Raw genomic sequence first — 144,179 nt, forward strand, 5'->3', positions numbered from 1 at the left:
AGCGTTATGGCACAAAATGGTTGCCATGCATCACCCAGGTGGGTGTTACACATTGGTGGTGGATACGAAACAATATACTTTATTGTGTGACGTCAGCATACAAATACACAAACACAACACACTGAGCGTAGAGGGCATTTAGGACACATTCTCTTTCCATGACATTAACTGACCAGGTGAATCCAGGTGAAAGCTATGATATCTTATTGATGTCACTTGTTAAATCCACTTCAATCAGTATAGATGAAGGGGAGGAGACGGGTTAAATAAGGATTTTTTAGCCTTGAAACAATTGAGACATGGATTGTGTATGTGTGTCATTCAGAGGGTGAATGAGCAAAACAAAATATTTAAGTGGTTTGTGTCAATAACTACAATGCTGCTGGGTTGGTCAAGAATGGTCCACCACCCAAAGGACATCCAGCCAACTTGACACAACTGTGAGAAGCATTGGAGTCAACATGGTCCAGCATTCCTTTGGAACTCTTTCGACACCTTGTAGAGTTCATTCTAGAGGCATGGCCGATTAATTAGGGCCGGTTTCAAGTTTTCATAACAATCGGTAATCGCCATTTTTGGATGCCGATTATGGCCGATTACATTGCATTCCACGAGGAGACTGCGTGGCAGGCTGACCACCTGTTATACGAGTGCAGCAAGGAGCCAAGGTAAGTTGCTAGGTAGCATTAAACCTATCTCATAAAAAACAATCAATCTTCTAGTTTAACGAGCGCATTCGCAAAAAAAGCACTGTCGCTGCACCAATGTACCTAACAATAAACATCAATGCCTTTCTTCAAATCAATACACAAGTATATTTTTTAAACCTGCATATTTAGTTACAATAAATTCATGTTAGCAGGCAATATTAACTAGGGAAATTGTGTCACTTCTCTTGCGTTCTGTGCAAGCAGAGTCAGGGTATATACAGCAGTTTGGGCCGCCTGGGTCGTTGCGAACTGTGTGAAGACCATTTATTCCTGACAAAGACAATAATTCATTTGCCAGAATTTGACATAATTATGACATAACATTGAAGGTTGTGCAATGTAACAGCAATATTTAAACACCCGTTCGATAAAATACGGAATGGTTTTGTTTTCGAAATGATAGCTTTCGGATTTGACAATATTAATGACCGTATTTCTGTGTGTCTGTTATATTATAATTAAGTTTTATGCTATATTATAATTAAGTCTATGATATGATAGAGCAGTCTGACTGAGCTGTGGTAGGAAGCAGCTCTTCGCAATGCCATGAAGCACAGCTCTGTTTATGACTTCAAGCCTATCAACTCTTGAGATTAGGCTGGCAATACTATAGTGCCTGTTTATTTTTTTACCTTTATTTAACTAGGCAAGTCAGTTAAGAACAAATTCTTATTTTCAATGACGGCCTAGGAACAGTGGGTTCAGGGGCAGAACGACAGATTTGTACCTTGTCAACTCAGGGAATTGAACTTGCAACCTTTCGGTTACTAGTCCAATGCTCTAACCACCAGGCTACCCTGCCTTCCCAATAAGAACATCCAATATTCAAAGATAAATTAAATACAAATGGTATAGCGAGAACTAGTCCTATAAATTCCTATAATAACTACAACCTAAAACTTCTTAACTGGGAATATTGAAGACTCATGTTAAAAGGAACCACCAGCTTTCATATGTTCTCGTGTTCTGAGCAAGGAACATAAACGTTATCTTTTTTTACATGGCACATATTGCACTTTTACTTTCTTCTCCAACACTGTGTTTTTGCATTATTTAAACCAAATTGAACATGTTTCAATACTTATTTGAGACGAAAATAGATTTTATTTATATATTATATTAAGTTAAAATAAAAGTGTTTCAGTATTGTTCAGTATTGTTGTAATTATCATTATTACAAATATATATATAAAAAAATATATATATAACAAATTTAAATAATAGTAAAATAAAAATATAAATAAAATAAATCTTGACTGATTCATCGGTGTCAGATTTCTTTGGGTCCTCCAATAATCGGTATCAGTGTTGAAAAATCATAATCGGTCAACCTCTAGTTCATTCCCCAACAAATTGAGGCTGTTCTGAGGGCAAAAGGGGGTGCAACTCAATATAAGGTGTTCTTCATGTTTTGTACACTCAGTGTATATTTCATGCAGTCCAGAAAACTGCAAAGTTACCACACAAGTCACACATTTACATTTACACATATTCAATGTCTCTGCAGCCTACTGCCCGACTATGTTTTGGTCTGCGGTGTGTTAAGGCGTGTTTCCCCATACTATGTAAAGCACTTTGAGTACCTTAGTTGGTGGAAAATCCCTATTTAAATCCAATTAATTCATTAATTCTTTAACACTTTACAGAATCTGTTGTCTTTTTATGCTCTTAGAAAGAACCCAATCCTTCTGAAGTGAATACAATGCAAATGGAATCTGTCTTAACTGCTGTCCTGTGTAGTACTGTACATACTGACGGAGATCTGTTGTCACATACAGTAGTTGCGGGTACTGTTGATCCTGCACAAGACAGCAGACAAACGGAATCAGTCTCATGTTGATGCTGCAGATACAAAGCACCACAGCCCCACTACATGCTCTGGCTGGTTTCCTGCTCCTAGCTAACCTCGGAAAAGCATACAATTGCATACCTTGGGGTCAGTGGAGGCTGCTGAGGGGAGGACAGCTCATAATGATGGCTGTAACGGAGCAAATGGAATGGCGTCAAACACGTGTTTGATACAATTCCAGGAATTCCGCTCCAGCCATTACCACGAGCCCGTCCCCAATTAAGGTGCCACCACCCTCCTGAGCTTGGGGTGTAATATTAGTCCTTCTTTAATTTCTTCTTTTTTTTTTGATTTTGGAATTAAATCTAAATTTAGTTCATACTTGTAAGAGACAAAGAAAAAGAAAATGTGCAAAGTAATTTGATTTGTTATAGCGCAACATATTTAATGTGTATCATGTAAGTGCTTAGCTTATCTTTTCACTTTCATTGCCTACATACTAATATGTAGATGACAGAACCTTGAGCACTCACTTGTCCTCTATGTCAGGCACAGGAGGTTGGTGGCACCTTAATTGTGGAGTATGGGATCGTGGTAATGGCTGGAGCGGAATAGGTGGAATGGTATTAAATACATCAAACACATGTTTTCCATGTGGTTGATGCTATTCCATTCGTACAATTCCGGCCATTATTATGAGCTGTCCACCCGTCAACAGCGTCCTGTGAAGTCAGAGTTTTTCGAACTGGGATCCACGGAGGTACTGCAAGGGTCCACGATTATTATTATTTCATTTTTTTGTGGGGAATTTTTATGTAAAAAATAAGCATTTCAAGGTCCTGGAGTGGTCTAGCCAGGCTCCAGATCTCAACCCCATAGAACATCTTTGGAGGGAGTTGAAAGTCTGTGTTGCCCAGCAACAGCCCAGCAACAGCCTCTCTCATCTTTTTAAGTGGGAGAACTTGCACAATTGGTGGCTGACTAAATACTTTTGTGCCCCACTGTATATACCATAGGCTGTCATTGTAAATAAGAATTTGTTCTTAACTGACTTGCCCAGTTAAATAAACAAATATATATACTTCAATTCTCCACTTCATGAGAGAATTCAATAATTGAATTGGAATTCCATATTAAAGTTGAATTGACCCCAACCCTGCTCAGCTTCAAAATGGCACATTTTCTCTCAGCTCATGGATATATGTGTAGAATTGCAGAAAATATGCCTTACGACAGCAACACGTTTTCTACACCGCCAAGAAACCTTTCTTCCAATGAACTGTGGGGAGGTCAAAATAATTAAACTGTCCACCAAATGTTTTTATGTTGATTACTTCTACTTATCAGTCATGTGATGATAAGACACCCCTGCTCTTTGTGAACCCCATACACCAGTTATTTTAGTCACAGTTACATTGATTTCGGAAGCCAATGATACTAAATTGTAGCCTTGAGTCTGAACTCCAGTGCCTTTTTGCCGTATTAAAATAATCACATAAAGATTGTGCCTGGTGTGAGGGTAATTCAGTGTACTGCTTTGTCTGACTACTTTGTCTAACTAATCTAGCTAACGATTGGTCCAATGGCCCAATTTATAGAAGGGGTAGAAGTTAGGAAGGAAGGACACTTTTAAACTATATTTTATGACGTCGTAAACCAGGCCTCATTCCTGAATAATCCAGTATAAATCAGTAAATATTAGGCCTGTTAAGCTATAGCCGACTCCACGATTTACGAAGGAGCTGAGAGGCGACTAGTGTGGGCGGACTGGAGCTCCGACGTCACATGAAATGAAAAAAAGGATTGATGTCAGCACACAAAGAATAGCCCGCAATTACAAACATCATCGTTCATTTTTGATCAAATGTTTTGTGACGTAGGAGCTCCAGTCCGCCCACAGTAGTTGCCACTCAACTCCATCATAAATCGTGGAGTTGAGTTTAATTGGCTAGTTATACCGTGCATTTTGCAAATAGTAAAATCTCATTAATCAAATGTTCAGGGCAGAACAATATGACAGCTGTTGCCTCTGTCATCATTAGTTCAGGAATTAACAGAGGTCCCTCCAAGGACAGAGCCATATAAATATAAATCCTAGGTTTCTCTTCTGTTATCCTGCTCTCCTCTACCTCTTCTTTCCCCTCAGTTCTTCACTCCTTTATCACCTAACTCTTCATCCTCTTTCTTTCCTCTGCTCTCCTCATGGCTCTCATGTTCTCTCCTATTTTCTCCCCTCTCTTCTAGACTCTCTCTTCCCATTCTCACTCAGGCAGTTCAGCTAACACTGTCCATGGTGCTGAAATCAACTTTGCCACCCATCTCAATGCACTGCTCCCTAAGTGTGTGCGTGTGTGCAAGTGTACTCTCTGTCTGTGTCTGTACTGATGAAAAAACAAGTCAATGGCCATGTCTTCTTGACTATACTTATGCTACTATAATATACAACATGGGATAATAACACAATTAAGTTAATGATAATGACAGTCCATTGAAAGAACACAATTTACCCTGTTAGCTAAATGTTCAGATTAGGAAAACATTTCATACACATTTTGGTGGGACATAGAATGTGCTATCACAGCTCAAATGTATAGCTCTGTATTGTTGCATGGTTGTACAGTCAGCAAGATCTCACTTAAGAATATACTCTTATATACTCTTCATTTTAAAGGGACTTCCTGGATAAAGAATCAAATAAATCCAATCAAATACTGTTTAATACAGCAGGAGGTTGAATACAGTGTACTTCAGCTAAGGGATGTGTCTATTGTCCCTGTTCTCAGCGTTTATGGAAGGTGAACATCGCCTGACAAACCATCAGGAACTCATTATCATTGACACCCCAAAGACATTTACATAATGTGTCGCTAAACTAGGGCAATCTCATTTTAAGCTGGATTGCATAATCTTACCCATTATACTGTCCACCCTAATCTAATGATCTTGTACCTGGGCCATCTGGATTAGCTCAAATCAAAACGCAACATGATGTCCAGAGAGGTATCCTTAATGTCCCCAGAGGGTCAGACTGTTTACCAACTCAGGCCACATACTGGAATACCCTGTACAAGAAAACAGGTGACTGTCTTTGCAATCATGGCCATTTAATCATTCTTATCTTGAAATGGACTAAATCACTTCTCACCCGACCTCTGTCTTTACTGTTTAAACCAATGTGTAGTGAGCATTTAGTTCAAAATTGAAGTCTAACTTACTTATGGAGCTCAATCCATTCATTTCAAAATGAGCCCACCATGTCAAACAAATACCACTATTTATTCAAGATAGTTAAATGTTTTGTTTAATGATGACAGCCTTGGTAATGACATCGGACTTGATGATAGGTAGATGGTTCAGTGGCATTATATGACAAATCGTTTTCATTTATGGTAATTTGCCATTTTCAAAAATAAGGAAATATGGGCAGCCATTTGTCTACGGTACATTTGGCTTCTGGTGCCATTGGCTACCAGCATGGGTCCGATATCAACTTGCTGATGTAAGGACCACAATGGAAATAAGTTGCAAACTTACACGGCTCAATTGTGTTTTTAAATTGTCAAATGAAACAAACCAAATCAAAGAAATTTGCTGCCTTATAGCCTTTTAGCTAGCTGAGAACTACAACTAAAGTAATGACACTGCCCTGTACTGAGAAGTTGCTTATCTGTCTACGACTAGCTGACCTCTGCTACACCTTTGACACAGATAGAGATGAAATACCAACTACAGGCATCTTAGGTGGAAGGATTAAATCAAATCCCACATTTCATATAAAATCCTAAGCTTTAGGGTGTCTGTGTTGCAATGCTATCTACTTTCTGATCTTTCAGTCCGTCCTAAACCTCCTCTCTTCAATGTTGTTATCTTGGCACCTCTAAACGATTATCCTTATTGACAGGTCCTGCTTATCAGGCCAAAATATGTCAGCTGGAAGATTAGACCTGCCTTCAACAGCTGATGTTGGGCAAATGTGGAAGGATCTACTGGGTATGTCTTAACATGTCAAGGTAGGCAGGACAAGGAAGGGTAGGCAAGCAAGCCCCAACAATAAGACAGATATGTACGGTAGACTGAGGATAACATCAAAGGGGCCAGCTACCCCAACAAAAAGCCTTTAAACTAGGAAGTGGGGCCTCTCTGAAATGAGATGTGTGTGTGTGAAGTCGTTTCAGCATTTCTGCTGCTGGCAACAATTTGCCCTTTGCTGATCCTTCTAGCTCTGATCACTCACACACATCTACAGTTCCAAAACATTTCCTCCCCCATTCCGCCAGTGTTTTGCCACTGCCACACCACTATGGCAGAGGGAAAAGCAAGGCCACTATTCCTCCTGCATCTAGCCAGTGGTGCAATCTAATACGACCCCTTTATGACCCCAGTTCATTTTACACATATGCTCGCTGACACAGACTGAGCTCCAACAGGGGGGTTGAAAAGTCCCTTAATAACCTCTTAGGGTCTTCTATCATTTCTTTTGAAACCAAAATGTGATTACTATCGATCAGATACTTTTACACAGCATTCCCCTGAGAACAATATTACAGTCATATTAGTATGATTGACTGTGCATTAAAACAGGTCACAGAAGGTTACACCATCTTACAGTGTGCACTAGGGCCATTACCTTCTGATTGCAGCCTAGACTGGATGGATTGACTCAATTGTACTGTACAGGAAGAACAGTATGTCACCTCTTCTCATGTCTATGTTTCCAAATAAAACTCAGAATACATCACAACTGTATCTGTTTCTCGAGTCCAAAAACACATCTGACATATTTATTGACACTTGTTAGCTTTAAGGGTACAGAAATGTGCTCTACATGCACCCACTGAATGAGAGGCTGCCAGTGGTAGGAGAGGAAGTGCTTATGTAGCCCCTTCCTATGTACCCTTCCTGTGAATCAGCTACCCCCGGCCAAATCAGTTGCCTGGGTCAGAGAGGTTAATCAATGGGGCGCCAAGCTGCTGAGACAGGCACTTAAAAAAAAACGATTTGGCAGGATCGGTGGAAGGGGACAGAGGAGAGGTTATGGTTTGCTGTTACTGTAGAGCATGGGATTGGGGGGCGATTGATTATGAAAATCAATTGAAGCAAGGGGGAGAAAAGAGAAAAAGGGAGCGAGGAGGAAGAGGATGTGGACGACAATGAAAGGACAAAGAGGTGGTGATAGAGACATGTTACAGGTATTTGTTTCTTCATTAGAGGCCTGTCTTTAGACTGCTGCAGTGGACAGGAATTAGAACTACATTTGTCCTCAGCACTACATGAAGGAGGGAGGGACTGCTGAGTCCTGAAAGGAACAATCCAGACAGTGCCTCATGAGACTGACCTTGAGAATGATGTTAAAGTAGCAGCGAATATCAATTTATGATAACATATTACCAATATTAACCATTCTTTGGCCCTAATCTCTGATACAGTAGAAAAGCAAATTGACCATGTTTTTGCTTTGTTGTTTGACCCCCTATTTTCATATTCAGCAAGAGGATTGCATGATAATGAATATGCGAATCATATTCCACACTATGTTGAATTGTAAGAAGATAGAAAGTGGACATAGACATTTTTATGGATAAATGTGTTAACTGCATGATTAATGACACTGTCAAAAATGATAATTGGATGTTCGACTATAGGCAGGGAAGCAAACTGGTGAGGGACCAAAAAGGTGACACTTGTATTTTTGCACTGAAACATGCAAAAAATCCCTGCTAGGGGGAAATGCAGGTTTGAACTAATTTAACAAAGAATATGATCTAAACACAGCAAAAAAAGAAACGTCCTCTCACTGTCAACTGTGTTTATTTTCAGCAAACTTAACATGTGTAAATATTTGTATGAACATAAAAAAATTCAACAACTGAGACATAAACTGAACAAGTTCCACAGACATGTGACTAACAGAAATGGAATAATGTGTCCCTGAACAAAGGGGGGTCAAAATCAAAAGTAACAGTCAGTATCTGGTGTGGCCAGCAGCTGCATTAAGTACTGCTGTACATCTCCTCCTCATGGACTGCACCAGATTTGCCAGTTCTTGCTGTGAGATGCTACCCCACTCTTCCACCAAGGCACCTGCACGTTCCCGGACATTTCTGGGGGGAATGGCCCTAGCCTTAACCCTCCGATCTAACAGGTCCCAGATGTGCTCAATGGGATTGAGATCCGGCCATGGCAGAACACCGACATTCCTGTCTCGCAGGAAATCACACACAGAACAAGCAGTATGATTGGTGGCATTGTCATGCTGGAGGGTCATGTCAGGATGAGCCTGCAGGAAGTGTACCACATGAGGGAGGAGGATGTCTTCCCTGTAACGCACAGCGTTGAGATTGACAACTGCAATGACAACAAGCTCAGTCCGATGATGCTGTGACACACCGCCCCAGACCATGACGGACCCTCCGCCTCCAAATCCTCTTTGTTATTGTTCAAGTGATGCGCTGCTGTAACTGACAAACTGCTTTTCCAGAGCGCTCTCTGATGCTGTAACTAGTAACAGGCTGACAACACTGCTCGTGTTGTGTCCGCAAGCGTTGCAAAATAAATGTAGAAATGTATGTTGTTCAATTATTGCACCCACTGCAACCAGTGTCTGCCTTGCCAAGGGCTAAAATAGAAGTCAGTTCTATTTCTGACGCAGATCGTGCTGCAAGTCCTGCCTCTCCCATCTCCTAATTGGTTTATAGAAGCAGGTACCCATGTGCCATCTCCTCATTGGTTATACCCACGTGGGTGACCGAAAGACTAATGTCAGTGGCAGTGATGCACCTAATTTATGAAAGTTGCCAATCGCAATATAAAGTCAAGAGAAGAAAAGGCCTGGAAGGAGGAGAGATGACTAGAAACGATTCGGTTGACTGTTTTATGTGTGGATTAATTGGCTGAGTAGAGGACCTTGTGCATTTCAGGTAAAATAACAACTCAATGTTTATATCCCAGGACAAATTAGCTAGCAACAGCAAGCTAGCTAAAAAGGACGAAGTAGCTAGCAAGTACAAGCTAGCTAGCAAAGTTGCCATAAATGTTTAATGTTTTTCGACCTGTCCCCAAATTAATATAATTGGTTCAGAGTTTGTTTTGATATTTTAACCTGCGTGTCATGATCGCATTAGGTGTGGGGGAACAAAATACATTTATGCATGATGACGCACGCGCGCAGCTGGTTTGGGTTCCGTGTGAGCCTTGGATACAGCCACTAGTATTGCTCCAAACGCGCATCACTCATTCGCTTACAGCCAGTACTAATTCAACCCCCCCTTCCCTCCCAAACATTTATCATCAGATCTACACGAATCACGTAGGTCACCTATTTTGGATTCAAAACAGCGAATTTCACCGAAAGGTGACTAGTTTGCATCCCTGAATAGGGCTGTATGTCACTTTGTTCAGGTTACAACCTTAATAATAAAACAAATAGACATGATCCTGTCAACCAGCTTTAGTCTTCATTCCTAGAGACAGTATCATCACATGAGAGAATGAGTGCGATGTCTAATAACACACAGAGGATTTTCACCTTTTCCAGGTCATCCTCTGTACCTCCCCAAAACAATAAACCTATTTTTGGCTACTGTCCCAGAATGCACCTGGCTGATTGACTGACAGGCTCTTTACTGAGGATGTTAATGGAGAATGCGCTAGTACATTTATATACACCTAAGTTGAAGCCACGCCAGTAACAAATAATTCCTCACATTGACAGGTTGCCATCTCTCCTAATTTCCAGCAGACTGTGCAGACATATTTCCATTCGGCTCGGATTAAACAGCTGAGAAAATGAGCTCCCAATCAATTTTCCAAATGAAAACATTGGGGCCCTGTTCATCCATTTCTCTCCCTACAGAAGATACTGCCATCCATCTAAAACAGACAAGAGGGTGCACTGGTCCTAGGGGAGATAACTCAGGAAACAACCTGAGCAGGAACAGAAAGCCACAGAAAACCAATACAGCCGTGCGCAAGCACACACACATGTGCGCATACACACACAATCATACACATAATAGCACACAAAGCACACATACACACACTTACTCAAAAGCACAGACTCACACACTTTGTGAAGTATGTCACCCTAACACACACAATAACACAATAAATATATTATCAGCAATATAAACATGATCTATGGTTGTCAAAACAAATCATTAGCCTTGCGATCAACCCCTCCCTAAAAAAATACATGAGTCAGCTGCTCTGTTTGCATACGTATTGATGCACATTATTGATAGCAAAATGTTCAAGGCATTTTAATGAGGGAGCATTCATTTGTGAGGTTATCAGTAATAGAGAACGCCAAGAGAGGAGAAAAGCCTTAAAGAAACAGTCAAGACAGAACATTAGATACTAGACACCGTCGGTCTCAACCAGACCAGCGGCTCAGGAAACGACATGCATGTGGTCAGGTAGTCACAAAAACATTCTGAAGTCTGTTTTGTGTCTGTATTTTCTCCCTTGTCTGATTCGGCAGCTTAATGCCACGATGAATACCATTGACAAAGCACCGGTTTCATGAATGAATTCACCATGCTTTCTCTCTCTCACTTTGAGGGTGGCTCTGTTGAGGGTGGTGCTATCAGGGCTAGACAAGTGTTATTCATAGGGCTGTCTTTATCCCTAATGCGATAAAGGAGTTTATTTTTGGAGGTCATTTTCCTCCATGGTGTCTGGTGCAGTGAGTGGATCTGGAATATGGCCAGAGCTACCTCTAGTGGAGAGAAATCAGAACTAACTTGTTTGGTATGGGGTTCTTCTGTGCTATTTTTACTAAATGGTTGGGTAAGGCTGTTAATACACAAGAAGTTCACTTTGTGAGTGCAAAATGGTAGAGATCTGTTACAGCAACAGCAAGTTAATTAACTGTTCTCTAAAACAATACAGCCTTTGTAGTGGAATTATTGTAATCAAAAGGAGATACTTTTAAATTTCTTCAAAACAATCAACATTTATCATTTAATTAGTGCAGTAATGAAGCTGGTCGGTAACCACCCCTGGAGCTGATCACTGAGAACTCAATCAGCTGGTTTTAGCCACAGCATTTTATAGCAAAGTCCATTCTCCTTCAGTCTACATGACAAACAACAGATGTATGGAATGGGTCACAAGGTTAAGATTTTGTATGAAAGATACTTATAATTCACAATAGACAGTATCTGCTGTAAAAACATGAGAACTCATTGTGTAGAGACCAGTGTCTGGCCCCCCAACTCCATACTGGAGCCGACCTGTGACTAACGAGATGCTACATGCACTAACTCAAAACACAAACAATATCCCATAACCCACAGGTGGAAAATAAATGCTACTTAAGTATGATCCCCAATTAGAGACAACGACAGCCAGCTGCCTCCAATTGGGAATCATACCAAAACCCCAACAAAACAACCTAGAACCCCACATAGAAAATATAAACTAGACTACCCCCCAGTCACGCCCTGACCTACTCCACCATGGAAAATAAAGGCTCTCTATGGTCAGGACGTGACAGTACCATCCCCCCCCCCCCCCTCCCCCTCCCCCAAAGGTGTGGTCTCCGGCCACAAAACCTGTAACCAAGAGGGAGGGTTAGGGGGGGTGTCTAGTGTCGGCTCTGGTGCGGGGCGAAGTAAACACTCATCACGTGGATCCGCCAGCATCGGGGGCGGCTCTGGTGCGGGAAGAAGAACCCGTTCATCCCGCAGATCCAGCCATGGACCCAGGCTGAACACTGGACCTAGGTGCAGAAAAAGACTCCTGCCATGGAGCGGGACTAGACGCCGTGTCTAGACTGGGCATCGGGGCAGAGAAAGGCTCCTGCCATGGAGCTGGACTGGACGCCGTGCTCGGACTGGGCATCGGCGCAGGGGAAGGCTCCGGCCATGGAGCTGGACTGGACGCCGTGCTCGGATTGGGCATTGGCGCAGAGAAAGGCTCCTGCCATGGAGCTGGACTGGACGCCGTGCTCGGACTGGGCATCGGCGCAGAGGAAGGCTCCGGCCATGGAGCTGGACTGGACGCCGTGCTCGGATTGGGCATCGGCGCAGAGGAAGACTCCTGTCTTGGAGCTGGACTGGACGTCATGCTCGGACTGGGCATCGGCGCAGGGGAAGGCTCCGGCCATGGAGCTGGACTGGACGCCGTGCTCGGACTGGGCATCAGCGCAGAGGAAGACTCCTGTCTTGGAGCTGGACTAGACGCCATCCTCGGACTGGGCATCGGCGCAGAGGAAAGCTCCTGCCATGGAGCTGGAGGTTCCGGTCCGTTTACCGTCGCAGTAGGTTCCGGACCGTTGACCGTCTCAGGAGGTTCCGGACCGTGGAACGTCTCAGGAGGTTCCGGACCGTGGACCGTCGTTGGAGGTTCCAGACTGTGAAACGTCGCTGGAGGTTCCGGACTGGGGACCGTCGCTGGAAGCTCTGGACTGGAGACCGTCGCTGGAAGCTCTGGACTTGGGACCGTCGCCGGAAGCCTGGTGCGTGGGGCCGGGACAGGTGGCGCCAGACTGGTGACATGCACTTCAGGGCGAGTGCGGGGAGCAGGCACAGGACGTACCTGACTGGGAAGGCGCACTTCAGGGCGAGTGCGGGGAGCAGGCACAGGACGTACCGGGCTGTGGAGACGTACTGGAGACCTGGTGCGTATAGCCAGCATCAATTGTACCGGAACTTTACCACACTTCTCAGGACGAGTACAGGGAGCTGACTCAGGTGGCATCGGACGACTAACACGCTCCTCAGGGTGAATGCCGTGCATACTACGCCAAACCAACAGCTCTCTCGCTTCACTCTCCTCCAATTTATCCAATAACTCCTCGACGGTCTCTGACTCACCCCTCAACTTCGCCGACCACCCCGTGTGCCCCAACCCCCAAAAATGTCCTTGTGGTCGCGAACCCCAGCGTCGTCATTGTTCTCCCTTTTCTCCTTGCGTCTCCCGCCAAGGAAGGCTATCCTGTCCTGCCAGGATTTCCTCCCAAGTCCAAAATCCCTTCCCGTCCAGAATCTCCTCCCAAGTCCATGTTACCCTCTCCTCTTGGGCACGCTGCTTGGTCCTGGTGTGATGGGATAATCTGTCACGTTCGTCGTAATAATGGTCGGACCAAGCTGCAACGTGATATGGTTTCCACATAATTTATTAAAGTGAAAAACTTAGAACAAAACAAATAAACAAACAAACAACAAACCGTGACTAACGAGATGCTACGTGAACTAACTCAAATCATAAACAATATCCCATAACCCACAGGTGGAAAAAATGCTACTTAAGTATGATCCCCAATTAGAGACAACGATAGTCAGCTGCCTCTAATTGGGAATCATACCAAAACCCCACATAGAAAATATAAACTAGACTTAAAACATGCTTAAAACAACCATCTGATGCAATAAAAGTGTTATAACATAATCTTGCATTTTGCTTACACCTTGCAAATTAAAATCACATAGAAAGTCATATCAAAGAGGGTCAATACAAATAATTGTCTGGAGCTAAATTAGTTTATTGTGAAATTGGCTTGATGCTGCTTTGATGTTTAAAACAGTGATAGAAAATAACCAGATACTGTACCCTGGAGGATAGCCAACAACGTTTCTGCTTCCAAGTCCAGAGACAGTATGAATGTGCCCTTGAATAGGGTACATAACCTGTTGGCACAGACAAATATGTGGCTGGATAAATAAATTAAAAGTGTGCCTTGGAACAGCAGCATTTGCCAAACATAGAAATTGAAGTCATTAATCACTATTGCTGCGCCCATAATCCATAATCCTAGGTCGAAATCTCGAAATCTCCCAATGTACATAAAGATGGGCTAAGATTTTTATGCTGTTCCTGGTTGACATGACATGGACAGCTAACTGTTCCCTTTGTATCATTCAGGTGTTGCTTGACTGAGAGGTTTTATGACGAAGGTGCAGAGGAGACCCCAGTGACAGTCATCCAACCTCTTCAGGCCCACCAGGGTCATGCCATCTGGGCTGACCTTTGACCCCTCGCTGGCCTGCCTCAGGAAGATGTGGTCGAAGCGCAGGTGAGCGGGGAAAGGGAGGTCATTTTTGTCATTGGTGACACAGTCCCAGGTGTACCGGCAGTCTTCCGGCTGGCCCAGGTGAACCGCCCTGGTTCTTCACCTGAAAACACACACAGACATGTTGCAGACATACAGACATACATACATGATGTACATGTCAAACACATCGCTGCCTCTCTCCCTGTCTTACCTCCCAGTCCTTGAGGTTGGTGTCTCCCCCAAAGATAACACTCTGAGGGACCTGCTCCCTCATTGTCTTCCACACCGTCCCCACCTGGTTCTGGAGTTCCAGGGATTGGGGCTTCATGCTCTCCATGTGGGACGTCATCACACACAGAGGATGGGCAAGGAAAGAAACCTGGTCAGTGACAGAGAGAGCAGAGAGACACTGAGTAAGGGCAGAATCATAACTTGAGATCTGCACGTGTAACTTGAATATCTGTGCACATTTTCTATTACTTAATGAAATTTGATGGAATGAGAGACGCCAGGAAAAGATAAAGCAAGGTACAGAGAGTGTTCTTACATGGGCCATAAGCAGGTTTCTCCTCATCTCTGTGGTAGGGTAATTCACTATGCTACTCTCCAGAAGTTGAACTCTGGACTTCCTCAGCAGTATGGCAGTGAAATAGCTTCTGTCACTACCTGGGATGGACCATATCAACATAGCATAGGAAGGATAACCAAAAACACAGTCATATAAATACATAATTACAGTCATATAATCCACATCTGGCCAAAGAAAAGCTAGAAATTATCTCAAATGACAAGACTTTATAATTAGAGTTCGATCAATTATGATTTTTCAACGGCGATACCGATACCGATTATTGGAGGACCAAAAAAAAGCAGATACCGATTAATCGGGCGATTTTTACAATTTATTTGTGATAATGACAATTACAACAATACTGAATGAACACTTATTTTTAATATAATACATTAATAAAATCAATTTAGCCTCAAATAAATAATGAAACAGGTTCAATTTGGTTTAAATAATGCAAACACAAAGTGTTGGAGAAGAAAGTAAAAGTGTAATATGTGCCATGTAAGAAAGCTAACGTTTAAGTTCCTTGCTCAGAACATGAGAACATGAAAGCTGGTGGTTCTTTTTAACATGAGTCTTCAATATTCCCAGGTAAGAAGTTTTAGGTTGTAGTTATTATAGGAATTATAGGACTATTTCTCTCAATACCATTTGTATTTCATATACCTTTGACTATTGGATGTTCTTATAGGCACTTTAGTATTGCCAGTGTAACAGTATAGCTTCCGTCCCGCTCCTCGGCCCATACCTGGGTTCGAACCAGGAACACATCGACAACAGCCACCTTCGAAGCATCGTTACACATCGCTCCTCAAAAGCCTTGCAGAGCAAGGGGAACAACTCCTCCAAGTCTCAGAGCGAGTGACGTCACTGATTGAAACGCTATTAGCGCGCACCCCGCTAACTAGCTAGCCATTTCACATCGGTTACACCAGCCTAATCCCGGGAGTTGATAGGCTTGAAGTCATAAACAGCTCAATGCTTGAAGCATTGCGAAGAGCTGCTGGCAAACGCACGAAAGTGCTGTTTGAATGAATGCTTACGAGCCTGCTGCTGCCTACCATCGCTCAGTCAGACTGCTCATCAAATATCAAATCATAGACTTAATCTTAACATAATAACACACTGTAAAACCTGGTAAATTGGTGAAATATTGGTGAATTGGTGAAATTGGTGAAATAACCTCTTGCAGTAGCACAATGTCAGGATGGTACCTTCATGGCAGAAAGAACATGAGAAATCAACACAACGCTATTTCACTGCTTAAGATGTTGTTTAATGACTTGTAAACATATCATTTTGTTCTGTGAGGATGGATAATAAAGGTTTATATGTATATGTGCAGTTTTAACAGGGAGGGTAAAAAGCATTTACTCCGTGACAAAAGGGAATTAGAAAATTGTGCCGAAGATGAATCTAGGACAGACTTCAAAAGCAATGGGCCAAAATCTCATTAACTGTGACGACTGTCTCCCTCCGATTAGTCACAGCTTCTCTCCACACAGTGGGAGGGTGGGTTATGGGAATGACACACAAACATCTCATCCTAAAGACTATATGACAAAATGTGTTGTATGTTGATGTGACTCACTCGATCAGGTAGTCCAGTAGCTTTGAGAGACGTTCCTTGATATCATTCAGGTCCAGGCCGTCTATGTTCCAGGTCAGAAGGGTGAGTTTGTTTGATCTCCTTTTTTCTTAGGTTTTTCCTTGTCTGGAGATGACTCTGATGACTGATCTGACTGATCTGGTGATGACTGTTGTGGAGATGACTGATCTGGTGATGACTGATCTGGTGATGACTGGTGTGGAGATGACTGATCTGGTGATGACTGTTGTGGAGATGACTGTTGTGGAGATGACTGATCTGCCTGTTCTGGTGATGACTGTTGTGGAGATGACTGATCTGGTGATGACTGTCGTGGAGATGACTGATCTGACTGATCTGGTGATGACTGTTGTGGAGATGACTGATCTGGTTGATCTGGTGGTGACTATAGTGGAGATGACTGATCTGGTGATGACTGTTGTGGAGATGACTGTTGTGGAGATGACTGATCTGCCTGTTCTGGTGATGACTGTTGTGGAGATGACTGATCTGGTGATGACTGTTGTGGAGATGACTGATCTGCCTGTTCTGGTGATGACTGTTGTGGAGATGACTGATCTGACTGATCTGGTGATGACTGTTGTGGAGATGACTGATCTGGTTGATCTGGTGGTGACTGTAGTGGAGATGACTGATCTGGTGATGACTGTTGAGGAGATGACTGTTGTGGAGATGACTGATCTGCCTGTTCTGGAGATGACTGATCTGGTGATGACTGGTGTGGAGATGACTGATCTGGCTGATCTGGTGATGACTGTTGTGGAGATAGCGCTGAAGGGAGCGTGGCTGGGTTTTGATGCCCTGTAGGTGGTTGGGCAGGGTTACGTTGTGCTGGTTTGGGTGTCTCTGGTTTGGGTTGCTCTGGGATAGGTTGCTCTGGTGTAGGTTTCTCTCGATTAGATTTCCCTAAGGGTGGGTCAGGTTGCACTGATAGGAATTGGGCTGGGTTAGATTCCTCTGATTGTGGTTGAACCAAGACAGACTGGAATTGGGTAGATTTTCCCATCTCTCACTCCTTGTCCTCCATCTTCTCAGCACTCCTCTTTTTCTTTCCTCTCTTCTTCTTTGTCCCCTTGGAATTTCCAGAGGCTGTAACCTGTTGGAGGGAGTCACTCGTCTGGTGCTTATTGCCATCTGCTGGCCTGTTTATGTAGGTCATTAGAGGATCACAAGAGAGGTATTAGTTAATCAATTATGAATGGGAAAATAGATAAAATGCCAGACACCTATAATAATATGGCCACTGATTTAGTAGATGCTTTCTTTTATCCAAAGTGATCGCTAACACTATTCAGTGTTGTATGTGGCTCGTGCAGGAATTAAACTCACCACATACCAGGTGTTGTCACACTGTGCCCCTGTTGTGCAGAAAAGCTCCCCCCTGACTGAATTTGCCCCTCCCCTCGCGTGAACGCGCACACACTCAATTCTTCATTGCTGTGACTTGTTTGCTAGTTGAGATTTCTGATCACGTTAGACTGCGTTTCATTTGATTTTCTATGTCATTTTGATCACGGGGGAGGCACTAGTAATGTCTAGTGTCTAATGTTTCAGTTTGGCTATTTATTTCAAGTGTATTAGTCTATAAATATACCTCTTTGCCAACATTTGTCATCTCTCCCATGTCGTATTCGACTAGTAGTGTTGTCTAGTAGAAATGTTTATTGCTTGCCTACATTTTACTCCCTCCTCTATGTTTAATATAACACACATACATTAATTATTCATTTCAGTTGCCTATCCTAGTGTGAAGTTTGTTCTATAGAAAGTATTTGACTCTAGCCACAAAATTAAGGAAATTAGAGGGGGGGGGGGGGGGGGGGGTAGAAATCCTCCCCCCCTTTCTATCTTGGAACTGCAAGGACTGGCACACTTCAGAATAATTTTTGGTGACCTATCATGCCCTCTGATATGTGCCACGGGAAGTATTAGACTCTAGTCACAAAAGGAAGTGGTTATTTCAGCAATAATAGTTTTCAGAGCCCTCTACTGTTCCCTCTACCCATCCCTCATTCCACCATCCCATCGTGCATTTCCTTCTTATGACTTTTCACTTCTAAAGGCACATTTTTAGGAGTACGAATTTGTATAAGCAGTAATATTTCTGGAGGTAGTATCATCCACTTTCTCTGATAATGAAATGATTGTAATTCAAGAAAATGTATTTAATGTTTTAAATATATTAACATTTTTCATCATAAATTTCAGATTGGTTGTGACCGCTGCCCACGATGGTTCCACCAGTCCTGTATGAAAACCATCCTATCATTGGAGGATTATGTCTGCGCTGCCTGTCAGGACTAGGTTAGGCTTGAGTTCCAGGCGACGGTATCACCTGGAAAACTTTCCATAAAAAGTGGAATAAATGTTCAGTCGAGCTGTTGTAGCTTTCCAATATTTTTTATGTTATTTATTGTCTTTTTATATTTGATTTACTGTCATTTTATATTTAATTATGCAAATATCAAAATTAGAGTTAGACCGATTAATCGGCATGGCCGATTTCAAGGTTTCATAACAATCGGTAATCGGCATTTTTGGATGCTGATTATGGCCGATTACATTGCACTCCACGAGGAGACTTCATGGCAGGCTGACCACCTGTTCTGCGAGTGCAGCAAGGAGCCAAGGTAAGTTGCTAGCTAGCATTAAACTTATCTTGTAAAAAACAATCAATCTTCGCATAATCACTAGTTCACTACACATGGTTGATGAAATTACTAGTTTAACTAGCTTGTCCTGCGTCGTATATAATCAATGCGGTGCCTGTTCATTTATCATCTAATCATACCATACTTCGCCAAACGGGGGATGATTTTAAAAAAGCGCATTCACGAAAAAAGCACAATCGTTGCACGAATGTACCTAAACATAAGCATCAATGCCTTTCTTAAAATCAATACACAGAAGTATATATTTTTAAACTTGCATATTTAGTTAAAATAAATCCAGGTTAGCAGGCAATATTAACTAGGGAAATATGCAACAGTTTGCAACTAGGGTATGTGCAACAGTTTGGGCCACCTGGCTCGTTGCAAACTAATTTCCCATAATTTTACATAATTATGACATAACATTGAAGGTTCTGCAATGTAACAGCAATATTTACACTTAGGGTTGCAGCCCGTTCGATAAAATACGGAACGGTTCCGTATTTGACTGAAAAAATAAAGTTTTTTTTTTCGAAATGATAGTGCCCGGATATGACCAACAGCTCGTCTTTCTGTGTTTATTATATTATAATTAAGTTTATGATTTGATAGAGCAGTCTGACTGAGCGGTGGTAGGCGGCAACAGGCTCGTAAGCATTCAGTCGACGCATCATAATAACTACAACCTAATACTTCTTAACTGGGAATATTGAAGAACTGGGAATATTGAACCACCAGCTTTCATATGTTCTCATGTTCTGAGTAAGGAACGTAAACGCTAGCTTTTTTACATGGCACATATTGCACTTTTACTTTCTTCTCCAAAACGGTGTTTTTGCATTATTTAAACCAAATTGAGCATCTTTCATTATTTATTTGAGACTAAATAGATTATATTTATGTATTATATTAAGTTAAAATAAGTGTTCATTGTTCATTCAGTATTGTTGTAATTGTCATTATTACAAATATATATATAAAAATCGGCCGATTAATCGGTATCGGCTTTTTTTGGTCCTCCAATAATCGGTATCGACAATGGCGTTGAAAAATCATAATCGGTCAACCTCTAATCAAAATGTGTATTTCTTATTTAATGTTTGTTAACAAACTTAACTTTCTGTGATGTTTTTGTGTTATTGTGTGATAATATTTGTGTATTATCATTATTTTCTTAAACATTACAAAATGTTTCTAAAATAAATATGTATGTTTCTTTATACTCTAGTTTTGCTTTCTGCAGCACAACTACTGGTCAACAGGAGCTACCAAAATGATTCTGAAGCCTTTCTGTGGCCCACATCAGAGTCAAATACTTTCTATAGAACAAACTTCACATCAGGATAGGCAACTGAAATGAATAATTAATGTATGTGTGTTATATTAACCATTGAGAAGGGAGTAAAACGTAAGTTAGTCTGCTTACTTAAAACCTTTTAGGGCTGAAATCCCGTTAACGGGATCGATATGACAACAGACAGTGAAAGTGCAGGGCACCAAATTCAAAACATCAAAAATCTCATAATTAAAATTCCTCAAACATACATGTGTCTCATACCATTCTAAAGGTAATCTTGTTGTTAATCCCACCACAGTGTCCAATTTCAAATATGCTTTACAGCAAAAGCACCACAAACGATTATGTTAGGTCACCACCAAACGACAATAAACACAGCCATTTTTTCCAGCCAAAGATAGCAGTCACAAAAAGCACAAATAGAGGTAAAATGAATCATTAACCTTTGATGATCTTCATCAGATGACACTCATGTTACACAATACATGCATGTTTTGTTTGATATTTATCAAAATATGGGTTTACAATTGGCGCGTTACATTCACTAGTTCCAAAAACATCCTGTGATTTTGCATAGCCACATCATTCAACAGAAATACTCATCATAAATGTAGATGATAATACAAGTTATAAACATGGAATTATAGATATACCTCTCCTTAATGCAACCGCTATGTCTGATTTCAAAAACACTTTACAGAACAAGCAAACCATGCAATAATCTGAGACGGCACTCAGGAAAATAGTAAAAATAGCCGCCATGTTGGCGTCAACATAAACAAGAAATTACATGAAAAATATTCCCTTACCTTTGATTATCTTCATCAGAAAGCACTCCAGGAATCCCAGGTCCACAATAAATGTTTGTTTTTGTTCGATAATGTCCGTTATTTATGTCCAAATACCTCCTTTTGTTAGCGCGTTTGGTATACATATCAAAACGCTCATTCTGGTCAGCATTACATCGGACAAAATCTTCAAAAAGTTATATTACAGGTCGAAGAAACATTTCAAACTAAGTACAGAATCAATCATTAGCATGTTTTTAACATATAGCTTCAATAAAGTTCCAATCAGAGTATTCCTTTGTGTCTTGATGAGCAATGGAACGCAAGTGGATACCATGAGGAATGCGCGTGATCAGAAAATGGCTGACTGCCAGTCACCTGATACATTCTGCTCTCATTCAGTCCCACAACACAGTAGAAGTCCCATTCAAATTTCTATAGACGGTTGACATCTAGTGGAAGCCCTAGGAAGTGCAGCATAATTAATATCTCAAGATTTCAATGGGAACTGTGGTGAATACATACCAAGCTCAGATTTCTCACTTCCTGTTTTGATTTCTCCTCAGGATTTTGCCTGCCACATGAGTTCTGTTATACTCACAGACATCATTAAAACAGTTTTAGAAACTTTAGAGTGTTTTCTATCCAATACTACTAATAATATGCATATATTAGCAACTGGGACTGAGGAGCAGGCCGTTTACTGTGGGCAACTTATTCATCCAAGCTACTCAATACTGCCCCCCAGCCATAAGAAGTTTAGCCAAGTTATATAGTAATGCAGATGACGAACCATGACGGACCGTGGATTGCAGTGGAAATTCAGTCTGGAAATGTTGGTTTCAATTCTTCGTAAATACGCCCCCCCTCAAGAGAAACCATGCAGTCATTGGGTGAAACTGAAAGTGAACCGACAAGGCCGGACAACAATAATAATAATAATAATAATAGGTGTTCTAATTTTTTGTTCTGTACCAACTCTGTTGATAGTCCTGTTTGAAAATCCAATAAATATATGCACAAAAAAAGTAGTAAATTATAATAATAGGTATAATGGTGATGATGGCTTAAGTATCTTATATGCCTATACCCTTAAGGTTCATTATTATCATTGAACATTCAATTATTCTGTATACAGTACCAGTCAAAAGTTTGGACACACCTACTCATTCAAGGGTTTTTCTTTATTTTGACTATTTCCCACATTGTAGAATAATAGTGAACACATCAAAACTAAGAAATAACACATATGGGAGTCATGTGGTAACAAAAAGGGTGTTATATTTTATATTTGAGATTCTTCAAAGTAGCCACCCTTTGCCAAGATGACAGCTTTGCACACTCTTGGCATTTTTTCAACCAGCTTCATGAGGAATGCATTTCAATTAACAGGTGTGCCTTGTTAATTTGTGGAATTTCTTTCCTTCTTAATGTATTTGAGTCAAACAGTTGTGTTGTGACAAGGTAGGGGTGGTATACAGAAGATAGCTCTATTTGGTCAAAGACAAAGTCAATATTATGGCAAGATCAGCTCAAATAAGCAAGCAGAAATGACAGTCCATCATTACTTTAACACATGAAAATCAGTCAATCCGGAACATTTCAAGAACTTTTAAAGTTTTTTCAAGTGCAGACGCAAAAGCCATGAAGCGCTATGATGAAACTGGCTCTCATGAGGACTGCCACAGGAAAGGAAGACCCAGAGTTACCTCTGCTGTAGAGGATACGTTCATTAAAGTTACGAGCCTCAGAAATTGCAGCCCAAATAAATGCTTTACAGAGTTCAAGTAACAGAAACATCTCGACATCAACTGTTCAGAGGAGATTGCGAATCAGGCCTTCATGGTCGAATTGATGAAAAGAAACCACTACAAAAGAACACCAATAATAAGAAGAGACTTGCTTGGGCCAAGAAGCACGAGCAATGGACATTAGACCGGTGGAAATCTGTCCAAATTTGAGATTTTTGGTTCCAACCGCTGTGTCTTTGTGAGATGCAGAGTAGATGTACCGATGATCTCCGCATGTGTGGTTCCCACCGTGAAGCATGGAGGAGGAGGTGTGATGGTGTGGGGGTGCTTTGCTGGGGACACTGTCTAACTGTCTGTGATGTATTTAGGATTCAAGGCAAAAACAACCAGCATGGCCACCACAGCATTCTGCAGCGATATGCCATCTTATCTTGTTTGGGCTTAGTGGGACAATAATTTGTTTTTCAACAGGACAATGACCAAAAACACACCTCCAGGCTGTGTAAGGGCTATTTGACCAAGAAAGAGAGTGATGGAGTGCTGCATCTGATGACCTGGCCTCCACAATCACCCGACCTTAAACCAATTGCGATGGTTTGGGGTGAGTTGGATTGAAGAGTGAAGGAAAAGCAGCCAACAAGTGCTCAGCATATGTGGGAACTCCTTCAAGACTGTTGGAAAATCATTCCAGGTGAAGCTGGTTGAGAGAATGTGCCAAGAGTGTGCAAAGCTGTCATCAAGGCAAATGTTTGCTACTTTGAATAATCTAAAATCTATTTTGATTTGTTTAACACTTTTTTGGTTACTACATGATTCCATGTGTTATTTCATAGTTTTGATGTCTTCCCATATAAGTCTACGTTGAAAATAATAAAAATAAAGAAAAACCCTTGAATGAGTAGGTGTGTCCAAACTTTTGACTGGTACTGTATATTAAAGATATATCGTCCCCCTCCCCTGATATATCCCGCTGGCGACACTTCCTCCCCTTGCATGGAAGGCAAGCCACCGAAGCAGCATGACATGAGCAGCTTTTCCCCGAATATCAGTGCGCACTAATTTTGCTCAGCTGCAGAGCAAATTGCCTCTCGAGACCTACCACCACCCATTCGGCTGCGCCCAAAAGAGCTACAAAGGATTTCTACCGGTAACAGCAGCAGGGGAACAGTGGAAAGGGATGGTGCAGTAGCTGGCGTGAACAAGACTGTAGCAACCCAGCCGAGCTAGGCGTATTTCGACTGCACATTGTGCACCGGGAATTTACACCCTCTCTACAAAATGCCAGCATAATTTGTCTTATCGACTGGAACAACGACTTTCACTTCTACCGCTATTTGGATACATTGTTGCACCCTTCATCATTGGTGAGTGTCTCACGTGTAGCTAGCTACATCTTTCGCAAGTGCTGTATGAGCAGTGAGTAATGGAGGGCTGCTTTGAATAGTTGAACTGCTTGGCTTGCTCGGTAGTATCTATTTAAATTCGATATCTTGTTGTAGGCTACACATTCGAACCATGTTATCTCCTAAACAACCGTGAGGTTAGTAGGCTAATGACGTTAGCTTCTGTGTTGCAGACCCCAGTCCAGAAAACAGTTGGTTGCGTCATCATCAAATGCCTCATGAAACCTTTTTTCTCCACCTTCCCTCAGTTGCTGTCCTTGGTGCTGGGAACAGCGCTTTATAATACAAGGGATGTGGAAGGAGAAAGTAAATGAAATCAGCTTGTTGACTTTATTGGATGTTGTGTTTTAGTGCGACCACACATTACCAATATGTTAGGTTTACTCATGATTAAGTAATTGATTAATTAATTAGTTATTTAGAGAGCCTTCTATGGTGTCAGCTTATTCAGTGACTTTCTCAGCATGGTATGCAAAATGACAGATAATGGGGATCAATTCTGAGTTCATATTCAATGCTTTGTCCTGAGTTCAAATACAGTGACCAACAGTGACCCTTGATCTGTAGCCCTATATCAGAATCACACTTTATCCTAACCACTACCCTTAACAATTAGCTGAAACAACTTAAATATATGATCATTGTTTACCTACACAGTAAGCAGAAGCAACAGACCAGTAAGCGCACAGTATGGTGACAGTAGTAACAGGTTCCCACCAGTAGAGTCCACCATGGGAGGTATGGGCAGAGAGTGGTGCTGTGTCATCCTTGCCAAGGTGGCATGTGGCTTTACACGGAGTCACACACAATCCACTCAACATGAGGCAGGAGGATACTGACGGTCATTCTCTGTGGGTAGGAGAGTCCATGTTGCTTTTGTGTGTGAGTATCAAAGTGGTTATTGGTAGATACAGTAGGTGATGTGTGATTATTATTATTATTATTATTAATATCTGGGACAATGTGTAATGTGTCTGTGATTTCTTCTGTGTTCCAGGTTTAGATCAGTCTGTCCAGTGCATCATGCAGACAGGAGCTCACCTGCTTCTCTGTCTCATCCTGCACTATGTGGAAGGTTAGGGGACATCTTTAAAATTACATTCTTGTGACTGTAACTCATATTAAATGAATATTTTTGCTGTGTGTTCTATGTTGTATACTTGTATTGTAGCATGAAGTTAACAAACAGCAGTCATGTTTGTATTGAGTTTCTGATTCCCATATTGTCAAAAAGACAATGGTTTCACAAGAGATGCTTTTCAGGGGTTAAAATGAACAATTAATAACAGGATAATGAACCCAAATGTGCCCTTTAAGTACCTCCAAAAAGCGTATTGATTCATTCTAAGAGTGGCAGTAGACTTGGGTGATGTTTACCAGGATCTGCTTGTGCACTCAATATCCCCTTATGAGAGCAGCAGAAGAATTACGTTTGCTGTTATTGAGTCCATTTATTCATTATCGTACACTCACCACTGTGACACAAAGAAAGCAGCTGATGCCTTTTGCCTATGTTATCAGATGATATTGTTGAGAGCTAAGATGTGAGTATACCTAGGCTCACAGTATCAGTGAAGTGATCGCTGAATAATTCATGCTAGTTTCCCTCCGTTTAATGGTTCCATCTGGTTGACGCCTTAGTGGAGCATGTTGGAAGGTGACTCTTTCTGATTTTATTGCTGACCTTTACTAAATATAAGCAAAGTATAAGCAAAAGCTGTTTTACCATATATCTCTGTGCTCTGTACTATAGCTGCAGAGGCGTCACAGTGCTGGCAGGGTGCGACCTATTCAGAGGCTGTGGTCTCCCCGGCCCTGAGGAGCAGCAATATCTTGCGGGTGCCGGACGTGTCATCTCTGGCGCAGTGTGCCGGGGCCTGTTGTGATCTGCCCGGTTGTAACCTGGCCTGGCTGTTTGAGCGTCGCTGCTACATCCTCAGCTGCCAGCAGAGGGAGAACTGCCAGCCCAGACAAAGACCTGGAGCTGATTCCTATATGGCCTTCCTGCAGAGAGGACCCCCCCAGACCCTGCTGCTCCAGTCTCTGGTCAGGGGGGAGCCCTATCCCAGTCGCTGGAGGCCCCACCCCTCTGGGGACGTGGAGGCACTGAAGGACCTAGCCCTGTTAGATGGGCCCCAGACGGATTTTGGTGACCCAGGTGGGATGGATTTGGAATACCCTGAGAGTGAACTTGGCCCTGAGGATAACGGTGGGGATCTTCCAGATTGGCCTGCAGCATTGGAAGGGAGGGATGGTTTCAACCTATCGGAAAGTGAAGGCAGGTTAGAGGGGCTGGGATTTGCAACAGAAGGGGCTGAGAGCAGCCTGCCCAGTCCTTCCACTGGGGCGACAGTGAACCAGGGGGCACCCCCCGGCGACCCCACGCCTGGCGATACACCTGAAAACAAGAAAGTAAGTGTCAGATGGAACAATGGGCAGGAATCATGACGCATCAAGAAATTATGGCATGGATAGGGTTGCAGGCAGTGTGAGGACCACATACATGTTTGTCAGGACATGGTGGAAATGATACTGAGTTACATAGATGTTCTACGTTCCATTGATCCAATACAGTAATTAGGATTTAGCTCACATTTAGCACACAATTAGTGAACAAACTGGCCATGAAAAAGCAGTCTGTCTAAATTTACATTTTAAATAGGGTTACTTCCCTGAGGTATGATAAATGGTCACCCAGCTGACAGTCTGCATATATGTGTGTGTGTGTGTGTTATTACAGTGGCATTTTGCTGACTCAACTGCTCTGTAGTCACATTCAGTCAGCGCGCCTGACCTTCACGTATCCTTTGAAGATAGAACATAGTGTAATCCATATAGCTTCTCTTGCTAATGTAGGCTTGTCAGCCATTCCCAGGAGGGGGATTTGGAGAGAGTGTTAATTTGGGAATGAGACATACAGGTTCTATATTAGAGAGTCTTCATTTACTAATACGAATAGTCATGTATTTTCTGTTGTGTTTTCATTGTAGGATAGTGAACTACAGAACACATCCATGGCCAGCTCAGGGCCAACATTCACGCCCAAACCACAGAATGACAGTGTTCACTCCTCCCAACCGAGCCAAATAAGGACTTTCCATCCCAATAAAGCCCCATCTCATCTGTCCAGTACTGTACCCCTGACCACATCCACACAGACAGGTACTGCAATAGGTTTTTGTTCATTGGATTTTTTTAAACCTTTATTGGTGATTGTAGGTAGTCTTTCATATTCTTTGTTCCCCCTGTTACATAACCTGTTTCTATCTCATATTTTCTTATTTTATTCTCAATCTCTTGTCTCTGTATAATCTGACAATGTTGTAGAGCTAACATTGCCAAGGGACACAGTGGAGCTGGTAGCCTCCGTCGGCCCAGAGCCCCAAACTGGTACAGTCACAAACACAAGAGTTTTTACAAGCATGATTGGAAGTTTATTTCCTGGATTAATTAGAAAGGGCACACAGCAGTCACACATGGCTGACAGTCCTAATGGATGGAATATCTCTTACTTTACAGCGGCGAGAAGGAACCAGACCCCCAAAGCCGTCACCCTCCCAGTAACCCAGGTCGTGTCACTTCCTGCCAGCTCAACCATCATCAAGGGCAGCCGTATGTATGAAATAGTTGGCTTTGGATGGTGACTACCCTTACCATAATTTTACTCTTTACTTTTAGAGTAGGCCTACTAAAGATAAATATATATCAGATGAATGATCAGTCACAGCTCCGATGTACCATAAAACACACTAATATGACTACAAATACTACACACTGACTGTGTGGTTAATGTAAAAGTATATTTTCAAACTAATAGATGCTGCAAACCTAAACTTAAAAGCAAATGTTGTTAGTGCTTGTGTGTGTATGGTGATTGGCTATATGGCTGGGTGTAAATATCAATGATTCTGGCTGGGATATTGAAGAAGCGTTTGGATTTGGAGTTAAGTTCTACTCGTTCCATCTGGCTGGCTGTTCTCTTCTGTCCCCTGGCAGACTCCCCTGAGGTACAGGTTGAGCTTCCTCATTCCATCTGGCTGGCTGTTCTCTTCTGTCCCCTGCCAGACTGTCACATTCTGACCTTAGTTCCTTTATTATGTCTTTGTGTTAGTTTGGTCAGGGTGTGAGTTGGTGTGGGTAGTCTATGTTATTTTTCTATGTTGTATTTCTGTGTTTAGCCTGGTATGGTTCTCAATCAGAGGCAGTTGTCGATCGTTGTCTCTGATTGAGAATCATACTTAGGTAGCCTGTTTTCCCCATGTTGGTTGTGGGTGATTATTTTCCCTGTCTGTGTTTGGCCTGGTATGGTTCTCAATCAGAGGCAGTTGTCGATCGTTGTCTCTGATTGAGAATCATACTTAGGTAGCCTGTTTTCCCCATGTTGGTTGTGGGTGATTATTTTCCCTGTCTGTGTTTGGCCTGGTATGGTTCTCAATCAGAGGCAGCTGTCGATCGTTGTCTCTGATTGAGAATCATACTTGGGTAGCCTGTTTTCCCCATGTTGGTTGTGGGTGATTATTTTCCATGTCAGTGTTTGCTCCATACGGGCCTGTGGTTGTTCCCATTTATTCTCTTATTCTTTTGTTTTCTGTGTTCAGTTATATTTCATTAAAATTATATTATGGACACTTACCACGCTGCGCATTGGTCCGATCTTTCCTACTCCTCCTCAGAAGAGGAGGACGAAAACCGTTACACAGACTCCCCTGAGGTACAGGTTGAGCTTCCTCGTTCCATCTGGCTGGCTGTTCTCTTTAATCCCTTGCTGATAGACGATTTATCTGACGTACTGGCAGAGCCCCCTTCCATCTAGATGGCTGTTGTCTTCATCCACTTCCTTATGTCTGAAACACAGACTTCCAGCGAGGGAAATTTTGGGGCTTCACCATGTTTCATTGAAATCTACAGCTGTGTGTCATCCGCGTAGCAGTGAAAGTTAACATTATGTTTTCGAATGACACCCCCAAGAGGTAAAATATATATATATATATATATATATAGTGAAAACAATAGTGGTCCTAAAACGGAACCTCGAGGAACACCGAAATGTATAGTTGATTTGTCAGAGGACAAACCATCCATAGAGACAAACTGATATTTTACCGACAGATAAGATCTAAACCAGGCCAGAACTTGTCCGTGTAGACCAATTTGGTTTTCCAATCTCTCCAAAAGAATGTGGTGATCGATGGTATCAAAAGCAACACTAAGGTCTAGGAGCACGAGGACAGATCAGAGCCTTGGTCTGACGCCATTAAAAGGTAATTTACCACCTTCACAAGTGCAGTCTCAGTCCTATGATGGGGTCTAAAACCAGACTGAAGCGTTTAGTATACATTGTTTGTCTTCAGGAAGGCAGTGAGTTGCTGCGCAACAGCTTTTTCAATTTTTTTTGAGAGGAATGGGAGATTCGATATAGGCATAGTTTTTAAAAATATTTTCTGGGTCAAGGTTTGGCTTTTTCAAGAGAAGCTTTATTACTGCCACTTTTAGTGAGTTTGGTACACATCCGGTGGATAGAGAGACGTTTATTATGTTCAACATAGGAGGGCCAAGCACAGGAATCAGCTCTTTCAGTAGTTTAGCTGGAATAGGGTCCAGTATGCAGCTTGACGGTTTAGAGGCCGTGATTATTTTCATCGTTGTGTCAAGAGATATAGTACTAAAACACTTGAGTGTCTCCCTTGATCCTAGGTCCTGGCAGAGTTGTGCAGACTCAGGACAACTGAGCTTTGGAGGAATACGCAGATTTAAAGAGGAGTCCGTAATTTGCTTTCTAATGATCATGATCTTTTCCTCAAAGAAGTTAATGAATTTATTACTGCTGAAGTGAAAGCCATCCTCTCTTGGGGAATGCTGCTTTTTAGTGAGCTTTGCGACAGTATCAAAAATAAATTTAGGATTGTTCATATTTTCCTCAATTAAATTGGAAAAATAGGATGATCAAGCAGCAGTGAGGGCTCTTCGATACTGCACGGTACTGTCTTTCCAAGCTAGTCGTAAGACTTCCAGTTTGGTGTGGCGCCATTTCCGTTTCAATTTTCTGGAAGCTTGCATAAAAGAGCTCGGATATTTTGTGTATACCAGGGAGCTAATTTCTTATGACAAATTATTTTAGTTTTTAGGGGTGTGGCTGCATCTAGGGTATTGCGCAAGGTTAAATTGAGTTCCTCAGTTAGGTGGTAAACTGATTTTTGTCCCCTGACGTCCTTGGGTAGGCAGAGGGAGTCTGGAAGGGCATCAAGGAATCTTTGGGTTGTCTGAGAATTTATAGCACGAATTTTGATGATCCTTGGTTGGGGTCTGAGCAGATTATTTGTTGCGATTGCAAACATAATAAAATGGTGGTCCGATAGTCCAGGATTATGAGGGAAAACATTAAGATCCACAAAACTGAGTCGATGATGGCTCCGAAAGCCTTTTGGAGTGGGTCTGTGGACTTTTCCATGTGAATATTAAAGTCACCAAAAATTGGAATATTATCTGCTATGACTACAAGGTCCGATAGGAATCCAGGGAACTCAGTGAGGAACGCAGTGAGGAACGCTGTATATGGCCCAGAAGGCCTGTAAACAGTAGCATTAAAACGTGATTGAGTAGGCTGCACAGATTTCATGATTAGAAGCTCAAAAGACAAATTCAAATTTGCTATTGTAAATGTTAGCAACACCTCCGCCTTTGCAGGATGCGCGGGGGATATGTTCACTAGTGTAACCAGGAGGTGAGGCCTCATTTAACACAGTAAATTAATCAGGCTTAAGCCATGTTTCAGTCAGGCCAATCACATCAAGATTATGATCAGTGATTTGTTCATTGACTATAACTGCCTTGGAAGTGAGGGATCTAACATTAAGGAGCCCTGTTTTGAGATGTGAGGTATCACAATCTCTTTCAATAATGGCAGGAATGGAGGAGGTCTTTATTCTAGTGAGATTGCTAAGGCAAACACCGCCATGTTTAGTTTTGCCCAACCCAGGTTGAGGCACAGACACGGTCTCAATGGGGATAGCTGAGCTGACTACACTGACTGTGCTAGTGGCAGACTCCACTAAGCTGGCAGGCTGGCTAACAGCCTGCTGCCTGGCCTGCACCCTATTTCATTGTGGAGCTAGGGGAGTTAGAGCCCTGTCTATGTTCGTAGATAAGATAAGAGCACCCCTCCAGCTAGGATGGGGTCTGTCACTCCTCAACAGGCCAGGCTTAGTCCTGTTTGTGGGTGAGTCCCAGAAAGAGGGCCAATTATCTATAAATTCTATTTTTTGGGAGGGGCAGAAAACAGTTTTTAACCAGCGATTGAGTTGTGAGATTCTGCTGTAGAGCTCATCACTCCCCCTAACTGGGAGGGGGCCAGAGACAATTACTCGATGCCGACATCTTTCTAGCTGATTTACACGCTGAAGCTATGTTGCGCTTGGTGACCTCTGACTGTTTCATCCTAACATTGTTGGTGCTGACGTGGATAACAATATCTCTATACTCTCCACACTCGCCAGTTTTAGCTTTAGCCAGCACCATCTTCAGATTAGCCTTAACGTCGGTAGCCCTGCCCCCTGGTAAACAGTGTATGATCGCTGGATGATTCGTTTTAAGTCTAATACTGCGGGTAATGGAGTCACCAATGACTAGTGTTTTTAATTTGTCAGAGCTAATGGTGGGAGGCTTTGGCGTCTCAAACCCCGTAACGGGAGAAGTAGAGTCCAAAGAAGGCTCGGCCTCTGACTCCGACTCGCTGCTTAATGGGGAGAACCCGTTGAAAGTTTCTGTCGGCTGAATGAGCGACACTGGTTGAGCATTCCTACAGCATTTCCCTCCAGAAGCCATGAGAAATTTGTCTATCTGTACTTACTGGTAGCACAGACGCTGTTTCATTCTTTCCTACACTGAAATGACTCTTGCTTAACGATTGTGTCTGAAGCTGGGCTTGCAGCACGGCTGTCCTCGCCGTATATTATGAGTACAGCGACAAAGCGTCCCGAGTGAAAAAGTTGAATGAAAAAAAGTTGAGTGAGGGGAAAAACTAAAAGTAAAAACTGTAAAGTTGTCAGGTAGCAAAGTAAGGTTAGCAACAAAACGCACAGCAGCACGTAAACAAGTCTGCAAGTTGTGACCGGAAATGACACCAATCTTCCAATCTTTTCATTTTTGTCTTTGTTAAGTTATTCAGCTGCTTCTCTGTCAGTGGGCAGGAAACGTGGCCATGCACCTGACTGGCACTCCCCTCCACATGCTGCACAGCACTCTGGGACAAGACTGGACACTGGGAGACCCACTGGGACAGCTTAGGACATGACACAGCCATCTGAGATGAGCCTAGACAACCAACCTTCCTCAGGATCATCCTGATTTCATTGGAGTTTCTGGGGTCAGCAAGCAGGATGGACTCATATAGGACTTTGGCCTTTTGGGACTTTGACGGGTGGTGCAGGTCACCAGTAGCGGCTTCGCCCTTTGAGCCAAGAGATGAAGCTGTGACTTTTCCCCTTGGAGACCAGAGATGTAGCATGTAGCACTGTCACGTTGGAGAAAGTGATTCTCCTCTGACTTAAATATATGAAATGTGGGGAAAATGTTGATCGAGTTTACAAGCTGAATTTACATTCGGGTTGCATTTTAAAATAAACAATGTCAAATACTGAAAAGAGATACTAGAACAAAACATCCCAATAAAAGAGGGCAACAAAGAAGTGGCCATTTCCACCGTGGCGTGTATATTCTACTTCTAATCGCCTTATAAACTAACAATTACTGTGTTATTGTAAACAAAATAAGCTATCTGTTTCAAATATTGTGTAATTGAATAGTTTGCATATAATACTATATAGCTTGGGTGGCAGGTAGCCTAGTGGTTAGGAGCGTTGGGCCAGTAACCAAATCCCAGAGCCGACTAGGTGAAAAATCTGTCTGTGCCCTTGACCCAGGCACTTAACCCTAGTTGCTCCTGTATTTCGCTCTGGATAAGAGTGTCTGCTAAATTACTCAAATGTAAAGGTAAGACCATATTCATTCAATCGAGAAATGGTTTTCGTATCAGCTTGTTCTTTCTTTTCCAAGTTTGTAACAACCTCAATAAATAATTTGTTTTAGCTTTTGGCTTCATGTATTATCTTAATATTTATCATCATGACAGCCCCCCAAAAATGAGAAATGGAAAGGAGAAATGTTCCCCTGTGGATGTTGAGATGCTGCTGGACATGGTGTTGATGAATCAGTAGAGGGCAGTCTTCCTCTTGTCACCAGAGCAGTAGTATCAGACAGATGAATGAACATTACAGATCAAGGAGTTCAGTCTAATATCAAATACTGGACTAAGAGCCATTAGGGCATGCACGCTCAAATGCTCCAACATTTATTGATGTGAAACAAAAACAATGTTTAAATCGAGGATGAAGATCTGTTTTGGGTCGTTTCATTGTCTTTCTGCTGTATTTAAGCCAGTATTTCAATCTGTTGAAGAATTTGAGTCTGCAAGTCCTATCCAATTATTTGACTATGAATTCTATCAAGCACCCACCTAATGATATATTATGTTGTCCGTTTGTCCTATCTTGTGTTTGATGGTCCCTCACAGAGAGTTCTGATGATGGAGTGATCATCAGCCATCACTGGGAGCAGGTTGGAGGTCCATCCATAGAGCTTGGAGCTTTCTCGGACACACAGATTCCCAACCTATCCAAACTTGCCCCTGGGGAGTACACGTTCAGGTATGGATAGGACCTCTGTGGCCTAGACTTGGGGTCCAATTCAATTTAATCTCAGTAAATTCAAGGATTGAAAATCAAATAATGAATGGAAGAAAAAATAGTTTGTGTATGCTGCTCTACCATGGAACACAGGTCAGACTGCACTAATAATTACAGTATATGGTCTCTATTAATCATAGTTGGTGTTTAACCAACAGGAATACAGGACCAAAGGTTTTCTGCCTTTAGATAGTTATATCTATGAATGAAGCCTCATGGAAACGTGACATAGATACTGTGTAAGCCATTACCATCAATGTTTCCCCCACCACTACAATACAAGCGTACAAAAGTAGCTGGATTCATCTTGATTTTTTTCCAGGTTGACCATTACAGATTCTGCCGGGTTGTCAGACTCCACCACGGCTACAGTGAAGGTTATTCAGCCAGTGGAGAATGACCGACTGCCCTACCCCAGCCATGACACCCTCACTCCCACCTCCAGCCCTGGCCTTGCTGCTACCCTGGCCCACAGACAGGGTGACCCTACTACAGCCACCTCCTTTGTCACTACCGCTGCCACTCAGATGACAGGTAAATGACATAAGGACAGTATTAAGATTATAACAGAGTATCAGATATGTTTTACAACATTAGATTATCCTCAAGCAGTTTACCTCAGGCATTCCTTTACCTTAGTCCACCTAGTAGTAAACCCAAGGGTATCAAAACATGCATAGGACATGTTTCAACAAATGATCTGTTTTGCTCTGTCCCATAGAGAACAAAAACACCCCCATAGCTGAGGTCAAGGAGTCAAATGGAGCCCCTGTGGCTGTAGTGGGTCCTAACAGGCAGCTGACCCTCCCAGTGACCAGCGTTACCCTGGATGGAAGCAGCAGCACTGATGACCACGCCGTCACTAGCTACCACTGGGACACCATCAGGTACCAACGCTGTTCATATAGGTCAAAGGTTGTGTCCAGAAAAGTCTATAAAGATATGAAGAACAAGCTGAAGAGCTTTCTCATTATGCTTTTCTGTGTTGTTTTTTAGAGGTCCTCCAGGGTCAAGGACAGAGGGTGTGGACAAGCCCGTAGCCATAGTAACGGGCCTCAGAGCAGGCCGCTATACATTTAGTCTGACTGTGAGTGACCAGGAAGGGCTGAAAGACAGTGCCTTTCTCACAGTCAGGGTTCAAGAGGGTAAGAAAACACAGGTTGGCATTTATTGGGATGACTCATGTACTGGAGGCAGCTCTGCAGAGTGGTCACTAGCTGGCACAGCCACAAAGCAATACAATTTGATTTGAAACCTAACCTTAACCATACTGCTAACCCTAATAATAATTAAGGACAAATGTCAACCTGCTAAGAAAACACACAATGCTTCAAACACAGCAAAACTGTTAAAAACAAGATGAGACATCATCACCCATGCTGGTTGAGTATGATGGTACTCATCTATAGCCTGTTGTCCATCCTCAGCCAGAAGCCTTCCCCCTGTAGCACATGCCAGCGGCAGCCATACCCTCACCTTGCCCAACAACTCTCTGGTGCTCAGAGGCTCAGTGACGGATGGTGACCCAGCCGAGATGCACTTCCTCTGGTTCCGGGACAGTCAGAGCCCTGCTGCTGGGGTGAGTGAGAGGAGTCTTGATACTTAAGTATACAGTAAATATAGTTTTAACTTGTAATATGCTGTTAGCTAAACTGGTATGAAGGTAGGAAGTAGGAACTACTTTAAGGTAGGAACTACTCTGTCCTGTTGTTTCCCCAGGACGTGTTGTATGGTTCAGAGCAGCAGGCCTTCCTGTACCTGGCCAACTTGGTGGAGGGGACCTATCTGTTCCAGCTGCATGTCACAGACACCCAGGGACGCAGCAGCACCGCCACAGCCACCGTGGAAGTGCGGCCAGGTAGATGTGTGTGCTCAGACTGTGTTTCCCCACGGACCGTGCCGAGCATTAGGAGGAAGAGCTGAACAGCCCGTACAGCATACAGTGGGGCAAAAAAGTATTTAGTCAGCCACCAATTGTGCAAGTTCTCCAACTTAAAAAGATGAGAGAGGCCTGTAATTCATCATAGGTACACTTAAACTATGACAGACAAAATTAGAAGAAAAAAAATCCAGAAAATCACATTGTAGGTTTTTAATGAATTTATCTGTTGAATCTGACAATTAATCTTAATGTTTGTACAGTCGTCTCAAATAAAACTGTGAAGGACCTCGGCGTTACTCTGGACCCTGATCTCTCTTTTGAAGAACATATCAAGACCATTTCAAGGACAGCTTTTTTCCATCTACGTAACATTGCAAAAATCAGAAACTTTCTGTCCAAAAATGATGCAGAAAAATTAATCCATGCTTTTGTCACTTCTAGGTTGGACTACTGCAATGCTCTACTTTCCTGCTACCCGGATAAAGCACTAAATAAACTTCAGTTAGTGCTAAATACGGCTGCTAGAATCCTGACTAGAACCAAAAAAAATTGATCATATTACTCCAGTGCTAGCCTCTCTACACTGGCTTCCTGTCAAAGCAAGGGCTGATTTCAAGGTTTTACTGCTAACCTACAAAGCATTACATGGGCTTGCTCCTACCTATCTCTCTGATTTGGTCCTGCCGTACATACCTACACGTACGCTACGGTCACAAGACGCAGGCCTCCTAATTGTCCCTAGAATTTCTAAGCAAACAGCTGGAGGCAGGGCTTTCTTCTATAGAGCTCCATTTTTATGGAACGGTCTGCCTACCCATGTCAGAGACGCAAACTCAGTCTCAACCTTTAAGTCTCTACTGAAGACTCATCTCTTCCGTGGGTCATATGATTGAGTGTAGTCTGGCCCAGGAGTGGGAAGGTGAACGGAATGGCTCTGGAGCAACGAACCGCCCTTGCTGTCTCTGCCTGGCCGGTTCCCCTCTTTCCACTGGGATTCTCTGCCTCTAACCCTATTACAGGGGTCCCCCCCCCCCCCCCCCCCCCTTGGGTTGTGCCGTGGCGGAGGTCTTTGTGGGCTATACTCAGCCTTGTCTCAGGATGGTAAGTTGGTGGTTGAAGATATCCCTCTAGTGGTGTGGGGGCTTTGCTTTGGCAAAGTGGGTGGGGTTATATCCTTCCTGTTTGGCCCTGTCTGGGGGTGTCCTCGGATGGGGCCACAGTGTCTCCTGACCCCTCCTGTCTCAGCCTCCAGTATTTATACTGCAGTAGTTTGTGTCGGGGGTCTAGGGTCAGTTTGTTATATCTGGAGTACTTTTCCTGTCCTATTTGGTTATTCGATTCAGCACGGTCCACCTGGCCGTGCTGCTGCTCCAGTTTCAACTGTTCTGCCTTATTATTATTCGACCATGCTGGTCATTTATGAACATTTGAACATCTTGGCCATGTTCTGTTATAATCTCCACCCGGCACAGCCAGAAGAGGACTGGCCATCCCACATATGCTCTCTCTAATTCTCTCTTTCTTTCTCTCTCTCTGAGGACCTGAGCCCTAGGACCATGCCACAGGAATACCTGACATGATGACTCCTTGCTGTCCCCAGTCCACCTGACCGTGCTGCTGCTCCAGTTTCAACTGTTCTGCCTTATTATTATTCGACCATGCTGGTCATTTATGAACATTTGAACATCTTGGCCATGTTCTGTTATAATCTCCACCCGGCACAGCCAGAAGAGGACTGGCCACCCCACATAGCCTGGTTCCTCTCTAGGTTTCTTCCTAGGTTTTGGACTTTCTAGGGAGTTTTTCCTAGCCACCGTGCTTCTACACCTGCATTGCTTGCTGTTTGGGGTTTTAGGCTGGGTTTCTGTACAGCACTTTGAGATATCAGCTGATGTACGAAGGGCTATATAAATAAATTTGATTTGATGATGATTTTGATTTGCAAATTATGGTGGAAGATAAGTATTTGGTCAATAACAAAAGTTTATCTCAATACTTTGTTATATACCCTTTGTTGGCAATGACAGAGGTCAAATGTTTTCTGTAAGTCTTCACAAGGTTTCCACACACTGTATCTCACGATACATGGCCCCATTCATTCTTTCCTTTACACGGATCAGTCGTCCTGGTCCCTTTGCAGAAAAACAGCCCCAAAGCATGATGTTTCCACCCCCATGCTTCACAGTAGGTATGGTGTTCTTTGGATGCAACTCAGCATTCTTTGTCCTCCAAACACGACGAGTTGAGTTTTTACCAAAAAGTTATATTTTGGTTTCATCTGACCATATGACATTCTCCCAATCTTCTTCTGGATCATCCAAATGCTCTCTAGCAAACTTCAGACGGGCCTGGACATGTACTGGCTTAAGCAGTACTTCCTATTACGTCTGGCACTGCAGGATTTGAGTCCCTGGCGGCGTAGTGTGTTACTGATGGTAGGCTTTGTTACTTTGGTCCCAACTCTCTGCAGGTCATTCACTAGGTCCTCCCGTGTGGTTCTGGGTTTTTTGCTCACCGTTCTTGTGATCATTTTGACCCCATTTTGTTTCTGGTGTCCTTTGACAGCTCTTTGGTCTTGGTCATAGTGGAGTTTGGAGTGTGACTGTTTGAGGTTGTGGACAGGTGTCTTTTATACTGATAACAAGTTCAAACAGGTGCCATTAATACAGGTAACGAGTGGAGGACAGAGGAGCCTCTTAAAGAAGAAGTTACAGGTCTGTGAGAGCCAGAAATCTTGCTTGTTTGTAGGTGACCAAATACTTATTTTCCACCATAATTTGCAAATTAATTAATTAAAAATCCTACAATGTGATTTTCTGGATTTTTTTTCCTCATTTTGTCTGTCATAGTTGAAGTGTACCTATAATGGAAATTACAGGCCTCATCTTTTTAAGTGGGAGAACTTGCACAATTGGTGGCTTACTAAATACTTTTTTGCCCCACTTTATGTGTGTTCTGTCAGAGTGTGTATGTTCTCAGACCGTGTGTGTGTCCACTGTCATGGAAATGTCCTGTATTACTAAATAAGGAGAGTTACAAACCACACACCAGTCAGAGTTATACATCAACTTAATGAGCTTCACCATAGCCCTGTGACTCTCAGATCAATTCAGTGTTTATAAATGAATTCTCTGAGAGTGCTTACAAAATGGCAACTGAGATCTTTATAACAAAGATCCACCCCTCTCAAATCACAGTGACGAACCACAGGTCTTAGGAAAACTGCACAAAGGAAGACTTTTACTTGAGAGAGGAGCATCCCATAGCCAGATAGCATTAGCTATAAATTATTGTTCCGTTTGCTCTCTTAGACGAGGCTCTACTTCTCGTTCTTGGTACTTCCTATTACCAAAACATTACCTCATCCAATGGCATATATCAATTGTCAATTCTAGATACTCCCATGTCAAATACACCCCCTCCTGGACAAGCTCACGGAGAGGAGTGAGCCTCTAGGTCATATACTATGAAAGACATCAGAGGGGACATACAACGGTTCCAGACACTGCCATACTCCTCCCCCCAATGGGAAAAGGAGGGAGTGACTGGTGTACAGACATTGTGGAGCCCTTCACCCTCACATATGAAGACAATCCTGACTTTTCCACATAAGCATATTTATGAAAGTAGATAAAACATCTTATTTATCAATGTTACCTAACTAATTCTGATTCTGCTACGACACCACAGACCCTGGTGGTCGTGAGGAGGTAGAGGTGGAGATGTTGGTGGCGCTGGCCCAAGTGAGTGTGTCACAGAAGGACACAGTGCTCAGACAGTTGGCAGCACTGCTTCACGTTCTGGACAATGACATCCACCTCAGGTGCCTATGGGGACACTCAGATCTCAGGTACTGCCCAATGCAGCAAACACATACAAAACATACATGGTTGTGTTTTTACACATTGTATTACGGCAGTGTGTGTGTGTGTGTGTGTGTGCATGCGTGTGTGTAGCACAGTGCTGAGGTTCTCAGTGCAGGGTCCTGAGGGGCCAGTCCCTGGTCCTAAACTGGCCAGTGTGCTGCATGGTCAGCTGCTGAGGGAGAAGACTGACTACCTGCTCTTCAGAGTCCTTCGAGTGGATACAGTCAGTGAGTACCACAACACAGAACACCACATATTGCCTTATCATACCATATTATATCAAAGCCTGTTACAATGTTATAACAACATTATAGACCATCTCTGATTCTATTACATGAGAGATTCAATTTGACTAGATCTCATCACTTGGTGACTAAGAAAGCTGTCTGTCTTTGTCTTCTGCCGTGGTGTATGCTGATCCTGTTTGTGTATTGGTGTTCATCCCACACCCCACACAGTGTGCTTGCTCCGCTGCTCGGGCCATGGGACGTGTGACCCAATCACCAAGGAGTGTGTCTGTGACCCCTTTTGGACGGAGAACCTCATTCGCAGGTTCTTTGGTGACGGAGAGAGCAACTGTGGTGAGCTATGTTCATTCATCGGTCCTGAGAGGATGACATAGATTTTGCCCCGTCTGCTGTGAGATGCTACATTCAAAGTGCCAGTCCTTTCTCTCTTCTGTTTGGCAGAGTGGCGGGTTCTCTACTTCATCCTGTCCTTCTTCATGGTCATTGTCTTCATCGTGACAGTCACTTGGGCATGTGTGTACTGCTGCAAAAGGTGACTTTTCTTTTAGTGCTCAGACACACAGCAAGGTCCTATATAGATTTTATGATGAGCTGTTTGTTAAAGGCCCAGCGCAGTAAAACATGTGATTTTTATATATACACTACCGTTCAAAGGTTTGGGGTCACTTAGAAATGTCCTTGTTATTGAAAGGAAAGTACAATTTTTGTCCATAACATCAAATTGATCAGAAATACAGTGTAGACATTGTTAATGTTGTAAATGACTATTGTAGCTGGAAACGGCTGATTTATTTTATGGAATATCTACATAGGCGTACAGAGGCCCATTATCAGCAACTATCAGTCCTGTGTTCCAATGGCACGTTGTGTTAGCTAATCCAATTTATCATTTTAAAAGGCTAATTGATCACTAGAAAACCCTTTTGCAATTATGTTAGCACAACTGAAAACTGTTGTTCTGATGAAAGAAGCAATAAAACTGGCCTTTAGACTAGTTGAGTATCTGGAACATCAGCATTTGTGGGTTCGATTACAGGCTCAAAATGGCCAGAAACAAATAACTTTCTTCTGAAACTCATCAGTCTATTCTTGTTCTGATAAATGAAGGCTATTCCAAGCGAGAAATTGCCAAGAAACTGAAGATCTCGTACAACGCCACTTCCTTCACAGAACAGCACAAACTGTCTCTAACCAGAATAGAAAGTGGGAGGCCCCGGTGCACAACTGAGCAAGACAAGTACATTAGAGTGTCTAGTTTGAGAAACAGTCGCCTCACAAATCCTCAACTGGCAGCTTCATTAAATAGTCCCCACAAAAACCACCAGTCTCAACGTCAACAGTAAAGAGATGACTCCGGGATGCTGGCCTTCTAGGCAGAGTTGAAAAGAAAAAGCCATATCTTAGACTGGCCAATAAAAATAAAATATTAAGATGGACAAAAGAACACAGACACTGGACAGAGGTACTCTCCCTTAGCAGCATCCCAGAGTCGCCTCTTCACGGAAAAGCAGCCAACAAGTTCTCAGCATATGCGGGAACTCCTTCAAGACTGTTGGAAAAGCATTCCAGGTGAAGCTGGTTGAGAGAATGCCAAGTGTGCAAATCTGTCATCAAGGCAAAAGGTGGCTACTTTGAAGAATCTTAAATATAAAATATATTTGGATTTGTTTAACACTTTTTTGGTTACTACATAATTCCATATGTGTTATTTCATAGTTGTGATGTCTTCACTATTATTCTACAATGTAGAAAATAGTACAAATAAAGAAAAACCCTGGAATGAGTTGGTGTGTCCAAACTTGACTGGTACTGTATATATACAGTATTTCCACACTATGACGTTGGAATAATACTGTGAAATTGTGAAAATTATGATATTGCCATTTTAGTGTAAGAGCTGTTTGTAAAGACTGCCTGAAATTACTGCCTGTTTTGGTTGGATGGGGTTTTGGCCTGCCTGGTGACATCGCCTGGTGGTAAATTAGTTAATAGACCAATAAGAAAGAGAGTTCCAAACCTCTCTGCCAATAACAGCAAGTTTTCAGTTTCCCCCTCCCCACTCAGACCACTCCCAGAAAGTCCTAGCAAAATTGTTGCTTGAGAAATGGCTTTTAGCTAACAAGTAATTTTTTGTATCTTTTAAACTATTTTAATTGAAAACAATCATAGTACGGTACTTAATTGTTACCTGGAAATTATTTGATATTGAGATTTTTTTAAAGGCTGCATTGGAACTTCAATAGAAATGTGTTTTTTTATGTTTAGGAGGAGTCGCACTAAGGTCAGGAAGAAAACCAAGTACACTATACTGGACAACATGGACGAACAGGAGAAAATGGAGCTAAGGCCCAAATACAGTAAATGTCTGATTTTTCAATCAACACATTTCAAAACATTCCTGTTTTTGTTGACCCTGCCATGATCTACCCGGTCTGTCCCCTTCTCAGACATCAAACACAGGAGCACAGAGCACAACTCCAGCCTCATGATGTCCGAGTCAGAGCTGGACAGTGACCAGGACACCATCTTCAGCCGAGACCGACCGGTCCGGAGCAGAAACCGGACCAATGCTCAGGCTGCCCGCAACGGGAACACCTTCGGATGAGTTGGAACACACAGAACTGGGGTGGTTATCAGACAACATGAGTGAAACCCACTTTTGGGATTATGGCAGGGGTGCACAGCTCGAGTGCCATAGTGTCTGCTTGTTTTCGGTCTCGTCTTCTATTCAAATACTGGTTTCAACCAGGTGTGTACTTTCTATGACATTCATTGGACAACTCAGCACCAGGGAGATGTGAAAATCCAAGGGCCGTAGAATACTATAGTTGGGCATCCCTGGATTCTGGGAACTAACAGTAGCATTGAGTTTACATGCATACAGACTGTTTGAATGATTCGACACTAAGTATGAAGGTGCTCTTTGTGAGGAGCACAGTGAGGTTCTGTGGCCTCACATACTTCTACAGATAACCAGATTGGTGAATGTACATACAACTATCCATTATGCATACTAGTCTACCGACTACTACTGACCTTTAACTTTGCCTTGTTATCCAATAATGTTTTTTTATTGTCATTATTCTATAGGAAATGGACACAAGCCCAACCCTGGTTGTGAGCGTCTGATGCCTCTCCTGTAAATTATTTGACAAATTGGATTTGTCAAAATGGCTTGAGTGCACATTTGAGAAAAAGTCTCATGATTCTTACATTTACTACCCAAAGTCCATCTTGTGATGCTACTCGTGAATGATTTCATCAGAATCTAACTCAATTTCTCTGTGATCTCTCTCTATGAGTGTCTTGGACTTTGACACAATACAACACAGCATTTTACTGTATTTGAACTACTGTATTGAGCTTGCACCCTTGTCCTCCAAACTAGTTGTATAGTTTTGGTATTTTTCTCATTTGAAAGCTTCTTTATGCTAAATAAGCATAATGGGTCTCATAAATGGGCCCGAAGAAACAGAACCAGGCATTTCATGGGACAATCCATAAAGGTGCCAAACTGCACTATGCACCATAAACCTGTGGCTGACAGAGACCCTGTTCTATCCAAGTACTTGGCAAAGCATCCTTTCTTCCTTCCCTTGGTAAGATCTATTATCTAACTTGAACATGGTGGGTGACATGCTTTCAATCAGTAATTCCTTTGTGTAATGATGGATTTTTTGCCTCCTGAATTCAGTGTCAGAGAATGTCTGATTACATGAGTATAGTGCAAAATAATGATTGACAGTTCACACAGTTTAAGGGTTAAGAAGAGGACTGTTGGATTTGATAAGTAACGTTACTATGCAGGACAGGTAACCATTGATGGAATGGATAAAATACTTTAGACATTAAAGCAACATAACCATGTCCAATGGTTGCTTTACATTTTTTGTTCTCGTAAGCGACTGGGGAGATATTTCCCCAATATGGACGGAAACACTAACAGTCATCGATTTTTCCCATTACACCACCCACTTTTTGGTATTTGCTCTGTTTACTTAACTAATTACAGCTACCAATGTTTTTACAGATAACATATTGCCAGAAATAAAACAAATGCATCAAATCAATGAACAGTGTACTGAATTCTGTGTAATTTTCTTTCCTGTCCAAAAGGGATAGTAAGATGTAAGGCAGTGTTTCCCAACCCTGGTCCTCCAATTCCCTCGACAGCACACATTTTATTGTAACCCTGGACAAGCACACCTAACTGAACAAAAGTGTGTACTGTTGGGAGTACTCAAGGACCAGGGTTGGGAAACACTAATCTAAGGTAAACCAAATTAAATTGTTCGACAAACAACAAAGTAACTCACAGTAATTTATTTTATATTTTCTGAAATACTCCAACAATATTTACAATAGTTAGAAATATATTTTTATTTTATTTTTTACAATAACAATGTCACAACTAGAAAACAGAATTTGTCAAAACATTCAAACGGCACTTAGGAGACAATGTTTGGCAAGAGACATTACTTCAGTTTCAGAGAACACAACATTTACATTGCAGGCTCAGATACAGCACGCAGTGTGTACCACCTGCCTGAATAGCAGAAGGCAGCTCTGCTGTGTAATATATTGTATGTGGGAAGACTAGTTACCAACGACAACACCATATCCTATAATGTAGGGGCATGGTCTACAATAGATGGTTTTTAAGTAGTTAGGACAGTTTTTAAAAAACTATTTACAAAAGAGGATGCTTAGCCCAACAATGGTTACCAAAATAGTGTCATTCATAATTTCACCACATAATGATCAAGTGACATATCTAATACAGCTGGCATTGGATACAGCCAAGCTCCCTTTTCTAGAAAATAGCCGAAATATAAATAATCTTCCTATTAAACAGATGTCTCTTGTGCATATTCATAATCTCAACCGTTTGCAATTGACGTGCTTATTAAATCTACCCAACTCTACGCTAGGCTTCAAGTTACACAGAGCTCCTCATTGAGGGCCCAATCCTACATTGAGAACACACATTTGTATCTCAACATATGATTCAGCCCTAAAGGTCCAGATCGTTATGGGATCCCACAGGTTGGAGAAGTGTAGTCCTCTTTAAGGGACTCTTTAAGGGACTACCCTTTAAAAGATCCAATGCAGCCGTTTTTATCTCAACATCAAATAATATCTGGTAACAATTAAGTACATTACTGTGATTTTGACTATTATAATTGAAAACAAAGCAACTTCTCAAACAAGAATTTTGCTAAGACTACCTGGGAGTGGTCTGAGTGAGGAGGGGAAAGCTGAAAATAAGTGGTTATTGGCAGAGAATTTACCACCTGGTGATGTCACCAGGCCGGCCAAAACTCCATCCCACCAAAAATGCCTGATATTTCAGGCAGTCTTTCCAAGCAGCTCTTAAACTAAAAGGGCATTATCATTATTTTCCAACCTCAGTGTAGAAATATATATAAAAACATTGGAAATTCATGTTTAGACTGCACTGGGTCTTTAACTCTCCTTTTAATGGACCGGGAGAACTGGTTTGGGTTATCACCATATTGCTTTCCCTTCACCAGTTCTTATAGGCCAGAGGTCAGAGAGGATGAGGAGAGGAAACGATGTAGAGCATGGAACTTGAGACATGGATTTCTCAGCAGCTTCTTACACATACAGTTGAAGTCGGAAATGTACATTCACCTTAGCCAAATACATTTAAACTCAGTTTTTCACAATTCCTGACATTTAATCCTAGTAACAATCAGTTAGGATTACCACTATTTTAAGAATGTGAAATGTCAGAATAATACCAGAGTGATTCATTTCAGCTTTTATTTATTTCATCACATTCCCAGTGGGTCAGACGTTTACATACACTCAATCAGTATTTGGTAGCATTGCCTTTTTAAATTGTTTAACTTGGGTCAAACGTTTCAGGTTGCCTTCCACAAGCTTTCCACAATAAGTTGGGTGAATTTTGGCCCATTCCTCCTGACAGAGCTGGTGTAACTGTCAGGTTGGCAGGCCTCCTTGCTCGCACACACTTTTTCAGTTCTGCCAACATATTTTCTATGGGATTGAAGTCAGGGCTTTGTGATGGCCACTCCAATACCTTGACTTCGTTGTCCTTAAGCCATTTTGCCACAACTTTGGAAGTATGCTTGGGGTCAATGTCCATTTGGAAGGTTTGAGGGATTTTCAGACATGACAGCAAGGTGCATACAATACTGTTTAGCTCACCTGCTAAACCCACATGAGATGCATTGGCAATGGCAAGTGCTTCCTTCCCTGCGTTAAACCTGTCATAAGGAAAAGAGAATAAACACCTTGAGTTAGCTCCCATTTTAGCATCCATCCAGTCTTCAGTTGTCTGATCTCTCCTAGCTCCACTGACCTGATGACAGGGAGGAGAGGACCGAAGGTTTCCTCTCTGGTACACAGCATGTCTGTGGTGACATCAGCCAGCAGAGTGGGCTGATGGAACGAGCCATCCAGACGCTTCCCCCCCCCCCCCCCTTAGCACCTTGGCCCCCCGAGACACTGCATCCATTACCTGGTGCTCCACCTGGGAGAGACATAGGATACCATAAGGTTATGTAACATATCAGAATATAAACATCATCTTGCAGATAATACAGTTATAGTATAGTTATAATACAAACACCCTCTTGACAGTAGGAACCAGGTTACCTTCTCAGAGGCACGGACATTGATGAGGGGTCCCTGGGTGGTGTTTGGGTCAGAGCCGTGGCCCAGACGGAGCTCTGCGTCCATGGCTTTCCCCAACTTCTCTATGAAGTGATCGTGGAACCTACTCTGGACCAGGAAGCGGTTGGAGCAGACACATGTCTACGGGGGTCAATGGGCACATTGAGGGACATGGAGGTTAGAGCACGACTTAAGACACCCCATTTTAGAATGACAGGCAACATTTCGATATGGTGTACTTCACAGTTTGAACAGCACAGTAGACACAAAATGATTTGTTTTGAGATAACTCCTATTCCAGTATTCTTTGTATTGACTGCAAGTGCTACAATACGTTACAATGCAAATACAGTATCTAAGATACTAGGCTAGTTATAGTTATGAAATAAGCGAATGTATTGATAAAAAGTTTGTTACAACGTTACATCGTCTGTCTTTCCCATCGCCATTGATGTTTAGCTGGCCAATCCACGCGCTTGGATATCTTCTCTTGCGTCCAATAAGAGCCAGCAAACTATAACCAGCTTCCCTGAAATGTAGGCATGTGTGCATTGCATCATTAGTAGTCTTACATCTGTCAAAGTTCGGTCCTTTCAGTCTCAAGTCGACTTTAAAGGCGAAGCTGACTAATCTATAAATCACATTGCATCAGCTACCCAATGGGCTTGTTCGACATTTCAGCAGACTGACGACTAATGATCTACAAATCACCTTGCATCATAAATAATGACTCGTTATTAATAATCAGACAGCCACAATTTACCAATGATACATTTAAGAAATAAGGCCCGATCAATATACCACGGCTAAGGGCTGTTCTTATGCATGACGCAACAGCGCCTGGATACAGCCATTAACCGTGGTATATTGGCCATATCACAAATCCCTGAGGAGCCTTATTGCTATTATAAACTGGTTACCAACGTAATTAGAGCAGTAAAAATGCATGTTTTGTCATAGCTGTGGTATACAGTCTTTTATAAACTGGGTGATTTGAGCCCTGAATTCTGATTGGCTGTACGACCGTATACCACGGGTATGACAAAACATTTATTTTTAATGCTCTAATTATGTTAATAACCCGTTTATAATAGCAATAAGGCTTCTCAGGGGTTTGTGATATGGCCAATATACCACGGCAAAGGGCTGTGTCCAGGCACTGCGGATAAGAACAGCCCTTAGCTGTGGTATTTTGACCTATACCACACCTCCTCGGCCTTATTGCTTAAATATGTCAGCCAATCAGGATTCTGGGCTCGAACCACCCCGTTTATAATTAAGCAATAAGGTCAGAGGGGGTGTGGTAAATGGCCAATATACCTCAGCTGAGAGCTGTTATTAAGCGGACACAACGTGGAGTGCAACTGCTCCAAAAAATAAAGGGAACACTAAAATAACACATCCTAGATCTGAATGAATAAAATATTCTTATTAAATACTTTTGTCTTTACATAGTTGAATGTGCTGACAACAAAATAACACAAAAATTATCACTGGAAATCAAACCCATGGAGGTCTGGATTTGGAGTCACACTCAAAATTAAAGTGGAAAACCACACTACAGGCTGATCCAACTTTGATGTAATGTCCTTAAAACAAGTCAAAATGAGGCTCAGTAGTGTGTTTGGCCTCCACGTGCCTGTATGACCTCCCTACAATGCCTGGGCATGCTCCTGATGAGGTGGCGGATGGTCTCCTGAGGGATCTCCTCCCAGACCTGGACTAAAGCATCCGCCAACTCCTGGATAGTCTGTGGTGCAACGTGGCGTTGGTGGATGGAGCGAGACATGGTGTCCAAGATGTGCTCAATTCAGGTCTGGGGAACGGGCGGGCCAGTCCATAGCATCAATGCCTTCCTCTTGCAGGAACTGCTCACACATTCCAGCCACATGAGGTCTAGCATTGTCTTGCATTAGGAGGAACCCAGGGCCAACCGCACCAGCATATGGTCTCACAAGGGGTCTGAGGATCTCATCTCGGTACCTAATGGCAGTCAGGCTACCTCTGGCGAGCACATGGAGGGCTGTGCGGCCCCCCAAAGAAATGCCACCCCACACCATGACTGACCCACCGCCAAACCGGTCATGCTGGAGGATGTTGCAGGCAGCAGAACGTTCTCCATGGCGTCTCCAGACTGTCACGTCTGTCACGTGCTCAGTGTGAACCTGCTTTAATCTGTGAAGAGCACAGGGCGCCAGTGGCGAATTTGCCAATCTTGGTGTTCTCTGGCAAATGCCAAACGTCCTGCACAGTGTTGGGCTGTAAGCACAACCCCCACCTGTGGACGTCGGGCCCTCATTCCACCCTCATGGAGTCTGTTTCTGACCGTTTGAGCAGACACATGCACATTTGTGGCCTGCTGGAGGTCATTTTGCAGGGCCCTGGCAGTGCTCCTCCTTGCACAAAGGCGGAGGTAGCGGTCCTGCTGCTGGGTTGTTGCCCTCCTACGGCCTCCTCCACGTCTCCTGATGTACTGGCCTGTCTCCTGGTAGCACCTCCATGCTCTGGCCACTACGCTGACAGACACAGCAAACCTTCTTGCCACATCTCGCATTGATGTACCATCCTGGATGAGCTGCACTACCTGAGCCACTTGTGTGGGTTGTAGACTCCATCTCATGCTACCACTAGAGTGAAAGCACCGCCAGCATTCAAAAGTGACCAAAACATCAGCCAGGAAGCATAGGAACTGAGAAGTGGTCTGTGGTCCCCACCTGCAGAGCCACTCCTTTATTGGGGTTGTCTTGCAAAATGCCTATAATTTCCACCTGTTGTCTATTCCATTTGTGGAATAGAAAGTGGACAGTTTGATTTCACAGAAGTGTGATTGACTTGAATTTTTTTTGAGCAGTGTATATTGGCAATATTCCACAAACCCAGAGGTGCCTTATTGCTATTATCAACTGATTGCCAACATAATTAGAGCAGTAAAAAAAAAAGTCATACCCCTGGTATTCAGTCTGATATAACACAGCTGTCAGCCAATCAGCATTTAGGGTTTGAACCACCCAGTTTATAATACTGTTTTGATGCTCTTGAATGCAGCCAAAATTATTTAGTCCCTGCTATCTGGGATCCTTGGGACATCCCTAAACCCCATGGAAGTTTAAATGTAAAATGGTTAAGGTAGGAACATCCCAAGGATTCCAGATCGTACTGACCAATATTGTTTGTAGCTTAGTCAGGCAGTCACAATTTACATGACATCAAGGTTTTGATGCGCCGTAACAGGGCCAATATCTTAACTGTTTACCACCTTAGTAACGAGTGTCTTTGCTTTAGTAAAACACTAGATAGACAAGGGTTCATTCAAAAATCTGATTTAATATATATGCATAACATTGGAAGACAATTTCATTCAATGACACTTACTTTGTCAAAGGTATATTGACAAAAAAAAAAAATCAAACTCTTCATTGAGCAAAGTAACAACTACATAGATCATCCTGTACTGCATACAGAGACAAAATAAGGACTAAAACAGGAGCTCATAAAAAGTAAATGATTCACAAATGTACACATTTACATATAAAAACATGAAGTCTTATAAATGCAATCAAGGATTATGTTTGAAGACTTGACCGTGACAATACTTTTCAAAACTCAATTGAACAGCTTGCCATGCAAATCCATCATTAGTCCAAAATGTTTTGCAACAGAAACCGTTTACTAAAAACAGAAAGTTTATTGTTCAAATTCCTGTAGGTCCCTCCCCGTTTGGTTCTAGTGAATACACCCCAGCATACATACATACATACCACTGCCTTGTTGCAATAAAGCTGTTATATGTGCATCAAAACCACAGAGGGAAAGATTTGAAATCCTCCACAGAAGACAAAGGCAGTGGATAGCTATGGTGAGGGGCCTTTTTCTATTTTGACTGGTCAAGTCAAGAAATACATTTAAAATCAACCATGTGTGAATTCATGCATTGCCTGAGGACATGTTTCCATTTACAGTGACCAACCTTGAATCTCTAAACGCGGTTCGTTTAGCCTAAATACCCTTTGCTTGGGATCAGTAGAAAAACTGTAAAGTGTATTAACAAAGCACAGATTATTAACAAGCAATGACTCAAATGCATAAGCCTTAAGTAGCATGTTAAATATGACCTAAGAGAAGTGTGCAGTCAAGTTGGAAATGACATAATACAGAAACAAAAACATTTGGATTCAAATAAAAACATGAAGTAAAACTCTGCTTTGAGCAGCTCTAAGGTAGGCACATTCTTTTGATTATCCTTTTCCAGCATTGGAACGTTCACACAGTTATTTGTCACAAGGACCGTTTTCATGTCCTTTAGGAAATCAGCTGCAAAAAAACAAAACCGACGGTTATACAAAGAAAAGTCTGACAACATAAAACAATTGAAAAGCATTCACACACAATTTTTTGGTGGGGAATGACTTAGATTTTAGTAGTCTAGAAGCACAGTGCTGCTATTCCAGAACACCTAGGGAGGACAGGTAACTCACCGTTTTTACTGTCTGCTTGACATAGTCCTTTCTGCTGGTCAGGTCATAGTCTGGGTATGTGTCATACACCTGGGGCAGAGAAGTTGTTGCCTTAGACTTTTACAGGTAAGCCAACCATCATTGTGATATCAAATCAGAGATGTTTGAGAAGCAAACATACCTTCTGGCAGATCTTCTTCATGGTCATCTCCTCCAGGTTGGCGTCTTTCAGCAGCCTCTTCACCGTCTCCTTCAGCTGCTCATCTGTCGGAGGCTTCTTGATCATCTTGATCAACGGCTCATCGTCGTCCGAGCTGTCGAGTGCTGTTATTTAGGAAAACAAGCAGAGAAAAACATAACATGCATTAGGCTACAGGTTGCCAATGACGTATGAAACGTGTTATAAAAGTAAATCTACATATTCTTACCATTGCCCTTGCTGGCAGTCTTTTTCTGTTTGTTACTGCTGCTGTCTGCTTTCTTGGTCTTAGCTGCTGGCTTGGCCGGTGCTGCCCTCTTAGCTGCCGGTTTCCTTTTTGGCTGAGGACAAATCAATCCATTAGTTAATTCCATTAGTTCAAGATAAAAAGACAAATGGGTAAAAACCCTATCCAGATATTATAGACATGATCTGTTACATACAAATATGGACAAACCCAAACTGTTGACTTTTGTATTCACAAGAATTGCTGTGAGTTTAGCAAATCCAGAATCTGGGACAGATTGACAGAAGAGTCTCACCTTCTCAACTTCACTCTCGCTGTCTTTCTCATCCTCATCATCCTTGTCTGAATCATCCTTGTCCGAATCAGACTCAGACAGGTCGGAGTCTTCCACTTTTGTTCTCTTTTTGGCAGGAGCTGCCTTCTTTGCCGGTTGCGTACGCTTCCTGGAAGGTGTTCTCTTGCCCTTGGTTGGTGGATTTGACTTGGGATCCTGATTGGTAGGAGAGAAGGGACTTCTGTGTTTAATCTTTGAGTGACAGAACAGGCTGACTGTTCCCTTTTACAGTTCTAGAATATTTATATAGTGGCACTAGTATCGTCCAAGACCAAATAAGGGAAATATCAATTTCCAATGAACAATACCTATCAGTTTACATTACAACATTTCAGTTGCTTACCTCATCGTCTTCAGAATCATCGGTATCTTCATCGGTCGTCACCTTTTCCCTCTTTCCCGATTTCCAGCTCTTCTTTTCAGCGTCCGACTCGTCTTGTTCGACTGTGACTCCTTGCTCGTCATCCTCATCACTGCTAGAATCAGTGACGATAGCTTTGGACTTGCTCTCTGCTTTGACCTTCCGGGGGCTGCTGGATGTACTCCTGGCCTTAGCCTTGGTCTTGCTCTTAGAGTCTTTGGTTGAGATATTCTTCTTCGACTTCTTCTTTCTCTTTGAGATCACAGGCTGCAGATGGGAAGGATAGAATTATAGGTTGGGCCTATACCTTTTTGAAGACCTCATTGGTGAACACAGTTCAGTTTTCTATTTGACAAGACCACAAACTCAAGAAATGTGTACCTAGCTAAAGAACAAAGACCAGTCACTCACATGAAAACGACTGTTGACAGATTATTTGAAAAATAAAGAGAAGACCTGTAACTCACCTTTCCTGATATTCTGGGACTAATGAGGAAAGTCATGATCCTATCGATGAGGACTGACTGGTTTCCACCCTTCTCCAGGTCCAACACTTTACAGATGGTCCTCAACCTTACACATGTTATCCTGAATCAGTGCACACAATTACTAGTCATTCATTTGCTTGTTTATAGTAACAGAGTAAGTTTGATCCACAATCACAACAATATTTCTGATCATGTTTAAACACGTTTCTTCGTTAAAGCTGTTAGAAGCACTTATGTGGAACAACCTTAAAAATGTTCTAAAAATTGGATGTGTTGGTGCCTCTAGGGATATTCAGAAAGCTGATTGGAGGACCTTTTTACTGATGAATGTTTTCATTTCTTATGACCGTGTTCTCTTTTTGGTTGCATTTTGCATTATATTTTGATGGGTGTGTCTGTCTTCTGTAATTTATGTAATTCAGGGCTCATCTGTAAGAGACCTTGATCTCAGTATGACTTCGATAAAATAAGGTGACAAATATACAGTACCAGTCAAAAGTTTGGATACACCTACTCATTCAAGGGTTTTTCTTTATTTGTACTATTTTCTACATTGTAGAATAATAGTGAAGACATCAAAACTATGAAATAACACATATGGAATCATGTAGTAACCAAAAAATAAAGTGTTAAACATAAAAATGTTTTAAATTTGAGATTCTTCAAAGTAGCCACCCTTTGCCTCGACAGTTTTGCACACTCTTGGCATTCTCTCAACCAGCTTCACCTGGAATGCTTTTCCAACAGTCCTGAAGGAGATCCCACATATGCTAAGCACTTGTTGGCTGCTTTTTCTTCACTCTGTGGTCCAACTCATCCCAATTGGGTTGAGGTCAAGTGATTGTGGAGGTTAGGTCATCTGATGCAGCACCCCATCACTATCCTTATTGGTCAAATAGCCCTTACACAGCCTAGAGGTCATTGTCCTGTTGAAAAACAAATGATAGTGGGACTAAGCCCAAACCAGATTGGATGGTGTATCGCTGCAGAACGCTGTGGTAGCTATGCTGGTTAAGTGTGCCTTGAATTCTAAATAAAATCACAGACAGTGTCACCAGCAGAGCACCCCCAAACTTTCAAACTCTTAAAAGTAATGATGGACTGTCGTTTCTCTTTGCTTATTTGAGCTGTTCTTGCCATAATATGGACTTGGTCTTTTACCAAATAGGGCTATCTTCTGTATACCACCCCTACCGTGTCACAACACAACGGATTGGCTCAAATGCAGGAAGGAAATAAATTTCACACATTTCCTTTTAACAAGGCACACCTGTTAATTGAAATGCATTCCGGGTGACTATCTCATGAAGCTGGTTGAGAGAATGCCAAGCGTGTGCAAAGCTTTCATCAAGGCAAAGGGTGGCTACTTTAAAAATTCTCAAATATATTTTGATTTGTTTAACACTTTTTTGGTTACTACATTGTAAAATGACACATGGAATAATGTAGAAAATAGTACAAATAAAGAAAAACCCTTGAATGATTAGGTGTGTCCAAACTCTTGACTGGTACTGTATGTATGTATGTACGTACAGTGCCTTGCAAAAGTATTCGGCCCCCTTGAACTTTGCGACCTTTTGCCACATTTCAGGCTTCAAACATAAAGATATAAAACTGTATTTTTTTGTGAAGAATCAACAAGTGGGACACAATCATGAAGTGGAACGACATTTATTGGATATTTCAAACTTTTTTAACAAATCAAAAACTGAAAAATTGGGCGTGCAAAATTATTCAGCCCCTTTAAGTTAATACTTTGTAGCGCCACCTTTTGCTGCGATTACAGCTGTAAGTCGCTTGGAGTATGTCTATCAGTTTTGCACATCGAGAGACTGACTTTTTTCCCATTCCTCTTTGCAAAACAGCTCGAGCTCAGTGAGGTTGGATGGAGAGCATTTGTGAACAGCAGTTTTCAGTTCTTTCCACAGATTCTCGATTGGATTCAGGTCTGGACTTTGACTTGGCCATTCTAACACCTGGATATGTTTATTATTGAACCATTCCATTGTAGATTTTGCTTTATGTTTTGGATCATTGTCTTGTTGGAAGACAAATCTCCATCCCAGTCTCAGGTCTTTTGCAGACTCCATCAGGTTCTTCCAGAATGGTCCTGTATTTGGCTCCATCCATCTTCCCATCAATTTTAACCATCTTCCCTGTCCCTGCTGAAGAAAAGCAGGCCCAAACCATGATGCTGCCACCACCATGTTTGACAGTGGAGATGGTGTGTTCAGGGTGATGAGCTGTGTTGCTTTTACGCCAAACATAACGTTTTACATTGTTGCCCAAAAGTTCAATTTTGGTTTAATCTGACCAGAGCACCTTCTTCCACATGTTTGGTGTGTCTCCCAGGTGGCTTGTGGCAAACTTTAAACGACACTTTTTATGGATATCTTTAAGAAATGGCTTTCTTCTTGCCACTCTTCCATAAAGGCCAGATTTGTGCAATATACGACTGATTGTTGTCCTATGGACAGAGTCTCCCACCTCAGCTGTAGATCTCTGCAGTTCATCCAGAGTGATCATGGGCCTCTTGGCTGCATCTCTGATCAGTCTTCTCCTTGTTTGAGCTGAAAGTTTAGAGGGACGGCCAGGTCTTGGTAGATTTGCAGTGGTCTGATACTCCTTCCATTTCAATATTATCGCTTGCACAGTGCTCCTTGGGATGTTTAAAGCTTGGGAAATCTTTTTGTATCCAAATCCGGCTTTAAACTTCTTCACAACAGTATCTCGGACCTGCCTTGTTCTTCATGATGCTCTCTGCGCTTTTAACGGACCTCAGACTATCACAGTGCAAGTGCATTTATACGGAGACTTGATCACACACAGGTGGATTGTATTTATCATTAGTCATTTAGGTCAACATTGGATCATTCAGAGATCCTCACTGAACTTCTGGAGAGAGTTTGCTGCACTGAAAGTAAAGGGGCTGAATAATTTTGCACGCCCAATTTTTCAGTTTTGGATTTGTTAAAAAAGTTTGAAATATCCAATAAATGTCGTTCCACTTCATGATTGTGTCCCACTTGTTGTTGATTCTTCACAAAAAAAAAATACAGTTTTATATCTTTGAAGCATGAAATGTGGCAAAAGGTCGCAAAGTTCAAGGGGGCCGAATACTTTCGCAAGGCACTGTATGTATGTATGTATGCATGCATGTCTGGTACTGTATGTATGTCTGTCTGGTACTGTATGTATGCATGCATGTATGTATGCACACACGCTACTACTGTTGTTTCATAAGTCCTAATTGAGCAACCCCCTCTCCTTCTTACCTCATCATCCTCTCCTTCTTCTTTATATAGGGATCACTGTCAACCTCGAACGGGAAGCCATTGAACAGCCGCATGTTTTTCCTCATTGTGGCAATCTGAGGAGGGAACCATCAACAATGACAACCGACTAAGAACAACAACTCTAGAGTTGTTTTACCCACACAGGGGTGTCCATTGTGACATTACTCAGCCTTTAAAAAAAGTGTAAGATACACTTACCTTACCTGGCATATCAAAGAGAATTGTATGAAGCGGTTTCAGATCTGGAACCTTCAGCTTTCCAAGGTGGTGGTTCACTCTCGCAATGTCTCCTAATTTATCTCCGCCACCTGAGAGGGAGTGGAAATTAGGTTTGTACTGTTAAATAATGAGCTGACTACAGAGGGCAACATGGTGGTGGGAGCATGATATGGGATCCCAGCGGGGCTGGTACATGATACTGTTGCATCCCAATAGACTACGAGACTGATGAGAACTTTTTTACAGGCTTCATTCTGTCTCATGTCGACAAAACTTTGGAAACGTTCTATGCGCTCATCTATAGCCTTTGGTGATAGACATGTCCGAGGATGCTCCATCTTACCATTTTCAACTTTCAGCACCTTCGCAGGTTTTGCAACCTGGAAATCAAGTCTTTGCACCGTCTTTTTCTCCCTCTTCCCTTCAACTATTTGAGATAGAGCTGCAAGAAGAACATAACAGGTCAAATAGAATTCAGTGCTGCTGGCTTCATCAATTGTAGCAAACCAGGCCTCTGCATGCAATAACTAACAAGTTGGACCCATACAAAGCTGAGGAAGGTAAAGGAGGGATGATACCTAGCTAGATACCTGTACTGAACTATAAATTAACAGTGTAGGCCTATAGAGCAAAACGGGTTCATAAACATCATTGACTTATCATACTTATGTCTCTACTCATTTCATTCCGTGGTTTCAGGGCCTTATATGGTGAGTCAGCCAGGTCTTCAATCTTTTGTTCTTTCTCCATCTCATCCGACAGGGGACAAACCTCCATCTTTTCATCCATTGTTTCAGTCATGTCAGTGCACTTTGTAACATCTGCTGCCCTGTTTTGGGAAGAAAGTAATTCCACCATCAGTTTGCCAGATATCCCTGGAGAAGCACCTGACTATAGTCCCTACTTTTTATGCGAATAATATTAAACTACAACATTAAGCTAACGTTAGCTAGTCAACAACTTTCCATCGCACTTAATGTCATGTCCGAGAACATTGTTAGCTAGATAGTTTTTGTTCAATTGCATTTTTTGTGCTTACTAACCACTTATCTGAAATTAGCCATCTAACGTTACCTAGTTAGTTAAATTCACAATCAAATCACAATTTACCCACCACCAGATAGTTGTCATTATTAGTATACATAGCTAGCCAGCTACAACAGTACATTCAATCTTATGGAGTTAAATTGTTTGCGGTGTGGCGCCCGGAGACATGATTTGGCGCGCAGGTTTGTTTTGAACACAACATAGAGCTAACGTTAGCCAGCTAGTCGACTAACGTTACGTACAATACGCCATGTCCCAAAGTTCACCACGCAGACTGAAAACTATCTCGATATTTGCTAACCTGTTGAATTGACAATGGTGCTTAAGTAGAAACCGATCTACGGGATAGCTAACTAGTCAATACATTCCCGCTGATGCTGCCTGACTTGGCTAGCTAACGTTACCGCGGTTAGCTCAGTCTTCTTGTCAACGTTGCATCCAGTCAGGCAGATCTTTTTAGCTACTGAATGCACCTAAAAGCCGAACATTTATTTGTTTCATCGCTATAATTATACTTAATATGACCATTCTGGGTCATTCGAAATGTATAGCAAGCTATTGCAGTATGCCAATAAATTCAATACTTTACCTTGTCACCAAAACAGAATTGGATTAGCTTCCAAATGGCGGGGTTGTTGCAGTGTGGGCGTCAATGGGCAATCATTTAGATGACGTACAACACAACATTAGTCAATCATGACTAACTAAACCACACAATATTAGAAATTAGCCAATTAGGACTAATCTAACACCCAACGTCGTATTTCCCTGGTTTTATTGGTCGATTGGATAATACACTCAATGAGGGGATTCGATTATCTGTCCCGAGTTACCCCAGTGAGAGGAGTTTAAAGCCATTGACCGGTGCAACGCGGCTCAGGTTAATATAACTCCCTCAAGAGTTAACATTTTTGGCGTGTTAATTAATCAGTAGAAACCGATCAACGGGATACGCTGTACAGTACTTTCTGTTGCTATCACCTTGTTGTGCAGGAAAACAGCGGGGGCAAGGGACTCACCTGGTAAAGGTAGGCTTAAAACTAATGAGGCGACTGTTGCATTTGGGCTATTTCACAATATTAGTGCTTTTTCAGAATGGGATTTTTTCATTCTATCCCACACTAGGCTGAGTGTATTATGGAAAGGCAGGGTTGCTTTCTGGGCTTAAAATATAGGTATATTTATGTGACTGGAAATCAAATATTTAACCTTTTAAAAAAAAATCTGCATTTTTGATGCACGGTACACTCTTTATGATTTGTATGCTACATTCTTTACAGTTAGCAAAAAGCAGGTGTACCACATGGTACCATCAAAATACATCTCTGACCAGGAGTAAAAAGACAATCTCCATCAAAGTTGAGAGGCTCCACTCAGACAACCACTCTGCCAATGCTATAGATGCCAAGTATTCATCTGTCACCACATCATTACCTACACTACACCTGTCAGACCTACCTAGATGTTTGCCAGCTATGCCACTCCCTACTGTTGAACCATGGGAAATGCACAGGAGACTACTCTCCGTTCCAACCAGAAAAGCCCCTTCATCAGTGTCAGATTCACTGCTGAAGAGTAATCCTCTGAGCATTGACCAACATTGCTCACGCCCCTTCTGGTAAAGGTATGTGAAGGTTGTTGTTGTTGAATGGGCAACAACAGTTTGGCTGCCTCAAGGGACACTCAACCACCCACTGCCTGTACAGAACAGCAAACACCAGAGGCACCTCCAGCACATTGGTCCTGATGGACTACAGCACGGCCTTTGATCTTGTGGATCACACCATTACAATGAAACACCTTTTGCAATTATCTGTCCGACCAGAGACCATGCCATGAATTTGAAAGTTCCATTCCGGCCTGTAGCCAGGTTAAAAGATCCCATGAGACTTTATCCCAGGCCTCAAGAACATTCCTGTGGCCTCCCCCAGGGCGCACGGCTTGGTCCAGATGTATTTGTGGCTCATGTCAATGGCGCAGGTAAGGGTGCTCTCGAGCGGCTAGATGTTCTTTACCATTCGGCCATCAGATTTTCCACCATTGCTCCTTATAGGACACATCACTGGACTCTATACTCTTCTGTACACTGGTCATCTCTGTATACCCGTCGCAAGACCCACTGGTTGATGCTTATTTATAAAACCCTCTTAGGCCTCACTCCCCCCTATCTGAGATATCTACTGCAGGCCTCATCCTCCACATACAACACCTGTCCCCAAAGCACACACATCCCTGGGTCGCTCCTCTTTTCAGTTCGCTGCAGCTAGCGACTGGAACGAGCTGCAACAAACACTCAAACTGGACAGTTTTATCTCAATCTCTTCATTCAAAGACTAAATTATGGACACTCTTACTGACAGTTGTGGCTGCTTTGCGTGATGTATTGTTGTCTCTACCTTCTTGCCCTTTGTGCTGTTGTCTGCGCACAATAATGTTTGTACCATGTTTTGTGCTGCTACCATGTTGGGTTGCTACCATGTTGTCATGTTGTGTTGCTGCCTTGCTATGTTGTCTTAGGTCTCTCTTTATGTAGTGGTGTCTCTCTTGTCATGATGTGTTTTGTCCTATATTTGTTTTTATTTTTAATCCCAGCCCCCGTCCCAGCAGAAGGCCTTTTGCTTTTGGTAAACCGCCATTGTAATTAAGAATTTGTTCTTAACTGACTTGCTTAGGTAAATTAAATAAAAATCAGAGGGTACCCTATCCAACTCCTGGGCCTTTGTGGATGACTTGAACCTCATAGAATCAAGACACGTGACACTTCCAAAATACATCAGGGCCTCTACCAACTAACCGACTGGTCAGAACAAAACAAGATGAATCTCAACCAATAAAGTGCAATGTCATGTACACCTGTTTCAGTCACAATCCTGATCCACCCTCTGCCATTATTCATCTCCGGCCACACACCTGAGGTGGTGTCCAGCGCCAAAGAGCTCGGTGTGACACTCCAAGACAACTTGAAAGGGGACCCACCCATCACCACCAAAGGGAACCAAAGTCTCTTCATGAAGAACCATCTACGCCAAGTCAACCCCCCCCCCCGAAGACCTTCTGACATTCTACACCTGCTTTGTCCATCTAGTGCTAGAGCACGCCACTCCAGTATGGCACCCAGGTCTCACAGCCCACCAACACAACCAACTTGAGAAGATCCAACGACATTCACCCAAAATCATCATGGGGACCACCTACACCTCCTGCATACAATGACCTGGGCTTGGAGTCCGGTCGCACCCATCTCTGCAGATCCTTTGCCCTGAAACTTGCAAAATCCCAGGATTACAACAAATAGCTGCCTCGGAAGAAAGGCCATGTCAGTGGCAGATCTACCTGATCTAATCACAAACTACACCTTTTGCACACCTTATTTAGGTAAGTATTCAGACCCGTTGCTGTGAGACTTGAAATTGAGCTCAGATGCATTCGGTTTCCATTTATCATCCTTGAGATTTTTCTACAACTTGATTGGACTCCACCTGTGGTAAATTCAAATGATTGGACATGATTTGGAAAGGCACACACCTGTCTATATAAAGTCCCACAGTTGACAGTGCATGTCAGAGCAAAAACCAAGTCATGAGGTCGAAGGAATTGTCCGTTGAGCCCCGAGACATGATTGCTGAGGCATAGATCTGGGGAATGTTACTTTAAAAAAATTCTGCAGCATTGAAGATCCCCAAGAACACAGTGGCCTCCATTCTTAAATGAAAGAAGTTTGGAACCACCAAGACTCTTCCTAGAGCTGGCCACCCGGCCAAACTGAGAAATCGGGGGAGAAGGGCCTTGGTCAGAGAGGTGACTCTGACAGAGCTCCAGAGTTCCTCTGTGGAGATGGGAGAACCTTGCAGAAGGACGACCATCTGTGCAGCACTCCACCAATCAGGCCTTTATGGTAGTGGCCAGATGGAAGCCACTCCTCAGTAAAAGGCACCTGAAAACCTTATTGGAGTTTGCCAAAAGGTACCTAAAGACTCTCAGACGGTGAGTAACAAGATTCTCTGGTTTGATGAAACCAAGATTGAACTCTTTGGCCTGAATGCCAAGCGTCACGTCTGGAGGAAACCTGGCACCATATCTACGGTGAAGCGTGGTGGTGTTTGCATCCTTTTTTGGGGATGTTTTTCAGTGGCAGAGACTGGGAGACTAGTCAGGATCGAGGGAAAGATGAACAGAGCAAAGTACAGAGAGAGATCCTTGATGAAACCCCAGTTTGAGGTCCTGAGCAGGTTGAAGGTTCACCTTCCAACAGGACAACGACCCTAAGCACACAGCCAAGACAACGCCGGAGTGGCTTCGGGACAAGTCTCCCCTTCCAACCTGACAGAGCTTGAGAAGAATGGGAGAAAATACAGGTGTGCCAAGCTTGTTGCGTCATACCCAAGAAGGCTTGAGGCTGTAATCGCTGCCTACAGTGAAATAAAAAACTGTTTTTTTGCTTCGTCATTATGTGGTATTGCGTGTAGATCGAGGGGAAAAAACAATTCAATGCATTTTAGAATAAGGCTGTAACGTGACAAAATGTGGATAAGAAAGGGTCTGAATACTTTCCAAATGCACTTTATCTAAAATTTTGTGAGATTAGGCATGTATGGCGCTTTTATTATGAAAAGAAGCAATCAATTTCCTGGTTATCAAAGGCAACTAAATTCTCTCCTCTTTCCTTTCCTCCTCATCAGTTTAACCTGGTGTGTGAAAGCAAAGGTGTGAGTGAGGCATCACAGTTCATCTACATGACCGGCCTTCTAATAGGGTCCCTGGTGTTTGGTCCAATGGCACACAGGTAAAACACACAATCCACTTATAAATTATCACAAGTTTAGTGAAGAGGTCACCCCAAAAATGTGAAATACCCCTGCAGGTTTGGTTGTCGCTTCGCCATCCTCGTTTCCCTGCCTATCCAGTTGCTGTTTGGAGTTGCCTGCTGCCTTCTCCCCCGACATCTATGTCTACATTGGCCTTCGGTTCGTGGTCGGCATGACAATATCAGACAATGTGTTAAGGTTTTCTTCCGGTGAAAGAGAGGAGGACCAAAATGCAGCGTGGTTATTTGTATACATCTTTAATAACGATACAATACAAAACAATTAACGTAAAGTGACAAAACCTAAACAGCCCTATCTGGTGCAAACAAACCCAGAGACAGGAACAATCACCCACGAAACACTCATACCAGTCATCCAACAGACTTCCATTCAGAGCGACACACAGAAAGAAGCATCCAGGGTTGATGCCCTGCTCAAGGGCACGTTGACAGATCTCCCACCAGGCCAAACCCGAACCCGTTTGCTATAGCAGCCTCCTTCACTATTGTCTATACTGCTGAACTCTATCCCACCATTGTACGGTTAGTTAAATTCCCAATGTATACTGTTTATTACAGCAGAATAATATCCTCATTCTTCATACTGTTTATTACAGCAGAATAATATCCTCATTCTTCATACTGTTTTACAGCAGAATAATATCCTCATTCTTCATACTGTTTATTACAGCAGAATAATATCCTCATTCTTCATACTGTTTATTACAGCAAAATAATATCCTCATTCTTCATACTGTTTATTACAGCAGAATAATATCCTCATTCTTCGTACTGTTTATTACAGCAGAATAATATCCTCATTCTTCATACTGTTTATTACAGCAGAATAATATCCTCATTCTTCGTACTGTTTATTACAGCAGAATAATATCCTCATTCTTCATACTGTTTATTACAGCAGAATAATATCCTCATTCTTCGTACTGTTTATTACAGCAGAATAATATCCTCATTCTTCATACTGTTTATTACAGCAGAATAATATCCTCATTCTTCATACTGTTTATTACAGCAGAATAATATCCTCATTCTTCATACTGTTTATTACAGCAGAATAATATCCTCATTCTTCATACTGTTTATTACAGCAGAATAATATCCTCATTCTTCATACTGTTTATTACAGCAGAATAATATCCTCATTCTTCATACTGTTTATTACAGCAGAATAATATCCTCATTCTTCATACTGTTTATTACAGCAGAATAATATCCTCATTCTTCATACTGTTTATTACAGCAGAATAATATCCTCATTCTTCATACTGTTTATTACAGCAGAATAATATCCTCATTCTTCATACTGTGTGTGTCAAATTTTCTCCTCGTCCACTTTTGGATACATTTATTGCCATGTCCTTCTTCATGTCGTCCTTGCAGACAGAATGGTGTGGGTCTTAACTCCATCTGTGCCTTTGGGGTGGGCATCCTGGCCCCTCTGATGCATCTGCTAGATGTGTACCACCAGGCCCTGTCCATGCTCATCTGTGGCCTCCTGCCCTTCATCGGCGGGGGGCTGTGCGTTCTACTGCCAGAGACCCTCAACACTGAGCTCCAAGACTACATAGACCCACTCGAGGAGAAGACAATGTGGGTAACCTCTCTGTTTTAGACATTTTAGCTGTCTATATTTGAATTGTGAAATATGTGAATTGAATCAAGCACCATACTTATGGATTTTTACTTGTTGATGTTAGAACATTGGAGAGCGTGACTATTGAAAACTGACTCGATGAGGAGGAGAAACCAACTGAATTGAGGAGCTCAAAATTCTGATCACTGTCTGGTCCATACTCCCTGGAGGTGTGAGTTAGTTATTACTCTAAAATATATCTTATTTTTTGTAAATGATACCACCTTTTGGGACTGATATTTTTTTTTTAATGCATGAATAATACAACATTATTAATGTTGTGCATAAAATAAAACGGACCCATCACAATTTGAATATTGTTGATAACTCTCATGACCCCATCCAAAATGGATGGGTCCTTTTATTTTATCACCATCACAATATTGATCTTGGTGATAAAATAAAACGGACCCATCACAATATTGATCTAGGTGATAAAATAAAACGGACCCATCACAATATTGATCTTGGTGATACCTCTCATGAACAGAAGATGGTGCCAAGTAACTTATCAATGGGAGAAATGGTACAGATATTACAGTGCCTCTGGAAACTGCCACCAAATTGCTTAGATAAATGTTAGTGGGACTGCAGATAAATTAAAAAGTCTCAATCGAACAGTAGTATACTATTGATATAATAACTCTGTAGCCATATGAACTTGAAACTATCATTTTTCTTAGACACTTTACAGATAAACCTGGATCCTGATGTCCTGCATGTCACATAGGACCCATTGTATCCTATTTTATACATATTCTTTCCATGCACATGGGTGAACAATGTGAGAAATGCCACATATAGATGGACAGTAATTGCATGTCTGGAGAGCTGTGGATGTGCAGTTACGGCAGACCAAGCCTGTCTCAACGCTTCCATAATTGCCATGGGAAGTGAAGAAAAGATCTGATGGCTCTCTGGGGTGAACGGAAGGTGAACTGTGACAAGTAAAAACGAAATGGGAATTCAGGAACCTACCATTTAAAAATAGTGTCCTGGATCTGTACAAATAAACGTGGATATTTTAAGAACCAAAATCCTACAAAAAAAGTACTTTGACGTTTCTCCCCTGCCTTGGCTTCCTCTCATTGAACAAGGAAGGAAAATAAATCTCATTACAGAACTGAAATGGCAGGTAAAAATGTCAATTGAGGACCCTTGACTTTGTCTGATTCAAAGCATGTGGTTGGGGGATTTTTGCAAATACAAATGAGCTGAGAACATACAATGGTGCATGTAGATGAGCCCTTTTTCAGCGACATGTTTGAATGGACCAAAATATGTGTTGCAGTTAGAAAACCTTTGAGATGGGACACATTTTTTGATGGAACAATTTTGTGAAATTGTCTACAATTCCATCTCTCTGGAAATATCAATCTGCATAACGTAATATCATTGATAAGCCAGAGTTCAAAACTTTCATATGAAATATTTATTTTCATGGTTTCTAATATAAGGTAAATTGGACCCATAATACATTTGCATGCACTATATTCAGAAAAACGCCCCTCCTTGCGAGTGCTCGTTGCTACTCAACATTTTTAAACAGCACCGCGAGCCAAGAGGGTTAGTGCAAACCGGAACCCTTGGGACGTCCATACCATAACTTTATCCCCTACCATTAACCCTTACCATTTTTTATTTCAACTTTAAAGGGGTAGTGACGTCCAAAGGATCCAAGATAGCAAGGACAGAGTTAAGAGGGTCTAGTGCACGGTGCGGTGCGCATCTGCGGTCTTAGAGCTGTCTGAAACGCACGGAGTTTTGTCATGTTTTCTTCGAATAACTGGAGCACTTTTTCACTTATGCTCGCAAGGAGATAATAATCATGATCAACATTAGTGTCAAAACACATAACTAACTGGCTGTTTTACGCAGAATATTAAAAGGAACTTGGCTAATGGAGAGGATGGAAAACTCAACTATCCCTTTTATCAAGAGGGAAACTCTCAATATATAGCCAGGTAAGACCAATCTTTTCCCCCTTAAGTTATATTATTTGGGCTAGTTTCGTGGCTATTACTGTAGTTTTGTGGTCCACTTGGTACAGTACAGGCTAATCTTTCAGAGATGGTTCATTCCAGTAACCTACTATCTCTGACAAAATTTTTTTTTTTAATGCAAGACAATACTTTATTTCAATCTAATAAATATTTAACAGCAACTTGTAAATTTATTCATGATTCATATAATAACCAGAATATCTACAGCTATTTTTCATTCGAAACACTTGTGTTGCTCTGTTATTACATAATCCAAACTGCTCACCTCCTAGGCTTACAAAATGTAGGTAGTTATTTTATTTGCGAGTAAAATTCAAAACCATGAATACATTTCGTTTTCATTATGACGTTGTGCCAGTAATATAATATTGTTATGTAGTTATTGTGTAATAGGATGCCAGTTTACAATGTCTACATGCCCCCATTTATCCTGCATTTTCTGTCATTTATGCTCCTCAAATATCTTCTGCAATGACCATTGATTGACTAATTCATTCATGTGATTGCCTGCATGAAAATCCAATTTACTCAATTCTACAGTCTTTTTTTTTCTTCTCATAATACAGTTGAAGTTGGAAGTTTACATACACCTTAGCCAAATACATTTAAACTCAGTTTTTCACAATTCCTGACATTTAATCCTAGTAAAAATGCCCTGTCTTAGGTCAGTTAGGATCACCACTTTTTATTTTAAGAATGTGAAATGTCAGAATAAAGTAGAGAGAATTATTTATTTCAGATTGTATTTCTTTCATCACGTTCCCAGAGGGTCAGACGTTTACATACACTCAATTAGTATTTGGTAGCATTGCCTTTTAAATTGTTTAACTTGGGTCAAACGTTTCGGGTAACCTTCCACAAGCTTCCCACAATAAGTTGGGTGAATTTTGGCCCATTCCTCCTGACAGAGCTGGTGTAACTGAGTCAGGTTTGTAAGGCCTCCTTGCTCGCACACGCTTTTTCAGTTCTGCCCACACATTTTCTATAGGATCGAGGTCAGGGCTTTGTGATGGCCACTCCAATACCTTGACTTTGTTGTCCTTAAGCCATTTTGACACAACTTTGGAAATATGCTTGGGGTCATTGTCCATGTGGAAGGCCCATTTGCGACCAAGCTTTAACTTCCTGACTGTTGTCTTGAGATGTTGCTTCAATATAGCCACATTTTCCTACCTCATGATGCCATCTATTTTGTGAAGTGCACCAGTCCCTCCTGCAGCAAAGCACCCCCTGAACATGATGCTGCCACCCCCGTGCTTCACGGTTGGGATGGTGTTCTTCAGCTTGCAGCATCCCCCTTTTTCCTCCAAACATAACAAAGGTCATTATGGTCAAACAGTTCTATTTTTGTTTCATCAAACCAGAGGACATTTCTCAAAAAAGTATGATCTTTGTCCCCATGTGCAGCAAACTGTAGTCTGGCTTTTTTATGGAGGTTTTGGAGCAGTGGCGTCTTCCTTGCTGAGCGGCCTTTCAGGTTATGGGGTGGCAGGGTAGCCTAGTGGTTAGAGCGTTGGACTTGACTTAAACTGAAATGGTTGCAAGTTCAAACCCCCGAGCTGACAAGGTACAAATCTGTCGTTCTGCCCCTGAACAGGCAGTTAACCCACTGTTCCTAGGCCGTCATTGAAAATAAGAATTTGTTCTTATTGACTTGCCTAGTTAAATAAATAAAGGTAAAATATGTCAATATAGGACTCGTTTTACTGTGGATATAGATACTTTTGTACCTATTTCCTCCAGAATCTTCACAAGGTCCTTTGCTGTTGTTCTGGGATTGATTTGCACTTTTTGCACAGTAACTTCACCTCTTGGAGACGGAACGCGTCTCCTTCCTGAGCGGTATGACGGCTGCGTGGTCCCATGGTGTTTATACTTGCATACTATTGTTTGTACAGATGAACGTGGTACCTTCAGGCGCTTGGAAATTGCTCCCAAGGATAAACCAGACTTGTGGAGGTCTACAATTGTTTTTCTGAGGTCTTGGCTGATTCCTTTTGATTTTCCCATGATGTCAAGCAAAGAGGCACTGAGTTTGAAGTTAGGCCTTGAAATACATCCACAGGTACACCTCCAGTTGACTCAAATGATGTAAATTAGCCTATGAGAGGCTTCTAAAGCCATGACATAATTTTCTGGAATTTTCCAGCTGTTTAAAGGCACAGTCAACTTAGTGTATGTAAACTTCTGACCCACTGGAATTGTGATACAGTGAACTAAGTGAAATAATCTGTCTGTAAACAATTGTTGGAAAAATTACTTGTGTAATGCACAAAGTAGATGTCCTAACCGACTTGCCAAAACTATAGTTTGTTAACAAGAAATTTGCTGAGTGGTTGAAACACTTAGGTTGGAGTCATTAACTAGTTTATGTAAACTTCTGAATTCACACAGCCATTTAGAGACATTAGAAACATGTAGAGTAAACACAACTAGAATATCTCCATACCCAGAAACTTGTTTGGTAGGACCATTAAGCTTTTGGTTTAAATAGCAATTTACATTTAGCCCCTTTTGGATTTGTTATTGTTATTATATACATTTTTGTAGCTTAGGCATTATCTTCCTCCTCTCACTTAAAATGTAGGAAAATCCTCATCTTTCACCACTTTTACACACAGGGCATGTTTTCAGTATATGGTAGTTTGTTTCAATCATGACAGGTGAGCACATTTTAGTGTCTATGTTCTTGCCAACAGATCAACTGCTCTGATATCCATTTTTCAGAATGTATCTTTTAAATATGTGCGGCTTAAAATTAACACCGTGACGTTGTTAGATAAACTTAACAAAGATAATTAATGATTACAGGAATAGGAACATTAATTCTATTAATTAGGTAGGCCAGCTAAAATATTTAAATCTCCACAAAGAGCTTTAAGAAGCAGGACACGGCCAGAGGCTCTTTCCCTGTCTTCCCCTCTTTCTCTCTCTCTCGCTCTCTCTCTCTCCCCCTCATTTGATGTTAGACACGATGCTCTTGGTAGGAGCAGCCAAGGAAATGTGGATTCCTTCATTCAGGGAGCAGAGGGAGTTTAACTGAGGATTAGGGATAACTAATGACTGCTTCTAGCCAAGCTGTACAATGTATTCCCTTGCCACATGGCTAATAGGCTACACAGGGGATGGAACAAGCAGGGACCGAGTAGAGAATTCTTCTTGGAATTAGTATGAAGATTCTACCTTACATGTTAGCTGTTCTCTATGTGGTCTCAATTGGATTTGGTGCCAGTCACTATTTTGAACCTGAACAAATGTTGACCTCATTGTTTACCTTTTCCTTGATACCCAATTGCACTCCTAGTCCCACTTCAGGTTTTCCCCTCCACCCCAGGCAGGCCTGTGGCCGCCATGATGAGCAGCTCATCCAGCCCAGCTGAGTTCTCCAGGGACAGGACCTCCCTCCTGTCCATAGACTCTAGCGTCTTCTACAGCGGGCCCCCTCCTGTCTGTGACTACCCACTGGACTTCTTCACCATCAACGTGGGAGGCAGCCGCTACGTTCTCTCCCAGGAGCTGCTGGCATCCCACCCAGAAACCCGTCTGGGCAAGCTGGCCCTGTCCACATGGGACTCTGCCCTGGAGCTCTGTGACGACGCTGACTTGCTGGAGAATGAGTTTTTCTTTGACCGCAGCTCACAGACCTTCCAGTATGTGATAAACTTCTACCGCACAGGCCACCTGCATGTCAGGGAGGAGCTTTGCGTGTTCTCCTTCCTCCAGGAGATTGAGTACTGGGGCATCGACGAGCTCTGCATCGATCCCTGCTGCCGGGAACGCTACTACCGCCGCAAGGAGCTCAAGGAGAGCTTGGACGTGCGGAACGAGGCTGAGGCTGACGAAAGCCAGGACGAAGACTTCAACGGCGCCGCGTGTTCAGATCTCCGGCGGCGCCTGTGGGACCTGCTGGAGAAGCCAGAGTCTTCACGAGCGGCACGCGCCTTCGGCACGCTGTCCATCATCTTCGTGGCGGTGTCCATTGTCAACATTGTGCTCATCTCGCTGGACCTGGGGAATGTGGGTGGGAACGGGATCGGTGACGAGAGTGGGGGCAGTGACGGGGGTACACCTTTCTTCGTGGACGCACTGGAATATGTGTGCGTGGTGTGGTTCACCGGCGAGCTGGTGTTGCGCTTTGTCTCCGTGCGCGACAAGTGCCGCTTCACCCGTAGTGTTCCCAATGTGATCGACCTGCTAGCCATCCTGCCCTTCTATGTGACTCTGGCAGTTGAGAGTCTGCACGGTGGCTCTACTGAGCTGGAGAACATGGGCCGCGTGGTGCAGGTGCTCAGGCTCATGAGGTCCCTCCGCATGCTCAAACTAGGACGCCACTCCACAGGTAATGTAGTCGTCTATCCAAACATACAGTATACGCAGCCATTTTAATCCTGTCATGATTCCTAAACCTGATGCCGTTACCTATCATTTGTCACGCCAAGCTGCAGTAGTCCAGGATGTCAGATTGTCCAGGATCTCAAAGTTGATTTTGAAGGTACATCATTATTTTCAAAGGATAGATCACTTATTTCTTTCTTCCAGCAACTCATTAGGTGATTTGTAGATGTGTGTAAAAAGTACAGCAGGGTAGTCAGACAAGATGGCGGGTGTTACGTGTACAACAGTGTCATTGTAGTCTGAAGGCCCAAAAATCTGAAGAATCTGAAACTATAAGAATAGAAAGAGTCAGAACTTTTGTGAAACAGCACAGTGGAAAAAATACATGGCAGCTAGAAATCAGAACTGGATGGTCTTCAGAGATAGATGGGAGGGGTTGACGGTAGCTGAAGGCTGGGACAAAAAACAAACAAAAGATAACTAATGTAAAATGTACTGTCCGTGAAATGTAAGTAGTGTGTCTTAAGCTGGAAGTGGAAGCCTACGTATTGTTTTCTATTATTTTTACTCCAATTAGGAGAGGGGTGGTGGGGGAAAATAATAAAAGAAGGAAAATACATTTGACAAACATATTAAATTATATACACAGTACCAGTCAAAAGTTTGGACACACCTACTCATTCCAGGGATTTTCTTTATTTTTTTACTATTGACTACATTGTAGAATAATATTGACCAAGTCCATATTATGGCAAAAACAGCTCAAATAAGTGACATGACAGTCCATCATTACTTTAAGACATGAAGGTCATTCAATCCGGAAAAGTTCAAGAACTTCAAGTGCAGTTGCAAAAACCATCAAGCACTATGATGGAGGACCGCCACAGGAAAGGAAGATGCAGAGTTACCTCTACTGCAGAGGATAAGTTAATTATAGCTACCAGCCTCAAATTGCAGCCCAAATAACAGAGTTCAAGTAACAGACACATCTCAACATCAACTGTTCAAAGGAGACTGCGTGAATAGGGCCTTCATGGTCAAATTGCTGCAAAGAAACCACTACTAAAGGACACCAATAATAAGAAGAGACCTTTGATGGAGGTTACCTGTGGATTTATTTCAAGTCCTACTTTCAAACTCAGTGCCTCTTTGCTTGACATCATGGGAAAATCAAAAGAAATCAGCCAAGACCTCAGAAAAAAAATGGACCTCCACAAGTCTGATTCATCCTTGGGAGCAATTTCCAAATGCCTGAAGGTATACAAACAATAGTACGCAAGTATAAACACCATGGGACCAGGCAGTTGTCATACCGCTCAGGAAGGAGACGCGTCTCCTAGAGATGAACGTACTTTGGTGCAAGGAAGAAGCCACTGCTCCAAAACCGCCATTAAAAAAAGTCAGACTACGGGTTGCAACTGCACATGGGTACAAAGATCGTACTTTATGGAAAAATGTCCTCTGGTCTGATGAAACAAAAATAGAACTGTTTGGCCATAATGACCATCACAATGTTTGGAGGAAAAAGGGGGAGGCTTGCAAGCTGAAGAACACCATCCCAACCGTGAAGCATGGGGGTGGAAGCATCATGTTGTGGGGGTGCTTTGCTGCAGGAGGGACTGGTGCACGTCACAAAATAGATGGCATCATGAGGAGGGGAAATAATGTGGATGTTTTGAAGTAACATCTCAAGACATCAGTCAGGAAGTTAAAGCTGGGTCGCAAATAGGTCTTCCAAATGGACAATGACCCCAAGCATACTTGCAAAGTTGTGGCAAAATGGCTTAAGGACAACAAAGTCAAGGTATTAGAGTGGCCATCACAAAGCCCTGACCTCAATCCTATAGAAAATGTGTGGACGGAACTGAAAAGGCATGTGCGAGCAAGGAGGCCTACAAACCTGACTCAGTTACACCAGCTCTGTCAGGAGGAATGGGCCAAAATTCACCCAATTTATTGAGGCAAGCTTGTGGAAGGCTACCTGAAACATTTGACCCAAGTTTAAACAATTTAAAAGCAATGCTACCAAATAATAATTGAGTATGTATAAACTTCTGACCCACTGGGAATGTGAAAGACACAAAACTGAAATAAATCATTCTCTCTACTATTATTCTGACATTTCACACTCTTAAAATAAAGTGGTGATCCTAACTGACCTAAGAGGGAATTTTTACTAGGATTAAATGTGAATTTAAGAATTGTGAAACTGAGTTTAAATGTATTTGGCCAAGGTGTATGTAAACTTCCGACTTCAACTGTGTATGTGATATGAGGTTGTAATCCAATTCTTAGTTTTTCTGTGATTAAACTAGCTTCTGACCCAGGAGAGATTATACTGTGAAGTCTCTTGGAGTCGTAAGATTTTTCAGGGTAATAGAAAGCCTGGGATAGAACTAAATAGCAAGAGTGAGGAAGGGAACGAGGCGGGCTAGGAGAAGGAGAAAAGATATTCATTCATATTTCCTCAGGAGATTGAGGGAAGGGGGCCTGACAGATGAGAGAATGTTCCTGAGTCCATTTGTGTGTGTCTGTGTACGTTTGCGTCCGTGCACGTGAATGGCTTGGATGTTGTTGATTTTGGCGAGGGATGAGAGCCTTGGTTTGGGATGTAGGCTGTGAGGCCATGCAGAATGAAGGGAGATGATGCTACCACACCAAAAGAGAAGATAAGAGAGGAGGAAGTAGACCAGAGACGGTGACAGATACAGAGCCAGCTCGTCACATCTTGTCCTTTTCAATGAAGAAAAAAGAAAAGGCGATGCGAGGTCAACTTTGTCTTTGATCTAGGATGCACTGACACACTAGGCCATCATTACACTTTTCTAGAATTATGGGATATATTACAAATCTTTGTTGACTGCAATTGTACCATATTCCCTCTAGTATGCTACTTCAACAAATTGGTAAGTATGTCATGTTGCGTCAGGAAAAGAGAGAAATAGATTTCTCACTCTGGGTGATAATCTGTTTTATTAACAGCTGTTTTAGGGGAAAAGCGCGGATTTACAGGGCATGTTCTCCACTTTGTCTACATGCTGGTATATCTTGATATCCCTGAGGAGTCTATGACATTTGCTCAGTTTTAAGTCCCATAGTCTGACTAAAATTACTTGAAAATATAAAGGCAGGCGTGTTCTTGCCATGTGTGTGTGACAATATATCTGTCTGACAATATCCTGAACCAAGGTGCATCCCGATAACTGTATCATTTTCTAAACAAAGACGTGTTTGCTTTACTGTTTGGTTTATAGACAACTTCCAAAGAACCAAATGTACTAGCTAGGTCTCATTTTGATCCCATATAGTGTTTCAGTACACAAAAAGAACATTAAAAAGTATACTTACTTGGCAAACTTAACCAAATATTTATTTTCTACTTGAAGAGTTTGGAGAGCGTACAAGCAATATCCGTGTGTGAATAGTCCTACCACCTGCGCAGTTGTGCATATTTAGAGTTTTGCACTTATTTTAACTGCCAGCTTGCTGTTAAATTTTCCCCACTAAATTGTCAGTCATGAGTTTCGCACATCATCATTGTTTACATTAGCTGTTTGTGGAATACAGTGTATAATTTGAATAGATGCAGTATAGTACCTTCATGTTAGGCAAGTGAAAAGGTATTTAGACTGGTTTTAAGAGTTTATTATTCTACACTTGAAAGTGTGCACCTGCCACACTCTAAGATTTGCGTACCATCAAAGAGTATACACTTTTCAGAATGGTCCTCCAACAGATGGCATCATTCTAACGCATCAGTGCAGACAGCCGTAAGACTCTGACGTTAGACAATGCACTTTCAGGTGTACGACCTGAATAAGTAATCTGTCATTTAATCTCCTGAACTGATGTATAATTTACCCCAGCCCTCTGTATCCCTGTGTCTCCCAGGCCTCAAGTCCCTGGGCCTGACCATCACCCAGTGCTACGAGGAGGTGGGTCTCTTGCTCCTCTTCCTCTCCGTGGGAATCTCCATCTTCGCCACGGTGGAGTTCGCCCTGGAGCATGACATCCCCGGCACCACCTTCAGCAGCGTGCCCTGTGCCTGGTGGTGGGCCACCACCTCCATGACCACGGTGGGCTACGGAGACATCCGCCCCGACACCACCCTGGGCAAGGTGCTGGCCTTTCTCTGCATCTTGTCTGGCATCCTGATCTTGGCACTGCCCATCGCTATCATCAACGACCGCTTCTCTGCCTGCTACTTCACTCTCAAGATGAAGGAGGCGGCGCTGCGGCACGGGGAGGCCCTCAAGAGGCTGGCGCGGGGTTCGCTGGGTGACTCGGAGGTGGGTGGGGCAGCAAGGGGAGGAGGGGTGAACCTGAGGGATGTTTATGCCAGGAGTGTGATGGAGATGCTGAGGCTGAAAGGGAGGGAGAGGGCCAGCACACGGAGTAGTGGAGGGGGTGAGCTCTGGTGGTAATGTGGAAGATGGAGCACAAGAGCGGCTGTGGAGAAAAAGCTATGGAAGAGCGGCTGTGGAGAAAAAGCTATGGAAGAGCGGCTGTGGAGAAAAAGCTATGGAAGAGCGGCTGTGGAGAAAAAGCTATGGAAGAGAGGCTGTGGAGAAAAAGCTATGGAAGAGCGGCTGTGGAGAAAAAGCTATGGAAGAGCGGCTGTGGAGAAAAAGCTATGGAAGAGCGGCTGTGGAGAAAAAGCTATGGAAGAGCGGCTGTGGAGAAAAAGCTATGGAAGAGGCTGTGGATAAAAAGCTATGGAAGAGCGGCTGTGGAGAAAAAGCTATGGAAGAGCGGCTGTGGAGAAAAAGCTATGGAAGAGCGGCTGTGGAGAAAAAGCTATGGAAGAGCGGCTGTGGAGAAAAAGCTATGGAAGAGCGGCTGTGGAGAAAAAGCTATGGAAGAGCGGCTGTGGAGAAAAAGCTATGGAAGAGCGGCTGTGGAGAAAAAGCTATGGAAGAGCGGCTGTGGAGAAAAAGCTATGGAAGAGCGGCTGTGGAGAAAAAGCTATGGAAGAGCGGCTGGGGAGAAAAAGCTATGGAAGAGCGGCAGTGGAGAAAAAGCTATGGAAGAGCGGCTGTGGAGAAAAAGCTATGGAAGAGCGGCAGTGGAGAAAAAGCTATGGAAGAGCGGCTGTGGAGAAAAAGCTATGGAAGAGCGGCTGTGGAGGAAAAAGCTATGGAAGAGCGGCTGTGGAGGAAAAAGCTATGGAAGAGCGGCTGTGGAGGAAAAGCTATGGAAGAGCGGCTGTGGAGAAAAAGCTATGGAAGAGAGGCTGTGGAGAAAAAGCTATGGAAGAGCGGCTGTGGAGAAAAAGCTATGGAAGAGCGGCTGTGGAGAAAAAGCTATGGAAGAGCGGCAGTGGAGAAAAAGCTATGGAAGAGCGGCAGTGGAGAAAAAGCTATGGAAGAGCGGCTGTGGAGGAAAAAGCTATGGAAGAGCGGCTGTGGAGGAAAAAGCTATGGAAGAGCGGCTGTGGAGGAAAAGCTATGGAAGAGCGGCTGTGGAGAAAAAGCTATGGAAGAGAGGCTGTGGAGAAAAAGCTATGGAAGAGAGGCTGTGGAGAAAAAGCTATGGAAGAGCGGCTGTGGAGAAAAAGCTATGGAAGAGAGGCTGTGGAGAAAAAGCTATGGAAGAGAGGCTGTGGAGAAAAAGCTATGGAAGAGCGGCTGTGGAGAAAAAGCTATGGAAGAGAGGCTGTGGAGAAAAAGCTATGGAAGAGCGGCTGTGGAGAAAAAGCTATGGAAGAGCGGCTGTGGAGAAAAAGCTATGGAAGAGAGGCTGTGGAGAAAAAGCTATGGAAGAGCGGCTGTGGAGAAAAAGCTATGGAAAAGTTAAGTCAATTGGGTTAAAGATGGAATCCGCAGTAGGGGGAAACACCACTGGCTGCCCCACCACAGTTATTATTTTTGTTTCCGAGCTGAGGAGCGTCGCAAAGCATGGTAAAAATGTAAATCGGTTCATACTGTGCTCTTTTATCACACTTGCAATGATGTCAGAGGGGTAAAAACTGTGCAAACTGACGTGGTTGTTTCACCATTTAAGGATTTCAGCTTTAAGAACACCATCAGAATATGACAATGTGTACAATGTATAGGACATATCTAAAGGATGATGAGGGGACAACTTTCATGGCTAACCTTTTTCAGTGTTGTGTTCTGACAACTATTGCATGTTCTGTCTCCTCTGTATGTGTCACATAGACAAGATGTACAGTATAGACTGAATTATATTATATTGTGTTTGATATTAAAACACTTGTTGAAAGATGCAGTATGTTGTGGTGTATCGAACAGCACAACATGATTTCATTGGAGAGCAGATCTGCCTTCACCCCTGTCTCTGTTTCCTGCAGGGTCACAGTGAAACACCAAAAGGGCTCTGAGAGGAGGAGTCTCTGAGTCAAGTCATGATGCAGAGCACACACACATGAATATCCTGAACTGGTTAAAACATTATTTCCACCCAACAACCCCAGCAGTGGTAGATTAGCAATGACAAGCACTGCTGCGGCAGACCCTAACCTTGGCGGTTCTAGGAAATATAATCACGCTCTAAAAAGAAAAGGTTAATGGAAGAACTTTTAGGGGTTCTTCAAACTGAAACTGTGGGGGAACCTCTATTAGTTCTTAAAAGAACCCTTTAAAAGGCTTCTACAAATAAACCCATTTTAATTGTTCCTCAAATAACCTTCTGAGGTTACCCCCCCCTCTATTATTATTATTAATCAGCATAACAATATTTTAGTTGTCAGTGTTTTATGATTTTAGTGGCAAAACATAATTCAAAAGCCAAATAGGACAAACTCTCAGCAGAACTCCAAGTTCAGTGGCGAGACTTTTCCAAGTCTAGCCCACCTATGGAAAGAACAGTCCGGTACTTCTGCTTCTATCACCACAGGAGTTCAAGTACTCTCTCCTTCCCTCCCTTCAGCCTTTCTATTTGTGTCAAATGCAGAGAGATCATCCAGCTCATTTACAGTCTCTTGAGATGTGGAGTTGTGCTTTGACACAGCCGATGTATTCCCAAATGGGACTTAAAGTGTGATGTCAGGAAAATGGTGTGCCAGTGTAAGTGATTTTGTTGGTAAGAGGAGAGGTCGTGACTGACACTCCTCGGCACAAACTGGTTAAATCAACCTTGTTCAAAAATAGATACGTTATAATACGTTGACAAATTATGTTGAAAATACATTGGATTTGAAAAAGGTTATCAAAAATAAGTTGTTGGTTGAGGGTAACAGGATTATGCTATCATGGTAACCAATTTAACAGACAAACCTTGTAAAAAAAAAGATGTTGAATTTGTACCTTTTGAAACGATGTCAGGTCTTCAACATAATAACCACTATAAGAAAATAAACAATAGGCTGGGCATAACCTCCTACTGGAGAGTTGCTCTATCTACAGCTATCATTTTGGTCTCCCATCCAAGTTTGTTTTTACCAAGCCCTGCTTAGCGCTGATATTTGTCACGGACTATTACCAATGTGCTATCATGAGAATGGTTGTTGATAAATCTCCACTTAATAGATTCACTGTTGCTATCAAAGTCATTCCAAAGGGTAGGTTTAACAGAGCAAATGAAATGTGACCATACTTTATCAATTATATAACATCAGTGATACTATTGAGGCCTGTATAGCATTTGGGAAGTCATCAACCGCTGTTGTTTAAACTAAAAATAGACAACACATGTGTTGTGCCTAGTGTTTCAAGCTGTGGTTGATTTCAAATGGAATTTTGATAATATATATTGGATTCAGGTCTGTGGAGATCTTCACAATTGCTATAATAATCTGTTCAGAATCTCAAACAGCTCTGACCACTTGCACCATGTACTTAAATAATCTCAATTGCAATCCAGGTCCTTTGGTTGTGCTAGTATATGAAGCACATTGATAACACATTAAGTTGTTGTATAAATGAAAACACAAAATATCTACCCTTGCATTCCCATTTGAACTTTGTTGTGCTTTTAAAGGGTTAAAAGCACAGTACAACACAATACAACTTGCTTTCAAAGTATAATATTTTCTCCATGTAGCACTAAAACAAAATGTTTTTCCCACATTCCTCCCCTGCAGTCACCTATAAACATTGCAAATGATATACTGTACATACATAGGGATTATACTGTATTTAAGCATGTAGGAAAAAGATTTCCAGGCCACAGGCTTTTTAGCCTATTCCAGACCTCAGTGCTTTTCCCAACCATTCTCAAGAAAGTATTGTTTTTACTCCTGACAGTCACAGATTCCCTTACATGGCTATTGGGCCACAGGGCCAGCTCCTTATCTCTTGGCCCTGATGTTATGCCCAACCTGCACAGATGTCAATGCATTATGGGCCAGTCCACATATGAGGACAGTCTAAATATTAATTAGCAGTCTGAGACATTGGGCATACAGCACTGAAGTAGTGATGAATGTTTTCATTAAATGGAACAGAGTGGATTGCATGCATATTGTAAATCTACATGGTATGGCAGCCATTTTGAGATAAGATGCAGAAGAAAATTGATGTATAGTGAACCCTTTCCCTACCATTTCTGGCCAAACAAACAAAATAGCGGTAGTTCACAGCAGTAGTTCTCACTTGGCAGAACACATTTTTTAATATTTTCATTATGACACCTTGTTTTACCACAAGGGACCTCTGGCCTACTTATTTGTCTAGACCAGTGGTTCCCAACCTTTTTTTTTAAACCTTATCACACATTGATGGGATGTATAATTCTTTGGCACACCTAAAATGTCCCTTTTAATTTATTTAGTGGTAATGACTTGCATCTCATCTGAGCCATACTGCAAATCATCTATTTTCAGTGACATAAAAAAATAAATGTATAAATATATATGTAGGTTAAATAGGGTTTATTTTAAATATTTTTGTAGTTTTGATAGTTCCTTTCTTATGATGGTTCATTTAGTTTAGAATGGTTTGGGCTACAGATGAGCGTTTTTTTTGCATGGCAAATGTGCAACCACGGACATAAAGCCATGCTCCGTTTATTTTTATGGCAGAGGCTGTGGTATAGCTAAGCACAGAGCCATAATAAATATCAGACTTGCCTGTGCTAATGTTTTTCCCAGATGAAGCAAAATTATACAAATGACTTTGCTCGTGATGCGCACCCCTCAAACAGCCTGAGAAACAAGTTAGGATACATAAGTCTTAAGTCAAAATCCCATGTGCATTCCACATGTCATGTTTAGCCTATAATTGACTGTTACATTTTTTTCAATATCAGGAAAGGTTTCAAGGCACATCTGAGAGCTCCTGGAGGCACATCTGAGAGTTCCTGGAGGCACATCTGAGAGTTCCTGGAGGCACATCTGAGAGTTCCTGGAGGCACACCAGTGTGCTGTGGTACACGGGTTGAGAACCACCTGTCTAGACGAGAGAATCAAGGACAATAATCCACATCCATCTCCAGAGTGCATCTCAGTACACTCATTCAATATTATTGGAGGGATTGTATCATTTATACAATGTTCTATCCTCTGTATTTGTATATGGGGAATAAATGACAAATACAGCTGGCATCAACCCCAGGAAAACGTTTTGTGTTGGCAGGAAAGCAATCAACATGAGAGTGATAATAGTCCTTTTGATGCTGCATCAGATGAGTCCCGTTTGAACAGGCCCTGTGAGTTTTCATAAAACACACATGAAACTCAAATAATAAGGGAGTCAATCAGACAAAGCGCACCAATCAGCATGCTCTCTGGTGAGGCTATTGGAATATAATTAATTTGCATGTGTTTGATCTACAGGGATGAGAGCACTATCCATGTCCCAGCTGGACAAGTACTTCCAAACCTCTGGAAAAAAACACACACACACAGTCAAGCTAATTAGCTGTGTGTGTGTGTGTGTGTGTGTGTGTGTGTGTGTGTGTGTGTTTGTTTGTTGTTGTTTTGTTTTTGTTGAACTATCCTTGTGGGCTCCATGAAGAAAAATGATATTTTAGGCTTAGGAGTTAGGTTTAAAGATAGTGTTACAATTTGGGTTAGGGTCAGAATTAAGGTTCGGTTTAGGATTAGGAGTTAGCGTTAAGTATAGTTTTAGGGTTAGGGGTTTGGGGTTAAGGTTAGTCTTAGGTTTAAGGTTAGTGTTATGGTTAGGTTAAGGGTTAAGTTTAGGGAAAATAAGATTTGGGATTAGAATCAATTATATGGTCCCCACAAGGATAGCAAAACAAAACTGTGGGTGTGTGCGTGCATGCGCGCGCGTGTGTGTGTGAGAAAGAGAGAGTGTGTGTTGACTGTGATCAGACACTACCCAGACCAGGCATGTCATAACAGTTTTTCCTTCAGATGCTTTATGGGTTGAACTGTTTATTTTACTGCATCCTTTTCCTGGATTCTTTTTAGAGGATAAATCTCTTGGGTTTTACAAGAAGCCCCAGTACAAGTTACTTACACTAAACGGACATACAATACTCAACCGATGTTACCTTTTAAAAGAGCAACTATCGAACATAGCCAATAGCCACTGTTTTGTTTCTCATACAAGATGGTAATAGAGAGGAGACTATAAACTGTTTTAGTTTGAAAGCTAGTTGTGTCTAAGTACTTGGACCCCAAACTCAATTCCTATTTCATGGCTCTGGAAACAGATTGACTTGATTAACAGTTCTTTCCCTGGGGTAAATCTTTCTGCCTGAGAGAAAAGGTGAGACATCCTGCAGCTGTTTAACATACAGCAGGTTTAGTCAGGAGACACTGATACTGAATATAGTTTACATTACTGATCACAATATCATACTTTCTTGTTAAAATGTATGTGAAATGTATGTCAAGATGTTTAAGTTTCTATATAAAAAATAAAAAATTGATAAACAACCCTGCCTTCTCTGCTTTTACTTTCCCTGTATATCTCTGGCATCTTCTCTCTCACTCGTTCTTACTATTTTAAGATGACCGTAGAGTGGTTCAAGGAGGGATATTGTTGTTTGGACAGGCAGAAGGACATGGGCTGGGCTATGTAGTACATCTTCTTTTAGGGGTATGGGGAGAAAGAGACATGAGAAGAGATTGACCTGTAATTTCTGGTAGTATTTCACAAATAGGTCAGAGTAGCAGAGGACAGATGTGAGTATTCAGTGTGTGTGAGATCAATAGGATATTTATGTTTTACCACATGTTCCCCCATTTCCTCCCTCCCAATCATCTCTCATTTTGCTGTACTAAAGCCCTGTCGGAAATAGGACACACCATCTACTGTAGGTGAGTAAAGTACCAATGTTAAAGAAAAAGGGCTTTGTTACACCGTTGTTTATGACCTCTTGTCGTTTATGAACATTGTTGACATTGGCAACCAACTGTTTCATCAATGTCATTTGAAGCGAATCGGGATTGCAACTTCATGGCTAGCACAGAGCCTCAATCTGAAGCAGGATGGTGCAGAAGTCAAAATGAGGGCCAGGCTTTCCCAGGGCAGAGAGAGAACAAAACACGCCATGAGGCAAAAACACTGCTGGGACACTCAGGGAGAGAGAACCGGGCCAAGATCACTAAAGGTTATGGAGAAACGTCCTGCTATAGCTTCAAAACTATCCTCACGTTCTAATCGTATGGTTATAAAATAATGGACTTGCAGAACCCAGCTCTGTTTTTTACCTTTATTTAACTAGGCAAGTCTTACTTTCAATGACGGCCTAGGAACAGTGGGTTAACTGCCTTGTTCAGGAGCAGAACGACAGATTTTTACTATGTCAGCTCGGGGATTCAATCTCGCAACCTTCCGGTTACTAGTCCAACACTCTAACCACTAGGCTACCTGCCGCCCCAATACCGAGCATGTTTGTTGCTGGGGGTATTTCAAGTGTCTCGTGTGCGTAGATATCTGGTCCTCCCCCCATCGCTGAGGCCCTGAGCACAAGCCTTTCATCCCAAACTTCAAACGTAGTCTCATTAAACCCTTACGTCACACAGTCCTCAAGGAAGCACAGTGCCCATTTTGGAAGCAGAATAGAGAATCGATCCCCCGCTTGCGTTCCAGGGTCCCATAGTTCATTAGGATCGGCAGTTAACTCTCATGGTAAGTCTTTAGTAGTGAAGTTCCAGTGCCATGCTCTATAAATTATAAGCAAAAGGCTTGTTAAGATGATGACCTCTGACTGTTATAATCAGTGTTTAACCATTTGGAAGCTGTCTGACTAAAGCTGCATGGATTTGTTTTTTTTTTGGGGGGGGGGGGGGTGCTATTACAACAGTCAATTATAAGTATTCTTAGAATGAGTTAACTGCTATTCAGTACTGAGGTTTTAAGTAGTGGTCTACATTGACGTGGTGCACGGAGAGAAAGGCATGCAGCATTAGTGTACTCTCCTCAAGCTCCACCCACCTGTCTGACCTCTGAACCCAACAGGGAATATCCTTCGCTTCGTCCTTGAAAGAATACACCCTTCCTGTCTAATGCAACTGGGTTAATGAGCTGTGAACACTAGCACCTGGAATTATATACATCTCCCATTTCCCCTAACATAGCCTACAGTAACTCTCAAATTAGACTAAATTGGTCATGGCGTGGTTATTGTTCATTTGCAATGTTTCTGTTTGGTTCATTTCTTTTATATTTCCTGGGTCCAATGTAAATGTAGTGACCACCTACAGTTGAAGTCGGAAGTTAACATACGAGTCATTAAACTCGTTTTCCAACAACTGCACAATTTTCTTGTTAACAAACTATAGTTTTGGCAAGTCGGTTAGGACATCTACTTTGTGCATGACACAAGTACTTTTTCCAACAATTGTTTACAGACAGATTATTTCACTTATAATTCACTGTATCACAATTCCAGTGGGTCAGAAAATTACATACACTAAGTTGACTGTGCCTTTAAACAGCTTGGAAAATTCCAGAAAATTATGTAATGGCTTTAGAAGCTTCTGATAAGCTAATTGACATAAGTTAATTGGAGGTGACCTGTGGGTGTATTTCCCCTTAATTAACATGTATTTTTAACCTCACGCTTGATGTTAAGGAAATCCCCAAGTTATGGAAATCTGCTTTTGTACTGCCTTCTGAAAGGTGGAGATCCTTCGCTACTTGACAACTATCGGCCCATTGCAAGATTTTCTGTACAGTCTAAGGTACTGGAGTCCTTAGTTAGTAGGCAGCTAAAGGCCTACTTCCAAGAAAACAAGATCTTAAATGGAATGCAATCAGGTTTTAGGTCTGGCCACAGCACTGTTTCAGCAACATTGAAGGTTTTAAATGGCATCCACTGTGCTCTTGATAAGAAGTTACATTGTGTGTCTGTCTTTGATAAATCAATAAAGGCTTTTGACACTGTGGACCATGCTGTGTTAGTGCAAAGGATAAAATGTTGTGGAATTACTGGTCATGCTCTAGATTGGTTTATAAATTACCTATCAAATCGTATTCAATGTGTAATGGCGGATGGTTGTAAATCTGAATCCATAGAGGTGTGCTCAGGTGTTCCGCAAGGTTCTATTTTGGGCCCACTGTTGTTAATTTTATATATCAACAACATTGGGGATCTTACTGAAACAGCGATGTTCATTTTTATGCAGATGATACTGTTCTTTATTCAAGTGGTAGTAATTAATCTTTAGCTTTTGAAAATGACCAAAGAGCATTTAACATCATACAACAGAATTTGTAGGATTTAAAGCTGGTGTTAAATTCGGGTAAAACAAAATGCATGGTATTTTCAAATACCAGGCATGTTACTAATCATGTCATTGCTACATTGGCTGGTCATACTATAGACCAAGTTAAAGTGTACAAATATTTGGGTGTGTGGGTTGATGTAGAGAACTTGATTGGTTTGGTCAGGAAGGAGCTGGTACGATGTACATAACTAGCGGTTTTAGATTTTAGTGATGTTATATATATGCAGGCCTCAACCACTACCCTGAGAGCACTTGAATCAGTGTATCATGCAGCCCCCAGGTTCATTACAAATCATAAACATCTAATACATCACTGTGATCTCTACAGCGCTGTTGGCTGGTCGTCATTGACCTTGCGTAGGCTTAAACCCTGGTATACACTGAATTATATGGCCATATAGGGTAAAATGCCATTTTATCTTTGTTCTTTTTTAGTCAGGTTGGTAAATAAATATCAATTACGGTCCCATTCTCATTTGCTTCTAACAGTACCAAAAACTAGAACAGGTCATGGTAGAAATAGTTTTAGTTACTTAGCTCTGTGGTCCTGGAATTCTCTCCTGAATATTTAATAATTTGATGATCTAGTTTCGGTGGTGGAGTTTAAACACTTGATCGATGTATATATCACAGAAGAGTGTAAGTCTTGTCTTTAGGACAGATGTTTTTAGTCAAGACTTTCTTGTTTTTTACGTAAAATGTTTTTGTTGTACTGTATGTGTGTTTATAGTTTTGTTTAATGTTGTGTTAGTGTATGTCGGTTGTTTTGTCTAAAACGTTGTTCCCCCTGCTGCTATTGGACCAGGTCTCTCTTGGAAAAGAGATGTTGTCTCAATGAGAAAAACCTGTATAAATAAAGGTAAAATAAACTCAGTGCCTCTCTGCTTGACATCATGGGAAAATCAAAAATCAGCCAAGACCTCAGAAAAAAATTGTAGACCTCTACAAGTCAGGTTTATCCTTGGGAGGAATTTCCAAATGCCTGAAGGTACCACGTTCATCTGTACAAACAATAGTACGCAAGTATAAACACCATGGGACCACGCAGCCGTCATACAGCTCAGGAAGGAGATGCGTTCTGTCTCCTAGAGATTAACGTACTTTGGTGCGAAAAGTGCAAATCAATCCCAGAACAACAGCAAAGGACCTTGTGAAGATGTTGGAGGAAACAGGTACAAAAGTATCTACATCTACAGTAAAACAATAACAATATCGACATAACCTGAAATGCTGTTCAGCAAGGAAGAAGCCACTGCTCCAAAACCGGCATAAAAAAGCCAGACTACAGTTTGCAACTGCACATAGGGGCAAAGATCGTACTTTTTGGAGAAATGTCCTTGGGTCTGATGAAACAAAAATATAACTATTTGTCCATAATGACCATCATAACGTTTGGAAGAAAAGGGAGGAGGCTTGCAAGCCGAAGAACACTATCCCAACCGTGAAGCACGGGTGGCATTATCATGCTGTGGGGGTGCTTTCCTGCAGGAGGGACTGGTGCACTTCACAAAATAGATGGCATCATTAGGTAGGAAAATGATGTGGATATATTGAAGCAACATCTCAAGACATCAGTCAAGTTCAATCTGGGTCGCAAATGGGTCTTCCACATGGACAATGACCCCAAGCATACTTCCAAAGTTGTGGAAAAATGGCTTAAGGACAACAAAGTCAAGGTATTGGAGTGGCCATCACAAAGCCCTGACCTCAATCCTATATACAATTTGTGGGCAGAACTGAAAAAGCTGTGCGAGCAAGGAGGCCTATAAACCTGACTCAGTTACACCAGCTCTGTCAGGAGGAATGGGCCAAAATTCACCCAACTTATTGTGGGAAGCTTGTGGAAGGTTACCTGAAACGTTTGACCAAAGTTAAACAATTTAAAGGCAATGCTACCAAATACTAATTGAGTGTATGTAAACATCTGACCCACTGGGAATGTGATGAATTGTTTTTTCAATCTGAAATAAATCATTCTCTCTGCTATTATTCTGACATTTCACATTCTTAAAATAAAGTGGTGATCCTAACTGACCTAAGGCAGGGAATTTTTACTAGGATTAAATGTCAGGAATTGTGAAAAACTGAGTTTAAATGTATTTGGCTAAAGTGTATGTGAACTTCTGACTTCAACTGTACGCAGACAAATTATGTAATTATACTGAACAAAAATATAAAAGCCACATGCAACAATTTCAACGATTGGGAGCCAGGCCCACCCACTGCGGAACCAGGCCCAGCCAATCAGACTTAATCTTTCCCCACAAAAGGGATTTATTACAGATAGAAATAGTCCTCAGTTTCATCAGCTTTCCAGGTGGCTGGTCTCAGACGATCCCGCAGGTGAAGATGACGGATGTGGTGGTCCTGGGCTGACATGGTTACACGTGGCCTGCGGTTGTGAGGCCGGTTGGTCGTACTGCCAAATTCTCTAAAACAACATTGGAGGAGGATTATGGTAGAGAAATTAATATTCAATTCTCTAGCAACAGCTCTGGTGGACATGCATGCAGTCAGCATGCCAATTGCACGCTCCCTCAAAACCTGAGACTTCTTTGGCATTGTGTTGTGTGACAAAACTGCATATTTTAGAGTGGCCTTTTATTGTCCCCAGCACAAGGTGCACCTGTGCAAGGATCATGCTGTTTAATCAGCTTCATGATATGCCACACAAATCAGGTGGATGGATTATCTTGGCAAAGGAGAAATGCTCACTAACAGGGATGTAAACAAATGGGTACACAAAATTGGAGAGAAATAAGCTTTATGTGCATATAGAAACATTCTGGCATCTTTTATTTCACCTCATGAAACATGGGACCAACACTTTACTTGTTGTGTTTATATTTTTGTTCAGAATACATTGGGTTGAGTAACACTACTTTTAACACTTTAATTTCCAAGTGCGGAGGCAATGTTTTCAGTCCAGTTGGGAGGAATAAAAACTGACACAAGTCAAGATGTGAGCGATTAAAACACACATATTAAGGGCTCTTATGTTACTTTATGTCTCAATACTAGAGCAGCACTCTTGGTTGTACTAAAGTGTGGTGGAGGAAAAAGGTATGAGAGTGCCACTTGGAGCTTGAGTGAGCGCTCAGCATACAGTTTCTCCTTTCTGTGTCAGTGGGTGGAATATGTAATCCATCTATGACCGTGTCAGTGGAAATCTCTAAAACACAAGTGGGCTGGATAGACTGCCAGTTGTTATTTAAAATGAGAGGAGATTAAAAACACTGTTTATTTGATAGAGCGTTTTGGATTAAGTTGCCTTTTGATATTGATATACAGTGCATTCAGAAAGTATTCAGACCCCTTCACCTTTTCCACATTTTGTTCCAGCCTTATTCTAAAATGGATAAAAAAAATAAATAATTGTCATCAATCTACACACAATACCCCATAATGACAAAGAAAAAACATGATTTTATTAAAAAAAATCCTCTCAATCAAGTCATGGTGAACCAATCAGGTAGGATTATTCTTTGTCTTTGATCACCTGATGTATGAATGAGTGTCACTCCATTTCGTATTTTGGCATCTTTTGATCCCTAGACTTCAATGGAGATTCACTCCAGTATACATTGAATTAAAAAAATGTCAACATGGTGTGATTTCTGGATAATCAGTTATGACAATGTTCCCCAATCATGTATGACCAGAAAATGCTAGTATAGTACTCATACTTTTCCCAAGTATCATTTTATTTTTTATTTATTTAACATTTATTTAACTAGGCAAGTCAGTTAAGAACAAATTCTTATTTACAATGACGGCCTACCAAAAGGAAAAAGGATTCCTGCGGGGATGGGGGCTGGGATTTAAAAAAATGTGTTTAAAAATGTATAAATAATGAATCATTGTCAGGGGTCTGAATAAAATCAGATGTATGTAGTATTCAAACATTCAAGTCATGGTGAACCAGTCAGAGGTAGGATTATTCCTTGTGGAAACATTGCATTGATCACCTAATGTCTGAATGAGTGTCACCAGGCGTCATCTCCACACTCCAACAGCATCATAATACAAAACAAATTGTCAGTTTAGAGTGTGTCTCTGTTGATTAATCCTCACAATGTATGCATTGACACATCCAACCTGTACATTTCTAGAATTAGCTTACCCTCTTCAAATCCTAACCATATTTGAGGGTAAATGCTAAACAGACCTTTACTGACCAACTAGGGGCAACTTCTTCCCTCTCCATGTTTGCTTGTCCTTCTCTCTTTTCCAGTTGTTCAGTGACTTTCACATTTTTTATGTATATATGACAAACATAAGACTACATTGAAAATGTCAGCCTGAGAAAAGCAGCTTCCAACGTAAGTGACACTAATTAGTTATCGTGTGAAACATTTTCTTCAAAGTGACAACTGGATTTTAAATATCATCCAAAATATTTTGCTGTCAGCGTCTAGGGCCCACACATTTTGGGAAGGGATTTGCACACTTGGCGAAGCAGTCCCATGCTAAAAAGACTAGAGAGAGAGAGAGAGAGAGAAAAGCAAAATGACTGCGACACATTGTAGTCTGAAGGAATGACTCACACCCTGATTTTAATCCAACATCATATGAATTGCCGACTCAGTCTTGTACTTAAGCTAAATGTTCATATTTATCCAGTGCCAGAGTTAGCTGAAGGGCTAAACATACGCACGTCAAAAGATGGCATGAATATCTTTCCATGCTTAAGCGATGTTGCAAGGATATTGAATACCAAATAGCTAGCTTAAATGCTAAATATATATTTAATCTGACAGCAAAAAGATTTCTAGGGGCTACAAGTCAGCTTTTGTTAACTTTGTACGCCTATGGATTTCACTGGTTTTCTGTTCAAATTTCAACATTGACTGGTAAGGACTAGCCTTGTACGACCATCCATATCTAGCCAGCGTACATTCTGTTTAAGCTCTCAAATCAGGATGGCCGTGCGAGGCTAGGTAAAGATACACAGACGTCACTCCACTCTTCATTCTGAGTGAGTAGAGATGGAGAGAAAGGGAGAAAGAAAGAAAGATAGAGAGCGAGCGAGAGAGAAAGAGAGAGACAAGTGTCTGCAGGTTTTTGGTTTTTCCTTTCAATTAAGACCTAGACAACCAGATGAAGGGAGTTCCTTACTAATTAGTGACCTTAATTCATCAATCAAGTACAAGGGCAGAGCAAAAACCCTCAGACACGCGGCCCTCCGAAGAATGAGTTGGACACGTGTCATACAGTAAGGCTCAGACAGGGCGGCATAACAAAACAATGGCTGATGTGCCATTGGTTTGGCACCTGTCTGTGTCTAGAACGATGTGACTATACAACAATCGTACCAATCAAATATGAATAGATATCCTATGAAGCCTTCTCTCTCCCAGCTGCTATGAAGTGGAATTTGGTAGACCAGCCCCCTTGTTTTGCTGGGGCACTTCTCCAGGTGAGACGTGGTAATGAGGTGAATGAACCCTGTCTGTTATCAGTACGTTAAACCAACGTTTTGTTGCTGCTTGTTCCAGTAACACATGCAGGTGTGTTCTAACGTTTTCCTTCCATATGCCAAGCTGGTATCTGATCAGGGCAAGAGGAGAGATGGGTGGCACATCACAATGGAACCTGATTAGGTGAGGGTATTTCTGTCCTGAAAGCACCTTCCAAATAAGGGTTAAGGTACAATAGGTAAAAGTGTAACCTGACATTATCTTAAAAGAGATTGGATGCCATTTAAATGACTTCAGCCCCACTCTTCTAACCCTCTCTGATTTTATTTGGTAATTGTAGGGAAGAATGTAGGACAAAGAGCTTGTCCTTATGTATAAAATTATCTAGGATTCAATGTTTGTGACATTGAAAGCAATAGCAGCACCAAGGTTTCCAGGATCTGGCATATCCTGAGGGAGTGGCAGTGGCACACTTGGTTTTCTCTTGATACACATCTTGTAAAATGTTAAGGCTCTACGAAGGTTTGAAATTAAACTTATCTATATGACAAATTATTTATAGTATTGTTTGTGGTTGAAATTGGTGGAAATGTTAACTTCATAGCCGTTTACACTAGCTGTGAATTCCCATATGTGTGTACGGAACTCATTTGTTTACATAATCTTATTCTTTGAGGTTATTAATTTATTTGGAAGCCAAAACGACTCAAATATTCACAGGCAAAAAAAAAGAAGTTATTGGATGTTTTCCACATCCTAGTGGTATACTGCCATCTGGTGTGTTTACCTCAGTAGCACACTTTGTGTGCTCACCGTTCTTGTGATCATTTTGACCCCACGGGGTGAGATCTTGTGTGGAGCCCCAGATCGAGGGAGATTATCAGTTATCTTGTATGTCTTCCCTTTCCTAATAATTGCTCCCACACTTGATTTCTTCAAACCAAGCTGCTTACCTATTGCAGATTCAGTCTTCCCTTTTCAGTCTTTACAGGTCTGTGAGAGCCAGAAATCTTGCTTGTTTGTAGGTGACCAAATACTTATTTTCCACCATAATTTGCAAATAAATTCAATAAAAATCTTACAATGTGATTTTCTGGAATTTTTTTTCTCATTTTGTCTGTCATAGTTGAAGTGTACCTATGATGAAAATTACAGGCCTCTCTCATCTTTTTACAGGCCTCTCTCAATTCCAGCCACTTTAATAATGGGAATTGATGGGAAATGATGTAAAATATATCACTAGCAACTTTAAACAATGCTACCTAATATAATGTTTACATACCCTACATTATTCATCTCATGTATATGTATATACTGTACTCTATATCATCTACTGCATCTTTATGTAATACATGTATCACTAGCCACTAACTATGCCACTTTGTTTACATACTCATCTCATATGTATATACTGCACTCAATACCATCTACTGTATCTTGCCTATGCCGCTCTGTACCATCACTCATTCATATATCTTTATGTACATATTCTTTATCCCCTTACACTTGTGTAAGGGGATAAGGTAGTAGTTTTGGAATTGTTAGCTAGATTACTTGTTGATTATTACTGCATTGTCGGAACTAGAAGCACAAGCATTTCGCTACACTCGCATTAACATCTGCTAACCATGTGTATGTGACAAATACAATTTGATTTGATTTGATTGATTTGATTTGTCCTTAAGCCATTTTGCCACAACTTTGGAAATATGCTTGGGGTCATTGTCCATTTGGAAGACCCATTTGCGACCAAGCTTTAACTTCCTGACTGATGTCTTGAGATGCTGCTTCAATATATCCACATACTTTTCCTACCTCATGATGCCATCTATTTTGTGAAGTGCACCAGTCCCACCTGCAGGAAAGCATCCCCACAACATGATACTGCCACCCCAGTGCTTCACGGTTGGGATGGTGTTCTTCGGCTTGCAAGCCTCCACCTCTTTCCTCCAAACGTAACAATGGTCATTATGGCCAAACAGTTCTATTATTGTTTCATCAGAGGACATTTCTCCTAAAAGGACGATCTTTGTCCCCATGTGCAGTTGCAAACCGTAGTCTGGCTGTTTTATGGCAGTTTTGGAACAGTGGCTTCTTCCATGCTGAGCAGCCTTTCAGGTTATGTCGATATAGGACTCGTTTTACTGTGGATGTAGATACTTTTGTACCTGTTTCCTCCAAAATCTTCACAAGGTCCTTTGCTGTTGTTCAGGGATTGATTTGCACTTTTCGCACCAAAGTACATTCATCTCTAGGAGACAGAACGCGTCTCTTTCCTGAGCGGTATGATGGCTGCGTGATCCCATGTTGTTTATACTTGCCTACTATTGTTTGTACAGATGAACGTGGTACCTTCAGGCATTTGGAAATTACTCCCAAGGATGAACCAGACTTGTGGAGGTCCACAAATATTTTCTGATGTCTTAACTTCTTGGTGACAGGGGGGCAGTAATTGAGTAGCTTGGATGAATAAGGTTCCCAGAGTAAACTGCCTGCTACTCTGTCCCAGATGCTAATATATGCATATTATTAGTAGTATTGGATAGACAACACTCTGAAGTTTCTAAAACGGTTTGAATGATGTCTGTGAGTATAACAGAACTCATATGGCAGGCGAAAACGTGAGAAAAATCCACCAGGGAAATCTGTGGGAAATCTGAGGCTTGTGGTTTTTTAGACCCTATTGTAGATACAGTGGGATATTGGTTATGTCTTCCAAAGGCTTCCACTAGATGTCAACAGTCTTTAGAACTTTGTTTGAGGCTTCTACTATGAAGTGGGGCCGAATGAGAGGGGAATGAGCCAAGTATCTGGCAGAGAGCCACAGGCTCGTATCGCGCTGTCATGAGAGAGTTAGCTCTCGTTCCATTGCTTTTCTACAGACATAGGAATTCTCTGGTTGGAACATTATTGAACATTTATGATAAAAACATCCTAAAGATTGATTCTATACTTAGTTTGACAAGTTTCTACGGGCTGTAACTGAACTTTTTGAACTTTTTGTCCAACGTTCGGCCTGAACGCGCGTTTGGATTTGTTTACCAAACGCCATAACAAAAGAAGCTATTTGAACATAAATTATGAACTTTATCAAACAAATCAAACATTTATTGTGGAAATGGGATTCCTGGGAGTGCATTCTGATGAAGATCATCAAAGGTAATTGAATATTTATAATGCTATTTCTGACTAATGTTGACTACACAATATGGCGTATATCTTTTTGGCTGCTTTGTTGTCTGAATGCTGTACTAAGATTATTGCATGGTTTGCTTTTTCCATAAAGTTTTTTTAAAATCTGACACAGCGGTTGCATTAAGGAGAAGTATATCTCTAATTCCATGTATAACACTTGTATTTTCATCAACATTTATGATGAATATTTCTGTAAATTTATATGGCTCTCTGCAAAATCACTGGATGTTTTAGAACTACTGAACGTAACGCGCCAATGTATACTGAATTTTTTTTATATGCACTTTAGCGAACAATACATACATGTATTGTGTAACATGAAGTCCTATGAGTGTCATCTGATGAAGATCATCAAAGGTTAGTGAGTCATTTTATCTCTATTTGTGCTTTTTGTGACTCTCTTTGGATGGAAAAATGGCTGGGTTTTTCTGTGACTTGGTGGTGACCTAACATAAATCGTTTGTGGAGCTTTCGCTGTAAAGCATTTTTGAAATCAGATACTGTGGCTGGATTAATGAGAATTTTTATCTTTAAAATTGTGTAAAATACTTGTATGCTTGAGGAATTTTAATTATGAGATTTTTGTTGTTTTGAATTTGGCGCCCTGCACTTTCACTGGCTGTTGGCAAGGTGGGACGCTACCGTCCCACATATCCCAGAGAGGTTTTTAACTGATTTCTTTAGATTTTCGCATGATGTCAAGCAAAGAGGCACCGAGTTTGAAGGTAGGCCTTGAAATACATCCACAGGTACACCTCCAATTGACTCAAATTATATCAATTAGCCTATCAGAAGCTTCTAAAGCCATGACATCATTTTCTGGAATATTCCAAGCTGTTTAAAGGCATAGTCAAGTTAGTGTATGTAAACATCTGACCCACTGGAATTGTGATACAGTGAATTATAAGTGAAATACTCTGTCTGTAAACAATTGTTGGAAAATTGACTTGTGTCATGCACAAGGTAGATGTCCTAACAGACTTGCCAAAACTATAGTTTGATAACAAGAAATTTGTGGAGTGGTTGAAAAACTAGTTTGAATGACTCCAACCAAAGTGTATGTAAACTTCCGACTTCAACTGTAGGTGTGGACATGGATCTGATTTGGGTCACACCATAGTCTAGAAAGAGGGAATATTGCAACATTTTCCTAATGTAGCCTACTGCAGAACAAACTCTATTGTGTCATATAGAAAGTAATAAGGATTTGGGTGGTTCTCATCTTCATTTCATATGTTGGCATCTTTTGATCCCTAAACATCTATGGAGATTCACTTTGACATAACAGGGCGTGATTTCTGGATAATCAATTGTGAGAATGTTCCCCAGTGAAATACAACCAAAACATGATACCATCTATTCTTTATTTGCATGAACATATTTTATTGTGACCATAAATGATAGAGGTGTAGCTGAACATCCAGTATAAAATTAATGGGGGAGGAGACGTTTCAACAATTTATTGGCCCTCACACTGGCTATATAGTAAAGAGAAGAGGCAAAACAAGTTTTCCACAAACTCTCGTCAACCAGTGTAGCGTAGGCCACTGGGGGCAAACCTGGAACATAACACTGTAGAAAATGGACATATGTCCTTTCCAACATACTGGATGTTCAGCTACACCACACACAGGCAGGGCCCAACATTTTTCCCGAAAAACATATTGAACAGGGGTTAAATGTTTTTGAGCATTAATTGATGGAATAAATAAAGCATTACATTTAAAATGGGGAAAGTGTAATTGTAACAGTATAACTTTAGACCGGAACCACTACTTCAAGGTCTCAGAGCAAGTGAAGTCACCGATTGAAACGCTATTTAGCGCGCACCACCGCTAACTAGCTAGACGTTTCACTCACCCCCTTTTGACCTCCTCCTTTTTCCGCAGCAACCAGTGATCCAGGTCACGGCACCAATGTAACAGTATAACTTTAGACCGTCCCCTCTCCCATAGCCGGGCACGAACCTGGGACCCTCTGCACACATCAACAACAGTCACCCACGAAGCATCATTACCCATCGCTCCACAAAAGCTGCAGCCCTTGCAGAGCAAGGGGAACCACCACTTCAAGGTCTCAGAGCAAGTGAGTCACCGATTGAAACGCTATTTAGCGCGCACCACCGCTAACTAGCTAGCCGTTTCACATCCGTTACATAATCAGCTATGAAACTACACTGAACAAAAATATAAACACAACATGTAAAGTGTTGATCCCATGTTGTTTGAGCTGAAATAAAAGATTGCGGAAATATTCCACTCATGAAAAGTATATTTCTCCCCCCAAAAATTGCACAAATGTTTACATCCCTGTTAGTGAGAATTTCTCCTTTTGCCAAGATAATCCATCCACCTGACGTGGCATATAAATAAGCTGATTAAACAGCATGATCATTACACAGATGCACATTGCGCTGGGGACAATGAAAGGCCACTAACATGTGCAGTTTTGTTACACAACACAATGTCACAGATGTCTCAAATTGAGGGAACTGTAGTTGGTATGCTGACTGCAGGAATGCCCACAAGAACTGTTGCCAGAGATTGTAATGCTAATTGATGTACTATAAGCCACCTCCAACGTTGTTTAGAGAATTTGGCAGTACATCCAACCAGCCTCAAAACTGCAGACCATGTATAACCATGCCAGCCCAGGACCTTCACATCCAGGATTATCTGAGACCAGCCACCCTGACGAAACTGTGGGTTTGCGCAACCTAATAATTTCTGTGTGCTCTTTGTCCCCACAAGGGTTTTCACCTGGCGATAGTTTAGAGTCGCAACCGACTTGATTGGGCAAATGCTCACCTTCGATGGCCACTGACACGCTGGAGAAGTTTGCTCTTCACGGATGAATCCGGGTTTCAACTGCACGTAGCAGATATCAGCGTGTATGCGATCGGTTTGCTGATGTCAACGTTGTGAACAGAGTGCCCCATGGCGGCAGTGTGGTTATGGTATGGGCAGGCATAAACTACCGAAAACGAACACTATTGCATTTTATCGATGACAATTTGAATGCACTGAGATACGGTGACGAACTCCAGAGGCACCTTGTCATGCCATTCGTCCGCCGCCATCGCATCATGTTTCAGCATGACAATACGTGTTTCCTGGAAGCTGAAAATTCTTTCATGGCTTGCATACTCACCAGATATGTCACCAATCGATCATTTGGGATGCTCTGACTTGACGTGTACAACAGCTTGTTCCAGTTCCCGCCAATATCCACCGACTTCGCACAGCCAATGAAGAGGAGCAAATATTCCACAGGACACAATCAACCCAATGCGAAGGAGATGTCGCGTACCATGAGTCAAATTGTGATCACACCAGATACTGACTGGTATTCTGATCCACTCCCCTAATTATTTTAAGGTATATGTGACCAACAAATGCATATGTGAAATCCATAGATTGGAACCAAGATTTTTTTCAAATGTACTGATTACCTTATATACGCAGTAAAATATGAAATTGTTGCATGTTTATATTTTTGTTCAGTGTACATACGGCAGCGTTTTGTATAGTATGTCGACAGGCTTCCCAAATACTGTAGTTACTTGCTATATTTTATTGGAACCTTTATCTGATGGCGAAAAGCATACACATACACACAAAATAAAAACACTGTTTATTTAAGACAAAGGCCTGAATACTCAGGAACATTATAAAATACTTCGTTGCGAAGTGGTCATGGTAAATCACTTGACACAGACAATGGGAAAATGAAACATCCGCATCCCATTATGAAGAAAAAATTTAAAAAAAATAAAAAATACACCGCCCCCAGCCAGTCGAAGAGACATTTAGTCAGAACCATTTGAAATGTCGCCCGTCTCCTACACGGTTTGGTAGCTGGTTGTCGATCCCGTTCCTTCTGCGTACAGGAAATACAAAGCTGCTATCGGAGCAGTCACAGTGCTGCCTTGCTGGGGGTTAGGAATCCACCCTGACATGAGTGTGGCGCTAGCCTAGCTTGCTAACTAGTAACGTAAGACCTTTGATTTGAAACGACCCGATTCAAACTAACGGACCAAAACAGGCAATGCTGGCGGCCTGAGATTAGATTTGTAAACAATGTCAACGTAAAGCTTTCACTTGGTTGACATAGCATTCACTTGGTTTACATAACTAGCTACTAACTAAAAGCCAACGAAGTGTGAAAAGGAGAGTCCCCACCCATAAACAAAAATCTAACTAACCATCAAGTTGGAGTTGCAAACAAACATGGTTAACGTTAACTAGCTAGCTAACGCATTGGCTAAATTAAAAACCTAAATTAACGGTCACAAAGTAGACATGCTAACGACGTTACCAACATGACATTTAATCGTTCAACATGTAGACTAACGTTATAGCTAGCTAGCTATGTCAGCAAAATAGTTTACGTTGTCGGTAACATATCATTAATGAATATATTGTCCGCATCATCAGCACTGCAGCTTGTCCGAAAGATCTCCACACTCCGTCGTAGAGAACTGCAGCCGCCTGACCGCTTCTTTGATTAGATTCCCAGACAAAATTAATTCCTGAAGTAACTGATGTGGGTCATCCTCGACAGCTGCGTTGATCCCCTTTCGGTCCCAACGTTTGAAATGGTCCCACTCCTGGTTACTTGAGCCAGGGAAGCTGTACGGACTAGCTCTGTTACTACGTTGCCTCCGGTTTCGAAGCCGTATACAGCACCCGGTACGTTTTTGCAGGGCCACACCATTGTTGTTGTTGTTAGCTTGTTTGATGTTGCTACTGTTGCAGTTGCTGGTGAGACCGTGGAGACATGACATCGTCTTTTGATTAGCACTATTGTTGTGAAGCTGCAGCGCCTCACCGATTTTCGTGACCAAAGCGTCCACTTCTTTTGAATCGACGGTAACAGACTGCTCCAAGAGGATATAGTTCTCCTTTCGACAAGGCATTTTGTTGTATTTTGTGTGTTTCTTGGCTGTAGTTTCGAAATGAATGGGAGCGTAGCTCAGTTCCTTCCTCTCACCACGTTGCTTGGCAGAAATGCAAGTAAGCAATGAACCCTCTCGATATTTTGTAAACAATAGATGACGTAGAATCCGGAATGTACCATTTCCAATGTGGGTTCGATCATCATTCAAATGATTTCAAATAGTGAGAATCATCATTTCTATTATTTCATTTCTATATATTTATTTATTTCATTATATAATTCCTTATTATGTATGACATATTTTCTGAACACAACTCTGACTATTCATATCTTATTTAAAGACAGACCTGCACGATTCCCCTGATTTTATTCAGTCTTGGCACATCTAGCCAACTGGGCATAATACATAACTCGTAACTGTCTAGCTATATTATGTAGGTCAAATAAACTATGTTTTTACAATAACACCAAATTGTCATACATCTCTGACTTATTTCTTGTTGCAAATTGCTATATTCCACAACCCATGAAATCAAAAACCTTTGACTGAGAGGTATTTAATCTCAATTAGCGATCATTCAATTGTTTTCATGCAATATTATTTTCAATATCATCCCTCCACTCTAAAATGCTGCATATTTCAAATGTTTGACAAAGATTTGCTGGATTGTTGAAATAACCATAATTGATTCATTTTCGGATTATATAAATAACAATTATTACATTATGGTAATAAACGATGATGTTTGTTTTAAGCATTATATGTGCAGATGTACATGTCAATGCATCAGAATGCACGATCTATTATGCGCAAAATCAGTGGTTAGCACATGGAGTACATTTCTGATTTCTCTGAATCGTACTGAACTCGGACGCTCCAGTCAAAGAGCGCCCTCATGACCATATAAGGGGCGACTATCGTGTTCACGTGGGGCGTGTCTGTACTACAGCCTGTCCCTAGACCTGCTGCTGCGTTGTATTTTCAGGTCATTCGAGTACGTGGTATATTTCCTTAACACATCACAGGGCTTAAAATAAAGTCATTATAGGGAATGGATTTCATTTATATGTGAAAGATGTTTATTAGGTTCGGAGTACAATACCGATTTCCTCATTCTCTTCCATGCAGTAAACAGCTGGCCTATCAACAACAATTCCTGTTTGTCTGTGGTCTGTACTAGCAGCTGGTTGTGTTCCTGTTGCAGGGATGTTCCCATTTTACTAGTATGACTCTATCCTTGTCGCAGAGGGGAGGGGAACTGGGGAAACAGTGTATTGAGTGTACCATGTCTATTCATTTGACTTTGATAGGACTTGGAGCTCTGCCAAAGCTGGGGGTCATTTGGTTTCTTCCTTCCATTGAGTATGTGCTGACACGATATAAGGCTCTTCCGAGTATTGCATCCCCTGAAAAACAATAAAATAATTATTACATTGTTCAATGTAAATAAACCCTGAGCTAACAGTCAAGTTACTCATCCGAGTTTGACAATGAGATCCTGTCCTATGGGACATAGGTAATTTATGAACATTTGAACATCTTGGCCATGTTCTGTTATACTCTCCACCCGGCACAGCCAGAAGTGGACTGGCCACCCCTCATAGCCTGGTTCCTCTCTAGGTTTCTTCCTAGGTTTTGGCCTTTCTAGGGAGTTTTTCCTAGCCACCATGCTTCTACACCTGCATTGGTTGCTGTTTGGGGTTTTAGGCTGGGTTTCTGTACAGCACTTTGAGATATCAGTTGATGTAAGAAGGGCTATATAAATACATTTGATTTGAAATTTGATTTGACATACAGTTCAGAGATTACATAACAGACAGAGCCCTTTGTAATGTGTCTGATTTGGGCTGAAACTCAGCAAAAATATGTAGTTGACTTCACTAAATATTTGGTAGAGTTGAACTTGATGGATATGTAATGTGATGCTCTCAGAGATCTTGTATTAGAATAATTTACCTTTATCATATATATCTTTGAGTCAGAAAAAGAGAACATAGAGCATCCTCTACTGTTAACTAATATACAATTTTTTCAAGGAATAATTTGACCCTCTGGTGGGTTTACCATGAACTGAACTTCATCTAAAGTGCAATTGGCTATCCAGCTCCCTGTCACATGGCAATGTTTGCATCGTGAACATGATGCAGTGAATGCCATTGGCTGTAGGACTCACTTGGCAGAGCTGCAGTGCATGCTGTTACTTGAGAGAAAGCAACGCTCTGCATCTGCCAGCCAATCATAAAGCTCTCTCACCATATGAGATTGATCAACAAAGATGACATGCTGTCAGCCCATAAACTTTTCAGGAGCATAGTGACCTTAATTCACCTGATGTTCACTGTAATTTACAGGCTATCAATCTGTCAAGAGTTACATCAGTGTCAAGAGTCACATAACAGCCTCATAATACTAAGGGGTTGTGGTAGTAGATTCCTGGCTGTACATTTCAGTGCTGCACAACTTCTGTTCACAGTTGTAGTACAGGCACCTTTTATTTACCACACCCTTTTGTCTGATTAGAAATAATGGCACATCCTTAATATTGAAGGCCATTCAAAAATGTATCATAATACACACCCAAGTTCTGAAGTACTATTCATGTTTTATCTCAAATGGCTATCAGTGGGTATTCTAAGTCTGATGAGGAGGAGGGAATGTCAGAGTCAATTTCACATTCATTAGTCAGTGCTGTGAGTACCATCACCTCAACCTGAACTACCAGTTTGCCCAAAAAGACAGCCAAACACTAAGTCCCACTTTTACCTATAAACAGCGTAGCTGGTTTTCCACCCTTAATTTAGGTCCTGAAATGTCATATCTAATTTGGTTAGGGAGAATGCATGCGCTGTGTCGGTGATTAAGGGATCCTGCTCAGAGTCGGTGGATAGCTTGCTTGGCATGCTGTTGCTCCATGGTGCAACCATCAACTGGGTCCCCGTAGAGAGTCAGTTATTGGAACTCCATGGAGAAACAGACAGAGTGTTGGACAAAATCTGAGACCCTGTGTGCTAACATAACTTCATCAGTTGATGACTCAGTAATGCATATAGATGTGTGGCAGTAATTGGGATGGATGATGCTTGTTCTAGATAGATGGTGATTGAAATGAGATGTGATTGAAGGAAGGGATTATTAACAATGAGTCACTACTTAATTACAAAGTGTTGTAATTCACAATATTTAAAAAATACTTTAAACAGTTTCTTACCCCGAAAAATGTCCACAGAATGATGGGGGGAAACTATGTGGATCTTAAATGGCTGACACTGAAATAGCATGCTAATAGTAGTAGCTAATTCCAGGCCTATGTACTCTTAGTAATTTAGACTCAAGTTAGCTATTGCAGTCACGGAACTACAGCCAACTTTCAATGTCAGAAAACTATTTAAGAACATTGACATTTAAGTGACCATATGGGCCTACCTTTAAAAGGATAGTTCAACCAACTGACAAATGTAGGCTACCTAATATTATGGGTAATTAGCACAATATTGCGTTGCCATAAAACTTGGTTTGAAGTTACTTTGATTTAATTTAGGCATACTATTTGGAGCATTCTTACAGAGCTCCTGCTTCTTCCATTACTTTGCATTAAACCATTCTAATAATATACTGTGGGTATGACATCTAAAACATATGTTTTAGTTGTATGTCAGACCTTGCTCTACTGCTATTGGTGTAAAGATCTGTATTAAAGTAAACAGAGAGCATTGTTGGACCTTACCATTTCTTCCCTTTGCATAATATTCAATACACAGCACCACCAAATGACCCCATACAGGTTTGTACTGTACATCCTGTACCACTGAGAGTTCTGTAAACCGTCTGCCTTTGGATTTCTGCCTTTCAAAGTCATGTAAGGTGAAAGTACAGTAAGAGACATTTGGGAGGGGCCTGCTCTGAAATGCATGGACAGGTTTGGGCATGGACAGGTTTATTTTGAAATGCTACAAAGGAGCAAGAGGTCAACACAAGCACTATAGCACTAATACTATTACTACTACTGCTACTGCTACTGCTACTACTACTACTAATGTTAGTAATAATAACACAAGTAAAAGTGAAGTATAAAAGAAGGTTTATACATGCCACTCAAACATTCTATAAACAGAGAAAGAGGAGAATGGTAGATTAGAACATGAATTAGATTAGAACATACCAGAACATGCTGTATTTATAGAACAGATATAAAATACATAGACTAAACATAGAAATAAAGGGCTTGAGGGTCATATTCCAGAATGTTTTTGGCTGCGGTAAAATAATCTACTTCAAAGTGTGAGATAAGGATTTGAGAAGGGTTATTGTATAAAGGTTAAGAGCCTTTACCACACATTTCAGTTGAAGGCATTCAGTTGTACAAGTGACTAGGTATCCTCCTTTCCCTTTCATTTATAATACTTCATCAATGGCTCTTTTTCTTTCATTGTTGTCAAAGCACAACACATGCTACTGCCAAGTAATCTAGGCAATAATCCTTGTGCTTCACAGTAAACGTGTAAACATAGGGAGAGTGTGTGAGAGTTCCTGTGAGTGTAGATTCGTAGTCCTATCCTCTTAATTCTGCGTATGTAATTATTTCAATTTTACAGGAACTGAATATGGGGGTATTCCATTGAATTTATATGCATATGGATTAAGGATTTGAAAGTAGAGAATTGAAAACTTAAACTGATTCTAACAACTCTTCCTCAAAAGATTATCTAAAAAATGGCCCAATCTGCTCTTCCCAACTCCCAAGGACAACAGACCTGTGCTCTAATACTGTGATTGAATTAATCTATTTCTCTACCTTCCTTTTGTCCCATTGATTGATGGATTAGTTGGATATGTTTCCATTATTGTTTTCACCTATTGCCTCCTGCTGCTTTGGAGAAGTGGTCATCATGAAGGAAAGCAGATAAGGAAACTATGCACTTTAAGCCAATTTAGATGCAGCCAGGGGGTTGGAAAACCTTGAGCACAGTGATCAAGAAGACATCTTGTTAGAACAAGCCTATTCAAGGATGTAACTCTGCCTACTCTGGCCAACATGGGGGCTATGGAGATAGTGAACCAACCACATGGGTTTGCTATTTAAATGCTTGCATAGCGTTTACTGTTTTTATTGACCTCCCAATGCTTCACACTGGAGCAAGCATAATCCCTGTGTATTTGTGTTCATTTTGTTTTTATGCAGGGTGTTTGTGCATCAACAGTGCGTGTGTGTGGGGGGGTGGGGGTGTTTGTATGTTTGCATGTTTAATCAGGCTCTCAGATCAGTGGATCAGGGTCACAGGAGGGGTTTCTAGTTGCTATGAAACAACAACACATTAGGAGATTCATTTAGTATCAATTCCAGGGCTGTTTGTGAGAGCTGCTGTTTGTGTCTTTGTGTGTCATAGGGTAAATCCATTTGAATTCAAACTGTTTTTGACATCACCCCTTTTAATTTGAATGAAACCTTCCATACATATTTGCTCAAAGTTACTTTTTGGACCTGAATGCCAAAACATTCAAGAGATAAAAGTGCTCGAAGTAGACGGCTTTTGTATACCCAATCATACCATGAGACATCCACGTCTTAATCACTGGAAAAGATAAATGGTTGAGATTTATATCATTTATAAGCTTACAAACAGGGTTGTCAAACTATTTTATAATTTCTAGAAAAAAATAATCTGAAGTGTTTGTGTTGTGCCCGCCATCGGTTGAAACACAACATGCTCTTGAATACAGGGTGGGTATCATGTTTTGGCTAATACATGTACTAAAATGTGAATAAAATAGCAATGTCAACATTCAAATGGTACCACAAAAATGGTTGGAGGTCCACATATCATATAATCAGATAATTTTGACTTGAATGGGAATATCTGTTGTTTTAAATTATACTGTTAATCCTCCATAGAAAACCTATTGAAATCATAGAAATATAGATCATAGAATAGACTTGACCATTTAAGTCAAGGGTGTCAAACCAATTTTTCCCTGGGGCAGCAATTCAGTCTTCACTGAGGTCCGGAGGGCTGCACTGAAAATGTGTTATTTCCTCGCTGTCAACATATGATAAAAATAGTCCTCTATCCATGTTATTTTTTATTTTCTATGCTTCCTGACTGTCTAGCTTTCATTTCAGTAAATGTGTGAGCTGAACACGGTCAATAAATTGTATGAATGTAGGACCATTATCATTTCTACACAATTTCGATTTGGTTTTAGTCATTTAAAAGTATATTAAGTTTGAGCACCGTTATCTCCTGAATGTTTTGGGATTCACGTCCAAAAATTCCCTTTCTGACCTCTTCTTCCATGGGCAAGCGTGTATAGAAAGTTTAGTTTAAATCAAAAGGGATGCTGTCAAAAAGTGATTGAAAAGTATAATGGCACCGGAGGGGATGGCTGCCGTCTTATTGACTCTTAACCAACCATGATATTTTTTTATTTTTTTTTGCGTTGTTCATAACTTGTTTTGTACATAATGTTGCCGCTTCCGTCTCTTATGACCGAAAGAGCTTCTGGACATCAGAACTGCCATTACTCACCTCAGATTAGACAAAGAGTTTTTCTTCAATGAGTTGGGCGGGATATGTACTGTACTACAGACACCCGACCAGGCCCAGATCCCCATCATTCACTAGAGAAGGAAACAGAGATTTTACGGGAAAAGATCAGGGTGCCTAATCTGTCCTTTGCCTTCAATTCTGCTAACTAACATTAAATCGCTGGAAAAATAAATGGGACTAACTGAAAGCATGTATATCTTACCAACGGGACATTAAAAACTGTAATATCTTATGTTTCACCGAGTCGTGGATGAATGATGACATTAAGAACATACATATGTCGAGTTTTTGGGCAGTATAGAACAACAGCCTCTGGTAAGACACAGGACGGAGGCCTATGCATATATGTAAACAACAGCTGGTGCACGATACCTAAGGAAGTCTCAGGGGTTTGCTCGCCTGAGGTAGAGTATCTCATGATAAGCTGTAGACCACACTATCTACCTAGAGAGTTTTCATCTGTATTTTTCATAGCTGTCTACCACCACAGACCGATGCTGGTACTAAAACCACACCCAATGAGCTGTATACCGCCATAAGCAAACAGGAAAACGCTCATCCAGAGGTGGCGCTCCTAGTGGATGGGGACTTTAATGCAGGGAAACTTAAATCAGTTTTACCTAATTTCTATCAGCATGTTAAATGTGCAACCAGAGAGAAAAAAATTCTAGACCACCTTTACTCCACACACAGAGACGCGTACAAAGCTGTCCCTCGCCCTCCATTTGGCAAATTTGACCATAATTCTATCCTCCTGATTCCTGCTTACAAGCAAAAATTAAAGCAGGAAGCACCAGTGACTCGGTCTATAAAAAAGTGGTTAGATGAAGCAGATGCAGGACTGTTTTGCTAGCAAAGACTGGAATATGTTCCGGGATTCTTCCGATGGCGTTGAGAAGTACACCACATCAATCACTGGCTTTATCAATAAGTGCATCGAGGACGTCGTCTCCCCAGTGACTGTACGTACACTACCGTTCAAATGTTTGGGGTCACTTAGAAATTTCCTTGTTTTTGAAAGAAAAGCTAAATATTTTGTCCATTAAAATAACATCAAAAATACCATGTAGACATGTAGACATTGTTAGACATTGTTAAAAAAAATCCTTGATTTAACCAGGCAAGTCAGTTAAAGAACAAATTCTTATTTTCAATGACGGCCTAGGAACAGTGGGTTAACTACCTTGTTCAAGGGCAGAAGGACAGATTTCTACCATGTCAGCTCGGGGATTCGATTTTTCAACCTTCCGGTTACTAGTCCAACGCTCTAACCACTAGGCTACCTGCCGCCCCAATGTTGTAAATGTCTATTGTAGCTGGAAACGGCAGATTTTTTATGGAATATCTACATAGGCATACAGAGACCCATTATCAGCAATCATCACTCCTGTGTTCCAAAGGCACGTTGTGTTAGCTAATCCAAGTTTAGCATTTTAAATAGCTAACTGATCATTAGAGCACCCTTTTGCAATTATGCTAGCACACCTGAAAACTGTTGTGTTGATTAAAGAAGCAATAAAACTGTCCTTCTTTAGACTAGTTGAGTATCTGGAGCATCAGCATTTGTGGGTTCGATTACAGGCTCAAAATGGCCAAAAACAAAGACTTTTCTCCTGAAACTCATCAGCCTATTCTTGTTCTGAGAAATGAAGGCTATTCCATGCGAAAAATTGCCAATAAACTGAAGATCTGGTACAATGCTGTGTACTACTCCCTTCACAGAACAACGCAAACTGGCCCTAACCAGAATAGAAAGAGGAGTGGGAGGCCCCAGTGCACAACTGAGCAAGAGCACAAGTACATTAGATTGTCTTGTTTGAGAAACAGACGCCTCACAAGTCCTCAACTGGCAGCTTCATTAAATAGTACCCACAAAACACCAGTCTGAATGTCAACAGTGAGGAGGTGACTCCGGGACGCTGGCCTCCTAGGCAGAGTTGCAAAGAAAAAGCCATATCTCAGACTGGCCAATAAAAATAAAAGACTCAGATGAGCAAAAGAACACAGACACTGGACAGAGGAAGATTGGAAGAAAAGTGTTGTGGACAGACGGATCTAAGTTTGAGGTGTTTGGATCACAAAGAAGAACATTTGTGAGACGCAGAAAAAATGAAAAGATACTGGAGGATGGCTTGACGTCATCTGTCAAGCATGGTGGAGGCAATGTGATGGCCTGGGGGTGCTTTGGTGTTGGTAAAGTGGGAGATTTGGACAGGGTAAAAGGGATCTTGAAGAAGCAAGGCTATCATCAATTTTACAACGCTATTCCATACCCTGTGGATGGCCCTAAATTGGAGCCAATTTCTTTCTTCAACAGGACAATGACCCAAAGCACAGCTCCAAACTATGCATGCTTTTTTTAGGGAAGAAACAGTCAGCTTGTATTCTGTTTATGATGGAGTGGCAGATTCTCAGAATCTCAACCCTATTGAGCTGTTGTGGGAGCATCTATGGTACGTAAGAATTGTCCATCAAGCCAATCCAACTTGTGGGAGGTGCTTCAGGAAGCATGGGGTAAAATCTCTTCAGATTACCTCAACAAATTGGCAACTAGAATGCCAAAGGTCTGCAAGGCTGTAGCTGCTGCAAATGGAGAAATCTTTGATGAAAGCAAAGTTTGAAGGACACAATTATTATTTCAATTAAAAATCATTATTTATAACCTTGTCAACGTCTTGAATATATTTCCTAATCATTTTGCAACTAATTTCATGTATTTTTTTATGGAAAACAAGGACATTTCTAAGTGACCCCAAACTTCTGAATGGTAGTGTACATACCCCGACCAGAAGCCATGGATTACAGGCAACATTCGCACTGAGCTAAGTTTAGAGCTGCCGCTTTCAAGGAGCAGGATTCTAACCCGGAAGCTTCTAAGAAAACCCGATGAACCATCAAACAGGAAAAGCGTCAATACAGGACTAAGATCGAATCGTGCTACACCGGCTCCGGTGGTTATCGGATGTGTCAGGGCTTGCAAACTATTACAGACTACAAAAGGAAGCACAGCCGAGAGCTGCCCATTGACACGAGCCTACCAGACGAATACCAGACTAATAATGGCGGCATGAGTGAAGGAGGCTTTGTTTGCGAAATAGTATGCCGATTCTAGATTTAATTTTGGATTGGAGGTGCTTAATGTGAGTCTGGAAGGAGAGTTTACGGTCTAACCAGACACCTAGGTATTTGTAGTTGTTCACATATTCTAGGTTAGAACCGTCCAGAGTAGTGATGCTAGTCGGGCGGGAGGGTGCGGGCAGCAATCGATTGAAGAGCATGCACTTAGTTTTACTAGCATTTAAAAGCAGTTGGAGGCCACAGAAGACGTGTTGAATGGCGTTGAAGTTTGTTTGGAGGTTTGTTAGCACAGTGTCCAAAGAAGGGCCAGATGTATACTGAATGGTGTCGTCTGCGTAGAGGTGGATCAGAGAATCACCAGCAGCAAGAGCGACATCATTGATGTATACAGAGAAAAGAGTCTGCCCGAGAATTGAACCCCTCCATAGAGACTGCAGAGGTCCGGACAACAGGCCCTCCGATTTGACACACTGAACTCTATCTGAGAAGTAGTTAGTGAACCAGTCGAGGCAGTCATTTGAGAAGTGAAGGCTATTGAGGTTGCTGATAAGAATGCAGTGATTGACAGAGTCGAAAGCCTTGGCCAGGTCGATGAAGACGGCTGCACAGTACTGTCTTTTATCAATGGCGGTTATGATATCGTTTAGGACCTTGAGCTTGGCTGAGGTGCACCCATGACCAACTCGGAAACCAGATTGCATAGTGGAGAAGGTACGGTGGGATTTGAAATGGTCGGTGATCTGTTTATTAACTTGGCTTTCAAAGATTTTAGAAAGGCAGGGCAGGATGGATATAGGTGGTCTGCAGACAGCTAGTCTGTGGTGGTATGTAGACAGCTACAAAAAATACAGATGAAAAATCTCTAGGTAGATAGTGTGGTCTACAGCTTATCATGAGATACTCTACCTCAGGTGAGCAAAACCTCTAGACTTCCTTAAATATCGTGCACCAGCTGTTATTTACAAAAATACATAGTCCACCTCCCCTTGTCTTACCAGACGCCGCTGTTCTATCCTGCCGATACAGCGTATAACCAGCCAGCTGTACGTTGATAATGTTCAGCCACGACTCCGTGAAGCATAAGATATTACATGTCCCGTTCGTAGTTTAGTCATCCGTGTAGGTCATCGATTTTATTTTCCAATGATGGCACGTTTGCTAGCAGAATGGAAGGCAGTGGGGGTTTATTAGATCGCCTACTAATTCTCAGAAGACAGCCTGCCCTCCAGACCCTTTTTCTCCGCCTTCACTTCACGCAAATGACGGGGATCTGGGCCTGTTCCCGAGAAAGCAGTATGTTATTCACGTCCGACTCAAGGGAAAAAAAGGATTCTGCCAGTTCGTGGTGAGTAATCGCAGTTCTTATGTCCAGAAGTTATTTTCGGTCATAAGAGACGGTAGCAGCAACATTATGCACAAAATAAGTACAAAGTTACAAACAACGCAAAGGAACAAATTGGATAGGAACACGTAAAACGTCAGCCTTCTTCTCCGGTGCCATCTCTGATATGGGACTGATGCCCATTCCTGCTATGGCCATTGCTTTGTTTTGCACATTTGTTTTTGGCGGGCCACACTTGTCACACTCATTTACTATTTCTAAGAATCTCCCCCTCCCTTTGCCCCCTCTCCCCTCTCCCCTCCCACCCTTTCCCAGGCCCCGTGTCGTAGTGAAGGCCAGGTTTGTGTTGTTGGCCAGCAGGAGCACGTGTTTCAGTGAATGTACCGATTACCCTCTGATGCTGGCCTGCTGCCAATTGGCTATGTTTACTCTGCGGAGAGTCTCCACCCTCCAGTCCTGCGCCTGCTTTCACTCTGTCCTTCTTCTTCACCATATCTTATTCTCTAACTGTCACACAGTTTCTCTCTCTCTCTCTGGCTTCACCCCAGTACAAAAGGCAGCAGTGACCGTAGCAGTGAGAGGAGAATGCTACCTTAGGAATGGCTGTTGTTATCGATGAGCTTTCTGTCTACACCTAGCATTGAAGTTGGATTGGGGCCCACACTCAGTAAGATCATGCTGACCATTGCCAGAGGAAACAGTTTGTTCCTCGAATACACTGGTCCAAACCTCCATGTTGTCTCTGTAGGAAAACACATCAGGCAAACATGACCCATCACCCAAACAAACAGGCCCAACAAGGAGAGAAGTGGCATTGAACTTCAGAGTAAATAGAGCCATCTGTTTTGAAATAGGGGACCCTGGTTCGAGGCTATTTCAGTCGTTTGACCGTCTGGGCTCTTTTTTTCTAAGTATAGCCATTGGTACACAGCTGGCTTGAGTGAGACATTTTCAACAATATGGCCGTGGGGCCGGTGGGATGGGTCAAGCGTCACCCAGTTTTAGACCCACAGGGCTGTGAGTTATGACAGCGCTTGTTGGTACATAAATCTATCATGGCCACTGCATTCTGCTGAAGAGCACCTTTAGCACAGATTGTAAAGTGCCTGGTGACTGATGCCCACCATGTTGTCTGACTAAAGGTTATGGAACTGAGTCCAAACAGACTCTGAAGCAGAGCACAAACAGAGAAAGCTTTATTGTGTAGGACGGGTCGGGACGAGGGCAGACATTTTCTGTTTTTCTAGAAACTCTCCCACCTACACCCCCCCCCCCCTTCTTTTTCTCTCTGCTTGTTGCCACATGGCGCTCTGCTGGTCTCCTTAACAACGGTAGAACAGAACGGTAGATTTTTTTTTTAAATGCAATGGACAGAACTGTACACAGCCCCTATCCAGTGGCCCCAATAATAAAGTGTTACACAACATATTCATATCTAATCATCTGCTATTATGTGACGTGTGGAACAGAAAACAAAAAACATTCATATATTAAAGTGAACATGTTGACATGTTACACATGGTATCCTCAATCTTACCAATCTGACCTAAATCTTACCAATCTGACCTACGTAAATCTTACCAATGTTTTGCTCGTATGATACTATGTTTAGACACTGCCAAAAGGCACCACCAGTAATCAGATGAATATATCTTGAGACCAGTGGTTAGAAGAGGAAAGCTACAACAAACAACCTCCTCCTCCCCCTCTCTCCTCTACCCCGGTCTCCATTGTTTTTCATAGCGATTGTCCGGAGGGTATCAGGTTCACTGCTGTACAAATCCATCTTGGTATGTGTTTACATGTAGACACACACAGAGAGAAATCTCTGAAGAGTTGTAGTAAACATTGACACGTTTCTTGGCTCCACCCTCTCACCTTAAGGAAATCTACCTGAAGAGATACTGTTTCCTTGTGATTTGCTAGTTTTGTTACCTGTGATTCAATTGGTTTAGATTCTAGTTGCTCTCTCAACAACTGCAGCGTGCATGCATAGAGATGTCTGCAGGCATAGAGATAGATAGAGGACTCATCATTATATCTGTGACAGCATGGGCAGTGCAATTGAGGCTACAATCCATAGGAATCCCCACCCAGTTGACCACTTTAAAATGGAGGAAGCATGCTGGAAGCCCTCAATGGTGCACCCCATGCTAAAATGGCCTTTTGCCCACTAGAGTCCTCTATCATTGTCTATGGGTGCATGCTGCATGTGTTGTGGTCATGCCACACCTTTAGGAGAACACCAACCCTTTTCTCTGAACTGCAAGTCACAGCTGTGTGTGTGTGTGTGTGTGTGTGTGTGTGTGTGTGTGTGTGTGTGTGTGTGTGTGTGTGTGTGTGTGTGTGTGTGTGTGTGTGTGTGTGTGTGTGTGTGTGTGTGTGTGTGTGTGTGTGTGTGTGTGTGTGTGTGTTTGTCCATGCACATGTGTCTATGTGTGTGAAGTGGCATAAGATCACTTCAATTCAGCCCAGTTGGGTTGAAAGCTGACCAAACTGGTGGTATACTGTCAGGGTACGTCACACCAACAGACAGACACACAAAATCAAATGTTCTCTCGCATACCACAGGGCTTTGTGTGGCCATCACAAAGCCCTGATCTGATGGCCTACCAAAAGGGTGAAATGTAAAGGTCAGATTCAATATTCTTTCTGCTTGCACAAGTCTTGCATCAGAAACTATAGGTGGATATCAGTCAATGAAATCAAAACTGAAATGATAGAATTTCCTGTATAATCCGTCATTCAGTCATAATGTGTCTAACATTATTACTGTCATAATGTGCCTCATTGCAAATATAATGAGTGATCGCAATATCAGTATTTATGGTATAATAGTACATCTCCAGGAAATAAACATAACTGACACCTGTTTTGAACCACTAGAGGGCAGTGCCTATTTATTGAATGGACTCCACACAGTTGTAGTAGTGCATGTCTATCTTGAGATATTGATTCACCTGCTATTCTCATAAGATAAAATATCTTCTCACTAATCCCATCTCTTTAATGTGTCAACGTTTCCATGGACCCGATTAGAATTTGAATTGCAAACATAACAGTACTTTGTGAATAATCGTCTTTCAACTGTGTGAACAGATATTGACAACAGCACTGTTATCAGTTATTACAGCCAGACAAACATATTAGCAGACTGATAAACATATTGACCGGGTGATGTTGTGATGAACATATTCAGCCATTCAGCATGCTGTCTGGCCCATGCAGGAATGTTGGGTCATCAATACAGGGAGTGTTCACGTGTAGGCCCCATCTCTACCACAGGAGGTTGGTGGCACCTTACTAGGAGAGGACGGGCTAGTGGTAGTGGCTAGAGCAGAATCTGTGTAATGGTATCAAATACATCAAACACATGATCTCCAGTTGTATGATTCCATCCATTCACTCCGTTCCAGCCATTATCATGAGCTATCCTCCCCTTAGCAGCCTCCTGTGGTCTCCACCCATGTTCTGTGTGAAGTATTTGCTACTGTGGTTTTCCTAGAATCACACCTATGACCCCAGGCAGGAGAGGGTTGGGTTAGGGCCATGACTTATTATATAACACAGTAGCAGTGTGGGACACTGGTCCCTGATCCCTCCTCTTAGTGGGAGAGAGTATGGATAGTATGTGTTGTTCAGCACGCCATGGCTCTCTACCTTTTTGATGTATTTTACATTTAAACTTTATTTAACTAGGCAAGTCAGTTCAGAACAAATTCTTATTTACATTGACGGCCTACCAAAAGGCAAAAGGCCTCCTGCGGGGACGGGGGCCTGGGATAAAAAATAAAATAAAAATGAATACAATATAAATACAGATCAAAACACACATTACAACAAGAGAGACACCACTAAATAAAGAGAGACCTAAGACAACAACATAGCAAGGCAGTAACACACAGACACACAGCATGGTAGCAACACAACATAACAACAACATGGTAGCAACACAACATGGTAGCAGCACAAAACATGGTACAAACAATATTGGGCACAGTCAACAGCACAAAGGACAAGAAGGTAGAGACAACAATGCATCACACAAAGCAGTAAATGTCAGTAAGAGTGTACATGATTGAGTCTACCTCACTTGTTGTGTGTGAGTGGATGAATGTTAAAGACTCCAGCCACCCAAGCCATAGACTGTTCTCTCTGCTTCCACATGGCAAGTAGTACCGGTGCATCAAGTCTGACACCAATAAACTCCTGACCAGCCATAAGACTGCTAAATACAGTTGAAGTCGGAAGTTTACATACACTTATGTTGGAGTCATTAAAACTAGTTTACATACACTTATGTTGGAGTCATTAAAACTAGTTTTTCAACCACTCCACACATTTCTTGTTAACAAATGTTAGGACATCTACTTTGTGCATGACACAAGTCATTTTTCCAACAATTGTTTACAGACATATTATTTCACTTATATTTCACTGTATCACAATTCCAGTGGGTCAGAAGTTTACATACACAAAGTTGACTGTGCCTTTAAAAAGCTTGGAAAATTACAGAAAATTATGTCATGGCTTTAGAAGCTTCTGATAGGCTAATTGACATAATTTGAGTCAATTGGGGGTGTACCTGTGGATGTATTTCAAGGCCTACCTTCAATCTCAGTGCCTCTCTGCTTGACATCATGGGAAAATCAAAAGAAATCAGCCAAGACCTCAGAAAAAAAATGGTAGACCTCCACAAGTCTGATTCATCCTTGGGAGCAATTTCCAAATGCCTGAAGGTACCACGTTCATCTGAACAAACAATTGTACGCAAGTATAAACACCATGGGACCATGCAGCCGCCATACCGCTCAAGAAGGAGACGTGTTCTGTCTCCGAGAGATGAACATACTTTGGTGTGAAAAGTCAATCCCAGAACAACAGCAAAGGACCTTATTAAGATGCTGGAGAAACTGGGTACAAAAGTCCTACAGTATATCGACATAACCTGAAGTGCCGCTCAGCAAGGAAGAAGCCACTATTCCAAAACCGCCATAAAACAGCCAGACTACAGTTTGCAACTGCACATGGGGACAAAGATTGTACTTTTTGGAGAAATGTCCTCTGATCTGATGAAACAAAAATAGAACTGTTTGGCTATAATGGAAAAAGGGGGATGCTTGCAAGCCAAAGAACAGCATCCCAACCATGAAGCACAGGGGTGGCAGCATCATGTTGTGGGGGTGCTTTGCTGCAGGAGGGCTGGTGCACTTCACAAAATAGATGGCATCATGAGGGAGGAAAATTATGCGGATATATTGAAGCAACATCAGTCAAGAAGTTAAAGTTTGGTCTCAAATTGGTCTTCCAAATGCACAATGACAAGCATATTTCCAAAGTTAAGGACAACAAAGTCAAGGTATTGGAGTGGCCATCACAAAGTCCTGATCTCAATCCTATAGAACATTTGTGGGCAGAACTTAAAAAGCGTGTGCGAGCAAGGAGGCCTACAAACCTGACTCAGTTACATCAACTCTGTCAGGAGGAATGGGACAAAATTCACCCAACTTATTGTGGGAAGCTTGTGGAAGGCTACCTGAAAAACCTTTGCCCCAAGTTAAAAAATGTAAAGACAATGCTACCAAATACTAATTGAGTGTATGTAAACTTCTGACCCACTGGGAATGTGATGAAAGAAATTAAAGCTGAAGTAAATCATTCTCTCTACTATTATTCTGACATTTCACATGATTAAAATAAAGTGGTGATCATAACTGACCTAAGACAGGGAATTTTTACTAGGATTAAATGTAAAGAATTGTGAAAAACTGAGTTCATATGTATTTGGCTAAGGTGTATGTAAACTTCCGTCTTCAACTGTAGCTAACAAAATGGCTCCACAGACTATCACTTTATGCACACTCACAGGACTCAAATAATTTGCTCACACACACACACACATTTATACTCTCTCTACACACAGACACTATACATATCTACCTCTATTTAACCTTTATTTAACTAGGCAAGTCAGTTAAATTAAGAACAAATTCCTATTTTACAATGACGGCCTACCACAGCCAACCCTCCCCTAACCCAGATGATGCTGGGCCAATTGTAGCGTCCTATCGGATCACGGCCAGTAGTCATACAGCCCAGGATCAAACCAGGGTCTGCAGTGATGCCTCTTGCACTGAGATGCATTGCCTTAGACTGCTGCGCCACTCGGGAGCCCTATTGATCCAGTATCCCTGCAAAGTGTAAATATGGTATTGCAACTGACCCTGTATATAGTTCTTGTATACTTCATATTTCTATTACCCGTGTTTTGTTGTTCTACCTTGTTAATGTGAGTATTACATTGTTATTGATTACTGCATTGTTGGGTTTAGAGGTTGCCAGAAAGGCATTTCACTGTACTTGTGCACGTGACATGAAACTTAATGTTTGGTGTGTTTGTGTTTTACCCCAGGCCTTTCTGTCACTGCTGGTGTGGTGTGTTTGAGTTTACCCCCAGGCCTTTCTGTCACTGCTGGTGTGGTGTGTTTTTGTTTACCTCCAGGCCTTTCTGTCACTGCTGGTGTGGTGTGTTTGAGTTTACCCCCAGGCCTTTCTGTCACTGCTGGTGTGGTGTGTTTGAGTTTACCCCCAGGCCTTTATGTCACTGCTGGTGTGGTGTGTTTGAGTTTACCCCCAGGCCTTTCTGTCACTGCTGGTGTGGTGTGTTTGAGTTTACCCCCAGGCCTTTCTGTCACTGCTGGTGTGGTGTGTTTGAGTTTACCCCCAGGCCTGTCTGTCACTGCTGGTGTGGTGGGTTTGAGTTTACCCCCAGGCCTTTCTGTCACTGCTGGTGTGGTGGGTTTGAGTTTACCCCCAGGCCTTTATGTCACTGCTGGTGTGGTGTGTTTGAGTTTACCCCCAGGCCTTTCTGTCACTGCTGGTGTGGTGTGTTTTTAGTTTACACCCAGGCCTTTCTGTCACTGCTGGTGTGGTGTGTTTGAGTTTACCCCCAGGCCTTTCTGTCACTGCTGGTGTGGTGTGTTTGAGTTTACCCCCAGGCCTTTCTGTCACTGCTGGTGTGGTGGGTTTGAGTTTACCCCCAGGCCTTTCTGTCACTGCTGGTGTGGTGTGTTTGAGTTTACCCCCAGGCCTTTCTGTCACTGCTGGTGTGGTGTGTTTGAGTTTACCCCCAGGCCTTTATGTCACTGCTGGTGTGGTGGGTTTGAGTTTACCCCCAGGCCTTTATGTCACTGCTGGTGTGGTGTGTTTGAGTTTACCCCCAGGCCTTCTGTCACTGCTGGTGTGGTGTGTTTGAGTTTACCCCCAGGCCTTTCTGTCACTGCTGGTGTGGTGTGTTTGAGTTTACCCCCAGGCCTTTCTGTCACTGCTGGTGTGGTGTGTTTGAGTTTACCCCCAGGCCTTTATGTCACTGCTGGTGTGGTGGGTTTGAGTTTACCCCAGGCCTTTATGTCACTGCTGGTGTGGTGGGTTTGAGTTTACCCCCAGGCCTTTCTGTCACTGCTGGTGTGGTGTGTTTGAGTTTACCCCCAGGCCTTTCTGTCACTGCTGGTGTGGTGGGTTTGAGTTTACCCCAGGCCTTTATGTCACTGCTGGTGTGGTGGGTTTGAGTTTACCCCCAGGCCTTTATGTCACTGCTGGTGTGGTGTGTTTGAGTTTACCCCCAGGCCTTTCTGTCACTGCTGGTGTGGTGTGTTTTTAGTTTACCCCCAGGCCTTTCTGTCACTGCTGGTGTGGTGTGTTTGAGTTTACCCCCAGACCTTTCTGTCACTGCTGGTGTGGTGTGTTTGAGTTTACCCCCAGGCCTTTCTGTCACTGCTGGTGTGGTGGGTTTGAGTTTACCCCCAGGCCTTTCTGTCACTGCTGGTGTGGTGTGTTTGAGTTTACCCCCAGGCCTTTCTGTCACTGCTGGTGTGGTGTGTTTGAGTTTACCCCCAGGCCTTTATGTCACTGCTGGTGTGGTGGGTTTGAGTTTACCCCCAGGCTTTTCTGTCACTGCTGGTGTGGTGTGTTTGAGTTTACCCCCAGGCCTTTCTGTCACTGCTGGTGTGGTGTGTTTGAGTTTACCCCCAGGCCTTTCTGTCACTGCTGGTGTGGTGTGTTTGAGTTTACCCCCAGGCCTTTCTGTCACTGCTGGTGTGGTGGGTTTGAGTTTACCCCAGGCCTTTATGTCACTGCTGGTGTGGTGGGTTTGAGTTTACCCCCAGGCCTTTATGTCACTGCTGGTGTGGTGTGTTTGAGTTTACCCCCAGGCCTTTCTGTCACTGCTGGTGTGGTGGGTTTGAGTTTACCCCAGGCCTTTCTGTCACTGCTGGTGTGGTGGGTTTGAGTTTACCCCCAGGCCTTTCTGTCACTGCTGGTGTGGTGTGTTTGAGTTTACCCCCAGGCCTTTCTGTCACTGCTGGTGTGGTGTGTTTGAGTTTACCCCCAGGCCTTTCTGTCACTGCTGGTGTGGTGTGTTTGAGTTTACCCCCAGGCCTTTCTGTCACTGCTGGTGTGGTGTGTTTGAGTTTACCCCCAGGCCTTTCTGTCACTGCTGGTGTGGTGGGTTTGAGTTTACCCCCAGGCCTTTCTGTCACTGCTGGTGTGGTGTGTTTGAGTTTACCCCCAGGCCTTTCTGTCACTGCTGGTGTGGTGGGTTTGAGTTTACCCCCAGGCCTTTCTGTCACTGCTGGTGTGGTGTGTTTGAGTTTACCCCCAGGCCTTTCTGTCACTGCTGGTGTGGTGGGTTTGAGTTTACCCCCAGGCCTTTATGTCACTGCTGGTGTGGTGTGTTTGTGTTTTACCCCAGGCCTTTCTGTCACTGCTGGTGTGGTGGGTTTGAGTTTACCCCCAGGCCTTTCTGTCACTGCTGGTGTGGTGTGTGCCTATGTGTTGGTTTATGTTAGAGGGTCTCGTGCTCTATTGTTTGTGCGCTTGTCCGTGTGTGTGACTGTGTGTGTTTGTCTGAGTGAATGAGTGTGTTTGAGCGGAGGCCTTGTAATGTGTCGGCTGTGGTTTACGGGTGTGTCCCTGATCGGCTGCTTAGCTGGAGGCAGCCTCGTCGAAATATTAACTACATAAATAACCAGTAGCATCCATGACATCTGTCTCACGTCAGATGACCTCTCTTCAATCAGTACCATCAGAAATCAACACACACACACACGCACACACTCTCAGGTACTCAAAGCTCTATGGACTGCTGTGTTATGTAGCAGTGTATCTGTTTTAAGACTGAATAATTCGCAAATAACTATTTATTTATCCCCTTCAGCATGAGAGAGACTAGGGGTCCAGTAACAATGTGTATGTGTCATTATAGACCCTTTGTAAAAAGGCTTCAGTAATAGTCTCTTTCTTACTTTGGAGAACAACAGTGGAAGTGTTCTCCTCTTTTTCTTCATATATCTACTATATACACAGTTTGTGCGTGATGTACTGGCCGGTTGTATTTTTAATCCACACCACCCAGCAAAATAACACAGGATTCAGGATTTTCCGGGGAATCTCAGTTTAGAATCACATCTCATCATCTTCAGAGAGCGCTTTAACAGGGTCGCACCGCTCGAGTGTGTAAGAATTGGTCGCCCTGGCGTGTGATACTGATAGGTTGGGAAAGCGAACACAACACAATTGGGCGTGCCGGCTGATGAATCATGAGGATTTGTATGACAGAGGGTCATGCTGCTTTACGTTTCATGTGACAAATTCTGCATGCTTTCCCCTTTGTTTCCCTCAATGTGTCACATTGGCAACCATCCATATCTGTTCTGTTTGGATGGGAAGACCCAGGAGGAATTCAGTGAGCATCGATATGATCCCTTGTACCTCTCACCCCTCTCTCTACCACAAATTTGCTGTCTCTCCCTCTCTATCTTCTCTCTTATTCTCTCTTTGTCTTTCTTTGTGTCTGTCTCGGTCTCTCAGTCTATATTTTTCTTTAGAGCTCAAATTATCCTCCTAATGTGTGCCACACTGGCTCCACTGTACAATGACAGGCAACCCCCTGGAATAACATTCTACTAGGGAGGTTTTGTCAGCTCTCAGGCTTCAATAGGCCACGGTCACCCCAAGGTGTTCCACTACACACACACCAGAAATGAGGTAGAAACCGAAAACATTGGCACAGAAGCCGGGAGCAATCTCTTATGACCTCCCTGTTGTTGGGCTTCTCCAAACCCATTAAGGTCTCTCTGGAGAATTTACACCTACACACACATGTGCACATAGAGTTTCTCTCACCTTCTCTCTTCCTTGCCATTTGCTTTCATTCAATCTCTCCCCCCCTTAATTTGTCTACCTTTCTCTCTCTCTCACCCTCCCAACTATGTCTCTTTCTCCCCCTCTCTCTACACCTCTGTGTCTCTAGGGGTAGTCTGTGCCTGCAGATAAAGCCTGAGGGGCCAGCCCATCAAGAGTAGACTCCCTCCTTTTCGTCCTGCTCTATCCTTTCCTCACCCCATTAGTTCTTTCTCTCTGTTCAATGTTTCTCTCTCACTATTTCCTCTCTTCTCCATACACGTATTCTCTCTCTCCTTTTTCAGTTGAAAATGTTAGTGTGTACTGGTATGACAAGTTCAGAATCTTGAGTTGGCAGACTGCATAAGTTATAGACCACATCAGTTATGGCCAGCATCAGTCACAGTCAGCATCCATAGCACCCTATATACCTCTGCTGGCTTCCATCTGGGCATGGTCAGAACCTGGATGGGAGACTACCTGGGGAAATCAGTCTGGTGATATACCTTCATATCAGAAAATTCATACTTCTATACCCCCATACCACATCAGTTGTAAAAGCAGACTTAAAGACAAACTCTCAAGACACAGACACAGATGTGGAACAATCAATCAATCAAATGTATTTATAAATCCCTTCTTACATCAGCTGATGTCACAAAGTGCTGTACAGAAACCCAGCCTTAAACCCTAAACAGCAAGCAATGCAGGTGTTGTCACGCCCTGACCTTAGAGATCCTTATTATTCTCTATGTTTGGTTAGGTCAGCGTGTGACTCGGGTGGGAAATTCTATGTTTTCTGTTTCTTTGTTTTTGGCCGAGTGTGGTTCCCAATCAGAGGCTATCGTTGTCTATCGTTGTCTCTGATTGGGAATCATACTTAGGCAGCCTGTCTTCCACCTGAGTTTGTGGGATCTTGTTTTCTGTTTAGTTACTGTTGCCTGACAGAACTGTGCGCTTTCGTTTGAGTGTTTTTCCACGCTGCGCTTTGGTCTACTCTTTCTACCACCAACGAGAGCCGTTACAGGTGTAGAAGCACAGTGGCTAGGAAAAACTCCCTAGAAAGGCCAGAACCTAGGAAGAAACCTAGAGAGGAACCAGGCTAAGAGGGGTGGCCAGTCCTCTTCTGGCTGTGCCAGGTGGAGATTATAACAGAACATGGCCAAGATGTTCAAATGTTCATAGATAACCAGCAGGGTCAAATAATAATAATCACAGTGGTTGTTGAGGGTGCAACAGCTCAGCACCTCAGGAGTAAATGTCAGTTGGCTTTTCATAGCCGATCATTCAGAGTATCTCTACCGCTCCTGCTGTCTCTAGAGAGTTGAAAACAGCAGGTCAGGGACAGGTAGCACGTCCGGTGAACAGGGCAGGGTTCCATAGCCGTAAGCAGAACAGTTGAAAATGGAGCAGCAGCACGGCCAGGTGGACTGTGAGTCATCAGCAAGGAGTCATCATGCCAGGTAGTCCTGAGGCATGGTCCTAGGGCTCAGGTCCTCCAAGAGAAAGAAAGAAAAAGAAAGAAAGAAACGTTCCTTCCTTTATTTCCTTTGTTTTGTATTTATTTAGTATGGTCAGGGCGTGAGTTGGGGTGGGCAGTCTGTTTGTTTTTCTATGATTTGGGGATTTGTATGTTTCGGCCTAGTATGGTTCTCAATCAGAGGCAGGTGTCATTATTTGTCTCTGATTGAGAATCATACTTAGGTAGCCTGTGTTTCACTGTTTGTTTGTGGGTGATTGTTTGTGGGTGATTGTCTATGTTGATTGCTTGTGTCTTCACAGTTCTCATTTAGCTTCATGGTCGTTATTTGTTTATTGTTTTGTATAGTGTGTTTCAGTGTTCAGTGTTTTTGTCATTAAATATCAAGATGAACACAAACCACGCCGCATTTTGGTCCGTTCCTTACGACGATCGTGACAAAGAGAGAGAATTAGAGAGAGCATACTTAAATTCACAAAGGACACCGGATAAGACAGGAGAAATACTCCAGATATAACAGACTGACCCTTGCCCCCCGACACATAATCTACTGCAGCATAAATACTGGAGGCTGAGACAGGAGGGATAGGGAGCCACTGTGGCCCCGTCCGACGATACCCACGGACATCAAAGTACAGGCCCCACACCACTAGTAGTACAGGCCACTTTACCAAAGTACAGGCCCCACACCACTAGAGGGATATCTTCAACCACCAACTTACCATCCTGAGACAAGGCCAAGTATAGCCCACAAAGATCTCCGCCACGGCACAACCCAAGGGGGGGGGGGGGGGCGCCAACCCGGACAGGAAAATCACATCAGCGACTCAACCCACTCAAGTGACGCACCCCTCCTAGAGACGGCATGGAAGAGCACCAGTAAGCCGGTGACTCATCCCCTATAATACGATTAGAGGCAGAGAATCCCAGTGGAGAGAGGGGAGCCGGCCAGGCAGAGACAGCAAGGGCAGTTCGTTGCTCCAGTGCCTTTCCGTTAACCTTCACACTCCTGGGCCATACTACACTCAATCGTAGGACCTACTGAAGAGATGAGTCTTCAATAAACCCTTAAAGGTTCAGAACAAGTCTGCGTCTCTCACACGGATAGGCAGACAATTCCATAAAAATTGAGCTCTATAGGAGAAAGCCCTGCCTCCAGCTGTTTGCTTCGAAATTCTAGGGACAGTAAGGAGGCCTACGTCTTGTGACTGTAGCGTATGTGTAGATATGTACGGCAGGACCAAATCGGAAAGATAGGTAGGAGCAAGCCCATGTAATGCTTTGTAGGTTAGCAGTAAAACCTTGAAATCAACCCTTGCCTTGACAGGCAGCCAGTGAAGAGAGGCTAACACTGGAGTAATATGATAAAATTTTGGGGTTCTAGTCAAGATTCTATCAGCCGTGTTTAGCACTAACTGAAGTTTATTTAGTGCTTTATCCGGGTAGCCGGAAAGTAGAGTATTGCAGTAGTCTAACCTAGAAGTGACAAAAGCATGGATACATTTTCTGCATCATTTTTGGACAGAAAGCTTCTGATTTTTGCAATGTTACGTAGATGGAAAAAAGCTGTCCTTGAAACAGTCTTGATATGTTTGTCAAAAGAGAGATCAGGGTCCAGAGTAACGCCGAAGTCGTTCACAATTTTATTTTAATCGACTGCACAACCATCAAGATTAGTTGTCAGATTCAACAGAAGATCTCTTTGCTTCTTGGGACCTAGAACACGCATCTCTGTTTTGTCCGAGTTTAAAAGTAGAACATTTTCCACCATCTACTTCCTTATGTCTGAAACACAGGCTTCCAGGGAGGGCAATTTTGGGGCTTCACCATGTTTCATCGAAATGTACAGCTGTGTGTCATCCTCATAGCAGTGAAAGTTAACATTATGTTTCCGAATGACATCACCAAGAGGTAAAATATATGGTGAAAACTAGAAGCTCAAAAGACAAAAATGTTTTGTTTTTTTTGTAAATTGATATATGCTATTGTAAATGTTAGCAACATCTCCACCTTTGCGGAATACGCTGGGGATATGGTCGCGGGGGATATCAGTAAATTCATCAAGCTTAAGCCATGTTTCAGTCAGGCCAATCACACCAAGATGATCAGTGATTCGTTCATTGACTATAACTGCCTTGGAAGTGAGGGATCTAACATTAAGTAGCCCTATTTTGAGATGTGAGGTATCACGATCTCTTTCAATAATGGCAGGAATGGAGGTCTTTATTCCAGTAAGATTGCTATGGAGAACACTGCCATGTTTAGTTTTGCCCAACCTTGGTCGAGGCACAGACACGGTCTCAATGGAGATAGCTGAGCTGTCTACGCTGACTGTGCTAGTTGCAAACTCCCACTGCCATCAATTCTACTTGCCAACATGCTATCATTGGAAAATAAAAATTGATGATCTACGATTACGATTATCCTACCAACGGGACATTTAAGAACTGAAATATCCTATGTTTCACCAAGTCGTGGCTGAACGACGACACTGATAATATAGAGCTGGAGGGATTTTCAATGCACCGGCAGAACAGAGAAGCTACATCTGGTAAGACGAGGGGTGGGGGTGTGTGTCTTTTTGTCAATAACAGCTGGTACGCATCTAATATTAAAGACGTCTCAAGGTACTGCTCGCATAAGGTAGTACCTTATGATATGCTGTAGACCACACTATCTACCAAGAGAGTTCTCATCTATATTATTTGTAGCCGTCTATTGACCACCACGGACCGATGCTGGCACTAAGACCGCACTCAACCAACTCTATAAGACCATAAGCAAACAAGAAAATGCTCATCCAGAAGCGGTGCTCTTAGTGGCCTGGGACTTTAATTAATGCAGGCAAACTTAAATCAGTTTTACCAACTTTTTACCAGCATGTCACATGTGCAACCAGAGGGAAAAAAACTCTAGACCACTTTTACTCCACACAGAGAGATGCATACAAAGCTCTCCCCCGTCCTCCATTTGGAAAATCTGACCATAATTCTATCCTTCTGATTCCTGCTTACAAGCAAAAACTAAAGCAGGAAGTACCAGTGACTTGTTCAATACAGAAGTGGTCAGATGACGCGGATGCTACGCTACAGGACTGTTTTGCTACAAGACTGTTTTGCTAGCACAGACTGGAATATGTTCCGGGCTTCTTCCAATGGCGTTGAGGAGTACACCACCTCAGTCATCGGCTTCATCAGTAAGTGCATCGACGATGTCGTCCCCACAGTGACCGTACGAATATATCCCAACCAGAAGCCATGGATTACAGGCAACATCCTCATCGAGCAAAAGGCTAGAGCTGCCGCTTTCAAGGAGCGGGACACTAATCCGGACGCCTATAAGAAATCCCGCTATGTCCTCAGAGTCAATACAGGACTAAGATTGAATCCTACTACACCGGCTCTGAAGCTCGTTGAATGTGGCAGAGCTTGAAAACTATTACGGACTACAAAAGGAAACCCAGACACGAGCTGCCCAGTGACGCAAACCTACCAGACGAGCTAAATGCCTTTCATGCTCGTTTCGAGGCAAGCAACACTGAAGCATGTACGAGAGCACCAGCTGTTCTGGATGACTGTGTGATAATGCTCCACACTGCCCTTTCCCACCTGGACAAAAGGAAAACCTATGTGAGAAGGCTGTTCATTGACTACAGCTCAGCGTTCTACACCATAGTGCCCACGAAGCTCATCACTAAGCTAAGGACCCTGTGACTAAACACTTCCCTCTGCAACTGGATCCTAGACTTCCTGATGGGCCGCCCCGAGGTGGTAAGGGTAGGCAACAACACGTCTGCCACACTGATCCTCAACACTGGGGCCCCTCAGGGGTGTGTACTTAGTCCCCTCCTGTAATCCATGTTTACCCACGACTGCGTGGCAAACACGACTCCAACACCATCATTAAGTTGCTGCTGACGACACAGCAGTGGTAGGCCTGATCACCGACAACGATGAGACAGCCTATGGGGAGAAGGTCAGAGAACTGGCAGTGTGGTGCCAGGACAACAACCTCTTCCTCAATGTGAGCAAGACAAAGGAGCTGATCGTGGACTACAGGAAAAGGTGGGCCGAACAGGCCCCTATTAACATCAAAAGGGCTGTAGTAGAGCGGGTCGAGAGCTTCAAGTTCCTTGATGTCCACCAATGATCTATCATGGTGCAAACACACCAAGACAGTCGTGAAGAGGGCACAACAAAACCTTTTCCCCTCAGGAGACTGAAAAAATTTGGCATGGGTCCCCAGATCCTCAAAAAGTTCTACAGCTGCACCGTCTAGAGCATCCTGACCGGTTGCATCACCGCCTGGTATGGCAACTGCTCGGCATCTGACCGTAAGGCGCAACAGAAGGTAGTGCGTATGGTCCAGTACATCACTGGGGAAACGTTTCCTGCAATCCAGGACCTATATAATAGGCGGAGTCAGAGGAAAGCCCATAAAATTGTCAGAGACTCCAGTCACCCAAGTCTTAGACTGTTTTCTCTGCTACCGCACGGCAAGCGGTACCGGAGCGCCAAATCTAGGACCAAAAGGCTCCTTAACAGCTTCTACCCCCAAGCCATAAGACTGCTGAACAACTAATCACACGACCATCCTGACTATTTACATTGACCCCCCCATTTGTTTTGTACACTGCTGCTACTCGCTGTTTATTATCTATGCATTGTCACTTCACCCCTACCTCCATGTACAAATGACCTCTAACCTGTACCCCCGCACAATGACTCGGTACCGGCACCCCCTGTACATAGCCTCGTTATTGTTGTTATTGTGTTACTTTTTATTGTTTTTTACTTTCGTTTATTTGGTAAATATTTTCTTAACTCTTCTTGAACTGCACTGTTGGATAAGGCCATGTAAGTAAGCATTTCACGGTAAGGTCTACACTTGTTGTATTCGGCGCATGTGACAAAGTTTGATTTGATTTGAAGTTCAACCGAGAGCTTCAGGGGATTCAGAGAGTTACTAAATGTAACCACCAGAGGGAGACAAAGATTTATTTATAATACAGATATTTGATGCTCTCAATCAGTTTTTTCTTTCTCTGTCAATTTTATTTCTTACTTGCTCGCTTAAACTTTTCCTCTCCCCTTCTCCTTTTTCTCCTTTAGTCCAATGCTATTTTCTCTCTTAATCTCTCCCCTCTTTTATCGCCATCTGTCTATCTTCGTCTCCCATCACAATGTCTCCTCTCTCTTTATCTATCTCTATAATTGCTGTATCTGAATGTGATGTTGGTCATCCTATGCCTTACCTTGGGCAGGAACACACACACACACACACACACACACACACACACACACACACACACACACACACACACACACACACACACACACACACACACACACACACACACACACAAATCTCATGCCTCTTAGTTGTAGTGTGGATTCAAGTGTGTCTAAGCCCATTGGGAAGGTGCTGGTAATTCTCCATGTCAGATTGGGGGGATTTTCAGAGCATGAGCCTATACCAACTCCACTACTCTGTTAGTTTGTTTGTGTTGTTGCTATTGTGTTGTAGTACTCTCATATACATTAAGGTAAACAGAACCTCACTAACACACACATGCACACACACACACCTTCCCCACTCCTCTCCATTCTCCCCCTCCTGCTTTCTTCAACCCCTTCCCTAACCCTACATTCCCTCCTCATTCCTGTACAGGGTCCTGTCGTGGTGCAGATTCGGGTCAATGTCTCTGATGACACAGCAGAACACACACACACACATCAGACCATACTATGTCCTGCTGCATATCAGCAGTCTGTCTGTGGTCTCCCTAAGTCAGCAAGCCTGTTTGTGTGTGTGCGTGTTTGTGCGTGTGCATGTGCGTGTGCGTGTGCGTGTGTGTGTGTGTGTGTCGATGAGTGTGTAGGGAGCAGCTGTTGGTAGAGATCCATTGATATTTCATCAGTTACAGTATGTGGGGTTTAAATGTATATTGAGCGTCTTGCTAGACTCCTGTTCTTCTCCCCTCCACTGCCCATACCTTCTGCTCCTTTTACCCAATCCACTCTACTCTGCTCAATATTAATACTCACACCTACACTATTTTGTTCTGTTGTTGATGTGCAAGGGGAGAGGAAAAGGGATGAGAGAGAGAGAGACAGGGATTGAGAAAAAGACATGCAAAAAACACAGAGAGCAAGAGATGAAGAGAGAGAGAGAGGAGCAGATGGAGAGAGATGACACGATTTACACCCTCTAATGAGTAACGCACTTTTCAGCCCATCAAAGTGCCAGCCGAAAAATCATGGGTCCTCGGCTCCTGTCCCCCAGCCGTCAAAGTGAACCGACCGTGTCACAGGTCCGACTGGCGGGATGAAGGGATGGAGGGCGAGAAAACGAGAGAATTACAGAAAATGAGAGAGAGGGAGAACGAGGGTAGAGGAGATTAATGATATAACATTAAGCAGCCAATGCCATGTTGTAATAATCTCATGTTCAAATGTTTTGGCAGGCAAGTGCAATGTTGTCCTTGTCTGCTGCAAAACTCTGCTGTCATTGCAGAATGTCAGTGTTACCTGTTACTGCTATAGGCTGCATTAACCCTGCCCCTTCCTAGAATCATTTTATCTATAGCACCATCTCTCTTTCTCTCTTTTCTCATCCCTTTTTCTCTCTTAGTCCTACAACAACAGTAGGGATCCTCTCTCCCTCGTTCAGCCTTGCCTGTTCCCTCCACAAACTCTAACATTGAGTAACTTGCTATTGCTTGAGGCCAGTAGTGTGTAAACATGTGTATTGCTGCTTGCCGCTCTGTCAAGGTTAAAATAACAATTGGGGTGATTATATGTGTGTGTGTTTGTATGCATGTATGTGTGTGCGTGTGCGTGCGTGTGTGCGCGTGTGCGTGTGCGTGTGTGTGTGTTTGTACAAGTGGGAGAAAATGAACTGGCTCTGCTCGAGCAGCAGAAAATCTGTTACTGCCAGCAGACGTGGCCAGTGCCGCGAATCGCATCGGAGTGGAGCAGAATGCTGATCTCCTACCCCTCCTCCTCCTCATGTCCTCCCTCCTCTATTCCTCCCTTCTCTCCTCCTCCCACTCCTCTCATCCTTCTGCTCCTCCCTTCCTCGTCCCCCTCTTCTCCTCCTCCTCTACTCTTCCCCCACCTCCTACCATCCACAGCAGACAGGATAGATAGACAAACAACCTCAAAATGTGTGGAGCTGCAATGCATAGAGGAGCAGCTGTATGTTTAACTCATTTTAGATGAAGTGCTGTCACGTCCAACTAAAATGTCAACGGTTATTGTGGAGACATTGTGCGCTGTGGAGAATGACTATGGTCATGTTGGCTAACCCATGTGTTTCCCCTCTCTGTCTTTCCTTCGACAACCTGCACTGTACTTATCCACCAGTCCCAAGGATGGAGCTCTCCCATCAGTGGAGGCTGCTGAGGGGAGGACGGCTCATAATAATGGCTGGAAGGGAGTCAATGGAATGGTATCAACCACATCAAACGTGGTTTCCATTTGGTTGATCTCACTCCATTGACTCCATCCCAGCCATTATTATGAGCCGTCCTCCCCTCAGCAGCCTCCACTGTCTCACACATACCTTAGGCTTACATTCAGCTTTTTTATGTGAGTCCTTCTCCAGTTTCTACAACAATGTTTGACCATCTTTCTCTATATATAAGCACAACATTGCAACATTGTGAAGTAGTATTAACTAATTAGCCAGACAATGCCCATTATTTTTGAATAGGGCTGGTGGAAAGCTTGACTGACCTTCTGAATACATAACTACTAAAGGAGGGCTTGTAAAGAGTAATGCAGCAGACAAGGCTAGAGATCAGTGTCACCAGTCACAGAGCTGAACCAGCTATTCTCGGGACAGGTTACTGTGTTATTAGCTCTCCTGGTTGGGTTTTAAGAGGGAACCCTTACAGCAAGCACCTGCTGGATGAGAATATCTCTATAAACACACACACACACACACACACACACACACACACACACACACACACACACAGAGAGAGACACATACACACACACGTATGCACACACACACAGAGAGACACACACACACACACACACACACACACACACACACACACACACACACACACACACTAGGAGCTCCCCAGTATTTCGTTAACACTCTCCTTTGCACTCTCAGAGCATGGGCATGTTGTTAGTGTCCCTCGTAGAGCCTGTCACCTCCAGACTCACACACTAATTCTCCCTTCTCTGTGTCCGTTCCCCACGCTGTCTCTTTCTACAGACACACACCACGCCTGAATATTTTATACTAATTGGACATTTCAGGATGACTCTGCCACAACTGGGAGACGTCAGGATTGCCAGATGCATTATTAAAACTTTCCCTCCGCTCTCTCACCCTCCCTCTCTCACCCTCCCTCTCTGTCCTTCTGTCTATCTGTCTTTCGTGCTCTCTCTTTCTTCGTGGGCTGTGCGCTGTGTTCTTCTATTTCAAAAACAACGCATGCACTTTGATCAGAGTGGCATGGTGAATGTTGCCTTACCCCGGCCTCGTTTTGTTTATGTGCTGCTCAGTACATAAGAAGGCGAAAAAGAAAGTTGTGAGAAAGAGTTTTACTCTGATATACATAGCTAATGTAGAGGATATCATTACAGACTTATTTCATCATTACTCTGAATGCTGTTTTTCAGCCACGGAAACCTTTGGTATCAGCAAGTTCAGCTAGTTTTCTCCCCAATACATCTGAGATGTGTGTGTTTACTTGGGGTGGGGGCGAATGGGTGAGAATGGACACATATATTAAAAAAACACATGCACGCACGTACACACACACACACACACACACACACACACACACACACACACACACACGTCTTTCACACTCAGACATATGTACACTAAAGGGCCTCGTGCCTCTACGCCTGGTGATCATGAAGAAGAATAACATACCTGATGTGTGTCCCTAAAGGCCGGGGTGGTCGAGAGAGGAAGAGAGAGCGAGAGAGAGAATATGGGGTGGAAGTGGAGGTTGAGCAAAAAGAAGAGAGTTGGGATAATGACAGAAGAGGACAGGCAAGGAGAGAGACAGAATGATGTATAGTTGGGACAATGACAGAAGAGGACAGGCAAGGAGAGCGAGGGGAAGCGGGGGGAATAACTGAAGAAAACGGCAAAATGCATAAAGAATGCAGCGCAAGACAGCAGCCGTGGCTGGGGCTGCCAACATCCAAATGAGATACCCTGGCATTTAGAATGTGGGGCGAACGCCCAAAATCAACAAGGGGCCATATGAATAATGAACAGAGAAACGTTCTGTTTGTGTGTGTGTGTGTGTGTGTGTGTGTGTGTGTGTGTGTGTGTGTGTGTGTGCGCGTTCCTGAGTGTGTCGCCGGTTCCCTTTGTCATCCTATCAGGCAAGGTCATGCTTTCAACTCTCGCTGGCAGCAGTCGCTATCTCTGACTCTCCAGCACTCCCTCCTTCTCCCCTTTCCCTCTCTCATTATGCACTTTTTTCTCCTTCTGTGAACTTTTTTCACTCTCTCTCTCCCTCCCTCTATCTTTGCCTTTATGTATGAGAATGTATTTTGTATTGTTTCGCAGAACAGCACCTCCTCTGATCTAGGGTGCATCTCAATAGACTAAAGTGCCTTCCTCTCCTGTCCTCTCAGTTTCATCTGCACTGATCTGAAGAAAAATAAACAGGGTGACATCAATATTTGTTTTGCATTTGTTCAACTCTCTCAGAACAGTTCAGCTCGAGTAAAAGAGATGAGGAGAAACCCTCTGGGAAGTTATTACGGCTTATTACTGATGCCCAGGGTTAAAGGTGTGGCACATTAATTCTTCCCATTTCTTGATAATAGAGTGAAACTTTTGGTGTCCCTCTGAGCTGTATAGGGATGTGGGGGGCGGGGGGGGGGGGGCGAGGCAAGTTCTTGCTGATGCACACAGGGTTTTAATCGTTGAGTGAAGCAGGTTGGGTCTAAATGAGGATGAACAGCTGTTGGAGAAGCCTCTCTCACTGACTCAGGTGTTTTTTAAAGGCCTGAGTCAGACACATCACTAGAGAAGAAACTTCAACACACATGCCACCAACAGATCCCTGAGGACCCAGTCAGGGTGCAGAGGCATACCTGGAGACAAACTACTAGACAAAGAGAGAGAGAAAGAGGGAAAAAGAGAAAGAGAGAGAGAGAGAGTAAAAGAGAGCAGGGAGAGAAAGAAAAAAAGAAAGAGAGAAAAGGGGAGCAAATTGAGAGAGCGAGAGAGAGAGAATTTCTAGCCTGTTTCAGTCTCCTTCCTGCCTTATGTGTCTCTACAGTGCTTTCAAAAAGTATTCACACCTCTTCACTTTGTCCACATTTTTTGTGCTACAAATTGGGATTAAAATGGATTTAATCATATATTTTTTCAACCGTCTACACAAAATACTCTGTAATGTCAAAGTGGAAGAAACATTTTAACACTTAAAAAAAAACTAAATATATCTTGATTAGATAAGTATTCAACCCCCTGAGTTAATACATGTTACAATCACCTTTGGCAGTGATTCCAGTTGTGAGAATTTTGGGGTAAATCTCAAAATATTGGATTGCGCAATATTTGCCCATTTATTCTTTTTTAAACTCTTCAAGCTCTGTCAAGTTGGTTGTTTTCATTGCTAGACAGCCATTTTCAAGTCTTACCATAGATTTCCAAGCAGCTTTAAGTCAAAACCCTAACTAGGCCACTCAGGAACATTCAATGTTATTTTGGTAAGCAACTCCAGTGTATATTTGGCCTTGAGTTTTAAATTCTTGTCTTGATGAAAGGTGAATTTGTCTCCCAGTATCTGTTGGAAAGCAGACTGAACCAGGTTTTGCTTTCGGATGTTGCCTGTGCTTAACTCCGTTTCTTTTTATCCTAAAAACTCCTTAGTCCTTGCCAATGACAAGCATATTCATAACAAGATGGAACCACCCCCATACTTGAAAATATGAAGACTGGTACTCCAGTGATGTGTTGTGTCAGATTTGCCCCAAACATAACTATTTTTATACAGGACAAAAAGTTCATTTCTTTGCCACATTTCTTGCAGTATTACTTTAGCACCTTATTGCAAACAGGATGCATGTTTTGGAATAGTTTTTTTTTCTTCTGCACAGGCTTTCTTCCTTTTCCTCTGTCAATCAGGTTAGTGTTGTGGAGTAACTACAATGTTGTTGATCCATCCTCAGTTTTCTCCTATCACAGCCATCAAACTGTTTTATAGTCACCATTGGCCTCATGGTGAAATCCCTGAGTGGTTTCCTTCCTTTCCGGCAACTGAGTTAGGAAGGACTCCTGTATCTTTGGAGTGACTGGGTGTATAGATACACCGTCCAAAACCAAATGAATAACTTCACGAAGTTCAAATGCTTGTTTTATTTGTACCCTTCTACCAATAGGTGCCCTTCTTTGCGAAGCATTGAAAAACCTCTCTAGTCTTTCAGGTTGAATCTGTACTTGAAATTCACTACTTGACTGAGGGACCTTACAGATAATTGTATGTCAGGTACAGCGATGAGGTAGTCATTCAAAAATCATGTTAACCACTATTATTGCACACAGAGTGAATCCATGCAACTTATTATGTGACTTGTTAAGCACATTTTTTTCTCCTGACCTTTAGGCTTGTCATAACAAAGGGGTTGAATACGTATTGACTCAAGAGAAAAACAAAATTCCACTTTGACATCGTGGGGTATTGTGGGGAGATCAGTGACACAAAATCTAAGTTGAATCCATTTTAAATACAGGCTGTAACAAAACAAAATACAGAAAAGGTCAAAGGTTGTGAATACTTTCTTACTTCCCCTTTTTCTACACTATTTATACAAAAGTATGTGGGCACTCCTTCAAATTAGTGGATTCAGCTACTTCAGCTACAGCCGTTATTGACAGGTGTATAAAATTGAGCACACAGCCATGCAATCTCCATAGACAAACATTGGAAGTAGAATGGCCTTACTGAAGAGCTCAGTGACATTCAACGTGTCACCGTCATAGGATGCCACCTTTCTAACATGTCAGATCATCAAATTTCTGCCCTGCTAGAGCTGCCCCGGTCAACTGTAAGTGCTGTTATTGTGAAGTGGAAACGTCTAGGAGCGGCTCAGCCACGAAGTGATAGGCCACATAAGCTCACAGAATGGGACCACCTAGCGCTGAAGCTTGTAAAAATCATATTTCCTCGGTTGAAAAACTCACTACCGAGTTCCAAACTGCCTCTGGAAGCAATGTCAGCACAAGAACTGTTCATCGGGAGCTTCATGAAATGGGTTTTCATGGACGAGCAGCCGCACACAAGCCTAAAATCACCATGCACTGACTGGAGTGGTGTAAAGCTTGCCACCATTGGACTCTGGAGCAGTGGAAACGCATTCTCTGGCGTGATGAATCATGCTTCGCCATCTGGCAGTCCAATGGACTAATCTGGGTTTGGCAGATGCCAGGAGAACGGTACCTGCTCCAATGCATAGTGCCAGCTGTAAAGTTGGGTGGAGAAGGACTAATTGTCTGGGGGTGTTTTTCATGGTTCGGGCTAGGACCCTTAGTTCCAGCTAAGGGACATTTTAAGACTATAGCATACAATGACATTCTAGACCATTCTGTGCTTCCAACTTTGTGGCAACAGTTTGGGGAAGGCCCTTTCCAGTTTCAGCATGACAATGCCCCTGTGCACTAAGCGAGGTCCATACAGAAATGGTTTGTCGAGATCTGTGTGGAAGAACTTAACTGGTCTGCACAGAGCCCTGACCTCAACTCCACCGAACACCTTTGGGATGAATTGGAAAGCCGACTACGAGCCAGGCCTAATCGCCCGACATCAGTGCCAGACCTCACTAATGCTCTTATGGCTAAATGAAAGCAATGTTCCAACTTCTAGGGGGACCAACTCCATATTAATGCCTATGATTTTGGAATGAGATGTTCGACGAGCAGGTTTCTGCATTCTTTTGGTCACGTAGTGTATTTTCACCCATTTTCTCAGTAACATCACCATTGTACCACTGGTTTGCCTTGAGAACACCTTGTCCAGACCTTGCGTGCTTTGCGTCATGTGTTTTTTTATGAGTTCATATTTAAAGGCAAAACCCCAAAACCATACACTGAGAGGAAGAAGAAGAGGAGGAAGTAGAAGAGAGTCCACACCAGCCAACAGCCTTAGCCTCATAAAGCTGCTGGTTTAGCATCTCTTCTCCAGATTATCTCCAGACTGGGGAAACACTGGTTTAAGGAAGTAAGGGCTAAAATAAACACAGCTCTGTGCATGTGCTCCAATCCCCCTATTCCTATAAGCTGCCTGATCCATCCCCTATTCCAGGCTGCCTGGTTGGGAATAGGCTCTGGAAATTCTGCTGATTGGGGGAAAATCACGTTAATGACTAGGAAAAGCAGGAGACACACGTTAGAGTGGAGTAATACGATTACAAAAGAGTTGGAGAGGCTGGAGTGAGTTTGAGATGATTTTGGGCAAAGAGGAAACATTTCAAAAAGGCTTCCATTTCTGGGAGAAGTTGAGGTTTTCCGACTCTTTTGAAATCTTCCAAGGTGCATATGTCCTTTCGGTAACACTTGACTTGGCATGCATGCGGGTGTAAGACTTGTGTGAGACGTGTATGTGTGTCTGCACAGACAAGATTGTTGACATGCGAGAAGCTGTCATCTGGGATTGGCCTTGGGAGAAAGATAATCACATGTGTGAGAACCCCAGTATGGTTTTCTAAAGGTTAGGGAGCGGGTGTGTTTTGGTGGCAATCCAGCGCCTGACCCAATTTCAATGAATTGTGTCGTACACAAAATAGTCCAAATTGGTGAAATGAAAAAAATTACTTGTTTCAAACAATTCAAAACAATTCAAAACGGAAAAGTGGTGCGTGCATATGTATTCACCCCCTTTGCTATGAAGCTCCTAAATAAGATCTGGTGCAACCAATTACCTTCAGAAGTCACATAATTAGATTGCACACAGGTGAACTTTATTTAACCAAGTGTCGCTTGATCTTTCACATGATCTCAGTATATATACACCTGTTCTGAAAGGCCCCAGAGTCAGCAACACCACTAAGCAAGCAGCATCATGAAGACCAAGGAGCTCTCCAAACAGGTCAGGGACAAAGTTGTGGAGAGTACAGATCAGGATTGGATTGTAAAAAAATATCAAAAACTTTAAAAATCCCACGGAGCACCATTAAATCCATTATTTAAAAAATTGAAAGAATATGGCACCACAACAAACCTGCCAAGAGAGGGCCGCCCACCAAAACTCACGGACCAGGTAAGGAGGGCATTAATCAGAGATGCAACAAAGAGACCAAAGATAACCCTGAAGGAGCTGCAAAGCTCCACAGCGGAGATTGGAGTATCTGTCCATAGGACACTCCACAGAGCTGAGCTTCACAGAAGAGTGGCCAGAAAAAAAAATATTGAAGAAAAAAATGAGCAAACATTTTTAGTGTTCGCCAAAAGGCATGTGGGAGACTCCCTAAACATATGGAAGAAGGTACTCTGGTCAGATGAGACAAAAATGTAGCTTTTTGGAAAAAGCTATGTCAGGCGCAAACCCTACACCTCTCATCACCCCGAGAATACCATCCCCACAGTGAAACATGGTGGTGGCAGCATCATGCTGTGGGGATGTTTTTCATCGGCAGGGACTGGGAAACTGGTCAGAACTGAAGGAATGATGGATGGTGCTAAATACAGGTAAATCCTTGAGGGAAACCTGTTTCAGTCTTCCAGAGATTTGAGACTGGGATGGAGGTTCACCTTCCAGCAGGACAATGACCCTAAGAATACTGCTAAAGCAACACTCTAGTGGTTTAAGGGGAAACACGTAAAAGCCCAGACCTCAGTCCAATTGAGAATCTGTGGTATGACTTAAAAAATCTAATGTATTTATTTATATAGCCCTTCTTACATCAGCTGATATATCAAAGTGCTGTACAAAAACCCAGCCTAAAACCCCAAACAGCAAGCAATGCAGGTGTAGAAGCACTGTGGCTAGGAAAACTCCCTAGAAAGACCAGAACCCAGGAAGAAACCTAGAGAGGAACCAGGCTATGAGGGGTGGCCAGTCCTCTTCTGTCTGTGCCGGGTGGAGATTATAACAGAAAATGGCCAAGATGTTCAAATGTTCATAAATGACCAGCACGGTCAAATAATAATAATCACAGTAGTTGTCGAGGGTGCAACAAGTCAGCACCTCAGGAATAAATGTCAGTTCGCTTTTCATAGCCAATCATTGAGAGTATCTCTACCGCTCCTGCTGTCTCTAGAGAGTTGAAAACAGCAGGTCTGGGACAGGTAGCATGTCCGGTGAACAGGTTAGGGTTCCATAGCCGAAGGCAGAACAGTTGAAACTGGAGCAGCAGCACGACCAGGTGGACTGGAGACAGCAAGGAGTCATGCCAGTACTACCTGGCATGATGAGATCTATGATAAGATCTAAACCAGGCCAGAACATGTCCGTGTAGACCAATTTGGGTTTCCAATCTCTCCAAAAGAATGTGGTGATCGATGGTATCAAAAGCAGAACTAAGATCTAGGAGCACGAGGACAGATGCAGAGCTTCGGTCTGACGCCATTAAAAGGTAATTTACCACCTTCACAAGCGCAGTCTCAGTGCTATGATGGGGTCTAAAACCAGACTGAAGCATTTCGTATACATTGTCTTCAGGAAGGCAGTGAGTTGCTACGCAATATTTATTTTATTTTTTTTACGTTTTTAATATTTTCTGGGTCAAGGTTTGGCTTTTTCAAGGGAGGCTTTATTACTGCCACTTTTAGTGAGCTTGGTACACATCCGGTGGATAGAGAACCATTTTTTATGTTCAACATACGAGGGCCAAGCACAGGAAGCAGCTCTTTCAGTAGTTTAATTGGATTAGGGTCCAGTATGCAGCTTGAAGGTTTAGAGGCCATGATTATTTTCATCATTGTGTCAAGAGATATAGTACTAAAACACTTGAGTGTCTCTCTTGATCCTAGGTCCTGGCAGAGTTGTGCAGACTCAGGACAACTGAGCTTTGGAGGAATACACAGATTTAAAGAGGAGTCCGAAATTTGCTTTCCAATGATCATGATCTTTTCCTCAAAGAAGTTCATGAATTTATTACTGCTGAAGTGAAAGCCATCCTCTCTTGGGGAATTCTGCTTTTTAGTTAACTTTGCGACAGTATCAAAAATACATTTTGGATTGTTCTTCTTTTCCTCAATTATGTTGGAAAAATAGGATGATCGAGCAGCAGTGAGGGCTCTTCGATACTGCACGGTACTTCCAGTTTGGTGTGGCGCCATTTCCGTTCCAATTTTCTGGAAGCTAGTTATGCTAGTTATGACAAATGTTTTTAGTTTTTAGGGGTGCAACTGCATCTAGGGTATTGCGCAAGGTTAAATTGAGTTCCTCAGTTAGGTGGTTAACTGATTTTTATCCTCTGACGTCCTTGGGTAGGCAGAGGGAGTCTGGAAGGGCACCAAGGAATCTTTGGATTGTCTAAGAATTTATAGCACAACTTTTGATGCTCCTTGGTTGGGGTCTGAGCAGATTATTTGTTGCGACTGCAAACGTAATAAAATGGTGGTCCGATAGTCCAGGATTATGAGGAAAAACATTAAGATCCATTTATTCCATGGGACAAAACTAGGTCCAGAGTATGACTGTGGCAGTGAGTAGGTCCGGAGACATGTTGGACAAAACCCACTGAGTCGATGATGCCTCCGAAAGCCTTTTGGAGTGGGTCTGTGGACTTTTCCATGTGAATATTAAAGTCACCAAAAATGTGAATGTTATCTGCTATGACTACAAGGTCCAATAGGAATTCAGGGAACTCAGTGAGGAACACTGTATATGGCCCAGGAGGCCTGTAAACAGTAGCTATAAAAAGTGATTGAGTACACTGCATAGATTTCATGACTACACGCTCAAAATATGAAAACTGCTTTTTTTTTTGGTAAATTGAAATTTGCTATCGTAAATGTTAGCAACACCTCCGCCTTTGCGGGATGCACCGGGGATATGGTCACTAGTGTAACCAGGAGGTGAGTCGTCATTTAACACAGTAAATTCATCAGGCTTAAGCTATGTTTCAGTCAGTCCAATCACATTAAGATTATGATCAGTGATTAGTTCATTGACTTTAACTGCCTTGGAAGTGAGGGATCTAACATTAAGGAGCCCTATTTTGAGATGTGAGGTATCACGATCTCTTTCAATAATGGCAGGAATGGAGGAGGTCTTTATTCCAGTGAGATTGCTAAGGCCAACACCGCCATGTTTAGTTTTGCCCAACCTAGGTCGAGGCACAGACACGGTCTCAATGGGGATAGCTGAGCTGACTACACTGTGCTAGTGGCAGACTCCACTAAGCTGGCTAACAGCCTGCTGCCTGGCCTGCACCCTGTTTCATTGTGGAGCTAGGGGAGTTAAAGCCCTGTCTATGTTCGTAGATAAGATGAGAGCACCCCTCCAGCTAGGATGGAGTCTGTCACTCCTCAACAGGCCAAGCTTGGTCCTGTTTGTGGGTGAGTCCCAGAAAGAGGGCAAATTATCTACAAATTCTATCTTTTGGGAGGGGCAGAAAACAGTTTTTAACCAGCGATTGAGTTTTGAAACTCTGCTGTAGAGCTCATCACTCCCCCTAACTGGGAGGGGGCCAGAGATAATTACTCGATGCCGACACATCTTTCTAGCTGATTTACACGCTGAAGCTATGTTGCGCTTGGTGACCTCTGACTGTTTCATCCTAACATTGTTGGTACCGACGTGGATAACAATATCTCTATACTCTCTACACTCGCCAGTTTTAGCTTTAGCCAGCACCATCTTCAGATTAGCCTTAACGTCGGTAGCCCTGCCCCCTGGTAAACAGTGTATGATCGCTGGATGATTCGCTTTAAGTCTAATACTGCGGGTAATGGAGTCGCCAATGACTAGGGTTTTCAATTTGCCAGAGCTAATGGTGGGAGGCTTCGGCGTCTCAGACCCCGTAACGGGAGGAGTGGAGACCAGAGAAGGCTCGGCCTCTGACTCCGACTTGCTGATTAATGGGGAGAACCGGTTGAAAGTTTCTGTCGGCTGAATGAGCGACACTGGTTGAGCATTCCTACAGCATTTCCCTCCAGAAGCCATGAGAAAGTTGTCCGGCTGCGGGGACTGTGCGAGGGGATTTATACTACTATCTGTACTTACTGGTGGCACAGAAGCTGTTTCATCCTTTCCTACAATGAAATTACCCTTGCCTAACGATTGCGTCTTAAGCTGGGCTTGCAGCACAGCTATCCTCGCCGTAATGTGATTGTTCTCCTGTATATTATGAGTACAGCGACTGCAATTAGAAGGCATCATGTTAATGTTACTACTTAGCTTCGGCTGTTGGAGGTCCTGACGAACCACGTCCAGATAAAAGGTCCAGAGTGAAAAAGTTGAATGAAAAAAAGTTGAGTGAGGGGAAAACAAAAAAATATCAACGGTAATTAAAAAGTAAAAACCGTAAAGTTGTCACGTAGCAAATTATGTCAAAAGATTACTGTACAGCAGTGGAACCCATGAACTTGATGGAGCTGGAGCAGTTTTGCCTTGAAGAATGGGCAAAAATCCCAGTGGCTAGATGTGCCAAGCTTATAGAGACATACCCCGAGAGACTTGCAGCTGTAATTGCTGCAAAAGGTGGCTCTACAAAGTACTGACTTTGGGGGGGAGAATTGTTATGCACGCTCAAGTGTTCCGTTTTTTTTGTCTTATTTCTTGTTTGTGTAACAATAAAACATATTTTGCATCTTCAAAGTGGTAGGCATGTTGTGTAAATCAAATGTTACAGGTTGTAAGGCAACAAAACAGGAAAAATGCCAAGGGGGATGAATACTTTCACAAAAGCCACTGTACCTGCTGTCCCACGTCCTCTAGAGTCAGTTAGGCCGTATCTCTCCATATGGACAAAAACTAGCTAACAAGGTGGATAATAGTCAAAATATGGAACCTTTCTTCAAATGTGGGTCAAACTACCACCCATCCTAGTTGAGGGACCTCCTGTGTCATCATCTCGTGTTTCAACATCAGATAAATTGGGTCTCCAGTACTGCGCTCCCCACTCACACTTTCCAACCATTAAAAATGTAAGTTTCTCTCTATTTCATGAGCTTCCTCTCACTCCCTACCATACACGTTGATTCTCATCAGAGGTGTCAGACACATAGCCCTGGGGCCATTTGCAGCCCGCGACCTAATTTATTGTACCCCCCTCCCTTGCGCTCAACGTACACTGAGTGTGCTAACAATAGGAACATCCTCCTAATATTGAGTTCACCCCCTTTTGTCCTCAAAACAGCCTTAATTCATCAGGGCATGGACTCTACAAGGTGTCAAAAGTATTCCACAGGGATGCTGGCCCATGTTGACTCCAATGTTTCCCACAGTTGTATCAAGTTCGATGGATGTCCTTTGGGTGGTGGACCATTCTTTATATACACGGGACACTGTTGAGTGTGAAAAACCCAGCAGCGTTGCAGTTCTTGACACACTCAAACTGGTGCGCCTGGCACCTACTACCATGCCCTGTTCAAATGCACTTCAATCTTTTGTCTTGCCCATTCACCCTCTGAATGGCACACACACACAATCCATGTCTCAATTGTCTCAAGGCTTAAAAATCTTTTTTTAACCTGTCTCCTTCCCTTCATCTATATGGATTGAAGTGGATTTAAATGTGACATCAATAAGGGATCATAGCTTTCACCTGGACAGGTTAAAGAAGGATTTTTAAGCATTGATACAGTTGAGATATGGATTGTGTGTGTGGATTGTGTGTGTTCCCTCAGCCCCCAATTGGCGTATATATTTTTCGACAGCACCCCACAGCACCCCCAACCCAAAACATACGTGGTCATGTTTCCATCTGTTAGTAAATTCCTAAATGATTGTCATTGATTGGCCTATTCATTCTGTCCCGAATAGAAGGACAGAATGAAAAACAGTGATATGCAGTGAGATGGCCCTGCAGCTTTCTAGCTCTAATCTGAGAACATCTTTCCAATCTGAAGTGTGAACGGATATACAGTATTTTTTCAATCAAAATGATGCAGCTAAGATCAAATAAATTCCTTGACATAAAAAGACCCCCACCCCCGTCCTTCCTCACTCCATGTCCATGCCCCATGCCCACTAGATAAGAAAACGGAAATAAAGAAATTAGAATAAAAAGATATAGGATCTAGATCCTGCGCTGATAGATTCATGAGGCGGCGATTTGGTGATTTTCGCTTTAGCTTGCCTGATCCGTCCTCCTTTCTTCTCTCTCTATCTCCTACCCTCCTCCTTTTCTCTTCCCCTCTGAGTGCTATATGAAAGAACGATCAGATCTCAAGGCCAGCAGACAAGTTTCTCCCATAACCTTGAACAGATGATGGGAAGCTTTGCATCTGTCTTTCACTCTTTGTTTCTCATTCCTTTTCTTTCTTTAGGGCTTTACAGCATTGTGTAAAGGTTCCAGCTTAACATCATCAAGTCTTTCTCTGTCTGGATTCATAGACTCTCGCCATACAGTAGTTACCTACAGAACAGCTATGAACTGCGAGAGAGTTTGAGAGAAAGAGAAAGTTAAAGGGTAAGGCCGTTTAAGATGCAAAGAAAGGCGATAGAAAGGAATGCAGGAAGAGAACAAATTAGAGCGAGAGAGAGTAAGTGCAAGAGAGAGAGAGACCGAGAGCATACAGTTGAAGTCGGAAATGTACATACACCTTAGCCAAATACATTTAAACTCAGTTTTTCACAATTCCGGACATTTAATCCTAGTAAAGATTCCCTGTCTTAGGTCAGTTAGGATCACCACTTTATTTTAAGAATGTAAAATGTCAGAATAACAGTAGAGAATTATTTATTTAAGATTTTATTTATTTAATCACATTCACAGTGAGTCAGAAGTTTACATACACTCAATTAGTATTTGGTAGCATTGCCTTTAAATGGTTTAACTTGGGTCAAATGTTTCAGGTAGCCTTCCACAAGCTCCCCACATAAAGTTGGGTGAATTTTGGCCCATTCCTCCTGACAGAGCTGGTGTAACTGAGTCAGGTTTGTAGGCCTCCTTGCTCGCACACGCTTTTTCAGTTCTGCCCACACATTTTCTATGGGATTGAGGTCAGGGCTTTGTGATGGCCACTCCAATACCTTGACTTTTTTGTCCTTAAGCCATTTTGCCACAACTTTAGAAGTATGCTTGGGGTCATTGTCCATTTGGAAGACTCATTTGCGACCAAGCTTTAACTTCCTGACTGATGTCTTGAGATGTTGCTTCAATACATCCACGTAATTTTCCTTCTCATAATGCCATCTATTTTGTGAAGTGCACCAGCCCTCCTGCAGCAAAGCACACCCACAACATGATGCTGCCACCCCCGTGCTTCACGGTTGGGATGGTGTTCATCGGCTTGCTAACCTCCCCCTTTTTCCTCCGAACATAACGATGGTCATTATGGCCAAACAGTTCTATTTTTGTTTCATCAGAGGACATTTCTCCTAAAAGTATGATCTTTGTCCCCATGTGCAGTTGCAAACCATAGTCTGGCTGTTTTATGGCGGTTTTGGAGCAGTGGCTTCTTCCTTGCTGAGCGGCCTTTCAGGTTATGTCGATATAGGACTCGTTTTACTGTGGATATAGATACTTTTGTACCTGTTTCCTCCAGCATCTTCACAAGGTCCTTTGCTGTTGTTCTTGATTTGCACTTTTCGCACCAAAGTACGTTCATCTCTAGAAGACAGAACGCGTCTACTTCCTGAGCGGTATTCACTCAAATTATGTCAATTAGCCTATCATAAGCTTCTAAAGCCATGACATAATTTTCTGGAATTTTTCAAGCTGTTTAAAGGCACAGTCAACTTAGTGTATGTAAACTTCTGACCCACTGGAATTGTGATCCAGTGAATTATTGTTACGGTTTTCTTCTGTGGAAGGAGAGGAGGACCAAAATGCAGCGTGGTTATCTTTATACATCTTTAATGAAGATGATAAAATGAACAATATACAAAACAGTCAAATAATCTGTCTGTAAACAATTGTTGAAAAAATTACTTGTATCATGCACAAAGTAGATGTCCTATCCGACTTGCCAAAACTATAGTTTGTTAACAAGACATTTGTGGCGTGGTTGAAAAATGTCTGTGTGTGTATGTAAACATCCAACTTCAACTGTACATCCACTAAAGCTCTTGTGAAATCCATTCTAGCTAGCAGCATTCAGCACAAACATTCTGACTCCCTTTCCCTTTTAACTGGGCGAGTTGGATATCTCTGCCTCCCAGTCTATCAAAGGTCCATTAAAAAACAGCACTCATGCTTATCAGAGCACATGCCTATTAATTGGTTTGTTTGTCTTATCAAAAAATGTTGTGTTTGAACTTCACCTACTTGCCAATTCATTTTGTGTTCCTTTCTGTACGGGAATGAGGCTGTCATCAAAACAATGAGCTGGTTGTCATTGCAGGAGCCCTGCTGTTTAGATTCTCTATGAGAGGTCATTCTGTATGAATCCCCTTTGGGAGTGCAGAGGTATGCCAGGGTATGCTAAGGCCAAACAGAGTGGGAAGACAGCTAGAAATTCCGGAGTCATTTTCAATCTATAATTTGCTTTGCAGTATGTTAAGACAATATGACATATAAATACGTACAAGTCATACGTCACAGGGAAGACAAATTCCAATATAGTAATATACCTGTTATTGCATGCATTCTGTGTGTGTTATGGTTAACCCTTGTGCAGACATGCCACTACTGTCGTTTCGAGTAGTCACACATTTAGATCTAGACCTAAAATGAGTTTTCCATCAGCCCCATCCATAACAAATCTGTCCGGGTTTCGCAATAGCGATGGAACTTAGGCTTACCAGTGTTTTTACAATGCTTCGTTTCCCAAAACTCCACACAGAGAGAACGTGCACTAAGTAAGTTGTTGGAGCAGGTGTTGATACTGATTGTATATTGAAAGAAAGGCAGCGCTGCTTTTGGATCAGCTTTCTCCATTCAAATCTTATCTTAACATTATAATCTTTTCACAATACTGACGACGGATCAGCTCCTAGAGAGATATTAATACCTATTTCTGCAAATATTGGAGGTGGCTTATTCTAATGCTTACCCAATAATAATGCACTAAAATCACAGATTTAGCACATCATTTCACAGGTTGTTACACATTATGAAAAATTGTACAGTCACCTAGCCCACAGTTAGCAAAATATAACTAAATTGACTGAACATTACACTTATTTTTCGATATGGTTTAAATATACAGTGTCTTTGGAAAGTATTCGGACCCCTTGATTTTTTCCTATTTTGTAAAGACTTATTCTAAAATTGATTAAATAAGACATTTTCGTCAATCTACACACAATACCGCATAATGACAAAGCGAAAACAGGTTTTTAGAAATGTTTGCTAATTTACTAAATATAAAACCAGAAATACCTTATTTAAATAAGTATTCAGACCCTTTGCTATGAGACTCAAAATTGAGCTCAGGTGCATCCTGTTTCCGTTGATCATCCTTGAGATGTTTCGACAAGTTGACTGGAGTCCACCTGTGGTAAATTCAATTGATTGGACATGATTTGGAAAGGCACACACCTGTCTATACAAGGTCCCACAGTTGACCGTGCATGTCAGAGCAAAAACCAAGGCTTGAGGTCGGAAAAATTGTCTGTAGATCTCCGAGACAGGATTTTGTCGAGGCACAGATCTGGGGAAGGGTGCCAAACATTTCTGCAGCATTGAAGGTCCCCAAGAATAGAGTGGCCTCCATCATTCTTAAATGGAAGAAATTTGGAACCACCAAGACTCTTCCTAGAGCTGGCCGTCCGGCCACACTGAAGAATCGGGGGAGAAGGGCCTTGGTCAGGGAGGGGACCAAGAACCCGATGGTCACTCTGACTGAGCTCCAGAGTTCCTCTGTGGAGATGGGAGAACCTTCCAGAAGCACAACGATCTCTGCAGTGCCAAAAGGCACCTAAAGACTCTCAGATCATGAGAAACAAGATTCTCTGGTCTGATGAAACCCAGATTAAAC

At 42.4% G+C, this 144,179-nt stretch overlaps 4 protein-coding genes and 1 long non-coding RNA gene across 7 annotated transcripts; 2 read left to right on the forward strand and 3 right to left on the reverse strand.

Annotated features, from left to right (window-relative positions):
• Positions 1–24,082: 24,082 nt before the first annotated feature.
• kiaa0319 (KIAA0319 ortholog) lies at positions 24,083–44,370 on the forward strand. Its single transcript, XM_021593489.3, has 18 exons — positions 24,083–24,525; positions 25,562–25,639; positions 26,318–26,976; positions 27,555–27,726; positions 27,892–27,954; positions 28,084–28,176; positions 34,133–34,265; positions 34,627–34,838; positions 35,026–35,191; positions 35,301–35,449; positions 35,732–35,883; positions 36,024–36,162; positions 39,877–40,036; positions 40,143–40,279; positions 40,511–40,633; positions 40,742–40,832; positions 42,566–42,657; positions 42,748–44,370. Exons 2-18 carry the CDS (start codon positions 25,588–25,590, stop codon positions 42,903–42,905), a joined length of 2,751 nt encoding a protein of 916 aa, XP_021449164.2. The 5' UTR covers positions 24,083–24,525; positions 25,562–25,587; the 3' UTR covers positions 42,906–44,370.
• A 5,897-nt stretch (positions 44,371–50,267) lies between these two features.
• On the reverse strand, positions 50,268–58,610 carry LOC110513791 (protein DEK). Of its 3 annotated transcripts, none has more exons than XM_090228988.1 (12): positions 58,198–58,610; positions 57,227–57,390; positions 56,905–57,003; positions 56,541–56,650; positions 56,322–56,416; positions 53,026–53,146; positions 52,541–52,825; positions 52,159–52,353; positions 51,846–51,957; positions 51,599–51,741; positions 51,439–51,507; positions 50,268–51,274 (listed from the first exon to the last, which is right to left on the reverse strand). In XM_090228988.1, exons 2-12 carry the CDS (start codon positions 57,360–57,362, stop codon positions 51,263–51,265), a joined length of 1,377 nt encoding a protein of 458 aa, XP_090085114.1. In that variant the 5' UTR covers positions 57,363–57,390; positions 58,198–58,610; the 3' UTR covers positions 50,268–51,262. The 3 variants fall into 3 exon arrangements, with proteins under 3 accessions (XP_090085114.1, XP_090085117.1, XP_090085116.1); XM_090228991.1 differs by having other exon boundaries at positions 58,013–58,208; XM_090228990.1 differs by having other exon boundaries at positions 57,910–58,203.
• A 6,939-nt stretch (positions 58,611–65,549) lies between these two features.
• LOC110503910 (potassium voltage-gated channel subfamily V member 1) lies at positions 65,550–76,629 on the forward strand. Its single transcript, XM_021582547.3, has 3 exons — positions 65,550–66,030; positions 69,374–70,408; positions 74,296–76,629. Exons 2-3 carry the CDS (start codon positions 69,421–69,423, stop codon positions 74,826–74,828), a joined length of 1,521 nt encoding a protein of 506 aa, XP_021438222.2. The 5' UTR covers positions 65,550–66,030; positions 69,374–69,420; the 3' UTR covers positions 74,829–76,629.
• A 19,617-nt stretch (positions 76,630–96,246) lies between these two features.
• LOC110513818 (GSK-3-binding protein) lies at positions 96,247–97,657 on the reverse strand. Its single transcript, XM_021593527.3, has one exon. It carries the CDS (start codon positions 97,541–97,543, stop codon positions 97,058–97,060), a length of 486 nt encoding a protein of 161 aa, XP_021449202.2. The 5' UTR covers positions 97,544–97,657; the 3' UTR covers positions 96,247–97,057.
• Positions 97,658–98,581: 924 nt separating this feature from the next.
• Positions 98,582–101,505, reverse strand: LOC149984509 (uncharacterized). The gene is made up of 2 exons (XR_016493943.1): positions 101,250–101,505; positions 98,582–98,931 (listed from the first exon to the last, which is right to left on the reverse strand). It is a non-coding gene; the product is annotated as an uncharacterized LOC149984509 (long non-coding RNA).
• Positions 101,506–144,179: the final 42,674 nt, after the last annotated feature.

Source organism: Oncorhynchus mykiss, chromosome 3 (genome assembly GCF_057628025.1).
Source record: "Oncorhynchus mykiss isolate SJ-2025 chromosome 3, ASM5762802v1, whole genome shotgun sequence".
In the NCBI taxonomy this organism is placed as follows: Eukaryota; Metazoa; Chordata; class Actinopteri; order Salmoniformes; family Salmonidae; genus Oncorhynchus; species Oncorhynchus mykiss.

Excerpts from the sequence above, each read along its gene's own strand:
- LOC110513818 (XM_021593527.3), bottom strand. The coding sequence starts at position 97,543 with ATGCCTTGTCGAAAGGAGAACTATATCCTCTTGGAGCAGTCTGTTACC.
- LOC110513791 (XM_090228988.1), bottom strand. The coding sequence starts at position 57,362 with ATGACTGAAACAATGGATGAAAAGATGGAGGTTTGTCCCCTGTCGGAT. Across the intron at positions 56,651-56,904 it reads GGTGCTGAAAGTTGAAAATG|GTGGCGGAGATAAATTAGGA; the intron begins GTAAGATGGAGC and ends ACTCCCTCTCAG. Across the intron at positions 52,354-52,540 it reads ATGATTCTGAAGACGATGAG|GATCCCAAGTCAAATCCACC; the intron begins GTAAGCAACTGA and ends CCTACCAATCAG.
- kiaa0319 (XM_021593489.3), top strand. The coding sequence starts at position 25,588 with ATGCAGACAGGAGCTCACCTGCTTCTCTGTCTCATCCTGCACTATGTG. Across the intron at positions 28,177-34,132 it reads AACCATCATCAAGGGCAGCC|AGAGTTCTGATGATGGAGTG; the intron begins GTATGTATGAAA and ends GGTCCCTCACAG. Across the intron at positions 34,839-35,025 it reads CGCTGCCACTCAGATGACAG|AGAACAAAAACACCCCCATA; the intron begins GTAAATGACATA and ends TCTGTCCCATAG.
- LOC110503910 (XM_021582547.3), top strand. The coding sequence starts at position 69,421 with ATGATGAGCAGCTCATCCAGCCCAGCTGAGTTCTCCAGGGACAGGACC. Across the intron at positions 70,409-74,295 it reads ACTAGGACGCCACTCCACAG|GCCTCAAGTCCCTGGGCCTG; the intron begins GTAATGTAGTCG and ends TGTGTCTCCCAG.